The sequence below is a fragment of the Bufo bufo genome, chromosome 1 (assembly GCF_905171765.1).
Source record: "Bufo bufo chromosome 1, aBufBuf1.1, whole genome shotgun sequence".
Taxonomy (NCBI): Eukaryota; Metazoa; Chordata; class Amphibia; order Anura; family Bufonidae; genus Bufo; species Bufo bufo.
The window spans coordinates 55,765,769-55,909,947 of NC_053389.1; the positions used below are offsets into that span (position 1 = coordinate 55,765,769).

The following is a 144,179-nucleotide window of genomic DNA, read 5'->3' on the forward strand; positions in this document are numbered from 1 at the left end:
GCCAATCCTAGGCGAATTCCTAAGCGCGGTTGACACGATGCTGAGTTATGAACGGATGGTATATCAGAAGCGTGGATGCCCAGCGAAATTTGGAAAATTATGGGATTTATGGCTGTCGTTTCGACGTCTGAATGGAAATGTTTAAAATGTGCCTTTGTACTTTGCAGGTTAGGGAGGGAGGGAGGGGGGTGGGGTCGGTTGGGTACTTAATTAATACACATAGGCTGATACCCTTTATGTTTTTAGCCTTATGGACAGTATATTTCTATGTCATCCTTGTTTACAATGTGTTAAAATGTGTATTTACACTGTAAAATGTTTAATAAAAAAGATCTGATTCAAAAAAAAAAAAGTGGATGGGAGAGGAATGTGCTACCAAATTTGTTAGTCCCCCATTCAGTCCTAGGGATTATCAGCAGCACATCCCTGATTACACAGGACTAAGTACTGACGGTAATCATTCTGATGAAAGATGCAAATCAGAAACGTTTGCTCGTTTATCGGAGGCGCAATTACATGGGCCAATCATCAACTAGTGTATATCGTCCAGTCTAATAGAGGCTTAACTAATACAAATCTAAAACATAATAGCAGGTACTGTGATCCACCCACCATACGAAGGTCTCTCCTGTAATTGTTCTTGCGGATAATATTGCGCACACTACTGAGTGTGGCACGTGAGTTCTTGTTGATGGTGATTTTCTCGTATGATGTAGCAGGCTTACGTTGGCCTAAAAACAGAAAAGTTTACTTAGTGTGAAATTTTTAAAGCAGACTAACAAAATTGGAAAAAACAGATACACGGCTAAAGCACCTTCAAAACTGCCACTTTTCCATGGAGGACTGCTCAAGAGGGAGAGACCAGGAAACTGCAAATTCCTTACAACATCGGCAGTTCCGAGGAAAGCATTTTAGGAAAATCTATACATCTAAGGCTACTTTCACACTAGCGTTCGGGGCTCCGCTTGTGAGTTCCGTTTGAAGGCTCTCACAAGCGGCCCCGAACGGATCCGTCCAGCCCTAATGCATTCTGAGTGGATGCGGATCCGCTCAGAATGCATCAGTTTGGCACCGTTTGTCCTCCGCTCCGCTCAGCAGGCGGACCCCTGAACGCAGCTTGCAGCGTTCGGGTGTCCGCCTGGCAGTGCGGAGGCAAACGGATCCGTCCAGACTTACAATGGAATATTGACACAATATGGCTCAATTTTCAAACGGATCCGTCCCCCATTGACTTTCAATGTAAAGTCAAAACGGATCCGTTTGCATTATCATGAACAAAAAAAAAAAAATTTTTTTTGTTCATGGTAATGCAAACGGATCCGTTCTGAACGGATCTAAGCGTTTGCATTATAGGTGCGGATCCGTCTGTGCAGATACCAGACGGATCCGCACCAAACGCAGGTGTGAAAGTAGCCTAATGAAAGCATGAGACAGGACACTTCATGGCTTCTGGCAAGTGGGAGCTCAAAAAGACTGTTCTCCACCCCGTGGGGTTGGATCTGGCTACAATACTTTTTTCTCCCGGATTCATATAAAATCTGAGAAAACCCAGAGAAGAGTCATCTCCCATCACACCAGAAAAGCAGCTTTAACCACCTCAGCCCCTATAGCTTAAACACCCTAATGACCAGGCCACTTTTTACACTTCTGACCTACCCTACTTTCACCGTTTATTGCTCGGTCATGCAACTTACCACCCAAATGAATTTTACCTCCTTTTCTTCTCACTAATAGAGCTTTCATTTGGTGGTATTTCATTGCTGCTGACATTTTTACTTTTTTTGTTATTAATCGAAATTTAAAGATTTTTTTTGCAAAAAAATGACATTTCACTTTCAGTTGTAAAATTTTGCAAAAAAAACGAGATCCATATATAAATTTTGCTCTAAATTTATTGTTCTACATGTCTTTGATAAAAAAAAAATGTTTGGGTAAAAAAAAAAAAAAAATGGTTTGGGTAAAAGTTATAGCGTTTACAAACTATGGTACAAAAATGTGAATTTCCGCTTTTTGAAGCAGCTCTGACTTTCTGAGCACCTGTCATGTTTCCTGAGGTTCTACAATGCCCAGACAGTACAAACACCCCACAAATGACCCCATTTCGGAAAGTAGACACACTAAGGTATTCGCTGATGGGCATAGTGAGTTCATAGAACTTTTTATTTTTTGTCACAAGTTAGCGGAAAATGATGATTTTTTTTTTGGATTTTTTATTTCTTACAAAGTCTCATATTCCACTAACTTGTGACAAAAAATAAAAACTTCCATGAACTCACTATGCCCATCAGCGAATACCTTGGGGTCTCTTCTTTCCAAAATGGGGTCACTTGTGGGGTAGTTATACTGCCCTGGCATTCTAGGGACCCAAATGTGTGGTAAGGAGTTTGAAATCAAATTCTGTAAAAAATGGCTGGTGAAATCCGAAAGGTGCTCTTTGGAATGTGGGCCCCTTTGCCCACCTAGGCTGCAAAAAAGTGTCACACATCTGGTATCTCCGTATTCAGGAGAAGTTGGGGAATGTGTTTTGGGGTGTCATTTTACATATACCCATGCTGGGTGAGAGAAATATCTTGGCAAAAGACAACTTTTCCCATTTTTTTTATACAAAGTTGGCATTTGACCAAGATATTTATCTCACCCAGCATGGGTATATGTAAAATGACACCCCAAAACACATTCCCCAACTTCTCCTGAATACGGAGATACCACATGTGTGGCACTTTTTTGCAGCCTAGGTGGGCAAAGGGGCCCACATTCCAAAGAGCACCTTTCGGATTTCACCGGCCATTTTTTACAGAATTTGATTTCAAACTCCTTACCACACATTTGGTCCCTAGAATACCAGGGCAGTATAACTACCCCACAAATGACCCCATTTTGGAAAGAAGACATCCCAAGGTATTTGCTGATGGGCATAGTGAGTTCATGGAAGTTTTTATTTTTTGTCACAAGTTAGTGGAATATGAGACTTTGTAAGAAAAAATAAAATAAAATCATCATTTTCCACTAACTTGTGACAAAAAATAAGAAATTCTAGAAACTCGCCATGCCCCTCACGGAATATCTTGGGGTGTCTTCTTTCCAAAATGGGGTCACTTGTGGGGTAGTTATACTGCCCTGGCATTTTCCAGGGGCCCTAATGTGTGGTAAGTAGGTAAATGACCTGTGAAATCCTGAAGGTGCTCTTTGGAATGTGGGCCCCTTTGCCCACCTAGGCTGCAAAAAAGTGTCACACATCTGGTATCTCCGTATTCAGGAGAAGTAGGGCAATGTGTTTTGGGGTGTCATTTTACATATACCCATGCTGGGTGAGAGAAATATCTTGGCAAAAGACAACTTTTCCCATTTTTTTATACAAAGTTGGCATTTGACTAAGATATTTATCTCACCCAGCATGGGTATATGTAAAATGACACCCCAAAACACATTCCCCAACTTCTCCTGAGTACGGCGATACCAGATGTGTGACACTTTTTTGCAGCCTAGATGCGCAAAGGGGCCCAAATTCCTTTTAGGAGGGCATTTTTAGACATTTGGATACCAGACTTCTTCTCACGCTTTGGGGCCCCTAAAATGCCAGGGCAGTATAAATACCCCACATGTGACCCCATTTGGAAAGAAGACACCCCAAGGTATTCAATGAGGGGCATGGCGAGTTCATCGAATTTTTTTTTTTTTGGCACAAGTTAGCGGAAATTGATATTTTTTTCTCACAAAGTCTCCCTTTCCGCTAACTTGGGACAAAAATTTCAATCTTTCATGGATTCAATATGCCCCTCACGGAATACCTTGGGGTGTCTTCTTTCCGAAATGGGGTCACATGTGGGGTATTTATACTGCCCTGGCATTCTAGGGGCCCTAAAGCGTGAGAAGTAGTCTGGAATATAAAGGTCTAAAAAAATTTACGCATTTGGATTCCGTGAGGGGTATGGTGAGTTCATGTGAGATTTTATTTTTTGACACAAGTTAGTGAAATATGAGACTTTGTAAGAAAAAAAAAAAAAAATTTCCGCTAACAAATGTCTGAATGGAGCCTTACAGGGGGGTGATCAATGACAGGGGGGTGATCAGGGAGTCTATATGGGGTGATCACCCCCCTGTCATTGATCACCCCCCTATAAGGCTCCATTCAGATGTCCGTGATTTGCGGATCCGATCCATGTATCAGTGGATCCGTAAAAATCATACGGACATCTGAATGCAGCCTGACAGGGGGGTGATCAATGACAGGGGGGTGATCAGGGAGTCTATATGGGGTGATCACCCCCCTGTAAGGCTCCATTCAGATGTCCGTATGTGTTTTGCGGATCCGATCCATGTATCAGTGGATCCGTAAAAATCATACGGACTTCTGAATGCAGCCATACAGGGGGGTGATCAATGACATGGGGGTGATCAGGGAGTCTATATGGGGTGATCACCTCAGTCATTGATCACTCCTCTGTAAGGCTCCATTCAGACGTCCGTATGTGTTTTGCGGATCCGATCCATCTATCAGTGGATCCGTAAAATTCATACGGACCTCTGAATGGAGCCTTACAGGGGGTTATCAATGACAGGGGGGTGATCAGGGAGTCTATATGGGGTGAATAAGGGGTTAATAAGTGACGGGGGGGGGGGGGGGGGGGTGTAGTGTAGTGGTGGTTGGTGCTACTTACTGAGCTACCTGTGTCCTCTGGTGGTCGATCCAAACAAAGGGGACCAGAGGACCAGGTAGCAGCTATATTAGACGCTGTTATCATAACAGCGTCTAATATACCTGTTAGGGGTTAAAAAAAAATCACATCTCCAGCCTGCCAGCGAACGATCGCCGCTGGCAGGCTGGAGATCCACTCTCTTGCCTTCCGTTCCTGTGAGCGCGCACGCGCCTGTGTGCGCGCGGTCACAGGAAATCTCGCGTCTCGCGAGATGACGCACGGATGCGTCCAGGAGGAATGAATCAACCACCTTCCGGACGCATCCGTGCGTTAGGCGTTCGAGAGGTGGTTAAAGAGACCATGTATTGACGACTTCAATGTGACTTTGAATAAAAAATAAATAAAAAAAGGCACAAGTGCCTCTTTTTACGCTGCCCTCGCCACGTTTCCAAAATAGGGCATCACAAGGGTGGGAAAGAGACGTAGCCAACAGGCGAGACAAATCTATCTTTGTTTACACCAGTTTTCTGGCACGAATGAGGCCAGAAGTCTATTGCAGCTCTGAGCCGTTGCAGATTTGTTTAGGCTCACGGACTGCAGGAGGATGAACCTAATATATGATGAGGTCTGTTCCGCGTCATGTGGTGCATCGTCCAGCAGTGCAGGTTATATCAAGAATGGCACGGACCCCCCCCCCCTCCCCCGTGTCTTCATATAAGATTTGATGCACCGCACAGACCAGTACAAGGCCATTTCTGCATATATCACAGTTATGGCGAAACTGCTGCCACAGATGCACCCTACACAGGAATCCATGTCTAACATGGCAGCTACGTACCAGCACGCTTCTTCAGGACAACAACAATACCCTTTCCATCAGCAGCGGGCTCAATGCCGACTGTTTTCTTGTGGATGAGCCCATTGTAACGAAAGGAGTTCCTGGCCTTCAGATTGTTGGGCTCCTATAGAAAAAGGCCAAGAAAATAAGTCAAGAAATCCGTACACAAATTTTGACTCGTTATTTCTCTAATTAAAAAAACCAAAAAACACTAGAATAAAAGCATGTCCCGGTAGTTTTTTTCCCCACTAACATTTTCTTCATGCCACTGATCCCCTATAGAGTTGATCTGTAAAAGCCTGAAAAAACTTAGATGCAAAAAAAAAAAAAATCCCCACCCCCAAAAAACAACAACTTCATTAACAAACGCCAGTAGAAAAAAAAAAAAAAAACACTGCGTCCTGCGTTTCATATTTCCAATAGACCAACATCTGGAGTGGGATTTTTACAGCAAAACCACCACTAAAAATGCAGAAGTGCAGAGAAATGCCAGCAAAGAACTGAACCCACCGCTAAGGCTGAGGTCACAGTTTTTTTTTGGCATTTGAGGGGTTTCAAGCTAGTGTATTCAGTGTGGGAAATACGCTCCATGTGACAGAAGTGTTTTCCAGACTGAAGACTGCTCCTGTAACACGAACTAGAGTTATAATGCTGGGTGTTCCTGCACAGCCTTGGCTGTAATGAATTTCACTGACATAATGCAGTCAGTACAATTTATTACACGTTTGGTTCAGGAGCCGTTTTTCTCCCTTCCTTTTTTTTTGCAGATCCATTGAAATGAATGGTTTCGTATACGGAACGCAAAAAATGGAACAGAAAAAAAACGGATTACGCCTTACACGGATACTGCTCAGCTGGAAGTTTATTTCTAAAGCATCTCTTATTAGACTAGAACTGACCAAACGAGGACTCAACATGGATGCCATCTGTGTTTTTTGTTTTAAGGACCCACAGACTGTAATGGGCATGTTAGGTCGACATCGCAGAACAAAGTAGCGCATGTCTCTACTTCACTGACCCACAGTTAGCAAGAAAAAAACACTGATGTGCGAACAGACATTAAAAACAATGGGTCCGTGTGCTGTCTGTAGAAAATGCAGACTGCACATGTCAGTAAAAAAAAAAAAAAAAAAAAAGGAAGTGTGAATGAGACCAAATGCTAGGGATCGACCGATATTGATTTTTTAGGGCCGATACCGATACCGATAATTTGTCAACTTTCAGGCCGATAGCCGATAATTTATACCGATATTCTGGGTATTTTTATTTTTGAGGAAAAAAAAAAAATTCCTACACAAATCTGCTGAAAATTAATGTTTATTGTTAACGTGTATTATTATTTTATTTTTTTTGTAAATCTTTTTCATTTATACTTAATATTTTTGTGTTTTTGTTTTTTTTTTACTAACTTTTAGCCCCCTTAGGGACTAGAACCCTTGTCCCATTCACCCTGATAGATCTCTATCAGGGTGAATAGGAGCTCACACTGTCCCTGCTGCTCTGTGCATAGTGCACACAGCAGCATGGAGCTGACTATGGCAGCCAGGGCTTCAATAGCGTCCTGGCTGCCATGGTAACCGATCGGAGCCCCAGGCTTACACTGCTGGGGCTCCGATCGGAGGAGCAGGGAAGAGGGGATCCTGTGGCCACTGCCACCAATGATTAGAACTGGGGGGTGGGGGGGTGGGGGCGCACTGCGCCACCAATGTTTTTACTATTGGGAGGGGGGGGGGGGCGCACTGCGCCACCAATGACTAATACTAGGGGGCTTGAGGGGGGGGGCGCACTGCGCCACCAATGTTTTTACTATTGGGGTGGGGGGCGCACTGCTTGAGGGGGGGGGGGGGGGGGCGCACTGCGCCACCAATGAAGATACCTCTCTTTCACATACAGGAGGCGGGAGCTGGCTGCAGAATCACATAGCCGGCTCCCGACCTCTATGAGCGATAGCTGCGATCCGCGGCACCTAAGAGGTTAACTACCGCGGACCGTAGCTGCCGTTCATAGAGGTCGGGAGCCGGCTATGTGATTCTGCAGCCAGCTCCCGCCTCCTGTATTTGAATTAATGAAAGACTCATCTTCATTGGTGGCGCAGCGGCCACAGCCCCTCCCCTCCTCTTGTCTTCCATCCTGTCATTGGCGGCAGCGGCAGCAGCAGCACAGGGGGAGGAGACACTGCTTCCTTCTCCCCTGTGCTGCGGAGGGAACACAGAACGCGCTGAGAGCAGCGCGTTCTGTGTTCCCAATACGTTATCGGTATATCGGCAAAATAGATGCCGATAACGTTCAAAATCCTCAATATCGGCCAAACCGATAATCGGTCGATCCCTACCTAATGCTGTCAATTTGAGTCACAGGAGCAATGTTTAGTCCGGGAAATACAGCTGTCACATGGAGCGCATTTCCCTAACGCAGGCATGCTCAACCTGCGGCCCTCCAGCTGTTGTAAATCTACAACTCCCACAATGCCCTGCTGTAGGCTGTTCGGGAATGCTGGGAGTTGTAGTTTTGCAACAGCTGGAGGGCTGCAGGTTGAGCTTGCCTGCCCTAACTGAATACGCTTGCGTACCGCAGATCCAAGATGTTATTTACTACAAGATCGGCTGCAGAATCCTGCCGCTCCCGTTCAGATTTCTGTTGTGGATGTGCAGAAAATCCGCCATTTATGTGGCCAATCCTCAGCTCTTGCATGCATGATAAGCAGCACGCAAATTATTTTCATGGCTGACTATCCTGCAAAAAAGTTACCCTAAAGTTTCCTTCTGCACGTGGACAGGGTTGCAGAAACCGCAATAATATGCATTTGATGTGGACTGTCAGAGGCGGTGGAGATTTCAGAACAGAAACCGTGCCAAAATCCATGCGACCCTGACAAACGTAACTTAGGGTACTTTCACACTTGTGGCAGAGGATTCCGGATGGAGATTTTGGACGGAGATAAAACCGTAGCATGCTGCGGTATTTTCTCCGTCCTGAAAAGTCAAAAAGACTGAACTGAAGACGTCCTGATGCATCCTGAACGGATTGCTCTCCATTCAGAATGCATGGGGATAAAACTGATCAGTTCTTTTCCGGTATAAAGCCCCTAGGAGGGAACTCTATGCCGGAAAAGAATAACGCTAGTGTGAAAGTACCCTTACTGGTGCGTTCAAAGTGACTGGTTGCCATACTTACAGTGCTGTAGGTTTGCTTGTTTCTCTTAATCAAGAAACTAGAGCAGTTCCTGATAATCATCCACTGCAAGTGAGCCGACATTGTGGTGCACCTGGAAAACACAAGAAAACCAAACGTCAGTGCCCGCCCCAAAAAACCTTGTGTGTAAGTGTTGGTAACCACATTGCACCCATGAAGCGCTAAGATAGCGGGGCACGCAGAAGACATGGCTACGATGCTAAAGACGTACATTTGATAGATCACAATAAAGGCGGCGTTGAGTTGGCACTCACGCACACGTCCGTACGGGCACTGGTTGTGCGCACAGCGTTTGCAGATCCATTGATTTAAATGGGTCTGTGATCGGCAACATACGGCCAAAAATGGAACGTGTTCTATGTCTTTGCTGACCCAAAAGTCTACGGAAGCGCTTCATAGTAGTTCCGTGGGATTCCGATACACGCCGCCGCTCTGCAAAAGCGAAGTCCTATCTTCGGTCGTATGCTGCGGATCGCAGACATATAGCATTCGCAACAAGGAGCGCACACAACTGATGCCTGTATATCGTGGACCCGCCATTTACGGTCCGCTATACGGGGACCGAGCCAGTGCGGTCGTCTGAACAAGCCCTTATAAAAGGGGCCACAGCCGCTGTAACAGCATACAGACTACCGCTAAATGCTGCGGTTTTTATGTGCTTCACCCGTACTTGCAATTAACAGCAGGGACAGCTTGCCCACGCCAAAAAAAACACTGCAATTTCTACTTTTTTTCTTCAACATGTCTGACGAGGGGACGGGGCATAGCAGAAAAAAAGGGCAGAGCTTCACAATTCGGTCTTCTCACAACTGACCACTGCTCCATTCACTTCAATAGGACGGCTGAGACGTACGGTAATTAAACTGCTCATCGCTGCTATGAAGATGCCCGCTCTGGTACAGGCGCGGCGCCCTCTACATAAAGCAGAACCAATACTAGTAGAACGATGGCAGACCACCCCTTTAATGGAGTGCGCACTGCGCGGACATCGCTCTATTCGCTGCTATGGGACTAATAGAAATCGCTGGGCCAGAGTTCAACTCGTCTGAGAGCTCCCATAGCAGCTCTACTTCACTTCGGGGGGCGCCCACACTGAGGTGGGACCTGCGCCCACCCGACATTGACGACATGTCCTAGCGATATGCCACCAACATCTGAGATGAGAACATGCCCTTTAAGTGTCTCCTAGCAACCGACCAGAGCACTGCTTTCAGTTTACCAGAGTAAAAAGTGAAATGAAAGCAGTGACGGTTGCTATGGGCAACAACACGGCCACTTCTTGTGAATGAGCGCCGCCACCTGTCAGACACAGGTCACACCTACGGCCTGTGCGGCTTTATTACTACAGGAGACGTCCCATCCCCGAGCTCAGCCCGGTAGCTACCAACTACAGGGCAGGGAGAACCAGCACACGAGGCCGGCCTCTCAGCGCAGACGGACGGAAGCCGCCAAGGCCCAGCCAACATGCGGCCCTCACTATCTCCCCCTCAGACTGAGGTGAGGCGGCGCCATCCCCGCCCGGGACCGCTCAGCGCATCCTCCGGGGACCGCCGGCTCCGTTCCTCCCTCACAATTATGCGGCTATTCTCCGGTTTACGAGCAGCGGCCATAACACGTTACCTCTCACCGCCGAGCCAGGGGAAGGAAAGGAAGAGAGGGGGGCGGAGCCGTTCCTTATTTCCGGTTCGCACGGCTCTCCTCCATAGGCTGTGACGTCACACGCTGCAGAGAGAAACGGGCGCCATGTTAGAAACTGGCAAGCGGCGTCTGACCCGGCGGGACTGAGGGAAAAGTAGTGCCGTGTTCACACGTCGGAATGTGAACGTGTCCAATTTTGCTTGACAAATTGCTCTAAATGTTCAATGGTTTGGGGCTTTAGGGAATCTGAACCACTGACTTGACGTAAAAACACGGCCATGTCATAGACCAATAGATATCCATCACTTGTTTTATGTCCCCATCCAAAAAACACTGATTAACCCTCATTTTATCTTGTTTTTATTCCAAAAGCCATCTTTTATTTATTTTTTACTTTTCTGCCCTCATAAGGGTCCATTCACACGTCCGCAAAATGGGTCCGCATCCATTCCGCAATTTTGCGGAACAGGTGCGGACCCATTCATGCGCACTTCTGTTCCGCAAAAAAAAATAGAACATGTCCATTTCTTGTCCGCAATTGCAGACAAGAAACTGCATTTTCTATGAGAGTGCCGGCGATGTACGGTCCGCAAAATGCGGAACGCACATTGCCGGTGTCCGTGTTTTGCGGATTCGCAATTTGCGGATCCGCAAAACACATACAGACCTGTGAATGAACCCTAACTGTACCAGGGCTTGTTTTGTGCTGGAGGTGTGTTTTGTTTTTATTTATGGCGCCATTTAATTTACCATAGCTTGCGCTGGAAAGCGGGGAAAAAAATTCTTTGTGAGGTGAAACTGCAAAAAATGCCTGTCCTCACAAGATGTTGTGCGGTTTATTTTTACATTATTCACTGTTAGGCCTCATGCACACGACCGTTGTTTTATTCCGTGTCCGTTGCACCTTTTTTCATGATTTTCTGCGGCCCCATTGACTTTCAATGGGTCAGTTGAAAACTCGGCTAATGCACCATTTGCCATCCGCGTCCGTGATCCGTGGTTCCAGTCCGTCCAAAAAATATAACCTGTCCTATTATTTTCGCGGAAAACGGTTCGCGGACCCATTCAAGTCAATGGGACCGCAAAAAAACGCGGAGGCACACAAGATTGTCATCCTCGTCCGCCTCTGTTTTTTTTCCTATCATTTGCATGGCAAACCTGTCTTAGACTTTTTTTTACTTTCCTTTATGTCTGGTGGTCCTCCAAAAATAAAGGAAGACACACGGAAACGGATAACGGAACCCCATTTTGCGGAACGGAACACAACAACGGTCGTGTGCATGAGGCCTTATAGCGATACCAAATTTATATAGTTTTCATTATGTTTTACTTCCTTTAAAAAAAAAAATCTTTGAAAAAACTTATTTTTTCTTTGCATCGCCTTATTCTGACGCTTCTAACATTTTTATATTCTGTCTACGGAGCTGCGTCAGGGCTTGTTTTTTGTTGGGGTGATCTGTAGTCTTTTTTGTTACCTTTTTAGGGGGTGCATCTTAGATTATTTTTTATTCAACTTGTACATGGTTAGTCTTATTGCTTGCCCCACAGACTGCTATAGAATATGATTTTTACATTATGGTTATAAAATTGATTAAATACTTTTAACCCCTTATTGACCGCCCATGTGTTGTTGTTTTTTTGTTTTTACAGAGGCTGATCAGTAGCTTCTTGCTTATTTGGTGCTGTAGAATAAATCCATGGCATCCCGTGTCATCCTGAGGCAAGCACCCCCTGAGAGACCCCTGTGCAGTCAGTCAGGGGGACCTAGAAAGGACCCCAGGGCTGTCCGAACCATAAGCCTGCAGATGTCAAACCTAAGTAAAACCTTAGTGGGAATTTTAAAAGTGAATAAAAACGGTATCTGCTTGTCACTGTTTATAGTATAAGGGACAGGAGAGGGGAGAACTGATTATCTATCACCACTAGAACACCCTGCTTAGCACTGTTTAGAGTATAAGGACAGGAGAGAACATGAGAGGTGAGAACTGATTGTCTATCACCACTATAACACCCTGCGTATCACTGTTTATTGTATAAGGACAGGAGAGAACACAGGAGAGGTTAGAACTGATTATCTATCACCACTAGAACACCCTGCTTATCACTGTTTATACTATAAGGGACTGTAGAGAACACAGAAGAGGTGAGAACTGATTGTCTATCACCACTAAAACACCAAGCTTATCACTATTTATAGTATAAGGACAGGAGAGAACACAGGAGAGGTGAGAACTGATTGTCTATCACCACTAGAACACCCTGCGTATCACTGTTTATAGTATGAGGACAGGAGAGGGGAGGATTGATTATCTATCACCACTAGAACACCCTGCTTATCACTGTTTATACTATAAGGGACTGTAGAGAACACAGAAGAGGTGAGAACTGATTGTCTATCACCACTAAAACACCAAGCTTATCACTATTTATAGTATAAGGACAGGAGAGAACACAGGAGAGGTGAGAACTGATTGTCTATCACCACTAGAACACCCTGCGTATCACTGTTTATAGTATGAGGACAGGAGAGAATACAGGATAGGTTAGAACTGATTATCTATCACCACTAGAACACCCTGCTTATCACTGTTTATACTATAAGGGACCGTAGAGAACACAGAAGAGGTGAGAACTGATTGTCTATCACCACTAAAACACCAAGCTTATCCCTATTTATAGTATAAGGACAGGAGAGGGGAGGATTGATTATCTATCACCACTAGAACACCCTGCTTATCACTGTTTATAGTATGATGATAGGAGAAAACATGGGAGAAGTGAGAACTGATTATCATCACTAGAACACCCTGCTTATCACTGTTTATAGTATATGGAACAGGAGAGAACATGGGAGAGGGGGAACTGATTATCTATCACCGCTAGAACATCCTGCTTATCACTGTTTATAGCATAAGGACAGGAGAGAGGAGAACTGATTATCACCACTAAAACACCCTGCTTATCACTGTTTATAGTATAAGAGATGGATGAGATCTGCACACCCTTGATGGTGGGTGCTCATAGAGGACATACATCTATTCCAAGGAGAAATCCACGGCACACCAGAGGTCCTTAATAGAAAGTGCTTTTAATACATAACTTTTAGTTCACATCATTTTGTTCCATCCAGAGAAAGTATAAATGTAACAGGCCATAAACGAAACCCAACATTTCCGTCGTGTAGCGACCTTTATCAAGGGATCTGAAAAGAATATACATAATCTCATATAAGGTATCCTGGATAACAAAATGGAGGAAGTGGTGATAGCTTAGATATAGCATATATGTAGATGATGATAATAGGTGCCGTTTCTATATAATTAGGGAAGGATTAAGCATAAATGTAGACTGGATAAATAATCATATATCGCTATGTGTCCAAGCAATATGGTCCGAAGTTAAAAAGTAGTTAACGTATGGAATACTTAGGTACATAATGTGCATACATTTTATTTACATACCATATAAACACCTATGGTTAATGTATAGGTACATATAAAACAATACATTATGTACAAGAAGTGGAAGTGCGGAGAGAGGCATGATGGAGGATCATTCTCACCCATAGAATGTATATCTCTAAGGACTGAAGTCCGGACTATCGAATCTGAAATAAAAAGAATGATATGTCAGATATGTCAAACAGTGTTAAAAGTTTAATTGGACGGCACTCCTCTTTTTCTTCAGTACGGTGCTCAGTGGTAATTAGGGTCAATGTAGTAAAGATAAACCACGGCACTCGTTATATAGAGTTGAATCAATTATGCTTTTTAATCATATTTCCATCCAGGAATACCGTATTTTTCGCCCTATAAGACGCACCGGCCTATAAGACGCACCTAGGTTTTTGGGAAGGAAAATAAGAAAAAAAATATTTTTAACCAAAAGGTGTGCTTTTGGTGGGTTTGGAACTAATGGTGGTCTGTGGATGGCACTATTACTGGGGATCGGTGGATGGCACTATTATGGGGGATCTGTGAAGGACACTGTTATGTGGGATCTGTGGAGGACAGTGTTATGGGGGATCTGTGGATGACGCACTGTTATGGGGGGATCTGTGGATGACTCACTGTTATAGGGGGATCTGTGGATGACGCACTGTTATAGGGGGATCTGTGGATGACGCACTGTTATGGGGGGATCTGTGACGGACACTGTTATGGGGGGATCTGTGAAGGATACTGTTACGGGGGGATCTGTGGCTGACACTGTTATGAGGGGATCTGGGGATGGCACTGTTATGGGGGATCTGTGGATGACGCACTGTTATGGGGGGATCTGTGGATGACGCACTGTTATAGGGGGATCTGTGGATGACGCACTGTTATGGGGGGATCTGTGACGGACACTGTTATGGGGGATTTGTGAAGGATACTGTTACAGGGGGGGATCTGTGGCTGACACTGTTATGGGGGATCTGTGGATGGCACTGTTATGGGGGGATCTGTGAAGGATACTGTTATGGGGGATCTGTGGATGGCACTGTTATGGGAGATCTGTGGATGGCACTGTTATGGGGGATCTGTGGATGGCACTGTTATATATGTGCCATCCACAGACCCCCCACCCCATAACAGTGGCATCCACAGACCCCCCAGCCCATAACAGTGCCATCCACAGACCCCCACCCCTTAACAGTGCCATCCACAGATGTCCCCCATAAAACTGTCATCCACAGATTCCCCCCCCCCCACCGCTCCAGTGCTGCAGTATACAAATATAAAATGTCTCATTCAAATAAAAGTGATTAAACATGCCCTCTCACTTCTAATATTACCGTACACCCTAACAGCTTCTATACAACGCAGGCAGGCAGGCCGGGCAGCCGGCGCGTCACTGACTGACGTCACGTGCCTGCGCGCCTGCTTCATTCATAAAGTTGTGCGGCGCAGGCACGTGACATCAGAGAGTTACGCTGCCGCCGGCCGGCCTGCCTGCATTCTACAGAAGCTGTTAGGGTGTACGGTAATATTAAAAGTGGGGGGGCATGTTTAATCACTTTTAATTGAATGAGACATTTTATATTTGTATAGTGGCGGGGCCAGAGTACAGTGACTGCACCCGCCGCAATTGCCAGCCCCCAGCTCCTCCTCCCAGTCCCTCCCCGCTCGCTCATACATCGTAGCCTGCGATGTAAAAATGTCAGCATTCGCCCCATAAGACGCAGGGGCATTTCCCCCCCATTTTTTTGGGGGGGAAAGTGCGTCTTATGGGGTGAAAAATACGTAAGTAATATAAACTGGCCAACGTTTCGGTCCTATCTCCGGACCTTGCTCACGGCCTGGGGTAAAGTAGAAAATATAATACACATGGGTATTTGTGCATAATCAATTATAAATTCCTAGATATATTTTTCACTTAATTCAACCAATGACATGTATCGGGATGTCAAGACAATCATACAGAATATATACATGTGAATAATATTGTAGTATAATATAATATAATATACAATATACAGAGGAGCAGCTGCAGTTAGATGCCAGCCGTAGAAAAATCCAATTATATAGACAGTAGTGGATTGCAGAGTATCGCAAGCTATGAAGGATCCCAGGGTAGATTGGATGTCTCCTGTGGGGCACAAGAAGTACTAATTTCAGTGTGGAAACCCATATAGTTATGAGTAGGGGATGTCTGTATATATATGAGAGCATGGATGCCTGTGCCTGTAATGGCTGAAGTCTAAGGCATCTGTTTGGAACATAAACAGACATGGACCTAGGCACCTATACATACAAATAGATAAACAGGCTCATTGTATAGAGTAAATGTCACAGATGTCGTTTGTACCTTAGTATCAGATGCATGGTGTCTGCTGGATGGCGTTCTAACTAACTAACTACATCAATAGACAAGATCCAGATCTCACATTCACCTCTCATACTGATAAACAATCCATCAGTTTTCTAGATACGGTAGTCAGTAAAACACAGGGAGGCACCCTCACCACTGATTTACACACTATTACACTATTCTAGCTGCCATCCAAAAACCACGTAACAATCTCTACCCCGCTCACAATTTAAACGAGTAACTAGAGTTGTAGAAAACCCAATCCTTAGAGAACAACGTCTGACGGAGATGGCCCAAAAATGTCAAGATAGGGGTTACCCCACTACATTACTCAAAAGAGAACTCTCGTTGGCTAAATCCACCACACCTATCATACAAAAATCTAAATCTCCACCACGTGTTCCCCTGGTGATGACTTACCATCCCATCGCCCCTAAAATTCAATCGATAGTCAAAAAACATTGGCCCCTCCTTCAACAATCTTATCCAGAGGTCACTGAATTCCAACAGCCCATCCGTATGTGCTACAAAAGATCAACCAATTTAAAGGATAAACTTGTACATGGAGATATCGGCTCCCTCAAACCTAAAGTACTACAAACCACTTTAGCCCCCCAAAAAAACGGAACGTATCCCTGCTTACACTGTGCTCAATGCACTAACGTGATTAAAGGGAATAGAATTACACATCCCCGTTCTGGGAAAATATACTATTCCAAGGATTTTTATACATGCAATTCTTCTTTTGTGGTTTATCTTATTAAATGTCCATGCGGACTAGCATATGTGGGCGAGACCACTCAAAATGTACGCGGTCGGATCTCAAAACACAAATCAGACATTCAATGCCAGAAAACGGAACAACCAATTCCACATCACTTTATTTTAGCAAAACATCAGGTTAATCAACCCTGGGATCAGGAGACATCCAATCTACCCTGGGATCCTTCATAGCTTGCGATACTCTGCAATCCACTACTGTCTATATAATTGGATTTTTCTACAGCTGGCATCTAACTGCAGCTGCTCCTCTGTAGATTGTATATTGTATTTTATATTATATTATACTACAATATTATTCACATGTATATATTCTGTATGATTGTCTTGACATCCCGATACATGTCATTAATTGAATTAAGTGAAAAATATATCTAGGAATTTATAATTGATTATGCACAAATACCCATGTGTATTATATTTTCTACTTTACCCCAGGCCGTGAGCAAGGTCCGGAGATAGGACCGAAACGTTGGCCAGTTTATATTACTTATTCCTGGATGGATATATGATTAAAAAGCATAATTGATTCAACTCTATATAACGAGTGCCGTGGTTTATCTTTACTAGATATGTCAAACAAACATGAGAGAAAACAATAATCAGTGTTGCAAAAAATGTTACAAAAAGTGTCCAGGAGAAATCTCATAATTTATTAAGTCCATTAAACATTACAGAGGAAGTCACATTCCCTGTTTAGTCCTTTTGGTGATAATGTGTCCAAACGATGTATCCAGAAGGAATCCCATTGTTTTAATAATAATATCCGATTACCGCCCCTCCGTGGGATAGGGACTTGTTCCAAAACTTGAAATCGTAAAGAAGAAATCTGATGATTGCGTTCTTTGAAATGAGCAGGTATTGTTAACAGTAATTGGTTTGTCCTAATGGTGGATTTATGTTTGGAAATCCTGTCTGTTATATATGGGGAGTTTCAATATAAATAAGTCCGCAAGGGCATTTGACAAGATAGACAACATGGGTAGAGTCACATGGGAAATATCCCTTGATGGAGTATTTTATTCCTGAATGTGGATGTGTAATTGTGTTACCCTTGATTACACTGGAGCTTTGGGTACAGTGGAGACAGGGGAAGGTGCCAGATTTGGGAGAGTTTAGAAACCTTTGACGGGGGACCTTAGAGAGGGGACCAATGTCTGCTCGGACAAGCTGATCTCTAATGGTTTGTAGACCGTTTGTAGCAGGTTAAGGGTGGAGTCTGAAATTCCTGAATGTCGGGATATGCACAATAAAGTATGTGCCACTGTTGTCGTATGGTATTTAGTATCTTAGGTGCAAGAGGATGATAGGTCAAAATGCATGGTATCCTTTTAGCGGTGTTTGTTTGTGTCTTACTAATCCTTGTGGGTGTATTCTCCTGCTGGGCTAAATGTTCTGGATATCCTCTCTGTACAAATTTCAATGTCATATCGTTCATTCTTTCCTTCCTTATGGAGGGATTGGAGACAAGTCGTTCCACCCTTGTTAACTGTGAATGAGTTAATGATTGCTTGGTTGCTTTGGGATGATTACTCTGCTTATCACTGTTTATAGTAGAAGAACAGGAGAGAACACAGGAGAGGTGAGAACTGATTATCTATCACTCATAGAACTACAGGCTTATCACTATCGTACTTATAGTATAAGGGACAGGAGAGAACACAGGAAAGAGGAGAACTGATTTTCTATCACCACTAGAACAACCTGATTATAACTGTTTATAGTATAAGGACAGGAGAGTACACAGAAGAGGTGAGACCTGATTATCATCACTAGGACACTCTGTTTATCACTGTTTATAGTGTATGGGACAGGAGAGGTGAGAACTGATTTTCTATCACCACTAAAACACCCTGGTTATCACTGTTTATAGTATAAGGACTGGAGATGTGAGAACTGATTTTCTATCACCACTTGAACACTCTGCTTATCACTATTTATAGTATAAGGACAAGGGAGAACACAGGAGAGGTGAGAACTGATTTTCTATCATCACTAAAACACCCTGCTTATCACTGTTTATAGTATAAGGATAGGGGAGATCACAGGAGAGAGGAGAACTGATTTTCTATTACCACTTGAACACTCTGCTTATCACTCTTTATAGTATGACAGGAGAGAACACAGGAGAGGTGAGAAACAATTATCTATCACTCATAGAACACCAGGTGTATCACTATCGTACTTATAGTATAAGGGACAGGAGAGATCACAGGAGAGAGGAGAACTGATTTTCTATCACCACTTGAACACTCTGCTTATCACTGTTTATAGTATAAGGACAGGGGAGAACACAGGAGAGGTGAGAACTTATTTTCTATCACCACTAAAACACCCCTGTTATCACTGTTTATAGTATAACGACTGGAGATGTGAGGACTGATTTTCTTTTACCACTTGAACACTCTGCTTATCACTGTTTATAGTATAAGGACAGAGGAGATCACAGGAGAGAGGAGAACTGATTTTCTATCACCACTTGAACGCCCTACTGATGATTATTTATGATAAATAAGAGCCTTAGATTGATAGAACATAAAATATATGAAGGATTGGCATTTCTGAACTTTTCAAAATTTATATGAAAGTTAAATTAATTGCACAATATTAATAACATATAATATACTCCAATTCCACAGCCTAGTCCTCACCAATCTGTTATTGATAACCTATCCTGAGGATAGATCATTCCTATCACAGAATTAAAATACTCTAAGCAATCACAGTGTGCAGGGTGTTTGCATGAATTGGTCATGACAACTGGCACATCAATAACAGCAGCACATCAATAACAGTAGAGGTTAACGGGCAGCCGCGTTTTACCCTTAGGGCTGTGTAAAACTGGTCACTGGAGTTGTTTCAAGAGTTAACATCCTCTGTCCAATTATCGGTGTCCTTGTACATCACCGAATCAATGTCCCTATCAGTTCTCAGTTCTGTGAAACCACTATTTACGGCTTCGTAGAAAGGCTTTGTCCAGGGAGTACGCTGTGCCATAGAGTTGTGATCAATATTGGTCCTCTTACGAATTGAGGTGGAGAATTATAGCTTAAGCCGAGTGGGAACGGTGACAAGAAGTACTACACAGCCAGGAACAGATTTGAAGCATGCAGGGCTGGCTCGTATTTTGCGTGGTCCTTATGCTATGGAGATGCAGCATCTGTTTTCAGCTGCATGATATTCTCAGGGACCTGCAGACTGAGAACGCGTATTTACACAGCAAGGTGGAGAACATGACTGAGATGCTGATGGAGCTGAAAGTCTACATATGGAACAGTTCAAGAGGTAAAACTAAGGAGTGGAAAGCTTCAGGGTCATGGGCCAAGAATTTAGGATAGTACCTGAAATTAGCTTGAGGTGCTGTTTCTCCTTAGGAGAGCACCTAGAAGGCATAAGGAGTCTTATAGGCCAGGTACTGCTGCTTCTCGGGGGTATAAGATATGCAAATTTGCTGTATTTCCAAAAAGAAGAGATGAGTAAAGAAGAATGTATTATTAGCCAACAACAAAAATTGGTTGTGAAGGTGAACAAAGCCTACATTATAATCCAGGATGCTTCTGTATAGAACCAGTATAAACCAGAATGCTTCTTTATGAAACCAGTATAAACCAAAATGCTTTTCTATAGAACCAATATAAACCAGAATGCTTCCCTATGAAACCAGTATAAACCAGAAAGCTTCCCTAGAGAACCAGTATAAACCAGAATGCTTCTCGATAGAACCAATATAAACCAGAATGCTTCTCTATAGAACCAGTATAAACCAGAATGCTTCTCTATAGAACCAGTATAAACCAGAATGCTTTTCTATAGAACAGTATAAACCAGAATGCTTCCCTATAGAACCAGTATAAACCAGAATGCTTCCCTATAGAACCAGTATAAACCAGAATGCTTTTCTATAGAACAGTATAAACCAGAATGCTTCCCTATAGAACCAGTATAAACCAGAATGCTTCTCTATAGAACCAGTATAAACCAGAATGCTTTTCTATAGAACAGTATAAACCAGAATGCTTCCCTATAGAACCAGTATAAACCAGAATGCTTCCCTATAGAACCAGTATAAACCAGAATGCTTCTCTATAGAACCAGTATAAACCAGAATGCTTTTCTATAGAACAGTATAAACCAGAATGCTTCCCTATAGAACCAGTATAAACCAGAATGCAGATATCTAATATAAGGTTTTTCAGACATAAGAGATCTCGTCAATGAGATCTGTTATTTCTTTAGGTCAAAATGTTCATCCTCCCCAATAAGTTTTTGATTTATTATTATTTTTTATTATTAACTTTTATTATTTCTATTATAAATTCTTCTATTAATAAAAATTCTGACCTTCAATTAAGGCCTTAATTGAGTCGCGTGTGAGGACTGGATAGGATGCGGGTGCGTTGCAGGAAAATGCGCGCTTTTTCCATGCGAGTGCAAAGCGTTTTAATGCGTTTTGCACACGCGTGAGAAAAATCAGCATGTTTGGTACCCAGACCCGAACCCGGACTTCTTCACAGAAGTTCGGGTTTGGGATCGGTGTTGTGTAGATTTTATTATTTTCCCTTATAACATTGTTATAAGGGGAAATAATAGCATTCTTAATACAGAATTTAAATAAATTAGGGATGGAGGGGTTAAAAAAAATATATAATAATTAAACTCAGCTCATCCACTTGTTCGGTCCCCATCCCGATCGTCACCTAGCAACCATGCGTGAAAATCGCACCGCATCCGCACTTGCTTGCAGATGCATGCGATTTTCACGCGTTGCGTGAAAAACGCACAATATAGAGCATGCTGCGATTTTCGCGCAACGCACAAGTGATGAGTGAAAATCACCGCTCATGTGCACAGCCCCATAGAAATGAATGGGTCTGGATTCAGTGCGCGGAAAACTCGCCCGTGTGAAAGAGGCCTTATTCATGCAAACATAATTTACCGCATGGCCCCTTTTACACGAGCGAGTTTTCCGCGCGGGTGCAATGCGTGACGTGAACGCATAGCACCCCCACTGAATCCTGACCCATTCATTTCAATGGGTCTGTGTACATGAGCGTTTTTCACAAAGCCCTGGCCCCATAGAAGTGAAAGGGGCTGCGTGAAAAATGCAATGCGTTTTTCACTGACGGTTGCTAAGAGATGTTGTTTGTAAACCTTCCGTTTTTTATCACGCACGTGAAAAACGCATCAAAACACATCGCACCTGCGCGGAAAAAAACTGAACAACTGAACGCGATCGCAGACAAAACTGACTGAACTTGCTTGCAAAATGGTGCGAGTTTCACTGAACGCACCCTGAAGGCATCTGGAGCCAATCCGTCACGCTCGTGTGAAAGAGGCCTCTGTCCTTCTGCTGTCCGTGTGTACTGCAGGCTGCAGATATGTGGAGGTAAGTGGTGCTATTCACATTTCTGTTTTCCTCTCCAACTGAGGGCATGCACTACTCTGGTCCGTGTCTCACTGAATTGCCTTCGGCAGTAACCAGATCCGTGTCCTATGCAGACATACAGACCGAACCTGCTACCATATTAAAAATAGTCCATGTGTTGTGGCGGCAACACGATAAATTTTTAATATTTCCATCGGAATGAGGCCTAAGATTGATGCTAAATTCAGTACCTCTGGGATGCGCACCTATACCTAGAAAGGGGCCCCCAGAGTGAATGAGAGTGTACTACACATGCGCAGGTGCTTTCCATTCACTTCTGGACAATAGCCGAGTGAACGCTCTTGCCTACTTTTAGAAGTCCCATAGAAGTGAGCGGCGAGCGTATCGCGCAAATGCAGCCACCGCTCCATTCACTTCTATGGGATTGCTTTTCAGAACTCTCATAGAAATGAATGCTGCGCATGCGCAGTGTGCTCTTGTTCATTTTGGGAGCTCCGTTCTACAGATAGGTGTGGGTCCCACCTCTGGTACCCGCACCTATGTGACATTAGGGGTGTATCCTAACAATGTGACACCTGTGTCTGAAGTCAGACAACCCCTTCAATGTCCATAGGGTATTGAAAGTGCCGTTAACCATGGCTGTAATGTACAGTGGAAATGTCTTTTTTCAACAAGGACTTTTTACCTGTAAAACATCTGTCCAAAGTCTTCCTGCGCGGCCTGCTAATGAGGAAAGAGGAGTCCGACAGACCCATACCTGCATTAGATGAGTCCGACGTCTTGTAGCTCATGTTCATCTCCTACCCCCATCTATTGATTAGGAATTAGATTAAATAAACAGTTTACACGGTGATGCAGTATGTGGGTGACAGGTTCGCTTCAAGCAGAGCCTGCTGGGGCCCATATGGTTGCGCGGTACTTGACTGCGGCACACCCGCATTGCAAGCACAACACGACCACGCCATGGTGGTCGTACCCTAACTCTCTATTTGAATCTGCTCTGCTGCCAGTTATTGATTCTTCATTCTGGTTTGCTTGATTGTTGGTTTGACTTCTGATTCTCTAATCCAGCTTATCTCACTACTCCTCTGGATTAACCCCTGGATTGACCTGATTTTGACCCTGATGTCCCATTTGCCTCCCGTTCTTATCCTTGTAATCCTTCCTGGTGATATGATTAGGCTCAGATCCTGACTCTGTCTTTGAATTCCCTTGGACTCCGACGTTCCTCTCCGATTATCCGGCCTGGACCCCTTACTTGCCTGTTTCTTCTTTTACCTGTTTGCTCCACCAGTCAGCGGCCACTCTGCAGACACAACCTTGGGGATATTCAGCAGCTGAGTCCAACCCTCCTTGCGGTGGGCCAGGGTGAAAATCTACGGTCCATAACGGCCGTTTTAGGCTACTTTCATACTGATAATACAACCGTCTGCCTCCGTTATGAACGGATCCGGTTGTATTATCTTTAACATGGCCAAGACGGAGAAGGAGCAGGCAATTGTCGTGAAGGAAATATTTCCATCGGAATGAGGCCTAAGATTGATGCTAAATTCAGTAACTCTGGGATGCGCACCTATACCTAGAAAGGGGCCCCCAGAGTGAATGAGAGTGTACTACACATGCGCAGGTGCTTTCCATTCACTTCTGGACAATAGCCGAGTGAACGCTCTTGCCTACTTTTAGAAGTCCCATAGAAGTGAGCGGCGAGCGTATCGCGCAAATGCAGCCACCGCTCCATTCACTTCTATGGGATTGCTGGAAATGGCCGAGCCAGTGCTCGGCCATTTTCAGAACTCTCATAGAAATGAATGCTGCGCATGCGCAGTGTGCTCTCGTTCATTTTGGGAGCTCCGTTCTACAGATAGGTGTGGGTCCAACCTCTGGTACCCGCACCTATGTGACATTAGGGGTGTATCCTAACAATGTGACACCTGTGTCTGAAGTCAGACAACCCCTTCAATGTCCATAGGGTATTGAAAGTGCCGTTAACCATGGCTGTAATGTACAGTGGAAATGCCTTTTTTCAACAAGGACTTTTTACCTGTAAAACATCTGTCCAAAGTCTTCCTGCGCGGCCTGCTAATGAGGAAAGATGAGTCCGACAGACCCATACCTGCATTAGATGAGTCCGACGTCTTGTAGCTCGTGTTCATCTCCTACCCCCATCTATTGATTAGGAATTAGATTAAATAATCAGTTTACACGGTGATGCAGTATGTGGGTGACAGGTTCGCTTCAAGCAGAGCCTGCTGGGGCCCATATGGTTGCGCGGTACTCGACTGCGGCACATCCGCATTGCAAGCACAACACGACCACGCCATGGTGGTCGTACCCTAACTCTCTATTTGAATCTGCTCTGCTGCCAGTTATTGATTCTTCATTCTGGTTTGCTTGATTGTTGGTTTGACTTCTGATTCTCTAATCCATCTTATCTCACTACTCCTCTGGATTAACCCCTGGATTGACCTGATTTTGACCCTGATGTCCCATTTGCCTCCCGTTCTTATCCTTGTAATCCTTCCTGGTGATATGATTAGGCTCAGATCCTGACTCTGTCTTTGAATTCCCTTGGACTCCGACGTTCCTCTCCGATTATCCGGCCTGGACCCCTTACTTGCCTGTTTCTTCTTTTACCTGTTTGCTCCACCAGTCAGCGGCCACTCTGCAGACACAACCTTGGGGATATTCAGCAGCGAGTCCAACCCTCCTTGCGGTGGGCCAGGGTGAAAATCTACGGTCCATAACGGCCGTTTTAGGCTACTTTCATACTGATAATACAACCGTCTGCCTCCGTTATGAACGGATCCGGTTGTATTATCTTTAACATGGCCAAGACGGAGAAGGAGCATGCAATTGTCGTGAAGGAAACGTTCCTTACTGCACCATCATATAGCCCAACATCCATCATAGATACATCATACATCATATACCTACATCCCATATAGTACTATTAGAGAATAACTGGCCACTACTATGGATCGGCTTCAAATGGCCCTATTGATATGCCATAAATGTCCAGATGGGACAACCCCATTAAGTAAAATTACTGCAAAGCATCAATATCCCAGACTTGTTTAACCCTTTCAAGACCAAGGGTGTTTTGGGCCATCGAGACCAGACCAAAATTTCACTATTGGGAATGTTGCATTCAAAAGGTGATTTTTGTTTGATTTTTTTTATTTCGTCTCTTGGTCTACCCGAAAATGTTTAGTTTATCTCTTTGCAGGGCCCATGGGGCTTTCCTATCATATACAATTGCAATGGATATTAATTAATTTTGTAGGTCTTATTCAGGTACGTGTAGATGGTTAGAAACAGGAAAAAAATAAAGGGGCACATGCCCATTTATTAAGACCTGCGTTTTTTAGACGCCGATCTTAATAAAACCCTGCACTGGCGGTGGATCTGCCAAAGTGATGAAGAGGTGCCGTACATGGTATATGCACTCCAGAGATACTGACACTTTAGAACTGTTTGGTCTGCATTTTTTCTACTCCTTCCAGTTTAGGCCTATCATACGCCCTTTAATAGAGAAGGTATATCATAACATAGCCCTTTTGTCCCTTGATGATTCAAGGGGCCTCGTTTTTCTTAGGTGCAGACCTCTAGGTTTAATCACCTGAATTTATCACGTTTTTTTTTCCTTTTGTACATCATTTTTCTCACCATCTTAGGTGTCCATGCTTTGCCTCTAGGTACATACCTGTGCAGGGCGGCGTAGGGACTCAAGCCTAGGGTGAGGTTCTGGACGGGGCCACCCCTTGCGGGGCAAGGACCCCGTGTTAGGAGGTCACTAGAGTCAATCAGGTCAAGTAGGGCATTACAGGGATAGTCCAGTTCCTTGAGGCTTCCCTAACAACGACTACATCCGACCTGGGACCTGTTCCTCTCCTTCTATAAATGAATCTGGCCTAACATCTGTAGCCGGGTGAACAGAACTGACCCTGCATCAAACCGGCAAGACCTATTTTTGACAAGGTACTTCACTTGACAGGGTATGGATACATGAGACACCGACATCTGTTTCCCACTGTGCACTCTATGTCGTCAAACAGGCGCATACACGTGTTAGTCTGTGTCTCTGTTTCCATCTCATTGGTGTCCAGCTAGACCTAGCACCCACTCACGGGGGCTTCGCTTTGGGGCCTCTAGGGTGTGATTTAGCACATATATGTAGACTGTGCGATCTAGCTGCCAGTATATGTTTGTAAGGGGTCTTTTTCTTAGTGAGATTTTACACAATATTATTAAAGGTTATGTTTTAGCATGTTACTGCCCCTTTATATTTCTTTGCATAACTTCGGCGGATCCTACGCAGGGGTGCACCTAGCCTTTCTGCTGCCTGAGGCGAAAACTGAAACGGCGCCCCCCCCATGCTAATTGCTTAACCTAACCCGTTTGCCACAATGAAAGCGCTCATTGGCCATGGCCCTTCCGCTGCCCCCCTCTTGCCTTTACCTGGTGCTGCCCGAGGCGATCGCCTCACCTGGCCTCGGTGGTGGTGCACCCCTGATCCTGCGCCACTTCAACTTCCTAGCTGTCTTACATTCAGACCATTTTCTATGCCTAAATCAGGTGTAGAAAATGAAGAATGAGAAGGACCTATTTGCCCGTCCCCTTCCATGCCCACGCCACGTCCACTTTTTTAGACCTGGCGTCGGCGGGAAGAAGTCGAAGGACCTTTGCGGTGCAATCTGCGCCAGAAATGTGCCTGATTTAGGTGTATATATACTTAATAAATGACCCCCAAAGTTTTTCTTCATTTTTTCATCCTTTGACTATATATGTCTGTTCAATAAATAATTTTCACCCCAAAAATGAATCCATGAATTCTCCTGTGCTTAGCGATGTGAAAACCATGTATATACTGTGTAAGGTATGACACCGCAATAATCGTGAAAACAAAAACACCCTATTTTAGTGTTTCCTTTAGTTTTAGATGTAGCTGCTGTTCGTGGATCTTTGTTGTCCGGATACAGAAATGTTTTAGTAAAGGCGCAAACGTAGATATGGTGGAGCAGAACATGCAAAAATTAGTGTCCAAAGATAATTTTAATTAGTTTGGTGTAGCATATATTCTGCCTGACAGGAACGTACCGTATTATTGCCCAAGCACCTGACACCCATAAAAAAACCTGTACTTATCGGGCAGAATGTTTAAAATTGGAATGTGTGGATCCAGGGAGGTCTGCACTTTTTTATTTTTTTTTGGGGGGGTGTGTTACATTATTTTGTTACATTTATTTATTAGAATTTTTGACATTTTATTTTTATTCATTTTATTATTATTTTTTACATTTTACTGCATTAAATAATTCATTATTTATGTATTTTACTATGGGGTGGATTCCTCTAAGTCCCCTTGGTGCAAGGCGGCCCTGTGATGTCATCAGTGATATCACAGGGTTCCCTAGCAACTGCCAAAATATGGAAGCAGAAGCGCCGTGCCGCAAAAATCACCATGTAAATTAATGGGCTGCCAGTTCATCAGTCAGTTAATTTACATGGTGTGGTCGGGAAGAGGTTAATGAAATACCTTGTGCTACTTTTTTCACTAAATTAGATCACAGAGCAGCAAACAACCTGACTCGCATAACAGAAGATAATGAGTGGAACCTGTATGCAACACACCACATCGGCTTTATCAGTACTTAGTGATGCCATTTACAGTGAATAATGCCCAACCAGTTCTCCAAAATTATGTTAACAACACATAACATACATCAGAGGAGATTGTGGGATCCGTTCAGTTGATATGGCAAATTGGAGCCTTGTGAAGGTAGAAGCGATCTAATGATCACAAGAAGTAAAAAAAAAAAAATGTAAAGAAATTGAACTGTCGAAATATAAAAGTATCCCATACGGCGAAAATAAAATGGCAAAATCGACAGTTTTTGGTTACTTTGCCTCCCAAATAAAATTAGATAAAAAGTAATCACGAAGTGATACATACCCCCAAAATGTTATAAAAAAGAGCCCTTACTGTAGATGGAAATATAAAAAAGTTATGAGTGTCAAAGTACAGTAACTGCCGTAAAAACGAAGCCCGGCCTCTTTCATTCATTCATCACTATTTCTAAATTCATAGAAGTATATAGCTATCTCTGTTCTCAAAAATACAAAAAGGCAGCACTCTCAGCAAAAAAAAGTGTAACATTTATTCACCCATGTGGATGCGACATTTCGGCTGTAAACGTTGCGTCCACGTGGGTGAATACATTTTACACTTTTCTACTTTATTTTGGTCTAGTTCCCTTGGTCTTCCACCTCGTTTAGTTTTGCTCCGGACTTGTTTCTGTTTGGTGCTGCCGTCCTTGCTTTGCTATCTCTGTTCTCAGTGATGAAGCAAATTGTGTCTGCTGGGGGGGGAGCGGGGGGCATTGCCTACTATAAATTCAGGGCTGTGGGTGAGGGACTATTTTTTATGCAGGGGAGGAAGGGGATATACCAAGAGCTGATTGTAGTACAGTCCTAGGAGATGCAGGTGCTTGTTTGTCAGATGGGACAAGCTGCTGTCCACCCACAGAAAAGGAAAAGACAAGTCCTCCAGATATGTGAGTAAAATAAATAAAAAGACAACAGTTTCACTGGAGAGCAGTTTTTATTTTGCACTGATATAGTTAATAATACTGTGTATTAAGTCACATATTATTATATTTTTTTAAATTTGTGGGATGACCACGTTAAGTGCTTTAGACACTTTTTTTGCTTGTTCAGCAATCATCTGTAACATATCGGTAAACAGAGTTTGGCCTACCAGAAGGGTTTTAAGATGCCACACCATTCATCAAAAGATGTCCCAACATTTTAAGATTATACAGGAGCTATATTTGCGTCAGATTCCCATGAGTGGATGGAAGGAAAGACCCTTCACGCAGTACTATTTTTCACATCAGAGCAATGGATGAGTGCGGTCTGTCTGTGTCTATCAGTGTCTCTTATTCAGTGGATCTGACCCTACATAATAGTTTCCATTCATGACGGGAAACGTGAGATAGAACAAAGAGATGCTGCAGTGGAACCTGATGGACCCCATAATAAGTGAGTTGGGTCTGTCTGCCTCTGCCAGTGTCTGTCATGTGACGGATGCGATGGCGTTGCCTAATGGTTTTCATTTATGATTCAGACTGTGACACAGATGTGAAGAAATCCTGATGCATCAGAGCTAGTGAAGACAGCAGCATCCTAGACACACAGACCTCACATCCAGCATGTATTACTGGGAGGGACATGTCCACTTGAGAAAAGTAAAACTAGAAGCAGGTTGCAAACTGAATGTAAAGGGGTCTGAGCTTAAGATTTCAGCCTGAGACTTAGAGCTTTGGGGCTTGAAACTTAGAGCCTGAAACTTAGAGCTTTGGGGCTTGTGGAAAAGTCAGAAGCGCGTGAATATGAGGACTATCATAGTGCGTGAGTATTGAACAGCTCTAGTATACAGCTCAATCTGTTAACTAGTGATGAGTGGCATGGGCAATATTCAAATTCACGATATTTGGCAAATATTTAGCTGAATATTCGCCAAAAATTCGCAATTGCAAAAATCAGCAATGCAATATGCACATATTGCGCGTGCAATTTCATTACCTATAACAAACTGAGACAGGTACAGTCAGCATACCTTACAATGGCAGCCTTGTGTGCAATGAGACATTCAAGACCAGCTTTTTTTTTTTTTTCCTCAGATAGGAATATTTATGATCTCTCACTCATAAACATCCCATCCCATCACCATTGGAATTTATTGCATACTTTCTTATCAAGTTCTATCACTCCTAAACGTTCCATCCTGTCTGAGACATTCAAGACCGGCTCTCATCTGACTAAGAACCAATAAACCTCAGAGTTGCTTGTTTTGAGTTGGATGGCTTGGGGGGACCTGCAAATCTAGATCATTATCATTAGGGTGACAAAAATTGTAAAAAAAAAAATTTGGATGCCAGCTAATTCTTCTCTCACTGCTTAGGAGGGCTGCATAACAATTTTCAGTTTTCTAATTGTCCTAACATTTATATTCAATAACCTTTCTATACTGTTTTGTCATGTAAACTCATTTACATAAACATGGGCATATGGGAAAGACATGCAAATTAGCAGAATCTGCCTTGTTTTTCAGCTGAAACACTATTTGCACGTCTTTCCCATATGCCCATGTTTATGTAAATGAGTTTACATGACAAAACAGTATAGAAAGGTTATTGAATATAAATGTTAGGACAATTAGAAAACTGAAAATTTTTATGCAGCCCTCCTAAGCAGTGAGAGAAGAGTTAGCTGGCATCCAAATTATTTTTTTTTACAATTTTTGTCACCCTAATGATAATTATCTAGGTTCGCAGATCCCACCAAGCCATCCAACTCAAATCAAGAAACTTTGAGGCTTACTGGCTCTCAGTCAGATGAGAGCTGGTTTGGAATGCCTCAGGCAGGATGGAACGTTTAGGAGTTATAGAAATTTATAAGAAAGTATGCAATAAAGTCCAATGATGACGGGATAGAATGTTTATGAGTGATAGATTGTAAATATTCCCATCTGGAGAAAAAAAAAAAAGCTGGTTTTGAATGTCTCATTACACACAAGAAGAAGAGAAAAAAAGGGGATTAAACGCAGTGAAAAGGGAAGGAGGAAAAGTATTCTCTGGAGCGCCAAGAGGACTATTTAGAAGTGACGGAATGTTAGGGATGGGATGGAAGTGGTTTGGTGGGTGTTCACCGAGGCAGCACCCTAAAGCAGTGTACGTCAGTGCACTGCAAGATAATATGGAGATTAAATTTTAAAAAGTGCTGGGGGCTTGCCCAAGAAAAACAAAAAAGGGGGGGGAGGAGGCCCAGGTGGTCTTGGGGATAGTGGACAGTAGCACAGGGGCGCCTAGGTGAAGAAAAAACGGATAGGGGCGGTGTAGTAAGTCTATGGAGGGTTACTACTTTTCTAGTTGGATTTGTGCTTCTGCTTCACAGTATCAATATATTGCAAAAACATATACAGTTGCAAGAAAAAGTATGTGAACCCTTTGGAATGATATGGATTTCTGCACAAATTGGTCATAAAATGTGATCTGATCTTCATCTAAGTCACAACAATAGACAATCACAGTCTGATTAAACTAATAACACACAAAGAATTAAATGTTACCATGTTTTTATTGAACACAGCATGTAAACATTCACAGTGCAGGTGGAAAAAGTATGTGAACCCTTGGATTTAATAACTGGTTGAAACTCCTTTGGCAGCAATAACTTCAAACAAATGTTTCCTGTAGTTGCAGATCAGACGTGCACAACAGTTAGGAGTAATTCTTGACCATTCCTCTTTACAGAACTGTTTCAGTTCAGCAATATTCTTGGGATGTCTGGTGTGAATCGCTTTCTTGAGGTCATGCCACCGCATCTCAATCGGGTTGAGGTCAGGACTCTGACTGGGCCACTCCAGAAGGCGGATTTTCTTCAGTTTAAGCCATTCTGTTGTTGATTTACTTCTATGCTTTGGGTCGTTGTCCTGTTGCAACACCCATCTTCTGTTGAGCTTCAGCTGGTGGACAGGTGGCCTTAAGTTGTCCTGCAAAATGTCTTGATAAACTTGGGAATTTATTTTTCCTTCAATGTTAGCAATCCGTCCAGGCCCTGACGCAGCAAAGCAGCCCCAAACCATGATGCCCCCACCACCATACTTCACAGTTGGGATGAGGTTTTGACGTTGGTGTGCTGTGCCTCTTTTTCTCCACACATAGTGTTGTGTGTTTCTTCCAAACAACTCAACTTTGGTTTCATCTGTCCACAGAATATTTTGCCAGTACTGCTGTGGACCATCCATGTGCTCTCGTGCAAACTGTAAACGTGCAGCAATGTTTTTTTTTGGACAGCAGTGGCTTCCTCTGTGGTAACCTCCCATGAAATCCATTCTTGTTTAGTGTTTTACGTATCGTAGATTCTCTAACAGGGATGTTAGCATATGCCAGAGACTTTTGTAAGTCTTTAGCTGACACTCTAGGATTCTTCTTCACCTCATTGAGCAGTCTGCGCTGTGCTCTTGCAGTCATCTTTACAGGACGGCCACGCCTAGGGAGAGTAGCAGCAGTGCAGAACTTTCTCCATTTATAGAAAATTTGTCTTACCGTGGACTGATGAACAGCAAGGCTTTTGGAGATACTTTTATAACCCTTTCTAGCTTTATGCAAGTCAACAATTCTTAATAGTAGGTCTTCTGAGAGCTCTTTTGTGCGAGGCATCATTCACATCAGGCAATGCTTCTTGTGAAAAGCAAACCCAGAACTGGTGTGTGTTTTTTATAGGGCAGGGCAGCTGTAACCAACACCTCCAATCTCATCTTATTGATTGGACTCCAGTTGGCTGACACCTCACTCCAATTAGCTCTTGGGGATGTCATTAGTCTAGGGGTTCACATACTTTTTCCACCTGCACTGTGAATGTTTACATGGTGTGTTCAATAAAAACATGGTAACATTTAATTCTTTGTGTGTTATTAGTTTAAGCAGACTGTGATTGTCTATTGTTGTGACTTAGATGAAGATCAGATCACATTTTAAGACCAATTTGTGCAGAAATCCATATCATTCCAAAGGGTTCACATACTTTTTCTTGCAACTGTATATCACTGTGTCTATATAGTTAGTGGTTCTATTTCACAGTCTCAGTATATGGTAAGCCTATATATCACTGTGTCTATTTATATTTTGTTATATTGATTCTATTTCACAGTATCGATAAATGGCGACACATGTATCACTGTGCGGGTATTTAAAAAATAATATGAACAATAATAAGTGATGTTAAAAGAATTGTATGAGAAAAAAACGGAAGGCGACTTACTTCACCAGGGAGGGAGATATAGGATAAGCAAAATACACCTATACCTGCTCCTCCCCCGCCGAGATCGCTTGTCAGGTAGTATAAACTTTCCTCCACGTCTCAAATGATGGTAGTCAGGGTTCCAGATGGAGAGTTTTTTATTGCATAAATGAATAAAAGCTCAACGCGTTTCGGGGTATCTTCCCCTTTCTCAAGAGCAGTGTGGGTTAAAACACATAACACAGTGATATATATGTTTTTGCAATATATCGATACTGTGAAGCAGAAGCACAAATCCAACTAGCAAAGTAGTAACCCTCCATAGACTTACTACACCGCCCCTATCCGTTTTTTCTTCACCTAGGCGCCCCTGTGCTACTGTCCACTATCCCCAAGACCACCTGGGCCTCCTCTCTCCCCCCCCCCTCTTTTAAATTTTATCTCCTCATTACACACAAGGCTGCCATTGTATGGTATGCTGACTGTACTTGTCTTATGGATAGGTTGTTGGCTTGCACATACCCAGCTTTTGGTGTGCAGCCATTGTGTGATTGTTTGTTATATGTTGTCTATTGTATGTTATAGGTAATGATTTATTTTAAAAATAATATAGAATCTATAAAAAGAAATTAATAATAGGTAGAAAAATACTTATAATAAAAGTTTATTAATGATAGGTAAAATAATAACTATAAAAAAATGTTATGGATCATAGATAGCATAATAAGGATAAAAAGAAAAAAAAATCTAGAATATTCGCGATTACGAAGATATAGCACTATATTCTAGATCTTCGCAAATTCTCTAAGTGCCGATATTTGTGCTCAACACTACTGTTAACTACAACATTCAGAAAAACAACTGGGTCAATCCAAGTAAGGTTGCATGCAGTACTTTCGTCTCCGTCTAAAAAACAGATCTCAGACGGAAATGGCTCAAACGAATGACAACTGATGCAACAGGATCCGTTTTTTTTCACAGGATCCAGTTTTTTTCCCCCCTCTCTTCTTCTGAAGGATCAGAAGAATGGAAAGCTAAACGGTGATGTGAATGCACCCTAAGCGCTCCAGGGTTTAGCTCAGGGTCTCTGTCACCTGTTTATGTTTCCCTTTAGACAGGGCAGCATAAAATTGGTGACAAATTCCCTTTAAGTCAAAGAAGTAAAAAGTGCTACCAAAAATGAAGTAAAAAAATAAAAACTTGTTTAAAATAACAAGTGATACCTTCCCTTAAGGGTCCATTCACACGTCCGTAGAATGGGTCCGTGGTTCCCGAAAAAAATAGAACATGTTCTATGCTTGTCCGCAATTGCGGACAAGAATAGGCAGTTCTATGGGGGTGCCGGCCAGGTGTATTGCGGATACGCAATACACTACGGACGTGTGAATGGACCCTTATGAAAACATACAGAAAGGTCTTAATCCTGGATTATAATTACAGTATGGAGAGCATTTTTTATTTTAAACACAGGCCTTTTTCATGTTTTTTTTTTTCATTTTTGTCTTCTCTATAGGTCAAGCTGCAGCACCAGAGCATCTTCAAGAAAGTGCTTTCTGCAATCAAGATGTTATATGGTCTGGATCCTCTAAAGTTAACTATCCTGTTCCTTTCCTAATATTAACTACACACGCGTTTCTCAGCTTACTGAGTAATTAAAAATCATTGTATATGTATTTTATGTATACTCTATATATATGTTTTATATTTATTATGGGGACATTTATCAAATCAGATACGTCTGTTTTGTGTCTTAAAAAAGTTGCAAGTCATATATAGCTGTAAATATATATATAGCTGTAAACCATATTGCCCTGACGCCAAATATATTATTAAGATGCACCATTTAATAAATTTGGTTCAGGCACACATCGTAAAGAGAAACGTAAAACGGACTCAAAAGCAAATGATAAATGTTCCCCTATGTGTTTAAATTTGCCATTTTCACCTTAACTAGAAAATAAAAAATAGGCATCATCATTTAGTTATCCTCTGTCATATTTATATGTTCAAATGATGGTTTGTTATGCTAGAAATATATATTCTAAAGAATCAGATTTTCCATAACCCGAGACCTCATAGAATAAATGTTTTATTTAATGTTTTTATTGTGTTTTTTTTTTGGTTTTTTTAGGACAAATGTAAATTTTTCAGTTCTTTCATGCCTTTGAGCCTGGCAGGCAGACATATAGAAAAGATAGATATAAGACAGATTGATAGACATGAGATAGATAGATAGATAGATAGATAGATAGATAGATAGATAGATAGATAGATAGAAACAACCTACACATCCAAAACTGCAACATCCGGCTTCTGTATTTAACGGACCTGTACAAAGACATCCCAAAAGGAGGAACAAAGCCCAGAACAAAAAGAGATCATGAAAAAACTGAAGGATATTGAGGAAAAACTCCAAAACCTTCTGGATCCAACAATTACACTGCAGCAGACACATATGAGATCCTCCCACAAATAATAAAATATAGACTGCAAGGTATCCAGACCACAATAGCAAAACTCTTCAATGTTGTGATGAGTGTCGGCTACCTCCCCAAGAGCTAGAGCCAAGATCTCAAAACCCCCATACACTAGAGCAGAGACATGTACGACCCAGAAACTACTGAGGGTGTAGTGGCCCAGAGGGACATTAGCACTCCTACATTACTATTGCTAACCTGTTTGCCACCGTCGTATTGGTTTGCACCATCAACTGTACCACCAGCAGCAAAGTGTCATTTTGTTATATGAAAAAAAAAATTATGTTTATGTACTGTGCCTGGTTCACCAGCAGGTGGCAGTGTATCTGGCAGAGATTCCATTCTCCCCCCTTTTGGGCAGAAGAGGACTAGTCCTGGTTCCTACCAAGGGAGTGGTTGCCGGAAGCTGTTGTTTAAATTGAGTAGTGGAGTTCAGTGGTGGAGCGGTTGAATGAAGCAGCATGATGTGGTGAGGAGTATTTTCCCCTCACTGCTGCAGAAGCTTTGGGAAAGTAGCTCAGAGAGCAGCCCATTCCTGATATATAACAGGACTTAGTACCTCTGAGAGGGAAAACGGTGCCAAAGACACCCTACTCACCAAAAGGGTCACAGGATACCTCACTCTCATAAGAAACAATAACTGAAGCTGATAGGAAACAGACTGAATCCAGAGAATAGCACTGCAGCAGAGATTTAAAGCAAAGTAATCAAGTGTTCCTGCCAGTTTACCCTTAGCCTGCTGGAGCCAAGAGAAAGATCAAGTATTGTTTGGATGATACGAGTTTATTGCAAGTTTATTCAAGTAAAAACCGTTGCCCTTCACCAAGTCTGGACTCTACTTTCTCTACCAACTACGGCTTCTTTGTTGCTACGGCACCTAAGGGTACTTTCACACTTGCGTTGTTGGGTCGCGGGAACTGCCTGCCAGATCCGTAAATCCGTATGCAAATGGATAGCATTTGTAGACGGATCCGGATGCGGATCTGTATCACAAATGCATTGCAATACCGGATCCGTCTCTCTGGTGTCATCCGGAGAAATGGATCCGGTATTTATTTATTTTTCACATTTTTAAAGGTCTGCGGCATTAATGCATTTCAATGAAACATAATGCCGGATCTGGCATTCCGGCAAGTGTTCCGGAATTTTGGACGGAGAAAATATTGCAGCATGTGTCCCTATCCCCATCCCCCATCCCTACCCAATTATTTCCCGCCAGTCTTGGCAATGCTAATATGTATCTAGTCCTGCCAATAAAGCTTATTTGAATTTAATAGATAGATAGATATATAGACAGATAAACAAAGTTTTTTTTTATATCTACCTAGGCTTACGTATGGTCTTTATTGTCCTTCCCAAAGCGGCCAGGTGGTGGCAGTCTTTCCCCACACACGCACAGCACATCATCCAGCGAGCCATGCATCCATCATGCTGTTCTGCAGTGCACCACCAGCTGAGTGCTAACTGGATAAAAAATGGCCAGATCCTCTCCTGTTCCTACAGGGAGATCTTAGAGCCCTGCCATGGACATTGAAACAACAGGTGCAGCGAATGTCCTGCTGAATTCACAGCTCCATCAGCGACACCAGATTACCTGCTAGGTAAGTATGCTTTTTTTTTTGCGTAAGTGTAACGGGCAGGATAACAAAGGCACGTGATGTTTAGGGCTGGAATATTGCACTTCAGCATCGGTTGGTAAAGTTATACTGCCCCTAGGTGGATAAGAGGCGTAAAGGCCTAGGCAGCCAGCAAGGTTACCTGGGCAAAAAAAAGTGAGGGGGGGGGGGGGGGGATTCTCATCGCCTGTTGCTTTGCTGGATTATTTCCTTTGGTTCATGTACATTATACGTCAGGATTGGATTTGATCCTGAAAGTTTCTTATAGCAGCAGTCACTTCTCCTGACAATCCGGTAGACTGTGTACTGGTGAAATGTATAGGATGGCGTAACTGCAGAGGCAATAAACAGCTCCTACGTCTCTCCTATTATGCTGGGCGGTGACGAGTGCCGGGGGCAGGCTCGCTGATTGACATTGTCTACAAGGGTCCATAGAGATACTGCGAAGAGTCCTCTCATAGGGGAGAAGGGGTGGACGGAGCGGATTGCTGATGCTACACCTGTTATGTGAGAATCATGGTAAATAGTTACCTGCAAATGGAATCCTCGTAATAATAGCAAGATAGAAAAAATCTTTAAAAGCCTTCAAAACTAAATCAGTCCTGTCATAAATGTATCTGAGGTTTGACCTTACTGACCCCCAGGATTTATCCAGTCATGACAAATGATATGACTATTGAGAGCGCACGTGGAGTACACAGATCGTGTGAAAAGGGGTCCATTTCACCGAGACCACCAGCAGTAAAATAGGAAAATGAAAAGTTCTTGATTATTTTGATTGTACTGATAAACGAGGATAATGCACACAGTGATGTCACAGTACAGGGATAATATACACAGTGATGTCACAGTACAGGGATAATGTACACAGTGATGTCACAGTACAGGGATAATATACACAGTGATGTCACAGTACAGGGATAATATACACAGTGATGTCACAGTACAGGGATAATATACACAGTGATGTCACAGTACAGGGATAATATACACAGTGATGTCACAGTACAGGGATAATGTACACAGTGATGTCACAGTACAGGGATAATATACACAGTGATGTCACAGTACAGGGATAATATACACAGTGATGTCACAGTACAGGGATAATATACACAGTGATGTCACAGTACAGGGATAATATACACAGTGATGTCACAGTGCAGGGATAATATACACAGTGATGTCACAGTGCAGGGATAATACACACAGTGATGTCACAGCACAGGGATAATATACACAGTGATGTCACAGTACAGGGATAATATACACAGTGATGTCACAGTGCAGGGATAATATACACAGTGATGTCACAGTACAGGGATAATGTACACAGTGATGTCACAGTACAGGGATAATATACACAGTGATGTCACATTACAGGGATAATATACACAGTGATGTCACAGTACAGGGATAATATACACAGTGATGTCACAGTACAGGGATAATATACACAGTGATGTCACAGTACAGGGATAATGTACACAGTGATGTCACAGTACAGGGATAATATACACAGTGATGTCACAGTACAGGGATAATATACACAGTGATGTCACAGTGCAGGGATAATATACACAGTGATGTCACAGTGCAGGGATAATACACACAGTGATGTCACAGCACAGGGATAATATACACAGTGATGTCACAGCACAGGGATAATATACACAGTGATGTCACATTACAGGGATAATATACACAGTGATGTCACAGTACAGGGATAATATACACAGTGATGTCACAGTACAGGGATAATGTACACAGTGATGTCACAGCACAGGGATAATATACACAGTGATGTCACAGCACATGGATAATATACACAGTGATGTCACATTACAGGGATAATATACACAGTGATGTCACAGTACAGGGATAACATACACAGTGATGTCACATTACAGGGATAATATACACAGTGATGTCACAGTACAGGGATAATATACACAGTGATGTCACAGTACAGGGATAACATACACAGTGATGTCACATTACAGGGATAATATACACAGTGATGTCACAGTACAGGGATAATATACACAGTGATGTCACAGTACAGGGATAATGTACACAGTGATGTCACAGTACAGGGATAATATACACAGTGATGTCACAGTACAGGGATAATATACACAGTGATGTCACAGTGCAGGGATAATACACACAGTGATGTCACAGCACAGGGATAATATACACAGTGATGTCACAGCACAGGGATAATATACACAGTGATGTCACATTACAGGGATAACATACACAGTGATGTCACATTACAGGGATAATATACACAGTGATGTCACAGTACAGGGATAATATACACAGTGATGTCACAGTACAGGGATAATATACACAGTGATGTCACAATACAGGGATAATATACACAGTGATGTCACAGTACAGAGATAATGCACACAGTGATGTCACAGCACAGGGATAATATACACAGTGATGTCACAGCACAGGGATAATATACCCGGTGATGTCACAGTACAGGGATAATATACACAGTGATGTCACAGTACAGGGATAATATACACAGTGATGTCACAGTACAGGGATAATATACACAGTGATGTCACAGTATAGGGATAATATACACAGTGATGTCACAGTACAGGGATAATATACACAGTAATGTCACAGTACAGGGATAATGTACACAGTGATGTCACAGTACAGGGATAATATACACAGTGATGTCACAGTACAGGGATAATATACACAGTAATGTCACAGTACAGGGATAATGTACACAGTGATGTCACAGTACAGGGATAATATACACAGTGATGTCACAGTACAGGGATAATATACACAGTGATGTCACAGTACAGGGTTAATAAACACAGTGATGTCACAGTACAGGGATAATAAGCACAGTGATGTCACAGTACAGGGATAATATACACAGTGATGTCACAGTACAGGGATAATGTACACAGTGATGTCACAGCACAGGGATAATGTACACAGTGATGTCACAGTACAGGGATAATATACACAGTGATGTCACAGTACAGGGATAATATACACAGTGATGTCACAGTACAGGGATAATATACACAGTGATGTCACAGTACAGGGATAATATACACAGTGATGTCACAGTGCAGGGATAATATACACAGTGATGTCACAGTGCAGGGATAATACACACAGTGATGTCACAGCACAGGGATAATATACACAGTGATGTCACAGCACAGGAATAATATACACAGTGATGTCACATTACAGGGATAACATACACAGTGATGTCACAGTACAGGGATAACATACACAGTGATGTCACATTACAGGGATAATATACACAGTGATGTCACAGTACAGGGATAATATACACAGTGATGTCACAGTACAGGGATAATGTACACAGTAATGTCACAGTACAGGGATAATATACACAGTGATGTCACAGCACAGAGATAATGCACACAGTGATGTCACAGCACAGGGATAATATACACAGTGATGTCACAGCACAGGGATAATATACCCAGTGATGTCACAGTACAGGGATAATATACACAGTGATGTCACAGTACAGGGATAATATACACAGTGATGTCACAGTACAGGGATAATATACACAGTGATGTCACAGTATAGGGATAATATACACAGTGATGTCACAGTACAGGGATAATATACACAGTAATGTCACAGTACAGGGATAATGTACACAGTGATGTCACAGTACAGGGATAATATACACAGTGATGTCACAGTACAGGGATAATATACACAGTAATGTCACAGTACAGGGATAATGTACACAGTAATGTCACAGTACAGGGATAATATACACAGTGATGTCACAGTACAGGGATAATATACACAGTGATGTCACAGTACAGGGTTAATAAACACAGTGATGTCACAGTACAGGGATAATAAGCACAGTGATGTCACAGTACAGGGATAATATACACAGTGATGTCACAGTACAGTGATAATATACACAGTGATGTCACATTACAGGGATACTATACACAGTGATGTCACAGTACAGGGATAATATACACAGTGATGTCACAGTACAGGGATAATATACACTGTGATGTCACAGTACAGGGATAATATACACAGTAATGTCACAGTACAGGGATAATGTACACAGTGATGTCACAGTACAGGGATAATATACACAGTGATGTCACAGTACAGGGATAATATACATAGTGATGTCACAGTACAGGGATAATAAACACAGTGATGTCACAGTACAGGGATAATATACACAGTGATGTCACATTACAGGGATAATATACACAGTGATGTCACAGTACAGGGATAACATACACAGTGATGTCACAGCACAGGGATAATATACACAGTGATGTCAGAGTACAGGGATAATATACACAGTGATGTCATAGTACAGAGATAATATACACAGTGATGTCACAGCACAATGATAATATACACAGTGATGTCACAGTACAGAGATAATAAACACAGTGATGTCACAGTACAGAGATAATATACACAGTGATGTCACAGTACAGGGATAACATACACAGTGATGTCACAGCACAATGATAATATACACAGTGATGTCACAGTACAGAGATAATATACACAGTGATGTCACAGCACAGGGATAACATACACAGTGATGTCACAGTACAGAGATAATACACACAGTGATGTCACAGTACAGGGATAATATACACAGTGATGTCACAGTACAGGGATAATATACACAGTGATGTCACATTACAGGGATAATATACACAGTGATGTCACAGTACAGGGATACTATACACTGATGTCCCAGTACAGAGATAATATACACAGTGATGTCACAGTACAGAGATAATATACACAGTGATGTCACAGTGCAGGGATAATATACACAGTGATGTCACAGTACAGAGATAATACACACAGTGATGTCACAGTAAAGGGATAATATACACAGTGATGTCACAGTACAGGGATAATATACACAGTGATGTCACATTACAGTTATAATATACACAGTGATGTCACATTACAGGGATAATATACACAGTGATGTCACAGTACAGGGATAATATACACAGTGATGTCACAGTACAGAGATAATATACACTGTGATGTCACAGTGCAGGGATACTATACACAGTGATGTCACAGCACAGGGATAATATACACAGTGATGTCACAGTACAGTGATAATATACACAGTAATGTCACAGCACAGGGATAATATACACAGTGATGTCACAGTACAGAGATAATATACACAGTGATGTCACAGTGCAGGGATAATATACACAGTGATGTCACAGTACAGAGATAATATACACAGTAATGTCACAGCACAGGGATGATATACACAGTAATGTCACAGCACAGGGATAATACACACAGTGATGTCACAGTACAGGGATAATACACACAGTGATGTCACAGTACAGGGATAATATACACAGTGATGTCACAGTGCAGGGATAACATACACAGTGATGTCACAGTACAGGGATAATGTACACAGTGATGTCACAGTACAGGGATAATATACACAGTGATGTCACAGTACAGGGATAATACACACAGTGATGTCACAGTACAGGGATAATATACACAGTGATGTCACAGTACAGGGATAACATACACAGTGATGTCACAGTACAGGGATGATATACACAGTAATGTCACAGCACAGGGATAATACACACAGTGATGTCACAGTACAGGGATAATACACACAGTGATGTCACAGTACAGGGATAATATACACAGTGATGTCACAGTACAGGGATAATACACACAGTGATGTCACAGTACAGGGATAATATACACAGTGATGTCACAGTGCAGGGATAACATACACAGTGATGTCACAGTACAGGGATAATACACACAGTGATGTCACAGTACAGGGATAATATACACAGTGATGTCACAGTACAGGGATAACATACACAGTGATGTCACAGTACAGGGATAACATACAGTGCATTTGGAAAGTCTTCAGACTATTTTGCTTTTTTCACATTTTGGTATGCTGCGGCCTTGTGCTAAATAAAAAAAAATTACATTTTCCCCATCAATCTGCAGTCAATCTCCCATAATGAAAAAGTGAGAACAGAATGTTCAGAATCTTTTCTTATTTATTGAAAAGGGAAAAGGTTTGCTGACCTGGATTTGGGGATTTTCTGCCATTCTTCTCTGCAGATCCTCTCAAGGCTCTGTCAGGTTGGATGGGGACCATTGGTGGGCAGCCATTTTTAGTTCTCACAAGGTCTGTCCCTATGACACTCCTGTGTTGTCTTGGCTCTGTGTTTAGGGTCATTGTCTTGTTGGAAGATGAACCTTTGGCCCAGTCTGAGGACCAGAGCAAGATTTTCATTAAGAATATCTCTGTACTTTGCTTCATTCAGCTTTCCCTCAACCCTGACCAGTCTCCCTGTCTCAGCTGCTGAAAAAACACCTCCACAGCATGATGCTGCCACCACCATGCTATGGTATTGGGCAGATGATGAGCAGTGCTTTGTTTCCTCCAGACGTGATGTCAAAAAGTTACATTTTGGTTTCATCAGACCAGATAATCTTGTTTCTCACAGTCTGAGATTCCTTAAACCCCAGGTGTCTTCTAGTGAGAAGAGGCTTCTCTCTGGTCACTCTGCAATAAAGCTCAGATTGGTGGAGTGCTGCACTGATGGTTGACCTTCTGGAAGTTTCTCCATCTGCACACAGAATTTTGGAGCTCAGCCAGAGTGACCATAGGGTTCTTGGTCACCTCTCACCTGGGCCCTTCTCACCCCAATTACTTAGTTTGTGGCGTCAAGCTCTAGGAAGAGTCCTGGTTGTTCCAAACTTTTTCCAAGAATAATGGAGGCCATTGTGCTCTTGGGGCTGAGCTGCATCTAGGCCATGTATCCGATGACTATGACGTCACATGGCCTAGGCAAATCTAGAGTAGGCCGTGGCGCTACTGTGAGCGCTGCTGCTTTTTTAAACAGCTGATCGGCGGGGGTCCTGGGTTTCATATCCCCACCGATGAGATACTGATGATCTATCCAGAGGATAGGTCATCATTGTAAAACTACCAGACAACCCCTTTAAGGCTTTTGAAGTGCAACTGTTTTTGTAGAAAAATTTGTAAAACATAAAAGCTATATACCAGAATGAAGTTAAAGGCTATGGACACCTTCAGGAGCAATTTTTTTATAATTTCATTTCACTCATTTTGGGCTAAAAATCTTTTTTTCAATTGGTCTTTATTAAAAATTGTCAGTCTCCTTACAGCTAAACTCTTATGAAACTGAATATGGCTTCAATGGTGGTTTATCAGGTTAGGAGATCAGAGATAAGGCTTCACATGAGAAGTCAGCTGACGGGAATGAGAAGTGATACTTCTGATTTTTAACCAATGTAGCGGCTGACCATTTTTTTTTAATAGAGACCAGTTGAAAAAAAGATTTTTAACCCCAAAATGCAATAATAAAAAATTACCCTGATAGTGTTCATAGCCTTTACATGGCTTATCCAGGATTGCCTTTTTTTAAGGCCTCTTGCACACGAACGTTGTGCATCCGTTACGTGCATTGGGGACCGCAATTTGCGGTCCCCAATGCACGGGCAACATCCGAGACCCGTCCGTTCCGCATCCCCGTGATTGCGGACCCATTCAAGTAAATAGGTCTGCATCCGTGATGCGGAGTGCACAGGGGCCGGTGCCCGTGTATGGCGGGCCGCAATACGTCCACGGGCACATAATGTTCGTGTGCAAGAGGCCTAATACCACACACCCCCCTAGACCTGCCACTTAGTTCCAGCTCCGTTGGCCCTTGACTGTCTTCACTACGCTTTGGTCCCCACATGTAACCCTGGAGGAGGGTCACATGCGCTGCTACAGCCAGTGACCGTCCTTAGCAGTAACCTGCCACTTGGGGACGAGTTACTGCTGAAACCAGTCATTGGCTGCTGCAGCCCATGTGACCCCCTTCAGTCGGGGTTAGGAAAAAAAAGAAGAGGGTTAATCCTGTACTCCTATGGAGGGAAATATAGGATATAGATGCAGGGTGCCAAGGGTAAAGGCCAGAGACCAAATGTATTAAAAATAAGAGAACATGTCCTATAGTGGGGCATATAATAAAAGAATAGAAGCCGAAAAGGAGTAAGGCAGCCGAAGGTGATAAACTAAGAAATGGAGAAAAAAGATTCGCCTAATGGCGCCAAACTGCTAGCGGATAAAATAGCTCTATGGTAAAATCATATGTCAATAGGTGCCCCTTACCAATAAATAGTAAGATAATCAGTATTGGGTGACCATATGGTAGAACTATCTACCATCCGGTTCTGTTGTCCAATCTATAATAGCATACATAAAAGCAATATAAAGTGCTTTAAAAACATAAAAGACAGGTGGAATACACCACACTCACTTCACCAGGGAGGGGTGCTGTGGGATAAAGCTCTGTTAATATCTTTACTGAACCTTGCTCCTGAGGAAGGGGTCTGTCATCCCCCGAAACGCGTTGAGCTATACCTGACTGATCTTATTAAAGGATTATACCAGAGGTACAGAGCGTTGGACTGCCCTATATTCCAGTAACCCTACGAGCGAGCCAGGCGAGGGAGGAGGCTGTTGTGGGTGTCTGAGCTTTATCCCACAGCACCCCTCCCTGGTGAAGTGAGTGTGGTGTATTCCACCTGTCTTTTATGTTTTTAAAGCACTTTATATTGCTTTTATGTATGCTATTATAGATTGGACAACAGAACCGGATGGTAGATAGTTCTACCATATGGTCACCCAATACTGATTATCTTACTATTTATTGGTAAGGGGCACCTATTGACATATGATTTTACCATAGAGCTATTTTATCCGCTAGCAGTTTGGCGCCATTAGGTGAATCTTTTTTCTCCATTTCTTCTACCCCCTTCAGTGCCAGAAGTTTACACGTAGGGACCGAAGCGCAATGGAGGCAGCCGAGGACCGACAGAGCCAGAACCTACCAACGGAGCTGGGAAAATGAAAGGTGGAATCAGATTGCTTGCTATGGGCAACTAAGGCTACTTTCACACCAGCGTTTTGGTTGGATCCGGCAGGGTTCAGCAAAAACGCTTCCGTTACTGATAATACAAACATCTGCATCCGTTATGAACGGATCCGGTTGTATTATCTTTAACATTGACAAGACGGATCCGTCATCAATTACACTGAAAGTCAATGGGGGACGGATCCGTTTTCTATTGTGTCCGATTGTGTCAGAGAAAACGGATTCGTCCCCATTGACTTGCATTGGGGGTCATGACGAATCCATCTTGCTCTGCATCCCAGGACAGAAAGAAAACCGCATGCTGCGGTTTGCTCTCTGGTATGAGAACGGAACGGAATGCATTTTGAAGCATTCCGTTCTGTTCAGTTACATTTTGTCCCAATTGACAATGAATGGGACAAAACGGAGGCGTTTTTTTCTGGTATTGAGCCCCTATGACGGATCTCAATACCGGAAAATATTAACGCTAGTGTGAAAGTAGCCTAAGCCAGTTCTACTTTACACCAGTGTGATAAATCTCCCCCTAAGCAATGCATTATATGTACCATAAAATGGTGCCATCAAAATAAATAATAAGTCACATCCCCTTATAACCGTGAGGCTTCTACTTAAAATCCTCCACAGCATTTGGTTTTCTTATTAAAGGAGTTCTCTCACTTCAGCAAATGGCATTTATTATGTAGAGAAAGTTAATACCAGGCACTTACTAATGTATTGTGATTGTCCATATTGCCTCCTTTGCTGGCTGGATTCATTTTTCCATCAGATTATACACTGTTCGTTTCCATGGTTACGACCACCCTGCAATCCAGCAGCGGTGGCCGTGCTTGCACACTATAGGAAAAAGCACCAGCCTCTCTGGTGGCCAGGACCATTGGAGCGCACATAGAACGGCGCTTTTTTCCTATAGTGTGCGAGCACAGCCACCGCTGCTGGATTGCAGGGTGGTCGTAACCATGGAAACGAACTGTGTATAATCTGATGGAAAAATGAATCCAGCCAGCAAAGGAGGTAATATGGACAATCACAATACATCAGTAAGTGCCTGGTATTAACTTTCTCTACATGATAAAAGCCATTTGCTGAAGTGAGAGGACCCCTTTAAAGGGAAAGTACTGTGGTATTGATGTGGTTATATGACCTACATCTTCTCGTACTTACCTCCTTATTTTTCCAGATTAAATTTTTCTTTAACTGAGCAAGACAAAACTTTAGAAGCTGACATATACTTGGAACAATTTCATTTTCGACTCCCACTAATATTATGCTGCGGTGTGTCATACATAATGGTGAACATCTCTCTGTTTGAAAACAAATACCATATGTGAGTGGTGAAATATATCGTGAGTCACCCGTGTGAGATAACGATGACTCTGACACTGCAGTCTTACCGAGTATGAAAGGCTAATATTTATTAGTGGGGGAAAACGTTGTTTTGCTAGTCTTAAAGGGGTGGTCCAGGATTAGAAAACAGCGCCACACCTGTCCACAGGTTATATGTTGCATTGCAGCTTAGCTCCCTTTGATGTGCATAAGGGCTCAAGCACGCCGGGGAGCCAGAGGACAAGAAGAAAGGCAGTTCATGTGGGCGTGCCTGTATGCTGAGCACTTGATGCTCGGGAGCCCCAGCGCACCTCCTCCTTGGCCCGGGGCTCTGACGTCAGTACAGGCCGCCCCCCAGCGCTGGTTCCCCCGCCTAACGGACACTGCTGGCGCACGGAGGCAGTAGCGGCCAGGGAACCGTGACAATGGGTTGGTCAGTTGAAGCATGGACTACAGGGCCAGGACAAGAGGTAGATGGGAGAGGTGGTCACCTAGTAGATGTTGGGTGGCACTGGTTCAGAAGCCGCCTAACTTGGGTTGCCTGTCAGAACTGCCCAGCCTTTAATTTAATTATTTCATATGCTGGCATCGCTGAAGGACACCTGGCAACCAAAGTTAAAGGCCATGGACACATTTGGGGGCAATTAGTTTTTAATCATTGCGTTTTACTCATTTTGGGTTAAAAATTAATTTTTCAATCGGTCTTTATTAAAACATTTCATCAGTTTTTCCTCTACGGCTTTCTGTTTCTATGCATCTACAAGCTATTGACAGACTGAAGCCATCAGGGAGCTGCTCTGACGGCTGGATCTGTAGCCCTTATCTGTATTTTCCAAACAGCTCCTAAACACTCATTATGGCTAAATGCAGCGAGTCCCTGAGGAGCCGGTGTAGAGGATGGCCCTGATGATGTGTTATGTCACGGTGCACTCCCTTAGACCGTTTGCTCCCTGGGGATCGGTGCAGTAGAAATATAGCACTGAAGAATGAGGCCAGAGCTACACTAAACAAAGTATTTTCTTTTTTTACTAAGTGCAACGTAGAACTTTAAGTAGTGCTTCCGTGGGGTTCCGCTCCGCTCTTCCGTTCCGCAAAAAAATGGAACTTGTTCTATCTTTTTGCAGAACAGACGGATCACGGACCCATTCAAGTTGATTACGTCATCTTGCGCCGCGCGAGATTTTGCGCCTGATTTTCAAGCAAGATGGTGGCAGCTGGCCCATCACAAGCAAATGGATCAGGTAAGCATGATTTTTTTTATTTTAGATGCCGCGATCATGTATTAACGCGGCATCTAGTGGTTACAATGACAGGGAACAGTGCAATCGCCGCTCCCTGTCATTGCACCCGCTACTTACAAGAAAATGCGCTTCGTAGCAAAATAATTCATCACATAGCGAATTTTTTTTTGTGAGATTCGGAAAAGCAGCCGAATCAAATTTTCCAATAATTCGCTCATCTCTATTACCAGTCTCATAAGACTTCAGCTATAAAGAGTGTTTATGAGCTGTCAGGAGTTCAGAGATAATAGCTACAGATCCAGCTGTCTGAGCAGCTCCTTGATGGATTCAGTGTGAGGAAGAGAGCAATAGTCTGTAGATGCCCTGGAACTGAAAACTGTAGAAGAAAAACTGTTAATTTTTTTTTTATATAAAGACCAATTTAAAAAAAAAATTACTTTTTTTTAGCCCACAATGAGTAAAATGCAATGACAAAAAATTTACCCCAAAAGTGTCCATAGTCTTTAAAACAACAAATAGTTCCCACTATTATACTCATCAACATCTTTCAAAATACTGACAGCCTTCTGCAAGAGATGCTGCCAAACCACCAGGGAATGATAGGACATTCTATTAAAGGGGTGTCCCAATAATAACAAGTTATTCCCCCATCCACAGGTCCAGTCGCTGGGAGCCCAACTGATCTGTAGAATGGAGGTGGTCAAGCATGCTCACTACTGCTTCACTCACTGTCCATAGGACTGTACATCTCCATCAGTCCCATATACAGTGAATGGCAGTGCATGTGCTCGACCACCACGCTATTCAAAGATAGGACACGGGACCGCCGTTGACTTGTTATTAACTGTTGTTACTACCAGAATACCCTTAAAGGGGTTGTCTCACTTCAGTAAGTGGCATTTATCATGTAAAGAAAGTTAACACAAGGCACTTACAAATGTATTGTTCTTATCCATATTGCTTCCTTTGCTTTGCCTGTCTAGATTTATTTTTCCATCAAATCATACACTGCTGGTTTCCATGGTTACAGACCACCCTGCAATCCATCAGTGGTGGTCCTGCTTGCAAACTATAGGAAAAAAGCATCAGCCTCTCTTGGGAGCACACATAGGCTGGTGCTTTTCCCTATATTGTGCAAGCACGATCACCACTGATGGATTGCAGGGTGGTCTGTAACCATGGAAACGAGCTGTGTATAATGTGATGGAAAAATGAATCCAGCCAACAAAGGAAGCAATATGGAGAATCACAATACATTAGTAAGTGCCTTGTATTAACTTTCTCTACATGATAAATGCCACTTACTGAAGTGAGACAAGTCCTTTAACCCCTTCAAACTCGGGCCTGTTTTCACCTTCCTGCCCAGGCCATTTTTTGCAAATCTGACGTGTCACTTTATGTGGTGATAACTTTAAAACGCTTTTACTTATACAGGCCATTCTGAGATTATTTTCTTGTCACATATTGTACTTCATGACAGTGGTAAAAATAAGTAAAAAAATAATAATTTTTTATTCATGAAAAAAAAACAAATTTATCAAAAATTTAGAAAAATTTGCAAATTTCCAAATTTCAATTTCTCTACTTTTATAATAGATAGTAATACCTTCAAAAATAGTAATTACTTTACATTTCCCATATGTCCACTTCATGTTTGGATCATTTTAAAAATTACATTTTATTTTTTGGGGACGTTAGAAGACTTAGAAGTATGGAAGCAAATCTTGAAATTTTTCGAAAAATTTCCAAAACCCACTTTTTAAGGACCAGTTCAGGTCTGAAGTCACTTTGTGAGGCTTACATAATATAAACCACCGAAACATCACCCCATTTTAGAAACTACAGCCCACAAGGTATACAAAACTGATTTTAAAAACTTTCTTAACCCTTTAGGTGTTCCACAAGAATTGATGGAAAATGGAGATGAAATTTCAGAATTTCACTTTTTGGGCAGATTTTACATTTTAATCAATTTTTTCCATAGCAAAGCAAGGGTTAACAGCCAAATAAAACTCAATATTTATTACCCTGATTCTGCGGTTTACAGAAACATGCCACATGTGATCATAAACTGCTGTACAGGCACACGGCAGGGTGCAGAAGGAAAGGAACGCATATGGTTTTTGGAAGGCAAATTTAGCTGAACTGGTTTTCAGATGCCATGTCCCATTTGAAGCCCCCCTGATGCACCCCTACAGTAGAAACTCAAAAAAGTGACCACATTTTGGAAACTACAGGATAAGGTGCCAGTTTTATTGGTGCTATTTTGGGGTACAAATGATTTTTTATTGCTCTATATTACGTTTTTTGTGAGGCAAGGTAACAAAAAAATTTATGTTTTGGCACCTTTTTTTTTTTTTTTTATAGCGTTTAACCGAGGGATTAGGTCATGTGACTTTTTTATAAAGCAGATCGTTATGCACGTGGCAATACCTAATATGTATACTTTTTCTTATTTATTTAAGTTTTACACAATAATAGCATTTTTGAAACCGAAATAATGATATTTTAGTGTCTCAGTCTGAGAGCCATAGCTTTTTTATTTTTTGACCGATTCTCTCAGGTACGGTCTCATTTTTTGCGGGATGAGGTGACGGTCTGATTGGTACTATTCTGGGGGGCATACGCCTTTTTGATCACTTGCTGTTGCAATTTTTGTGATGTAATGTGACAAAAATTGCTTTTTTTTACACAGTTTTTTTTTTTTTTACGGTGTTCATCTGAGTGGTTAGGTCATGTGATATTTTTATAGAGCTGTTTGTTACGGACGTGGCAATACCTAATATGTATATATTTTTTTATGTATTTCACTTTAGCACAATAATAGCAGTTTTGACACAAAAAAAATTATGTTTTAGTGTCTCCATGTTCTGAGAGCTATAGTTTTTTTATTTTTTGGGCGATTGTCTTAGATAGGGGATAATTTTTTGCGGGATGAGGTGACGGTTTTATTGATACCATTTTGGGGGGCATACGCCTTTTTGATCGCTTGGTGTTGCACTTTTTGTGATGTAAGGTGACAAAAATGGCTTTTTTTTACACTGTTTTTATTTTTATTTTTTTATGGTGTTTATCGGACAGGGTGGATCATCTGATATATTTATAGAGCCGGTCATTATGGACGCGGCGATACCTAATATGTGTAGGTTTTTGTTTGTTTTTTCAGTTTTTTATTATAAAATAATACTTTATTAATTTTATTACTTTATTAATTTTATTAAAAACACTTTTTTTTCCTTTACTTTATTTATGACATTCACTTTTGGGGGTCTGATCCCCTCTGCAATGCATTACAATTCATCTGTATTGTAATGCATTGCCTGTTAGTGCATGACACTGAGTCATACACTAGCAGGTTGCCTAGGAGACCGGGCCTGAGGCTGGATCTCCTCGGCTCCCATAGAAGGCAGTTCCCGATGCAGTGCAAGGCATTGGACAGCCTCTGCATGGCATCGGGCTGCCTTGTGCCGCATCGGGTCCCCGACACAGCAGTGCGGGGACTCAATGCTTTCCCTCACCTGACACAAACCTCTTCTATGTCGCGGTCAGCGTGGACCGCGGCATAGAAGGGGTTAATCCGCCGGCATCGGCTTTTACAGCGATGCTGTCAGATACAGCAGGGGCCCGGCTACCACGGACTACCGGGCCCCTGCAGTGATCGCGCGGGCACCACTCCGGTGCCCGCACGATCACTATGACGTACTATTAAGTCAAATTGCGGGAACTCAGTGGTTCCCATGACGTAACAGTACATCAAAGGTCGGGAAGGGGTTAAAGGGGCTGGCCACCCTCTGGTTACTGTTGACCAATATGTCTGTAAGATAATGATATGACACTTACTAATATACCCTTTGGTGATTTTCTGTGACTTTGCTATATTTCATAAGTAATCCCCTTGTTAGGCAAATCTTCAGTGCTGTCCACACAGGAGACCTGTCCATAAGATGGCTGCTGATGGAGGGTCATGACCAGGCAAAAAAATAACACCAGACCTATCACTCAGCCTTCTCTGCCCAAATACACCACATCCGCCATCTGCACTTGAAATTTAGAGAGTGTAGTGCAGGTGTAGTGTATTTTAATGGAGGAGACTGAGTGATTTGCCTGGTCACATGACCCTCCATCAGCAGCCATTTATGGACGGGACCTCTGTGTGGACAGCACAAAGGACTTGGCCAACAAGTTAGAATACCTTATGAAATATAGAAAATGGCGCAGAATATCAACAAAGGCTGTATTAGTAAGTGTCATAGAGTCATCTTACAAACACATTGATCAACGGTAGCCAGAAAGTCGACAACCCCTTTAAGTCAAGTTAAATTGGGGCAATGCTACTAACTGCGCCAGTGGTTCCACACCAGCAAATCAACATCTGAATGGCTAAAGAAGAAAATCTAGGACCTCAACCCCATTGATATGCTGTTGGCAGATTTTACAGTGCAGCCATTGAATTGAATGGGGTTGCAGCCTGTCTCGTAGGTCATGACCGCAACCACTGAAATGCCCCCCCATCCTCATATGCCCAGGCCCCTCACACACAATGTACTTACCTTGCTCCCCGGCACCCACGTCGCTTCTGAAGCCCGTATGTTCGCCACTGCATTACCCTGTCGTGCGGATGAAAACATCCGGCGTCGGGGTGGGGATGGGGGGGGGGCTCAGCCAGTGGCAGGTGGTGACGGGGAAGAGCCTCTCTAGCGTCACCCACGCCACAGGGAGATGCAGGGGTGGCCATGCAGGCTTCAGAAGCGACGCCGGTGCTGGGAAGCGGGGTAAGTACATTGTGTGAGGAGCCCAGGCATATGAGGGACATTCCAGGGGTTGGATAACCCCTTTAATGGCTCCTCTGCTACTTGGCAATTATTGGTTTTGTGATGTATGCCATGGCCAAGGTCACCTTGTAGCGCCAGCCTTAAAGGCGTTGTCCCACAAAAAATATTCAGCAGTTTGTTTTTTTAACAAATCTCTTTTTATTGAGAGAATGAAAATATCAGATCATCACAGATGAGATATAAGCAAGGATAATACGTACATTAGAAGCAAGACATAAGTGATCCGACATTTTCCAGAGAACCGAAACATCAGAGTATGCATAGATACATGTTTCGATATGAACATGGAAATAAAGAAAAACAAAAAACTTCAACGGTTCGGTTGATTCTACAAGTAATATTGCAGTTATGAATCTTCATGTGTGCGCCCAGTTCCGGATGCCCCTCTCGTCCAGATATACGGAATATATGGGTAAAATACCCTCCCTCAACACCATAGTTTTAAAACTATTTCGCCCTAAACTCTCTCCAAGGACCCCACAACTCGAAGAATCTACTATGTGTCCTGTTAGCCCAACTTGCCAATTCCTCCATCAAAAATATTTGGTCTATTTTTGTGTACCAATCCTCCAAGGAAGGAGATGTAGGCCGAAGCCAATTTAGTGGAACTAATAGTCTAGCTGCCTGTACTAATATGGTCGGTAGGTCCGACAAAGCTGGTCGCCAGGTGACAGAAGGCAGCCATAGTAACACTGATGTAGGGGATAACTTAATTTAAGTTTTACAAATTACATTCACCTGGCATTTTACCAGCGCCCAAAATGGTTGGATATTCGGGCAGAACCATAAAATATGACCCAAGGTACCCCTCGCCCCTCCACACCGCCAACATAGATCATTCATTGAAAGTCCCATTCTGAAAAGCTTGAACGGGTCATTATATCAGCGAGTCATAGTTTTAAATGAATGTTCCTGTATTGTGATGCATTTAGAAAACCCATGGGATCTCTGGTATATCTGAGTTAGTTCATAGGGGGAGAAAGAGCGGTCTCAGTCAGATTCCCAAGCTCTAATAAAAGCTGGGGTGCTAACAGGCCTCTTAGTCAGTAACCATTTATACAAAAACGAGATGCTACGCCTAGGTAGTTTCTCATGGGACGCGAGTTGCTCAAACCAAGTAGGGACAGGGGGTCTGTCATATCTGGCTATTAATTCTTGGCAAGCATTCTTAAGCACATTAAGTGCCAAGAAATTTTCCACTCCCACTTAGGCCTCATGCACACGACAGTATTTTTTCACGGTCCGCAAAACGGGGTTCCGTTGTTCCGTGATCCGTTTCCGTTTTTTGTCTCCGTGTGTCTTCCTTGATTTTTGGAGGATCACCAGACATGAAGGAAAGTGAAAAAAAATCTAAGTCAAGTTTGCCTTGCAAATGATAGGAAAATAACGGACGCGGACGCGCATGACAATCTTGTGTGCCTCCGTGTTTTTTCACGGACCCATTGACTTGAATGGGTCCGCGAACCGTTGTCCGTGAAAAAAATAGGACAGGTCATATTTTTTTGACGGACTGGAAACACGGATCACGGACGTGGATGACAAACGGTGCATTATCCGAGTTTTCAATGGACCCAGTGGAAGAAAATCACGGAAAACGGAACAACGGACACGAAACACAACAACAGTCGTGTGCATGGGGCCTAAGTCTGAACAGAACGGGGTTCTGTCCTTCTCTGTTTAATCTGGTGAGGAGGGATGCCAATGGGGTGTTCTTGAGTATTCTCCAGAATTGTGGAATGGTTGGCGTATCAGCTTTTAACAGGAAGGGAATAGCCATAGCTGGTAGATTGTAGGGTGGAGTCGAAAAGAGTTCCATATGACCCGTGAGGTTTTTAACTGTCATAAAAAGGCTCATGGTTAACCCCACTGGTTTAGCATCAGTTAAATCAAGTCCCCATAGGCCCGCTAACTGCTTTTCTGTCAGCATCGCAAGCTTAATATCTGCTCCCAGGGGTCTGTAGGCTGGTACACAAAGAAGTAACCATCTCTTCAGTTGTATGGCTTTATGGTAAGAAGCTAAGTCTGGGAGTCTGAACCCTCCATGTGAACGGGGACTAATTAATCTATCATAAGCCACTCTGGGTTTCTTATTCCTCCAGAGGAATGCCGTAAACAATTGACGGACACGCCGGAAGAATGATTGTGGCACACTAATCGGTATCATTTGTAGCAAATAAAGCAATTTTGGAACTATATACGTTTGTAGGACATTCTTGCGACCAATCCATGAGACCCATGGGAGCGTTAACGAGTGCAGTTGGATTTGTATTTTCCTTAAGAGGGATAAATAGTTAATGTTATACAGTTTTGAGGGGTCGCTTGTGATTTCCACGCCCAAGTATGTAAGGGAAACGTCATTCCAATTAAATGGGTATGTCGTTTTGAGAGTCTTCAGCGTGGCAATTGGTAGCGATATTCCCATCGCCACTGATTTAGAGTAATTTATTTTGAAGTTAGATAATTTTCCAAAGGTGGAAAAAAGATCTAAAATCATAGGAAAAGCTTGTCTGGGGTTTTTGACTAGTAGCATTAAGTAGTCAGCAAATGCTGCACATTTATGTTTGGTAGGCCCAAACTGCAGACCTCTAATCAATGAGTAGTAACGTTTCCATAACCATTATAAACAAGGACGGGGATAATGGACAACCCTGACGGGTGCCGTTGGTGATAGGGAACTTGTTTGACAGTGTGCCATTGACTCGTACTCTGGCACTGGGTGCGCTATGGAGAGACTTTATCGCTTGTATGAACTCAGAGGGGACTCCAAACCTGTGAAGGGTACGCTGCATGTATAACCAGTCGACTCGATTGAAAGCCTTTTCAGCATCGGTACTCAACATCACAAGAGGCTGTGATTTAAGTTTAGACCACAGGATGGCGTTAATGAGATGACAAGATTGGAAGTGACCCTCTCTGCCCATCACAAAGCCAGCCTGTTCTTTATTAATAAACTTGGGTATCAAAGAGGACAACCTGGAGGCTAGAAGTTTGGCCCAAATCTTTATATCCAAATTTAACAACGAGATCGGCCTATAATTACCACACTCTTTTGCGTCTTTACCTTCTTTATAAATGATTGTGATCGTGGCCTCTAGAGCCTGGTTAGGGAGAGGTTCACCCCTCACCAACGCCTGACACCACTTCGTCAACTGGGGCAAGAGGGATGGGAGAAACTTCTTATAGTACCCTATCGGTAGACCATCAGGGCATGGTGCTTTGCCCAAAGGAATTCCCTCGATCACCCTTTTTACTTCCTCTTCTGAAAAAGGTTCCGTCAAACTGAGGCCATCATCCCTGCTTAGGACTGGAAGTTTCAAGGCTGTTAGAAAATTATCCATGCGGTGTACTCTTTCAGCCTCTGACAGCCCCTGTGAAGTTGTTCCCGAAGAGGTCCCAAGATTGTATAGCTTTTTGTAAAAAGAGCAAAATTCTGCCGCTATTTCAGAAGTGTTGGAGACATATCCACCTCCTAAGGATTTAATGGAGGAGATGAATTGCGCATCTCTTCTCTGTTTGATTTGGTGGGACATAAGTTTGCCTCCCTTGTTTCTGTGTAAGTATTGTTTAAATTTGGCATACTGATATGCTTTTGCGCACTTAACGTTAAGTAGCTCCTTCAACTGCCTCCTTAAGGATTTTAGCTCATCTTGAGCATGGGTAAGTCTGGACTGTTTCTGAATAGATTTGATGGTCGCTAATTGGCTTAACAGTGAAGTTCAGTTTCTTTTGTCTTTCTTTTTTAACCTTAGCACCTAAGGCAATGAGTTCTCCATGGATAAAGGCTTTGTGAACCTCCCATATAATTGTCTGGGACGTATCGTTCACCGTGTTATCGTGGAAATAATGGGACAGTTTGATAGACAAGTCAGAAATGTGTGTGTCTGCATCAAGCAGAGTTTCGTTTAGGCGCCACGACCATTCCCTCACAGGGAGGTTGGCGAATGAAAGCGTGGGGCGTGGTCCGAAACTGTGATAGAATCTATTTGCGACTGTCGTAACATGCCAATGTGTGAGTTGGAGAGAAAAATATAGTCAAGTCTTTGGAATGAATTATGTACCGAGGAGTAAAACGTGAAATCCTTATCTAAAAGGCATGCAAAGCTCTCCATGTACAAATAGTAGCAGGCACTCGCTGTTACAGCTGGATACATGTATACTTTATTAAGAAAAGAAAATACAGATAAAAATTATATGGATAAAATGATCAATAAAAATTAGTATAAACAGAGCTCTGTAATTTCTCAGCTATCTTTCTAGGTAAGCTGGATGTGTGTTATACACTTTGATGAAATGGCTCAGTATGGTTAATTTCTAACAGTCACTGTATATTTATAGATCTGTTGAGTTACTACAGTGTAACAGGTCCCGACGTTGCAAATGTTGAAATAAAGCAGTTCTAGGTGTAATATTATGATTCCATTATTGCATTGAAAGTCCCAATACTGATTATGCCAGGTATGGTAATCAAATTGCTGGTTTCACACACCGTAATGCAAATACTAGTGTCCAATTCAAACTTCATGTATTGCAGACAAATGTTTCCAGAACGATTTTACACCTTTCATCTAATAATGTAACTCACGTTTCTGGGGGTGATGTCGTCTCGAGGATGTGCCTGGACGCGGCGTCCCGCTTAGTCTATGGCACTGTTCTTACCTCTAATTATGACCTTCCCCTTTGTGGAGTGCTTTCTTCTTTTGGTGTTGTTCTGTTAGCCGGAGTGATGATGTGCTGCGCTGTGTGTGAGCGCGTCGGTCAGCGTTCCTCGAGGTTCCCGTTCCTGTCAGTTACGAGTATCTCAGTAAACCGTTAATTCCGCCTAACGTTTTCTTTGACGCGGTAGACTTGCCTAGGGATGTGTCTAAATTTGGGTACAGGGAAACGTTAATGTCGCCCCCAATAATCCTCATACCTTCAGTAAAGTCCTGGAACTTCAGTAGGGTCTTGCGTAACCATCTATGTTGTCTGGTATTGGGTGCATAAAGGCCTGCTATTGAGACCAGAAGGCCCCCTATTTTGCCCTTTATGAATAAGAATCTGCCCTCGGGGTCGTCTTGTATCAGAGTAAGTTCAAATGGGACATTTTTGCTAATGGCAATTCTTACTCCCCTAGAGGCTGACGAGTAGGTACAGTGAAACCATTTAGGGAATTGCGGATTTGAAATAAGGGGAATTTTCCCCTTTTTAAGGTGTGTTTCCTGTAAAAGACAAATGTCACTACCAAGTTTTTTCAGGAGCATATAAATCTGGGACCTCTTCTGTGGTGAATTAAACCCTCTGACATTGAAGGTAGTAACTTTTAGTTCCGCCATTTAATAACGGTAACCGGACCTAGAGCAGATAGCTGACATTACACCGCATAGACATAGTACATACCAAATATAGACCCGTCGAGCCAAGTCCCATGCAGGGCGTGCACACAGTGAGGGGACACCTGGGTATCAAATGGGGCGCGTCCAAGGAGGCTTGGATTACTAGACACATATAAGGAAACAAGTAAGCTGAGTACATAATAATTGGAGAATATGCTGAATACACAATAGCGGACAAATACGCTGAGTACATGAATAAAGAAGCTGAGTACACTAGTGCAAGTAGAAAAGCTGGGTACATATCTTTGAGGAACTAAGCTGAGTACATCTGTATGCATGGGGGAGCCACTCACACCTGAGCATGCGTCTATGCTGAATACATAAATTGGAGAGCGAACGCTGAATACATATAATGGGACAGGTAGATCAAATATGAGACACCAGGTAAGTATGCTGGCTGCAATCAGGAGAACAAGTAGTGGAAATACACAGTATGGGCTTTCTGTTAAGACAAGGACTGGCAAGCTGGGCATCTGGTGACTATTTCGAAGTCTGGGCACTAACCAAGAAATAGACATGGTAGGTAACTGACATTGAGGGGAAAAAAAGAGACAATGCAGCAGCACTCTGCAAATCAGACAAAGTACAACAATGCTTACAAAAATTATGGTGCTAATACTACGCTTATTTATAAAAGCGAGATGCTGGGAGGTGCTGACTAACCCCCTTTTTTTGCAGATTTACAATGCTTGAGATGTGGCACTCCAGCGAGTCGTGCACTCCTGATTAGCTTGTCTGCCCCATAGACCGATTTTAATTACTGTAGCCTGCTCTCACTACATTCATTGGAAGCTGTCTAGCACCAGTAAGGGTATAGAGTGGGCTCAGCATACATGTTGGTACCTGCATCCCTTGTAATGGAGGCCATTTTGGCACAAAAAATGGAAAAAGGCAGAGTGGATCCAACATGCATGTGGGTCCAACACTCCCAGAATTTTATGGCGGTCATTATGGCGCATAACAGGTAGTATTTAGTGTTAGGACCCGTCTAACAGAGATCGCCTTGACGTTCGGCAGACGGGCTTAGATGGTTTTGTACAAAATGCATTGTCCAAGCATCTCGCTTTCATAAATAAGCGTAGTATTAGCACCATAATTTTTGTAAGCATTGTACTTTGTCTGATTTGCAGAGTGCTGCCGCATTGTCTCTTTTTTTTCCTCTCGGTCTTTGCCATGGCAGCGTGCACCTGCGCACTGGGAGGTGCTGACTAACCCCCTTTTTTTAACGGACATTGAGCATAGTGGACACTCACCGAGGGGGCATCCGGGCTGAGCACATGACCACCAACCGAACCGTAATGAGCAAAAATAAAATTATAACAGGAACTACATAAAACCTTAAGCATATGAAAATAAAAGAATACGGCCGAGGTTATGCACCAAGGCTGCAAGGCGGGGGGGGGGGGGTAACTGTATGACCGGAGAAACATCCCAACCCACTTCAAAGGGTTAACTGAAACCTTGCCTGGTACACAAGTCCAGGATCAGTGTTAATAACTGGAATGCACAATTTGAGAGTTATAAAAAGACATAAACTCTGTAAAGGGAGATATCTAAATCTCCTGAAGACATGGTATAGAGATAAACAATCTCAGGAGGGACAACAGGGAAGCGCCACCGAGAGCAGCTAGCAGGTGGAGAGTTCAGAGTTAATTCTACTGGATAAGAAAATTGGACACAGGAACTCCAGGGGTTAACGTGGGCTCTTCAACCCGGCATCTTTCTGCTGGTAGAGGATCTCTGCCGGGACACTGCCACCCAAGGGTCTGAAGATGGTAATTGAGGCAGACGAGAGGTAGAGATATCAATCGGCAACCAGGAATATATTTCCAGCGGAGCGATTTCCAGGATTTTCCATGCGGCCCGCAAGTCCTGGGGTGATCTAACTGAACATCTTCTGCCGTTCTTTGCAAATGTGATCCCAAAAGGGAATAGCCACTTATACATCACTTTCTGATTTCTCAGATGATCCGTGAGCGGCTTCAAGACTCTGCGCTTGGCCAATGTAGAGGAGGCTAAGTCTTGATAAAGAGATATGGGTGAGTCCTCATAGGATAAGGATGGCTTTTTTTCTCGCGGCTTGAAGGATCGCAGCCGTGTCCCTGTAGCTTAAGAGGCCACATATGACATCCCTCGGGGGGTCTTCATTTTTAGGCACAGGGCGTAAGGAGCGATGGATCCTTTCTACAATAATGGCGGATGCCCTTTCATCTCCCAGCAGGTTTGCAAATAGGGCTAAGGCAGTCCCCTCTAAGTCTTCATGTGTCACAGACTTTGGTAGCCCCTTCATACGTATATTCTTTCTCCTGCTCCTATTTTCCTGCTCCTCAATCATGAGGAAAGCATTATTTAGGGCAGTAATTTGCTCCTTTGAGATGTCGGATAAAGCTGAGCTGTGAGCTATTACTTGCTCTTGGCGGGACTCCAGCAGCTCAACTAGGGATCCCAGGGCCCGAATGTCATGGTGCAAGTCTCTTACCTCCTGCAACAGAGGAGCCAGGGCCTGTGACAGCGACTCTGTGAGGAAAGACTTAGTGATGTGTTCGGCATCATTCTGTGGATTGTCTTCCACTGGGGACTCTGCATAGTCCAGCTCCTCCTCGGCCTCTCCATATTCTGCAGTTTTTAAACCAGCAGAGGGATCTGAATACTTTTGTCATTGCATGTATGGTAATCAAAAATTTTGTATAGCCACTGAGTTATTCAATAAAATCGGTCTGTGCAGCGCCACCTGCTGTTTGACTCTTTTTCTTATTTCTCTGTCCACCTCACTGAGGTGGACACACATGCTCAGTTCCTTCCTTCAACTGCCTCCTGGGCTGTGATAAGGAGTAAGCTACAGCAGAATGGACATGCCCCTGAGCTACAGCAGAATGGACACGCCCCTGAGCTACAGCAGAATGGACACGCCTCCTAAGCTGCCAGCTTGATATAAATCTAGCAGGGCAATTGGAACAATGAATGTGAAGATCTCTGGATCCATTTGAGGTCCAGTGCTGGTTCTAGCTTTGTTAGAAAGAGGTTGTCATGTACGATATGATATTTATTTTTGACATTAATCATGCGATAACCCTTTGAAGAAAACTACGCCAGTGTGGTAGGCCATTGTAGAGTCGGCTAGTTTTAGTCCAAAACAATGTAAGAAACTGATAAACTGTAACAGAAAAGGTTCACTTCAAGTTCTTTTTGGTTCTATGTGTAACTGGTGTGTAGGGTGTACTTATTTTTTAAACTTTTTTATTTTCCTGTTGGTGTACATTTTGGAAAAAAAATATTACAATGTAATGTCTTCTACGGCTAGCAATGCTGAATGTAATAATTCCTTTAACTTAGCGACCCGTTGCTTCATTCTGGAGAAAAACTACTTTTAATCTATATGCAAATGAGCAGGGACAATAAATCCTGAGCCGGTTTTCGGCATTGACCACACTTATACATGTAAATGAGAACAGCTCTAAGTGTCTGTTTTCCAAGCTAAACAAGGTGGATTTATCTGGCCTCTCATCACAAGAGAGACCTTCCATCCCATTTAATAATGTACGGTAGTCAACTGCCTGTGAACTCTCTCCAGCTCTTCTAGATCCTTTCTACATTATGAAACCTAAAGCTGAATTCCATAATCGTAGTTTGGCCTTACCAGGGATTTATAAAGGGATCATGTTACATTGGGATCACAGGTGTTTATCTTTCTTTTTATATAACCTTTGATCCTGCTTGCTTTTGCAGCTGCTGCCTGACATTGAGTACTGTTGTTTAGCTTACTTGTAACTAGAATACCCAAGTCCTTCTGTTGTTCTTAGTTTTATTCCATTTAATATGTACACCATAACATGATTACTGTGGCCTAGGAGCTTCACTTTACATTTGTCAGCAGTGAAATTAATCCGCCACGTTCTTGCCCATGCTGCCCAGACTTCTCTGTTAACATGTTATATTGTTACATCAGAAGTCTGGGTCAGTCACTGCTCCACTGCTTCTACTAGGAACATTTTTATTTGAACAACTACTTCTCCAATTTTGCCATCAATACCACTCCCTACTTCTCCATGCTCTGTGTGCTGCTGCATGGCTGCTACTAATTCCCGATTATCTTCTGCTTTAACACCGAGCTGCTGACCTCATTTCTTTGCCAGATCAATTAGGTTACTTTTGCTAAATTCCTTGCTCTGGGGTGCTGTTTCACATTGTCTGCCTGTGTACTGACCTGTGTCTGTTTTAATGTTGTAACCCTCCGCTGTCAGTCCTGACCTTGGACTTGTTTCTCGGATTTGTACGAACTCTGCCAGCCCTGACCTTGGCCTGTTTATGACTACGTGTTTTGCCTGTTACTTCAGTGCCTTGCATCTGTGTCTCAGACTCCTCTGGGTCAGCTGTCAACCGGGACTACTCTAGGTAGATAGACAGATAATGCAAATAGAAAAATGAGTGTAGCACCTCCAAACAATATTAAAAAAGTGGTTCAGTTGCACGTTACCATGGCTACAATGTAAAAGCAAACAAGTAGCAGCACACTGCCATGCACAATTACACATGCAAACACTAGAAACATGAATAAATGTAAATTCCAACACTGCTATACTTACTATATGAAAATTAGAAGCTCTTTGCACGCATTTTTTTAATCAAAATTGTGTTGGGCCCATCTACCAGCAACAAGATCACTTCTAACAGATGGGACCTACACTATCAGACGGGACCTACACTATCAGACGGGACCTACACTATCCGATGGGACCTACACTATCCGATGGGACCTACACTATCCGATGGGACCTACACTATCCGATGGGACCTACACTATCAGAAGGGACAACACTATCAGAAGGGACAACACTATCACTCTCCTGAGCTTTCGGCCTACAAAATTAGAGGGCAATGTAGAATCCAGCTATATCACTGATTGAAAGCCCTGGGCCCTTCTAATGTACAATACAACGTTGCGCCAGCACCTCCAAACAATATTAAAAAAGTTCAGGTTCACGCAACCAGGAGAGGCAAGTCTGATAATGTATGTCCCATCTGTTAGACGCCATCTTGTCACTGGTAGATAGGTCCAACACAAGCCTGAAAAAAAAATGTGCGCAAAGAGCTTCTAGCAGTGATGAAATGTACATTTATTCATGTTTCTAGTTTTTGCACATGGCAGTGTGCTGCTACTTGTAGTCCTTGTTTGCTTTTAGATAGATAGATATATAGATAATAGATATGATATGACAGATACATAGATAGGAAATCGATAGACAGTAGATTCATTAGATAGATATGAAATAGATAGATCGATAGATAGACAGTAGATAGATAATAGATATGATACAGATAGATAGATATGAGATAGATAAATAGATAGATATTAGATAGATACAATCTAAATATATAGATGAGTAGATATGAGATGGATGATAGAGGATAGATAAATAATCAGAGATGAAAGATGGATAGATAGAAAAAAAAGATAGATCTGTGATTATCATATAATAGTCTTTTTCTTCTCTACATTCCCACTTCTAGATAAGTACAGGCAGTTATCTGTAGATAGATAGATAGATAGATAGATAGATAGATAGATATAGACAGTACATAGATCGATAGAGAGTAGATAGATATAGATAGAAAGATATAATCTAGATATATACTGTAGATCAGTAGAAATGAGATAGATAGATAATAGATAGATAATAGATAATAGATAGATAATAGATAGATAGATAGATAGATAGATAGATAGATAATAGATAGATAGATAGATAATAGATAATAGATAGATAGATAGATAATAAAAATATTCCACGGCACTCCAGAGAAGTAAAATAAATGTGACTTTTAAGGCCTCACGCACATAGCCGCAGTTTTGGTGGCTCAGATGCGGACCCATTCACTTCAATGGGCCCGCAAAAGATGCAGACAGCACTCCGTGTGCTGTCCGCATCCGTGGCTCCGTTCCGTGGACCGCCAAAAAAATATAACATGTCCTATTCTTGTCCTCGCTTTGCGGACAAGAATAGGCAGTTATATTAAAGGCTGTCCGTGCCGTTCCACAAATTGCGGAACGCGCATGGACGCCATCCGTGCTTTGCGGATCCGCGATTTGTGGACCGCAAAACACTCCACGGTCGTGTGCATGTAGCCTAATTCACCAACGCAACGTTTCAGTCCGCACACTGGAACCTTCCTCACTGCCTGCGGACTGAAACGTTGCATTGGTGAATTAAAAGTCACATTTATTTTACTTCTCTGGAGTGCCGTGGAATATTTTTTTATTTTCTGCGTTTTTTGGAGATTGGATCGCTTCAACATCCGCTGGCCCCCTTTTGCTCTTTGGACGTGCGGTGCCGTTCATACTATATAACATTTTAGATAGATCGATGGATCGATCTGTGACTGTTATATAATAGTCTTTTTTATCTTCTCTACGTTCCCACTTCTAGATAAGTACAGGCGGTTATCTTCGCCAGATCTGTAATGAAGTCATCTGTTTGTGTCACATAAGACGCTATTCAGATGCTGCTAATGTTTTTAAAACCCTGTTAATCTCCAGTAGAAATGATGTTAGGTTATCCAGGCAGATAATCAAGGCGTTTAATCAGCTTTACTCATTCTCACATCATAATAAAAAGCCTGGCCGGCGTGGTGGAGCAGACATCACCCCCGGCTCATCTTACTCATATGATCTGTACCTCTCGCCTCTTCCTTTCATATCATCGCTTGCGTTCATCAGGCAGAAGGCTCCGACCCCTGCTTGTCTACAGAAGCCCCTGCATGTAAGTAACTTGTCACTGCTCTTAATCTGTACATTGTATGTTTTTGATCACATGTGGTTCCCTCTACAATGTCGCCTGTTAGAACGTGATGTCTCAGCAGTCCTGCGTTTTCTATGGCTTATGTTTACTAGTGAGATTTTGGATTTTTCTCGTACTGTCGTACACATCGGCTACAGCTCAGCAATTTCTTTTGCTCGTTTATCTATGTAAAGTCTAATCAATGAGTCAAAGATCTTTTAGATCTATTAGGTTTTTTTTATTATTGCATTTTACTAATTTTGGGCTAAAAATAATTTTCTCAATTGGTCTTTAAGGTTTTTCTTTTACAGCTTTGAGTTTCTGTGCATTCGCTGACTAGCAGGCTCCCTGCTTCACACCGAATCCGTCAGGGAGCACACGTATGGGAGTGATAGCTGTCGGACGGACTACTTTTTAGCTGACAGCTATCTAATGTGCATAGCCGACTATGGGTAGGTTCACATTTTCTTTTACTGGATCCAGAACAGCCTGCCGGAGTTCACCGGATCCGCCCTAGCCGAATACTGACGTTCACCAACAGATTCCATCAACTATAATGGGATCTGGCGGGGATCCAGACACTTTCTGGCATAAGCATGCCATGTTGTTTGTCCAGCCAAAAGCCGGCATTTCTCAAGTGGCCGGATCCCCGCCAGATCCCGTCATAGTCAATGGGGTCCGGTGGTGAATAGCGGTATCCGGCTAGGCTGATCTGTGACCCTACCCTTGAAGGGAGTCAGTCTGTCAGCATTTTTGACTATGTTAAGTTGCTAATAGCACTAGTTAGGAACTGAGGAGAGCAATCAGACTGTGGAGCTTTTCTTATCAGGAGTAGTGTGAATATTAAAGGGCTTATCCAATTTCTCCAACAGCCCCCTATGTGCCAGGCCCCCCACATGGAATATACTTACCCCGCTCCCGGCGCCGCTCCTTGTCCCCAGTGCACAGAGTGAAGCCTCCTTGGCTCTTGCATGAGCAGAATCCGGCAAAATAAAACTTCATATTCACACTACTCCACAAAAATCTTTGCTCTGCTCTCCCCAGCTCTTACGTAGTGCTGTCCGCAGTTTAGCATGGTCAAAATTTCCATTTAGGCCTAGAATGAGGTCCGACACCTGCGACCCCTGCTGATCAGCTGTTTGAGAAGGCAGCAGCATTCCAGTAGCGTTGCGGTCTTTTCCCCGTTTCCCGCAGCCCAGTGACGTCACGACTAGTATCACTGGCCTGGGTGTGGCTAAGCCCCGTTAACTTCAATGGAGCTTAGCAGTGCCAATGCCAGTGATACTAGTCGTGACGTCACTGGGCCTGCGGGAAACAGTGAGACGTCGCAACGCTACTGGAGCGCCGCTACCTTCTCAAACAGCTGATTGGTGGGGGTCCCGAGTGTTGGATCCCTGCCGATAAGATGCTGATCCAGAGGATAGATCATCAGAAAGAAAAAACTGCTGAACCACTTTTATTAACATTCCCCATATGTCCACTTTATGTTGCAACATTTTGTAAATTTCATTTTATTTTTTTTAGGCTGTTGGAAGGCTTAGAATTTTGGAAGCAATTTTTGACATTTTCAAGAAAATTTTCAAAACCGTGTTTTAAAGGACCAATTCAGTTCTGAAGTGACTTTAAGGTTCTTACATCATAGAAGCCACCCAAAAATTACAGCATTTTAGAAACTATACCTCTCAATTTATTTAAAACTGATTTTACAATCTTTGTTAAAGATGTTCTCCGGGCTTTTAATATTGATGATCTATCCTCAGGATAGGTCATCAATATCAGATCGGCGGGGGTCTGACACCTGGCACCCCCACTGATCAGCTGTATGAGGATATGGCGCGTGCAGTGTGCATGTGCCGTCTCCCTTCTGTGTTCCTGCTCACCACTGCCATCTATGGCAAAGAAGCAGCGAGCAGGAAGAGAGAAGGGCACTCCATCTCCTCAAACAGCTGATTGTCGGGGTGCCAAGTGTCAGACCCCTGCTGATCTGATATTGATGACCTACCCTCAGGATAGGTTGTCAATATTAAAAGCCCTTTAGGTGTTCCACAGAAGCAAAATGGAGGTGAAATTTAAAACTGTCATTTTTTTGTGCAGATTTTCCATTTGAATCAATTTTCCTGTAACACAGCAAAACAAACCTCTGTATCTATTACCCTGATTCTGCAGTTTACATGAACACCCCATATGTGGTCGTAAATCTCTTCATGGGCACACCACAGGGCTCAGAAGTAAAGGAGTGCAATATTGGTTTTGGATTTTTAGATTTAGCTAGAATGGTTTTCAGGTGTCATGTCACATTTGAAGAGACCCTGAGATATCCCTAGAAAGGAAACCCCAAGAAGTGACCCCATTTTGGAAACTACACCCTTCAAGGAATTGATCGAGAGGTGCAGTGAGTGCTTTGACCCAACAAGCGTTTCATAGAATTTAGAAACACTTGACTGTGAAAATGAAAAATTACGGTACATTTTATTTCCAATAAAATGTTACTTTAGCCCCAAATTTTTCATTTGCACAAGGCATAACAGGAGAAAATGCACCCCACAATTTGTTATGCATTTTTTTTCCTGAATACGGCAACACCCTATATGTCATCGTAAACTGCTGTTTGGGGACATAGCAGCGTTTAGAAGGGAAGGAGCAGCATCAGGATTTTCTAACTTGGAATTTGCTAAACTTGTTTTTAGGGGCCATAACTTTTGTTTTTTTGTTGTTGACTGAGCTGTGTGATGGCTTGATTGTTGCAGGACAAGCTGCAGTTATTTTTTTTGTACCATTTTTGGAGTACAAATAACTTTTTGATCGTTTTTATACCATTTTTTTGAGGAGGTGAGGTGGGCCAAAAAATTGCAATTCTGTCAATGTTTTTTATTTTGCGGTATATATGATAATTTTATCCTGTTGGTTGATACAGTTATGACGGTACTAAATTTATATTGTTTTTTTATGTTTTACTACTTTTTCAGCATAAAATCACTTTTGTATTAAAAATAAATTATATTTTGAATCACTATATACTAACATCCATAACATTTTTTATTTTTTACCAATGTAGCTGTGGGAGGGCTTGTTTTTTGCGGGACGGGCTTTAGTTTTTATTGGTATCATTTTGGGATACACCTTTACACCATTTGTTTTGGAAGGGAGGTTGACAAAAATTGCAATTCTGTTAGTTTTTTTTTATTTTTTATGGGGACCCTCATGTGCAATATATGATATGATAATTTTATTCTGTGGGTTGATACAGTTATGGTGATACCAAATATAGAGAAACAAATTGGCGATACCAATTTTATGTACTTTTTTTATTACTATATATTTTGCATCACCATATACTAACACCCATAACATTTTTAGTTTTTCACTAATGTAACTGTGTGAGGGCTTGTTTTTTGCAGGAAGGGCTGTAGTTTTTTTTGTCTCATTTTGCGGTACATATGAATTTTTGATCACTTTTTATTACATTTCTTTGGGAGGTGAGGTGACAAAAACAGCAATTCAGTCATTGTTTTGATTTTTTTTTTTAGGGAGGATTAGAACACAATCCTTTTATAGATACCAATTATGTGTAGTTTATTTTATTTTTCATTTGTATTCTATTATAAATGAGTGGGTATAGGAAAAGGAAATTTATTTAATTTTTATTTACATTTTTATTTATTTATTTTTTACTTTTTTCATTTTTACACTTTTTTTATGACCCACTTGGATCTTGAAGATAAAGTCGGGCAGATTGCTGTGCCCTGTACTGTCAGTTTTACATTGACAATAAGCCTGATCAAACCCTTAGGGTGTGTCACACTTAAGGTACATGGCAAGTCTGGATGCCTTTTTTTAGGGGTCCGGTTTCGATCGTAACCAGTGCAGCGGCCCGATGGGAGAGAGAAGGAGACCCCTCTCTTTGTTAAACCCATGGATGCCATGGGTAGTTACTGACCACTGCATCTAAGGAGCTAAATGGCCGTGATCGATATATTGGCCTTGAGCTGTATATTACAGCTGATACTCAATGCTGATGGCGGTTGCTCCATTCCTGAGCCGCTGCCATCACAGCTGCATCGAGGGGGGAGGTGGCGCACAGAGGGCAAAAGGGGCATCTGGGCCACATTTAGTAGCACAGGGCACATCAGGGGCACAGTGGGCATTGGGGTCACATGCCCACTGATTTCAGGCTGTAGACATAACTATAAAAATATTGCGAAAAAAAAAATGTTTTCAAAAGTTTTCAGTATTACAACACAAGAAAAACTATTTACTAACTGATATACGCCAGTTTTGTAATTTATATCTGTTCCAGATTGCGGTGCAAAGGTTATTTGTCCCGCAATCTGCAACTTTTTTCCACTCACACCAGGTCTAAAAAAGGGGGCATGGCGAGGAAGCGGGTGGGCCACCAGGCCTTTCTCATTTATCATTTTTTTATGCCTGTTTTATTAGGCGTAGAAAATGTTCTAAATCTACGTCAGCCAGGAATTTCACTGCTTCAACTTTATATATAATCTATCAATATAAAGGAGTGGTTTCTTTTGTGGCGTGATATCAGGGTAGATGGTAATGTTCAAACCAACATTGTTGTGATGTCATTTCCTACAGACAGTAGAGTATTGGGAACTTGGACTATCTTAAAAGCATTGTCCCACCAAGGCATTCATCATCTGTCCCATGAATGTCAATTGCTGGGGGCACTATTGCCGGGATTGCCACAAATTGCTAGAAGCAAGTCTCCTATTCCTCCTCTCTGCATGACCGGTGTAAGATGGAGTTTGAATGGAGGGATAGTCGAACATGGGCGCTACTACTTCATACAGTGTCTATGTGGCTGACAGACTATGAATGGAGCAGCAGTGGTGTGCACTGCTCCATTCAGATGTTTGGACCTCTCATTCTAGTGATCAGTGGAGGTTCCAGTGATCAGATCGTCAAATGGTATATGAAATGATATAATGATAAGTGCCCTTCATGGGATAACCCCTTTAAAGTGGTGTTCCCGACATAGACAATTTTGGCGTATCCACAGGAAAAGGATTCTGGTCATTTACTGACCAGAATCTGATCTGAAGTGACTAGGACTTTTAATATATGACAAACCATCTATGCCAGGTAGGAGACCTCCAAAGACTTCAAAGGTGTCCGTCCAGACAACCAGTATCCCATTCTGTACTGATGAGGAGCAAGAACCCAGAGACAGTTATCTACAGATGGCTGTTTCTGGAGGATAGCTAATTGACATCCTTTTTCCCCAGGGAGCCTTACCTGTAGGACTCTCTTTGCCAGCTGGATCTCCTCAAAGAGAAACAATACCTCCCAAGAAACCCTCTTCTTAAACCATGGCATGTAACGATCTTTAGGTTGACTGTCCATCAAATCATTGGGAAAATGCTCCCTTTTTGAGTTTCATATGTTTTTATCTGTTTCAGAAAGCACTGAGAACAAGCAATCAAAGATAAACTTCTCAAAAATGTTTCAGGAAAAAACAACCCCTCCCTCCGCACCTATACAGGTAACTTCTCTACCAAATGAAAGCTAAAGAGTTTCTATAGTCCTTGTTTCTGTAAAGCTTTATACAAGGACTGTATTCATTGGAGATTTATGAATAATGGCAAGATAAACTGAACGACAAGAGATAGATGAAAACAAAAATTCTCCTAGCAAATTGATCGGCCATGGCTTGCAAGAAAAGGACCTTCCGTGCAGTGATAAAGACTCGTGAAGAAACGGAAGTGAAGCCAATGGAAAATTAGATCTCATGGATGTATAGCTCCCCTGTCCGGTATGGAGTTAAGCAGGAAGAACAGGTCACTCCTCTCCGTGCTACTGAACCTACTGGCTTTGAGTTTCTCTGTGGCAGCTTTCTTTACAAGTTACTGGTGTGAGGGAACCCACAAAGTGGTGAAACCCCCCTGCCTGTCAGCGGTGAAAAGTAAGAACTGCCAAGTACTAAGTCTGAACAGCACCGCCACTAACAGCGACGTAACTGACATCAATGGGACATTGGACCAGAATCTTGTTCACTATAACTGGGAAACTGGGGATGATAAATATGCCTTCAAGTACTTTCACACCGGCTTTTGGTTATCCTGTGAAAAGCACCAAGGAGGTAAGTAAATCCAGAGCAGTGATGCTAGGTTCATAGGTAGCCTGTTCCGTTAGGTTGTTCCGGTATGAACGCTGGCGGACAGCCAGACAAAAACCACTGCATGCAGCAGTATTTGTCCAGCTGAAACCCGGCATTTATTTTGGAAAGTGGCTGGATCAGAGCCAGATCCGATCTGGAAATCTGGAACAGCTTGCCCAATTTCATAACATAGATGTGAACGTACCCTCAGCAGAATTATATGTGCTGTCCCCAGAAAGTAGGGCCACATTCACATCTCTAGCAAGATGATACGGCTGTCTACTCCGGCACAAATGCTAGCTGTCGGCCAGACCAAAAACCATTGCCTGCAACCCGAAATCCGGCATTTCGCAGATCATAGGCAGATCCCATTATAGTTCATAGAGATCCAGCGGTGATCTGTAGTATCCGGCAATGCCGGATCCAGTGAACTTTGGCAAGCTGCTGAAACAGCCTGCTGGAAACGTTCACTGGAGATGTGCATGTGGCCTTAGTGAGGTGTAGTACATGCTATATTTTAAAGGGGTTGTCCAGCCACCTTATAATACTGCTTACTGCTCGAGTGGTGATGTGTGGACACGGACATGTGACCACAGCAAACACGGGCTGCAACAATGACGTGTCAACATTACTGACCCCATTGCTGAGGCCAGTGATTTGCTGCAGTGGTCACATATCTAGGTCAACACATCATTGCTGGAGCAGGTAGAACAGATACTGACACTGGAGTGTAGTCATTTCCTTTTATTATTTTATACATTCTAATTTTTTTTTTTAAAGAAGTTTAGATGGCTGGACAACCTCTCAAACACAAGTGATTTCCTGCTCTCCAAGAAGTTAGCAAGCTTTAACACAAACCTGCCACGTTGATCATGCTGCCTAAGCTGCAGGCTATATGCTATAGAACAGGAGGAGCTGAGCAGATTGATGCATAGGTTTGTCGGAAAAGATTAAAAAAAACTTGTATTTTATAAATTTTAAGGCTATGTACACCTTTGCGGGGGGCAATTTTTTTTATTTTATTAGTGCATTGTACTCATTTTGAGCTAAAATTCATTTTTTCTATTGGTCTTTATTAAACATTTTGAACCCCTTTCTCTGTGCAGCCTAGAGTTTCCCTAGTAGCAGGCTCAGAATTTTCACTCTGTTCCGTCAGGCAGCTCAACTGATGGCTCCGTCTCTCTGACCTCTGACCTGATAAACACTTATTATAGGTCAATTCTTATCTTACTCATAAGAATGTGGCTTAAGTAAGTGTTTATCACTTTTTAGTAATTTAGAGATAAGGTTTATTAGGCAAAAATTGAAAGTAAAAAGTACGATTCACACAGCTAGAAAAACAGTTAATGGATCAATATTTTTAATAAAGACCAATTGAAAAAAGGATTTTTAGCCCAAAATGAGTAAAATGCAATCATAAAATAATTGCCCCCCCCCCCCCCCCCCGAAAGTGTACATAGCCTTTAAATTTCTGCTCTTTCTAGACTTAGGAGTCTAGTGGGTGGTCAGTTCTATCAGTGATTGACATTGATGCCTGCAGGAACAATCATACAGGAAATCCATCTCCTTACCTACCCCGATTCTCTCAGCAGAGAATGACACTCGGCTGCTACTACCTATGTACAGTACAGACCAAAAGTTTGGACACACCTTCTCATTCAAAGAGTTTTCTTTATTTTCATGACTATGAAAATTGTAGATTCACACTGAAGGCATCAAAACTATGAATTAACACATGTGGAATTATATACATAACAAACAAGTGTGAAACAACTGAAAATATGTCATATTCTAGGTTCTTCAAAGTAGCCACCTTTTGCTTTGATTACTGCTTTGCACACTCTTGGCATTCTCTTGATGAGCTTCAAGAGGTAGTCCCCTGAAATGGTTTTCACTTCACAGGTGTGCCCTGTCAGGTTTAATAAGTGGGATTGCTTGCCTTATAAATGGGGTTGGGACCATCAGTTGCGTTGAGGAGAAGTCAGGTGGATACACAGCTGATAGTCCTACTGAATAGACTGTTAGAATTTGTATTATGGCAAGAAAAAAGCAGCTAAGTAAAAAAAAACGAGTGGCCATCATTACTTTAAGAAATGAAGGTCAGTCAGTCAGCCGAAAAATTGGGAAAACTTTGAAAGTAAGGGCTATTTGACCATGAAGGAGAGTGATGGGGTGCTGCGCCAGATGACCTGGCCTCCACAGTCACCGGACCTGAACCCAATCGAGATGGTTTGGGGTGAGCTGGACCGCAGAGTGAAGGCAAAAGGGCCAACAAGTGCTAAGCATCTCTGGGAACTCCTTCAAGACTGTTGGAAGACCATTTCAGGTGACTACCTCTTGAAGCTCATCAAGAGAATGCCAAGAGTGTGCAAAGCAGTAATCAAAGCAAAAGGTGGCTACTTTGAAGAACCTAGAATATGACATATTTTCAGTTGTTTCACACTTGTTTGTTATGTATATAATTCCACATGTGTTAATTCATAGTTTTGATGCCTTCATAGTCATGAAAATAAAGAAAACTCTTTGAATGAGAAGGTGTGTCCAAACTTTTGGTCTGTACTGTATATGCATACATAGCTTGTCATAGCTTGTGAGGAGGGTGAGGGAAAGTGAGGAGAGGTGAGGCAAATGTGAGGAGGGTGAGGGAAAGTGAGGAGAGGTGAGGCAAATGATCCCCTCTACAATCACAAACTAAGCACCTTATCTAATCGCTCCTATTAACAAACGACACATTGTTGTTTGTGCCATATTGACCCATAGGAGAGAAGACCTGTCCCCATGATGTGCTGTTCCAGCCTCATCATAAATTAGGCGTATTCTCTGCCATTCCATGTGCCTACTTTGAAATCTATGCCAGCCAGTTCCAGTTGTCATTTGTGCCAATTTCCTGGTGTAAATTATGTTAAATTTGCCAGGGCTGATGTCCTTGCCGCTGCCACTCCCTCAGTGTCAAAGGCAGTGAGAATACGGCGTTTGTGAGAATTTTTTGTCACACAGGGGTTAAAAAAGTTGTAAAATGGGAACTTGCAATTTCTTTTTTTTACACCAAACACTGGAGTAAGCAGTCTTAATAAATTACCCCCAATATATTAAAATGAAATAGTAATCACCATAGGTCATACACCACTAATAAATCACAGACCTGCCTTTTATAATCAAAACTATTAAAATGGTTTTCCGGGATTTTGATACTGATGACCTATCCTCTGATTGGTGAGGGTCAAGTGAACGGAGCTTAGCCTAGCCCAGGCCAGTGATACTAGTCGTGAAGTCACTGGAAGACCGCGGCGCTCCTGGAGTGCTGCTGCCTTCTCAAACAGCTGATCGCCTGGGATCCTGGGTGTCGGACCCCCACCGATCAGATGCTGATCCAGAGGATCCAGAGGATAGATCATCAGTTAAAAAGAACTGCAGAACCTCTTTAAACACAAGATTCCCTCGAAGCAGGGTTTTCTACATACAGTACACTCCTTAAGATTGAAATTGCAACATCAAGAAGGAATTATGGAAACCACACGATTGACAGGATTTTAATAATTTGCAAATGATGAAAAGGAAAACAAAATATTCACAACATCTTGATTTATTCAGTATCAAGTATGAGCGTCACACGCAGAAATACACGCACTTACACTGACTGGCATTAGATTATTAATGTCAACCAAAAAAAGAGACCCCAAAAAATATAGCTGGTCATACCGTACCAAACAAAGCAATATCACCAAACAAAAGGTACTAGACCCAAGATACCATGATAAAACTACCATCTTTTTTTAAACTTCATATTACAAATATATAATAGAGCTATAGATAAAGAGAGTGAGACAGCTTTCAAAGCACACACAAAAATCACAAAATCTGATCACTCAATCAATAGTAGTAAAGGCAAGTGCCCTACATAGCAAAAGTAGCAGCACAGCTCACCTACCTCTCCCAAGGCATGTTTCACCAATGGGGGTATTAATGGTTGTCTGAGGAATGTTCTACTACACCGAAAGCACTCGAGCACGCAAATCATCAAGATCCGTTGCCGGCAGCTTTCATTGCAATTGTCTACCAATGACCTCCCAGATGTGCTCAATGGAAGACAAGTCCGGAGACGCTGCAGGCTATGGTAGCATGTTTAGGCCATGCAGGCTACTTACAGTAGCATGAGTAACATGCAGCCTGGCGTTGTCCTGTTGAAAAACGGCTCTTGGGACACTTTGGAGAAATGACCGCACCACTGGTTCCACGACCAAATCAGTGTAACGCCAACCTTTTAGTGTACCTGAAATGAAGACTAAAGGGGTCCAGGTACTGTAATCTTGGGAGTAGGACCAGTGTGATATTCCTTTGTAAAGGCCTCTTCATGGTGTTGCCCACATGGTCTCCAGACCAATCTCCAGCTATCACTGTGTCCGAGATAAAAGCATGACATCACTGAAGAGGACAGATCTCCATTCCAGCCTCCATTGCCTTTGAGAATGAAACATCTGTAGCTGGACGTCTGGCTCATGGCCCAATGTCAAGCAGACAACTTCTGATTGTTTGTGTAGATACTGTTTGCCACCTTACGTTTGGGATATGACGTCCAATTTCACCATAGAATTGATCACTACGGGCGATTCTTCTTATCAAACAATCAGTGCAGTGGTTCTCCTCTGTGAACTTCTTGGTGTCATTCCAGCTTATCATTGTTCTCCCAACCACTAGGACATGCAATATTGAACAGTGCTAACATCTTGCCTCGTGATCAAGGTCTCTCAGATCAAGGATTCTGTTCCTCTCAGTTTGCAACAAGTGGCAATAGCCATCACATCGACAAATAGGAGTCATTGCACAATCATCTTACATGGCTTGATCCGATTGCTGTCAGTCAGGCTTTTATGACACAGATTGGAGCTAGGTGCTTGAAAATTTGAGCATCTGCAGATCTTACCCTGCTACTTCCTTGATTTGCATAACCTTATGGCTTGTCCTTCTTGGTGTTGCAACTTCAATGTTGAGGAGTGTATGATAATTAGAATTAGCCAACCAGCACAAAACTGCTAAATATATTTATTGCCGGCAGTAATGTTGGCCTCTTATGGGTGTTACCATACTGAACTCTATCCAATGCTCTGTTAAAGCATATATGATAGGCTGTACATTATGTTCAAAGCACATGTACAATGTGAAAAGCCATGTGACTAAACTGCTCAATTTAGCTAGATCAATATATACTATCAATAATGAAACTTTTATCAAACCTTCCAGTTCTACGCTAACCACCATCCAGAACATAAACACATTGGGGCAGGTTTACTAATCCTATAACTGGTAGTCTAAAGAAGAGCAAAATTTCTCACAGCCACTCAAGCTGCATAATGAATTTAGACTTTTTACATAATTTTATACTATCTATAGGTTTTGTGCCAAATTTTTGGCTTAATGTTGGTGTAAAAATGTTGCATCTTAGGCCACACCACTTGGCCTGCAGTTTAAAGGGGTTCTCTGTGCTACACATAATGATGGCCTATCCTCAGGATATGTCATCAATATGAAATTTATGGGGGTCTGACATTCAGAACCCCCACCGATCAGCTTTTTCAGGCAGCCGCCGTAAAAAACAGTGTACGATTGCGGAAGCAGAAGCCTTCGTACATTGGGTAGTTTCTGGCGCCAGTGTAATGCAGCTTTTTTCATATTCAATAGAAGCTGTACTGTATAACCCAGCATGGCCACTCTACATAGTGTACGGAGATGTCAGATTCCAGCTCTGTACACTGTGTACCTACCAGCGCCTGTCTGAACATCTGATTGGTGGGGGTGCCGGGTGTCGGAGCCTCACTGATCTCATGTGGATGACCTACCGTATCTTGAAGGGTAGCCTTTAAAGCTGTGGATTTTATTAAAACTAGATACACAGAACTGAGCCAAAAATGCACATTTTAGAACAAGGTCTATGTGCAATCATAATCAAAGTGATTATCGCATTTTATTGTTATATGTTTGTTTCAGAAGAGGCGTGTCGCAGCTTTATCGAATTGTCTCCAGACTCGGAAAAAGGTACATGTATCTGTCTACTTGTACAACATTATTGATAGGATAGGTGTGACCACGGTTGTACATTATTGTGCAAATGTCATAGACCATAGTTTTGTCCATTTGGTAAGGGGGTTGTCCAGGCGGCAAAACATTTTAGGCGGTCAGAATGACTTAAATTTAAAAAAAAAGTCATTCTAAACTCACTGATCCTCTGCCACCTCCAATCCAATGATTCCGTTACTCTCTACTTCCTGATCCCTGACCAGCCAATAACAGGCCGCAGTGCTGACCTGCCTACCAGTAATTGGTTAAGCGGTCACATTTTCCCGTCAAGTTGGACCAGGAGATAGAAATCACCTAGGAAACGGATGATTTTGGGAGACTTGATTTCAGTTTTTTTCTAGAAATCTATATGAATTTATTTCCATGCTTCTTTTGTGCTTTTCATAATACAAGTAATCCCAATGAAAGTGAAGGGTACCGTAATGTTGGTAGCACATTTTGGTTGTAGGACACAGTTGCAATCATTTGGTTTTATTATTGCAAATATCATATGTAAGGGTTAACGTCATATTCATGGTGTGATAAAAAAAAATATTGTACTTCTGTATTGCTCTGAATAGCAATTTTCCCGCATAATATTACACCCTGCCTATGGCGCAATAGGTGGAGAAAGTGGAGAAATTGGATACTGATAAACTTCATGAAAAATTGTTTCCAACTAAACTTAACCTCTTTGCGACCAATCAACGCATATCATTGGTTTTGCTAGGTAATACATGGAGGGGCGCACATGCTAAGCCAAACCCATAAATGGCAAATTCAGGTAGGTGACACCTGCCCACAGTGGCTGAGAGCGGAGAGAATGCCAATCTTAGCCATGTAACTCCTGAAATGACACAGTCAATAGTGCCCGCATCTGAGAGGTTAGATGAAGGGAGCTCGCTCCCTCTGTCTAATGCCGATTGTTTGCTATGGCAGCTGGGGCACCTTCTGAAGGCCCCCAGTCCTGCCATGTTACATCTCCTATTACACCCTGCCTGTGACAGGGTGTAATATTATATGGGAAAATTGCTATTCAGAGCAATACAGAAGTACCATTTTTTTTTATCACACCATGACTATCGTAAAAACCCAAAAAACAAAGGCAAAATTGCATTTTATTCCGTTTCCACCTCATAATTATTGTTTACAGTTTCTCTATAGATTATACAGTCAGGTCCATAAATATTGGGACATCGACACAATTCTAACATTTTTGGCTCTATACACCACCACAATGGATTTGAAATGAAATGAACAAGGTGTGCTGTAACTGCAGACTGTCAGCTTTAATTTGAGGGTATTTACATCCAAATCAGGTGAACGGTGTAGGAATTGTAACTTTTTGCATATGTGCCTCCCACTTGTTAAGGGACAATTGGCTTCTCAGCTGTTCCGTGGCCAGGTGTGTGTTTTTCCCTCATTATCCCAATTACAATGAGCAGATAAAAGGTCCAGAGGTCATTTCAAGTGTGCTATTTGCATTTGGAATCTGTTGCTGTCAACTGTCAAGATGAGATCCAAAGAGCTGTCACTATCAGTGAAGCAAGCCATCATTAGGCTGAAAAAACAAAACAAACCCATCAGAGAGATACCAAAAACATTAGGCGTGGCCAAAACAACTGTTTGGAACATTCTTAAAAAGATAGAACGCATCGGTGAGCTCAGCAACACCAAAAAACCCAGAAGACCACGGAAAACAACTGTGGTGGATGACCGAAGAATTCTTTCCCTGGTGAAGAAAACACCCTTCACAACAGTTGGCCAGATCAAGAACACTCTCCAGGAGGTAGGTGTATGTGTGTCAAAGTCAACAATCAAGAGAAGACTTCACCAGAGTGAATACAGAGGGTTCACCACAAGATGTAAACCATTGGTGAGCCTCAAATACAGGAAGGCCAGATTAGAGTTTGCCAAAAAAAAGCCTTCACAGTTCTGGAACAACATCCTATAGACAGATGAGACCAAGATCAACTTGTACCAGAGTGATGGGAAGAGAAGAGTATGGAGAAGGAAAGGAACTGCTCATGATCCTAAGCATACCACCTCATCAGTGAAGCATGGTGGTGGTAGTGTCATGGCGTGGGCATGTATGGCTGCCAATGGAACTGGTTCTCTTGTATTTATTGATGATGTGACTGCTGACAAAAGCAGCAGGATGAATTCTGAAGTGTTTCGGGCAATGTTATCTGCCCATATTCAGCCAAATGCTTCAGAACTCATTGGACGGCGCTTCACAGTGCAGATGGACAATGACCCAAAGCATACTGCAAAAGCAACAAAAGAGTTTTTTAAGGGAAAGAAGTGGAATGTTATGTAATGGCCAAGTCAATCACCTGACCTGAATCCGATTGAGCATGCATTTCACTTGCTGAAGACAAAACTGAAGGGAAAATGCCCCAAGAACAAGCAGGAACTGAAGACAGTTGCAGTAGAGGCTGGCAGAGCATCACCAGGGATGAAACCCAGCGTCTGGTGATGTCTATGCGTTCCAGACTTCAGGCTGAAATTGACTGCAAAGGATTTGCAACCAAGTATTAAAAAGTGAAAGTTTGATTTATGCTTATTATTATGTCCCATTACTTTTGGTTCCTTAACAAGTGGGAGGCACATATGCAAACGGTTGTAATTCCTACACCGTTCACCTGATTTGGATGTAAATACCCTCAAATTAAAGCTGACAGTCTGCAGTTGAAGCACATTTTGTTCGTTTCATTTCAAATCCATTGTGTTGGTGTATAGAGTCAAAAATGTTAGAATTGTGTTGATGTCCCAATATTTATGGACCTGACTGTATAATGCTTTAAATGGTGCCATTAAATAGTATAACTTATCCCACACAAAAAACAGGCCCTCATATGGCTATGTCTACGAAAAAATAAGAGTTATGAAGGTGGGGAGGGAAAAACAAAAAACTTTTTTTGAGTGATTCGTAAAGGTGTTATCTCATAAGTAATGTAAAAAATGAAAATCCAACATCATATATTACATGAGTCTCTTTCTAACTGTCATGTTCCAATGGGTGTGAACCCACTGTTCCATGTGTCCTACCTCCCCTAAGGGCATTGTCTAAGTGAACCCCTCGATTCTTCACAGTACCCCTGATGGTGGGTATAGGCTTTCCAGAGGGGAACACCAGGTCACTACCTCTTGAAAAGGATTGGCACATGAGGCAGCTTTTCCAGTGCAGGACCAAAGGATTAGGCAGGGGCAAAGTCAGACAAGCAATTGGTCAGCACAGGCGGCACAGGTACAGGTCAGGCAGTCTGGGTTGGCAACAGGAGAGTCAAGGCAAGCAGGCAGGGATCAAACAGGTAGCGGAGTCCAGAAACACAAGCACGGGTCAGGTACACAGGAACACAAGCAGATAAATCAGCAACCTTTGCAGGGCACAAGGACCTTGACGCTCAGGCATCTGGAAAGGGGGCTGAGCCACTAATATACATGCAGGAGGGCTAGGATTGGTCAGCGAGGTCACATGATCTAACCCATAAAGCACAGGAAGTGACGCGTGCCGACCCTTAAGGAAGTGCTGCAGGGAAGAAGCAACAAGCATGCTGTGGCCAGGGCTGAAAGGAAACTGTGGAGCGGATCCCAGAACAAACAACACCCACAAAGACAGAGCCCAGGACTGCAGCGGTTAATGGGGAAGCACAGGCAGCAGATCACCACTGAACACGGCGCCCAGGACCGCGGCGGTAATCAGGAGAACAGTGGCGCACAGCAGCCGCTGTTACACTAACCAACTTAGAACCAGCCCTGCACCTCACATGGATTTAGAGATCTCTCCATTCACTGCTCTAATTGCTCTGCTAGATACGGAGCTGGTCAAAGGATTTAGAAAAAGAACAAACAGCAGGTGGCAGCACTGTACAGATACATTTCGTGGCTATACTAAATGTTTAATTACATGCAATTACAAAAGTATTTAGATCCAGGTGCTGGTTTAAATAACAGAGAATATTTTTTGTGGGGCATTCCCTTTAAGGGGTTAAAGCCTATGGACCTGTGTATTGATAATTCTTATTTCATTCCATCTATTATACACTGCTCAAAAAAATAAAGGGAACACAAAAATAACACATCCTAGATCTGAATTAATTAAATATTCTTCTGAAATACTTTGTTCTTTACATAGTTGAATGTGCTGACAACAAAATCACACAAAAATAAAAAAATGGAAATCAAATTTTTTAACCCATGGAGGTCTGGATTTGGAGTCACCCTCAAAATTAAAGTGGAAAAACACACTACAGGCTGATTCAACTTTGATGTAATGTCCTTAAAACAAGTCAAAATGAGGCTCAGTAGTGTGTGTGGCCCCCCACGTGCCTGTATGACCTCCCTACAACGCCTGTGCATGCTCCTGATGAGGTGGCGGATGGTCTCCTGAGGGATCTCTTCCCAGACCTGGACTAAAGCATCTGCCAACTCCTGGACAGTCTGTGGTGCAAAGTGACGTTGGTAGATAGAGCGAGACATGATGTCCCAGATGTGCTCAATTGGATTCAGGTCTGGGGAACGGACGGGCCAGTCCATAGCATCAATGCCTTCGTCTTGCAGGAAATGCTGACACACTCCAGCCACATGAGGTCTAGCATTGTCTTGCATTAGGAGGAACCCAGGGCCAACCGCACCAGCATATGGTCTCACAAGGGGTCTGAGGATCTCATCTCGGTACCTAATGGCAGTCAGGCTACCTCTGGCGAGCACATGGAGGGCTGTGCGGCCCTCCAAAGAAATGCCACCTGACACCATTACTGACCCAATGCCAAACCGGTCATGCTGGAGGATGTTGCAGGCAGCAGAACGTTCTCCACGGTGTCTCAAGACTCTGTCACGTCTGTCACATGTGCTCAGTGTGAACCTGCTTTCATCTGTGAAGAGCACAGGGCGCCAGTGGCGAATTTGCCAATATTGGTGTTCTCTGGAAAATGCCAAACGTCCTGCACGGTGTTGGGCTGTAAGCACAACCCCCACCTGTGGACGTCGGGCCCTCATATCACCCTCATGGAGTCTGTTTCTGACCGTTTGAGCAGACACATACACATCTGTGGCCTGCTGGAGGTCATTTTGCAGGGCTCTGGCAGTGCTCCTCCTGTTCCTCCTTGCACAAAGGCGGAGGTAGCGGTCCTGCTGCTGGGTTGTTGCCCTCCTACGGCCTCCTCCACGTCTCCTGATGTACTGGCCTGTCTCCTGGTAGCGCCTCCATGCTCTGGACACTACGCTGACAGACACAGCAAACCTTCTTGCCACAGCTCGCATTGATGTGCCATCCTGGATAAGCTGCACTACCTGAGCCACTTGTGTGGGTTGTAGACTCCGTCTCATGCTACCACTAGAGTGAAAGCACTGCCAGCATTCAAAAGTGACCAAAACATAAGCCAGGAAGCATAGGAACTGAGAAGTGATCTGTGGTCACCACCTGCAGAACCACTCCTTTATTGGGGGTATCTTGCTAATTGCCTATCATTTCCACCTGTTGTCTATCCCATTTGCACAACAGCATGTGAAATTGATTGTCACTCAGTGTTGCTTCCTAAGTGGACAGTTTGATTTCACAGAAGTGTGATTGACTTGGAGTTACATTGTGTTGTTTAAGTGTTCCCTTTATTTTTTTGAGCAGTGTATGATACAAGACACATAGAAACATAGAATGTGTCGGCAGATAAGAACCATTTGGCCCATCTAGTCTGCCCAATATACTGTTCCGCTACCTGTTTGATCCCTGCTTGCCTTGACTCTCCTGTTGCCAATCCAGACACCTAGTAGTTGATTGTTGTTACAAACATTGCACTGTTTAACATCTGCAGCATGCATGTATTACAAAAGTTTGTCCGACAGCTATCTAAGGCTACTTTCACACTAGCGTTCAGAACGGAGCCGTCTGCATTATTACTTAGAAAATTTTCTAAGTGTGAAAGTAGCCTGAGCGGATCCGTTCAGACTTTACATTGAAAGTCAATGGGGGACGGATCCGCTTGAAGATTGAGCCATATAGTGTCATCTTCAAGCGGATCCGTCCCCATTGACTTCCATTGTAAGTGTGGACGGATCCGCTCGCCTCCGCACGGCCAGGCGGACACCCGAACGCTGCAAGCAGCGTTCAGGTGTCCGCTCACTGAGCGGAGCGGAGGCTGAGCGCTGGCAGGCGGATGCATTCTCAGCGGATCCGCCTCCACTGAGAATGCATTAGGGCCAGACGGATGCGTTCGGGGCCGCTCGTGAGACCCTTCAAACGGAGCGCACGAGCGGACACCCGAACGCTAGTGTGAAAGTAGCCTAAGGGGTATGGCCATCATGTTTGATAGTTTTTCCCCTTCAATAATTGCATGCTACATTTTTGGCTCACCCAGGCTGCATTTGTCTTAAAGGAGTCGTCCCACAAAAAAACATTTTACAGCTTTCGAACCATCACCTGGATCTGAATACTTCTGTAATTGCATATAATTAAAAACGTAGTATAGCCACTGAGTTATTCAATAAAATGTATCTATATAGCGCCACCTGCTGTTTGTTTTTCTTATTTCTTTGTCTGGATCACTGAGAAGGTCGCACATGCTCAGTTTCATCTTTCATCTGTGTCCTGAGCTGTGATAGGTAGAGTGCTGCAGCAGAAAAGACACTCCCCTGAGCTGTAGGAGAAAAGGACACTCCCCTGATCTTCATCAGAAAACGACGCTCCCCTGAGCTTCAGCAGAAAAGACACTCCCCTGAGCTGTAGCAGAAAAGACACTCCCCTAAGCTGCAGCAGAAAAGGACACTACCCTGAGCTGCAGCAGAGAAGGGCACTCCCCTGAGCTACAGCAGAAAAGACACTCCCCTGAGCTGCAGCAGAAAAGGACACTCCCCTGAGCTGCAGCAGAAAAGGACACTCCCCTGAGATGCAGCAGAAAATACATTCCCCTGAGCTGCAGCAGAAAAGACATTCCCTTGAGATGCAGCAGAAAAGACACTTCCCTGAGTTGCAGCAGAAAAGGAGACTCCCCCTGAGCTGCCTGCTTGATATAAATCTAGCAGAGCAATTGCAGCAACAAAAGTGGAGATCTCTGGATCCATGTGAGGTACAGGGCTGGTTCTAGCTTTGTTAGAAAGAGATTATGATGTACAGTACTGTATGATGTCAGATTTTCATTTTTTACATTAACCCCTTTAAATCACGTTTTGACAGGATCTGAGACAGTTGTCGTAGTGCAAAAAAGATGCAAAAAAAAAAAAAAGAAATCCGAAAGAGGGCTACATTTTGTACATAGCTTCACGTCTTCTTAACATTCCTCCAATTGGTTACTGTCATACAATGGACAAGACTTTCTACCTATAGAAAAACACTTGGGACTATTTCAGGGTCATCCTAGAGCTGAATATAAGGTTCAATGTTGGAAGTTGTCAGAATTCTGGAGAGAATGATGTATGGAAAAAGCCCCGATCCAGAGCCAACAGTCTACTCTCGCCAATAATGAATATGTCCGATAGGGAGTAACAGATGAATAAAGTCAATGCTTCATATGGACATTTATTCTGTTTTTTTGCCAACCATTCCTGAAATCCCCCTCTCCGTATGTTACAGGCGTCCTCTGGTTGTCCGTTATCTCTGAGTTTTTATACATTATATTGCTCAGCCTCGGTTTTCTGCTCATGTGCTTGGAATTGTTCACTTCCAGTAACTTCATAGATGGGTTAAAAATCAATGCCTTTGCTGCTATCATTACCGTCTTGTCAGGTAAGTGATCTATTTCTTATTTAAATTTTAATTAAATTACTGTAAATTGTAATTTTTTATTTTAGGATAAGCAATCGTGTAACATAACATTCCAATTGAGAATTCTGCGGACTACAGCTAATATAGAAAAGATGAATTATGCCTCCATTTGATCGGGCCAATTGTCAGGAACTAACGTGCGCACAAATGATCATTCCTGATAACTGGCCAGTGTAAGGGCGCCTTCACAAGAAGCTGATTTTTTTTTGCCGGAATTTTCAGTGACTGAAAATCACTTCCATTCACCTGAATGGGGTTGTTTTGGCGGCAAGCACATGGATTTCTGTTCAAACGAATGGGGCTGATTTGCAGTTGCAGAAAATTTCTTCAACAAAATCAGTGGAGTGTGAAGGGGACGTTCTCACAATGGCTTTTTCAGCGGAATTTTATATACTGTAGTTATATTTGGAGATCACTGATAATAGTGTTTGATATCTGTGAACTTGTGAAATCATTGAAAACACAGATTATGTTATCCTACTGCCTAAAGTCAGGGGCGGATCGGGAACTTAAAATGGCCCTAGAAAAAAAAAAATAGAAGTGGCCCCATTTTGTAGGCGGGTCCAAATTGACAGAAGGCAGAGGCAATATAAGTAGGCAGGGCCAACAAAAGTAGTCGGGGCCCATGCAGCACAAAATCCCGCCCCAGCAGAACCAAATACACAGTGCAGCACAAAATACAGCTGCCCCTGGCACAGCATTCAACTTTATCACCATCCTGAGGATGGCAATACAATTAAATTCAGGAGGGACCTACGTTCACTGGCCAGATGTATAAGTACAGATGCTCCTAGCCTTAATTAAAGCTGAGTGCATCAGATCGTTATGTACCCAGCCAGTGGCAGTGAAGAGGGCTTGGGAGGCCCCTTGGGTATTGGCCCACCTGGACATTTCCCTGTAGGGTCTATGGCCAGTCCACCTCTGCCTAAAGCTGGCCACGACCCTCAGTATTGCCTGATAACTATTTATTCCAACTCCCCTACACACTTGCATGCTCAGTTTGGCCTAGGAAGCACGTGTTTTAAATTAGGAACAGAGCGTAGAGGCTCCTTTACACGGCCCAAGACAGCAGGCAATTATCGGGAACAAGATGTTCATTCCTGATAATTGCCTTCTCTTCAGAGGAGTTGAGAGCTACATTTACGGGCAGTTATCACCTCTTCTGTATGGGGATAAACGATCACTAGAGTGATCACTCATCCCCATACACATTTGTTGTTTCTGGATAGCAAATAGCTGTTTACGTAGCACAATCTGTTGCCCGGAAACAGTGATTTAGGTCACCGCACCAGTGATGCTTTCACCCAGCGTTTGCTCATACCTCAGGTGAACGGCAGCACCTTTACACAGAGCAATTATCGGTAAAAAACGTTTTCAATAAGTTCCCCGATCATTGTCCCATGTAAAAGGATCTTATCATTTCCATTGTGAATTACTTGCTGCTTTTTCCACCATATTAATTTCTGTATTACTGTCATGCATCCTGGTCTCCAGTTTCATACCCGTGCTCCAAGAACCACAAATTCCTATAAGTGAATGTTTGACCTTTTATAAAGGTCTCGAGACATAGCTTAAGATTATAGCCAAGCCAGTACCTCACTGCTCACAGGGCCCCTCTTTTAGAGATAGGTGCCACATCTAGAAGGAATGTAGGGAATATACTGATGAGAATATCCCTTTAAGGTTGTTGAAGAGTCCACAGTTCTATCTTCTACTAACCATGCTGATTCTCTATTTACTAGGACTTCTTGGCATGGTAGCCCATATGATGTACATGACCGTTTTTCAGGTGACTGTAAACCTTGGACCAAAGGATTGGAGACCACAGACATGGTATTATGGTTGGTCTTTTGGGTGAGTTGATACTTAAAGTATGGATATAAATGTACAACATTGCAATATACTACTCATTTAACAGACCTAAGAAATTAAGAGATCCGAGCATTTGACATTTCTTCAGACTGGAATCATGCAAGCAGTTTTTGATGCAGTTCTTTGAGTCAAAGTCAGAAGTGGATCAATAAGGAAGAAAACATATGAGTTGTTCATTGATATATACTTCAGGAACTCTTCAGAAATGTCAGAAAGTAGCCCTCCATGAATTGTATATAGCGTTGGGTGGCCGCATCACCAGACTCAGCCCCAACACAAGGAGGTGCAGTCTTTGAAAAGTGGCATGTCAAAGTCTTTGTCACGTAGGGTAAGGAACAGTGCAGCCCTGTACTCCACCCATACCACTGTCCCTACCTACTTGCCCGAAACGACCTAAATGGTGGCCCACAACTTGGCAACGGTCCCTAACTTAACTGAGTGCAGGGGCCTAAACTTAGTGGGGTAAAATAGTAGGCAGACAGAAAGAGGTCAAAACCAGACAAGCAAAACCAGGACCAGAACAGAATCCAAAAGCTAAGTCAAGTCCAAACCAGAAAGATACATCAGAACCAACACAAGATACAAACACAGAGTCAAATAACAAATGGTGTCAGTCCAGGAGATACATAGCAACATAGTTTGTAAGTAGGGATGAGTGAATCGACTTCGGATGAAACATCTGAAGTCCATTCGCATAAAACTTTTTTCTAATTCAATTCAAGTGGTCTTTCCAGCTACTGATTTTTTTCCAAAGAAAAAATAGGCTCAGATCAGGATAATATAATAAAAGAAGTTATAGTCACGTCATCGATCCCCCACCGCACCCGTTCTTACACATTCCAGTCCTCTGATAATCTCTACTTACTGGTCCCTCTTGACATGCAGTGGCCGGCATTTGGCTGAGTGGTCATTTCCTGCATGACTGAGAGGAAGTAGAGACCAGGAGGAGACAGGCAAGCGTTGGAACGGGAGTATCATTTGTTTTATTTTTTTACTAAAATTTGAGTCTGTTTAAAAAAAAAAGTGCAGCTGATCGACAAAGGTGCCAGGAGTTGGGTCCACATCGATCAGATATTGATCACCTATACTGAGCAAAGGCCATCTGTATCAAAATCATACTACTCCTCTGCTACTCCGACACCAATGCTTTCCTGGTCACCTGCTGGTCTCTGTCTTTCCTGCTCCAGTAATGACAGGTGGACACAACGATGTGATGTCTGCAGACAATCAATATCCGCATTAGTGACCTCAGTGGTGTTGGCACGTCACTGCTATAGCTGGTAATGGGTTGCAAGCGGTCACATTTTGTGTTGACATGTCTTTGCTGGGGCAAGGAAGACAGAGATCAGCAGAGGACTGTGGAAGAGTCAGCAGGAGTGTGGTATGGTAGCTCCATTTGTTATTTTACACAGTTATAAGCAGTTGTTGTTTTTTTTGTTTTTTTTTAAATGTCATGGGGTTAGACAACCCATTTAAGATCCTTTTGATCATACAAGTCACTTTTTTTTTTTTTAAATGCACAAGTATTAGTTTTTACTTCTGATTTCTTGCTTTTCTTTCCAGCCTGGCCTGGCTGTCCTTTACCTTATGCATGTCGGCCTCTGTTCTCACACTCAACACGTACACAAAAACGATTCTGGAATTTAAATACCGAAGAAGGATATTTGAAAAGAATGTGCGAGAATGCAACCCCTTCCTGGACGCTGAAATGGTGCGTTTCCTCTGGGAGAAGTACATCTTCTCTGTTAGTGGTTCTCTCGAAGACCCTTTGAACTGGCACAAAGGATTTGGCAGCCCAGTCTTTCTGGATGTTGGCAGCATCACTGATCTTCCAGGATCGGCAAAGAAAGAGGAAAGAAGAATAGAAGTAGAAGACGATGGAGAACAATGCTGAAGTAAATCTAGATAGAGTTGTACATCAAATCTGAGCATAGTCCATGTAACCTATGATGCTTCTCTGCCTCAGTGAATAACATACTGTAGTTGTATTGTGATAAATAGAAATAATATCGTTCAACACAAAATGCACTGAAAAGAGGCATGTACGAAACCAGAAATGTCTCCATACCAGTAATCTTTCAGGATGGATAGATTTTATTGCAGCTTGGGAGAAAAACTATAGAGATCTCGATACCAGGTATAAGCATAGGAAAGGACATGGTGTAAAATATCATTAAAAACTTACCTTTGCATTTTAACATGGTGTTCTGTGACTATGTTTTAACGTGAATTTTTAGACAATTTCAGAATAAATAGGCTTAAGCAGGCTAAGTGAATAAATATATTTACTAAATGTGATAAAAAATATAAAACAGACAAATCACACACAGAATAGTCAAAGTAAAAAACATTCACTGGCCTGCAACACAATGGGGGAACTCCTATCGCCATGTTGTAGCATATGACCGACACCCCATGGTGATACAAGAGAGACATAGTGACCTTACAACATCCTACCTGGATGATGTTCTCAGCAGAGTTACAGTTATCTGTCTATGTGCAAAAAGGTTTATACCTTTGAGCCCCTCCTCCAAACGATGTCTAGTGTGCAATACACATGCTAATCACATAGCACAGTGGGGGGGTTGTATATGTTATCTAGCTATTCATAACTCACTATAATACAAGGAATAGTATTACAAAGAATATAGAAGGTGATATAATAATTAAAGGGGACAGAACCAATCAGTACTTATGTAAAATACCCTTTCAACAAAGACACTATATGTATGAGAGGACATCTGCCCTTTTCCTAATTGTAGGGGCATGTCCTGATTTCCTGTCTTTATTGTGATATCCCTAGTGTTGAGATACAAAATCAAAATATGCAGTTTCAGTCTAAAAGCGGACCTTCTTTAGATAGGGAAGTATATCAAATATACTTTGGTAAGGCAACGATGTGAAGCAGTTCTCCGGCTAGGAGTAGGCTGCATATTCCTAGCGGGAGCACTGCTTCCTCACCAGCATATATCTGATTTACTCCTCTGCAATTCATATCTAAAGAAGATTCCCGTTTTGGACTGAAGCATCATATATATTTTGATTTTGTATGACTTTGTCAAGCATTAACAAATTCCTTGGAGCGCCAGGTGTCACCCCCATGCCAGAATCAACCAGCTCTCCAGTTTCAATGGAGAGATAGACAGTAGACAGTCCTAAGGACAGAGAGGTAAAAAACTGCTATAGAGAAAGGTAAGTCATTGTCAGTTTACTGCTGCTGTGATGGAAAGATGTTATCTGAAGGGTAATCCTCATGAAAATCGTAGATGTAGAATTGGGATAACAGTATAACTCAAGTGTTCTCTTGATAGGCCTAGATAAAGATGTCCACGGAAGGGCATTGCACTTATCAGTGTGATGTATGATGCACTAATTGAGTCACTCATCCCTCTTCCTTCTCTGAGTTAGAGTGAATCGTCTGACTTGGAAGATTGGGCGAAACAAAGGAGGCTGTTAAAGAACCAGGACAGAAAGTAGAATACGGGAAGTAACTTCAAAAATTACATCCAGAAAAATATCCATACAAATTTTGCTAATTTTTTTTTAAAGAAAAATAAAAACTATATAGAATATTCAAAAACATTTTTGATGTTCCTTTAAAGGGGTTATCTGACCCCTGAAATGCCCCCCCCCCCCATATGCCTGGGCCCCTCACACACAATGTACTTACCTCGCATCCCGGCCCCCATGTTGCTTCTGAAGCTTGCACGGCCGCCGCTTCATCTCCCTGTCGCGCAGATGAAAACATCAGGCGCGCAGCTAATGGAAGGCGGTCACGGTAACGAGTCTCCCTAGCTTCACCTGGGGGGGGCATTTCAGGGGTCGGATAACCCCTTTACCTTTCTATGAGAAGTCACTCTCTGTGAAATCAGTGTTTTACCTATAATGGTGAGTGATAGTTGCCAACAATAGAAAACATCCCCACCAACAGTGGCAGCAAGTGAGTGCTATTATAGGCAGTGCCAGACAGAGTGTGCCCCCTCAATATCAATGCTAGCCAGGGTACACCCACTATCAAGGCCAATGGTAGAGTACAGGCCAGGGAACGCCATCATACACTTTACCAGCCAGCATCTATACATATAAAGAAGGACGTATATATGTATGTGTGTACGTATGTTCCGCGATCACTCAAAAACGCAACCATCGATTTCAACGAAACTTGGTATACACATCCCCTGTACCTGGAAAGAAATCTTGTGGGGGTCTCAGCTCTCTAGGACGTACCGTTCCTGAGATATTCCCAAAAAATGATCTGCCTTAGCCAATACAAGCCTGCAAGTCTATCTCTTCATATCCCAACTGCCATACACACGGTCACATGTCCCTTATCAGCCAATAGAAGCTCGCAGGCCCTTAGTCTCCACATACACACAGTTTTACACCAGGTTTCCATAACAACCCAGCCATTTTTCGTCACTGCTGCAGGTCAGCTTTAGGTTAGGGCTACACAACGACATGTGTCGTGCGACAATAAGTCGCACGACACATAGGGCACAACTACACTGCTACATGTGTCACGCGACATTGATGTCGCACCAATGTCGCGCAACAATTTTTATAATGATAGTCTATAGCAGGGGTGCACAACCTGCGGCCCGAGGGCTGCATGCGGCCCCTGGAGCCAAGGTTTGCGGCCCCCGTCCTGCTGGACAGAAACACAGCTGATCATGCGATCAGCTGTGTTTCTTCCTGGAGCGCCACACAGGGAAGGATGACCGCTCCTGCCCCTGTACTATAGCAGGAGTCTGGAGCAGGACGGGTCCCTGGCTATTGGTGAGAGTTGGGGAGCCGAGGAGAAGGCAGGCGCAGTTTATCAGCGCTTCTGCCTTCTTCTCAAGGAGCGCTCTGCAGCAGTGGCATACTAAGGGAGAGGCGTGGGGGGCAGTCCGCCCCGGGTATCGCTCTCAGGTGGGTGCCAGAAGCAATGAGCGCTTCCATCAATACAGATGGAAGCGCTCATTGTTGGAGCACAGGGAGCTGCAGTTCTGTCACTCACTGCTCCGCGCTCCTCCCCTCCTTCAGGCCGGCGGTGCTCTGAATGGTAGAATAGGAAGACTTCTTCCCGCTCCACCATTCAGCCTGCAGACACGGATCGCGCTGCCAGCATGTGTGGGCGGAGCCTGCAGCCCGGGAATCTTCATAAGCTCCGCCCACACAGTGCTGCAGAGCGATCTGTGCCGGCAGAGAAGAGAGGTATGTGAGCCTCCGGAACGGGACAAGGTGAGTAGGTACTGTGTTTGCTTGTTTTTTTGTTTTTTTGTTTTTAAAGGGGGCACAATGGTCATTGCTAATGTGAAGGGGGCACAATGGGCATTTTTACTTTGGAGGGTGGACAATGGGCATTGCTAATGTGAAGGGGACACAATGGGCATTTCTACTATGGAGGGGGCACAGTGCACAGAGGGCATTACTACTATGAAGGGGGCACAATTGGCATTACTAACACAGAGGGCTTTACTACTATTAAGGGGGCACAATGGGGATTTCTACTATGGAGAGGACACAGAGGGCATTATTACTGTGAAGGGACACAATGGGCATTATTACTGTGAAGGGACACAATGGGCATTATTACTGTGAAAGGGGACAATGGGCATTACTATTATTAAGGGGCATTATTACTGTGAAGGAGGCACAAAGAGGGCATTACAACTGTGAAGGGGCACGAGAGGGTATTACTACTGTGAAAGGGGCACAGAGAGGGCATAACTACTGTGAGAGGGGCACAATGAGGGCATAACTACTATAAAGGGGGCACAATGTTGGCACACATCTGTACAAAAGAATGAGGGCAATACTACTCTGTGAGGGGTTATGATTTTCTTAAAGTATGGGGGGGGGGGGGTGCCAAAGAAAGGACCCACCCCGGGTGCCAAACAGCCTAGGCACTCCACTGCCGCTGATCAGCTGATAAACAAGCGATCACTCGTTTGTCGGCTGATTTGCATGTTTTATCAGGATGAAAGACGTACAATTATTGTCACCGTGCATATCTCACTGTGTAATCAGGAATTTGCTGCCAATAATCAACAGAACTGAATGAGGGAGCAGTGACTGTGGTAGTGATCATTCCTCCCCATTTACTTTGCATCAGCCTGTGTAATGGGCTGATGCAAACAAGTGCTAATTAACTTTTTTTTTTTTGCGGCCCCTTGAAATAGAGCAATGTGACAATGCGGCCCCGAGACCAAAAAAGGTTGTGCACCCCTGGTCTATAGTGTTGCACTGTGACATGCTGCGACTCCGACGCGACAGTCGCAGAAAAATCCATCCTGGATGGATTTTTTGCAACTGTCGTGTCGCAATCGCAGCATGTCACATGTCGCAGTTCGACACCATAGCCTATCATTATAAAAATTGTTGAGACAAAATGTCGCGCGACACATGTCGTCGTGTAGCCCTAGCATTAAAGGGGCGGGAGCTGTAGAGGTCACTGGTAAAGGGGCGGGCGCTGTGGAGGTCACTAATAAAGAGGCATTCACTGTGGATGTTACTGTTAAGGGGGCAGGCCGCTGTGGAGGTCACTGTTAAAGGGGCGGACACTGTGGAGGTCACTGTCAAGGGAGTGGGGTGCTGTGAAACTCACTGTTAAAAGGGCGGGCTGCTGTGAAGGTCAAAGTTAAGGGGATGGGCTGCCGTGGAGGTCCCATTTTAAAGTGGCGGGGCACTGTGTGGGGTCAGTATTAAGGGGTGGGGGACTGTGGAGTTCACTGTTAAAGGGGCGGGGTGCTGTAGAGGTCACTGTTATGGGGGATACTGTCGATAACTTTTAACGACACACAGAAACATTAAATGAAATAGATGAAATATATTCTGCTAGTCAATCAGTAAAAAAACACCTTAGCCACAGCATCGCTCTTCCAGGAACAGACATGAGAACAACCAATAAACTGCCATACCTGTCGTTTCCTCTATCTTACTGATCTGCAGAAATTCCACTCCATCTGTGAACATGGCCTAATACAGACTGTATCTCTGGAGCAGTGCAAGAAAAATAATGCAATGTTTTTACAAAGCTACAAGCGTTTTCTCATCTACAGTGCTGCTTGAAAGTATGTCAAGCCAATGGGAAACTGCAAACACAGACGCCATGTGGCCCTCACCTGAGATGTTTATTTTCCTTAAGTTCTTTTTATTGATGACCTATCCTCAGAATAGGTCACCAATATCAGATCGGTGGGGGTCTGACACCCGGCACCCCCGCAGATCAGCTAGCCGAGCCCGCGCTGCCTCCTCTTCATTGTTTACCTGCTCGCCATTGCAATAACAGCAGTGAGCAGGTGTAACTAGAAGTAAACTGTCCCATTCACTTCAATGGGACGGTTCATTCCTATACTACAGATCCGCCCCATGGAAGTGAATGGGACGGCTTCTTGTAATTACACCTGCTCACCGCTGCTGTTACGACGGCGAGCATTTAAACAATGAAGAGAAGGCAGCACTGGCATAATGGCACACGTCTTCTCTTCAACCGGCTGATCGGTGGGGGTGCCGGATGTCGGACCCCTGTCGATCTGATATTGATGACCTATCCTGGGGATAGGTCATCAATAAAAATAACTTGGACAACCCCTTTAAGGCCCAGTATTTAATCTCATGAACAGCTGTTCGCTTTGTGGTCAAAGGTACAGTATACTCTCCTACCAGAGGAGAAAAGGATCGGTCTTCAGTTATGCGCATTTCAAGGATATTTCTGTCTCTTCTTTAGACCATAACATAATAAGTTTAAAAAAGACAGGAAGTCAGAAACAAGCTCATTTTACGCAGAATATCCCTGGAACAAGCTACAAATTATCTGGAAGGGAATGCATCCAGCAAACACTATACCTAACAACCAACATGGAGTAAGTCCTGAATATATAAAGGCTAGACAATCAGTAACTCTACCCTAATAAACCAGACAAAGCTCGGTGATAGGTGAACTTGAAGCATCAAGGAGACCCCTGTTGCTAGTAACACAGGGAGCAGATTACTTCACTTCCCTGTTATGGTACAGGATCATGTCGCCAATGTGCCAGCCTGGTCCTGCAGATGATCTTGCATGTACGAATGTACAGTTCCATCAAACCCGGCATGTAGGTCTTTTGACACGGGGGCCAAGTCATTAGTCGGTTAATTTACATAGCAAGGGTTTGTAGGGATTAATAAGAAAAGGGGGAACCATCAACAAATACTTACAAATGTACACACGCTGCCATATACTATACAGTCAAGGCCAAAAGTTTTGAGAATGACACAAATATTAGTTTTCACAACGTTTGCTGCTAAACTGCTTTTAGATCTTTGTTTCAGTTGTTTCTGTGATGTAGTGAAATATAATTACACGCACTTCATACGTTTCAAAGGCTTTTATCGACAATTACATGACATTTATGCAAAGAGTCAGTATTTGCAGTGTTGGCCCTTATTTTTCAGGACCTCTGCAATTTCGACTGGGCATGCTCTCAATCAACTTCTGGGCCAATTCCTGACTGATAGCAACCCATTCTTTCATAATCACTTCTTGGAGTTTGTCAGAATTAGTGGGTTTTTGTTTGTCCACCCGCCTCTTGAGGATTGACCACAAGTTCTCAATGGGATTAAGATCTGGGGAGTTTCCAGGCCATGGAGCTTTGAGGTTCTCAGGAAGATCCCAATCTAAAATTGCCTGGATCTTCCTAGGATCCATACGGAAACCTGACGCAGATAAAAAATAACCCAGGAATTGTATCTCCTGAACGGCGAAGACACATTTTTCAATTTTAGCATATAATTCATTCGTCCGTAGGACCTGCAATACTTGTCTGACATGCACCTCATGTGTTCTCAGATCAGACGAATAAATTAAAATATCATCTAGGTATATTACCACAAACCTGCCGATTAGATGACTAAAAATGCCATTAACGAAATGTTGAAAGACGGCAGGAGCATTGGTCAGACCGAAAGGCATGACTAGATTTTCATAATGCCCCTCAGGGGTGTTAAAAGCTGTCTTCCACTCATCCCCCTCCTTGATACGAATCAGATTGTAGGCCCCCCTAAGATCAAGTTTGGAGAGCCACCTAGCACCCGCAATCTGGTTAAACAGGTCAGGAATGAGAGGAAGAGGGTATGGGTCTCGGATGGTTATCCGATTTAATTCGCGAAAATCTAGGCAAGGACGCAGGCCCCCATCTTTCTTTTTAACGAAGAAAAACCCTGCAGCCACGGGTGAAGAAGAGGGTCTGATGTGTCCTTTAGCCAAGCTCTCGGAGATATAATCCTTTATGGCTTGTCTCTCTGGACCCGAAAGATTATATAACCTGGTCTTGCGTAATTTTGCGCCGGGAATAAGGTTAACCGGGCAATCATAAGGACGGTGAGGTGGTAACTTCTGACAACCCTTTTCAGAAAAAACGTCCTCAAAGTCCGAAATAAATGTAGGTAGGGTAGTTATGGAGGCGACTAAGCAATTGCTATTTAAGCAATTTTCTCTGCAATGCTCACTCCACTCCGAAATCTCCCTGGCCTGCCAATCCACCACTGGATTGTGCGCTACCAACCAGGGAAGGCCCAGCACTACCGGAGTGGGGAGCCCCTCCAGAACATAACATGAAAGCATCTCGTTATGGTGGTCCCCTACCCGAAGGTGTAAATTATGAACAATGTGGGTGAGGTTTCTCTGAGACAGAGGAGCAGAATCAATAGCAAATATGGGAATAGGTCTCTGTAGCGTACAGAGAGACAAACCCATAGTGCGGGCAAAATGGGCATCTATCAAATTTACCCCTGCTCCACTGTCTAGAAAGAAAGAAATAGTCTCCGTCTTATCACCAAAAACAATAACCGCTGGCAACACAAATTGCGATGTACGTATGGAGGAAACGTATACCCCCCGGCTGACATCCTCCACACCGCCTGGGGTTAGTAGTTTTCCGACGGTCTTTTGTTTCTGAGGAAAAGAAGGACAGACATTAATGAAATGACCCCTCTCCCCACAAAAAAAACAAACCCCACGCCTACGGCGAGCCTCAGGAGGACGGACCTGACGAGTAGTTCCTCCTAGCTGCATAGGCTCGTCTAAGTCCGTACAGACTAACTGCTGCTTGGGAGGGGTTACCAATTGCTCCGGTTTTTTCAACCTGTCCCTAAGGCGTCTATCTATTCGGATAGAAAGGGACATAACCGCATCAAGGGAAAAGGGGGTCTCATATAATGCAAGCGCATCCTTAACCCTTTCGGATAACCCAGAGCAGAACTGACTCCTGAGAGCCGGGTCGTTCCATTGGGTATCCGTAGCCCACCTACGGAAGTCAGAGCAATACTCTTCTACCGGCCGCTCTCCTTGTAGGAGTCTCCGTAAACTTGATTCAGCCAGTGCGACTCGGTCAGGGTCGTCATATATGAGACCCAAGGCCCCGAAAAACTCATCCACTGACCGAAGAGCCTGGGAATCAGTGGGCAAAGAGAACGCCCAGGATTGCGGGTCCCCCTGCAGCAGGGAAATAACAACCCCCACCCGCTGTTCTTCATTACTAGCGGAGTAAGGGCGCAGTTTAAAATATAATTTACAGGCCTCACGGAATGTCAAAAACTTGTCCCTTCCCCCAGAAAATCTGTCAGGGAGAGGGACCTTGGGTTCCGCAACAACCTGGTTACCAGTAGCAACCGCTGGGCTTGCGGTCAGTTGTAATTGCTGCTGTTGCTGGAGGACCGACGCCTTCAATCCTGCCACCTCCAAAGACAGGCCATGAAATTGTTTGGACAGAGCAGCAATTGGATCCATACTGGATTCTAAGTAGGTAAAAAAAAAAATTTTTTTTTTTTTACCTACACAAAATAACGGCCAGATATAATGTAATGACCGGCGACACGCACAGGGAGGGAAAAGGGAAAGCCCTGCCCAAGGGAGAGGGAAAGGTGGTGACCCCTGACTCACCTTGCGGCTGGCACCTGACTGCCCTGACGTCCCTAGACAGGTTCCTCACCCGTGCGGCGATCACGTGCCTAAACCCTGGCTTTCCCTAGAATGAGCCCTAGATAGTGAACGGGCCGGTGGGATCGCTAGTCCGCACCACTGTCACTAAGAGGGAAACACCAGGGAGAGGACAGACAAAACATACAAACACATACACCCAGGTGGGCGACCACAGCAGACCACCAAGGTCCAACAGGGATCCGGAGGGTAACGTTCTGGACCAACTACCAGAGAACGCAGCAACACAGCTCCAGAGGGTCAGTATAGAAGTCCAGGCAGGAAGCTCTATATCTGGCAACCAGAGAAGTGTGAGAGGGGAATATAAGGAGGTTGGGAGTGCTGGACAAGGAACAGCTGAGGAGAAGGAGCTATGGATCCCTGAGTGAGCCAAAAAGGGTTGCAAAGCAAACCCAGAAAGCTACCATGAGGAAACAGCCCTATCTTACATAGAGCGCGCAGCCAACCGCTGTGACTTCCTGACCCCGGGTATAACGGAGTCAGGCGTGGGTCTTCACACCCTCGTGACAGTACCCCCCTCTCTACGAGAGGCCTCCAGACACTCAGGACTAGGTCTCTCAGGATGAGAGGCATGAAAAGCCTGAACTAGCCTGTCGGCGTTTACCTCAGACGCAGGAACCCACATTCTTTCCTCGGGACCGTAACCTCTCCAATGCACCAGATATTGAAGAGAGCGGCGGACTCGACGAGAATTAACAATTTTGGATATCTGAAACTCTAGATTACCATCCACAACAACAGGAGGGGGTGGCAGCGGTGACGGTTCTAGAGGTGGAACATATTTTTTGAGTAACGACTTATGAAAAACATTATGAATTTTAAAAGTCTGAGGTAGCTCCAGGCGAAAAGCCACGGGGTTGATAATGGCTACAATTTTGTAAGGTCCAATGAACCTAGGACCCAGTTTCCAAGAGGGAACCTTTAATTTAATATTCCTAGTAGACAACCACACATAGTCATTCACTCCTAGGTCCGGACCTGGCGACCGTCTCTTATCAGCCATGCATTTGTATTTACCTCCCATATTTTTCAAGTTAGCTTGCACCTTCTGCTATACCGATGAAAGAGATACCGAAAACCGTTCCTCTTCGGGAACCCCAGAAGACCCCCCCTCTTTGAAAGTACAGAATTGGGGATGAAAACCATATGCACCAAGAAATGGTGACTTGCCAGTGGATTCCTGACGACGATTATTTATGGCAAACTCAGCTAACGGTAAATATGATGACCACACCTCTTGGTTTTCAGACACAAAACATCTTAGATATGTCTCCAGGTTTTGGTTGGTACGCTCAGTCTGTCCATTCGACTGAGGATGGAAAGCTGAGGAAAAGGACAAGTGTACCCCCAAACGGGAACAAAAAGCTTTCCAAAATTTAGAAATAAACTGGGTACCCCGATCCGAAACAACATCGGAAGGGACCCCGTGAAGCTTCACGATTTCACTGACGAATACCTGAGCAAGAGTCTTAGCATTAGGTAGTGCGGGTAACGCAATGAAGTGTACCATTTTGCTAAACCTGTCCACTACTACCAAAATAACTGTTTTACCTGCAGACAAAGGTAAGTCAGTGATAAAATCCATTGACAGATGTGTCCATGGTCTATTGGGAATGACGAGTGGTAATAGAGACCCTGCAGGACGTGTATGTGAAACTTTTGCGCGCGCACAGGTAGAACAAGAAGACACAAAATCCAATACATCCTGACCAACCTTGGCCACCAAAAACGACGAGACAATAGCTCCAAGGTTGCTTTACTACCCGGGTGCCCAGCAAGTGCCGAATTATGATGTTCCTTTAATAGTTCGAAACGCAGGTTCAACGGTACAAACAATTTCTCTGAGGGGCAAGAGACCGGGGCGTCCCCCTGGGACTCTAACACCTTCCCCTCCAGAGCAGAGTGTACCGCAGAAACAACCACTCCTCTTTGAAGAATGGGCACCGGATCACTCACATTACCCCCTCCAGGGAAACAACGAGATAGTGCATCAGCCTTGGTATTCTTTGCCCCAGGACGATAGGTAATAACAAAGTTAAACCTGGTAAAAAAAATAGCGACCACCTAGCTTGTCTAGGGGTGAGACGCTTAGCTGATTCGAGGTACAGAAGATTTTTGTGGTCCGTAATCACAGTGACGGGGTGGACTGCCCCCTCTAAAAAGTGACGCCATTCTTCAAACGCTAGTTTAATAGCTAATAGTTCCCTATTGCCAATATCGTAGTTCTTTTCTGCTGTAGATAGTTTTTTAGAAAAGAAAGCACAAGGACGCCATTTGCCAGGAGACGGACCCTGAGACAGCACTGCCCCCACTCCCACCTCTGACGCATCGACTTCAACAATAAAAGGCTGGGAGACATCAGGTTGGATTAGTACAGGTGCTGAGGTAAACCTCTCTTTTAGAGAGGAAAAAGCCACTTTAGCGGCGTCAGACCATTTAGAAAAATCAGTCCCCTTCCTAGTCATGTCAGTAAGGGGTTTTACAATAACTGAATAATTTTTAATGAATTTCCTATAGAAATTCGCGAAGCCCAAGAACCGTTGCAGAGCTTTGAGGTTCTCAGGAAGATCCCAATCTAAAATTGCCTGGATCTTCCTAGGATCCATACGGAAACCTGACGCAGATAAAAAATAACCTAGGAATTGTATCTCCTGAACGGCGAAGACACATTTTTCAATTTTAGCATATAATTCATTCGTCCGTAGGACCTGCAATACTTGTCTGACATGCACCTCATGTGTTCTCAGATCAGACGAATAAATTAAAATATCATCTAGGTATATTACCACAAACCTGCCGATTAGATGACTAAAAATGCCATTAACGAAATGTTGAAAGACGGCAGGAGCATTGGTCAGACTGAAAGGCATGACTAGATTTTCATAATGCCCCTCAGGGGTGTTAAAAGCTGTCTTCCACTCATCCCCCTCCTTGATACGAATCAGATTGTAGGCCCCCCTAAGATCAAGTTTGGAGAGCCACCTAGCACCCGCAATCTGGTTAAACAGGTCAGGAATGAGAGGAAGAGGGTATGGGTCTCGGATGGTTATCCGATTTAATTCGCGAAAATCTAGGCAAGGACGCAGGCCCCCATCTTTCTTTTTAACGAAGAAAAACCCTGCAGCCACGGGTGAAGAAGAGGGTCTGATGTGTCCTTTAGCCAAGCTCTCAGAGATATAATCCTTTATGGCTTGTCTCTCTGGACCCGAAAGATTATATAACCTGGTCTTGCGTAATTTTGCGCCGGGAATAAGGTTAACCGGGCAATCATAAGGACGGTGAGGTGGTAACTTCTGACAACCCTTTTCAGAAAAAACGTCCTCAAAGTCCGAAATAAATGTAGGTAGGGTAGTTATGGAGGCGACTAAGCAATTGCTATTTAAGCAATTTTCTCTGCAATGCTCACTCCACTCTGATATCTCCCTGGCCTGCCAATCCACCACTAGATTGTGCGCTACCAACCAGGGAAGGCCCAGCACTACCGGAGTGGGGAGCCCCTCCAGAACATAACATGAAAGCATCTCGTTATGGTGGTCCCCTACCCGAAGGTGTAAATTATGAACAATGTGGGTGAGGTTTCTCTGAGACAGAGGAGCAGAATCAATAGCAAATATGGGAATAGGTCTCTGTAGCGTACAGAGAGACAAACCCATAGTGCGGGCAAAATGGGCATCTATCAAATTTACCCCTGCTCCACTGTCTAGAAAGAAAGAAATAGTCTCCGTCTTATCACCAAAAACAATAACCGCTGGCAACACAAATTGCGATGTACGTATGGAGGAAACATATACCCCCCGGCTGACATCCTCCACACCGCCTGGGGTTAGTAGTTTTCCGACGGTCTTTTGTTTCTGAGGAAAAGAAGGACAGACATTAATGAAATGACCCCTCTCCCCACAAAAAAAACAAACCCCACGCCTACGGCGAGCCTCAGGAGGACGGACCTGACGAGTAGCTCCTCCTAGCTGCATAGGCTCGTCTAAGTCCGTACAGACTAACTGCTGCTTGGGAGGGGTTACCAATTGCTCTGGTTTTTTCAACCTGTCCCTAAGGCGTCTATCTATTCGGATAGAAAGGGACATAACCGCATCAAGGGAAAAGGGGGTCTCATATAATGCAAGCGCATCCTTAACCCTTTCGGATAACCCAGAGCAGAACTGACTCCTGAGAGCCGGGTCGTTCCATTGGGTATCCGTAGCCCACCTACGGAAGTCAGAGCAATACTCTTCTACCGGCCGCTCTCCTTGTAGGAGTCTCCGTAAACTTGATTCAGCCAGTGCGACTCGGTCAGGGTCGTCATATATGAGACCCAAGGCCCCGAAAAACTCATCCACTGACCGAAGAGCCTGGGAATCAGTGGGCAAAGAGAACGCCCAGGATTGCGGGTCCCCCTGCAGCAGGGAAATAACAACCCCCACCCGCTGTTCTTCATTACTAGCGGAGTAAGGGCGCAGTTTAAAATATAATTTACAGGCCTCACGGAATGTCAAAAACTTGTCCCTTCCCCCAGAAAATCTGTCAGGGAGAGGGACCTTGGGTTCCGCAACAACCTGGTTACCAGTAGCAACCGCTGGGCTTGCGGTCAGTTGTAATTGCTGCTGTTGCTGGAGGACCGACGCCTTCAATCCTGCCACCTCCAAAGACAGGCCATGAAATTGTTTGGACAGAGCAGCAATTGGATCCATACTGGATTCTAAGTAGGTAAAAAAAAAATGTATTTTTTTTAATTTTTTTACCTACACAAATTAACGGCCAGATATAATGTAATGACCGGCGACACGCACAGGGAGGGAAAAGGGAAAGCCCTGCCCAAGGGAGAGGGAAAGGTGGTGACCCCTGACTCACCTTGCGGCTGGCACCTGACTGCCCTGACGTCCCTAGACGGGTTCCTCACCCGTGCGGCGATCACGTGCCTAAACCCTGGCTTTCCCTAGAATGAGCCCTAGATCGCTAGTCCGCACCACTGACGCTAAGAGGGAAACACCAGGGAGAGGACAGACAATACAGACAAACACATACACCCAGGTGGGCGACCACAGCAGACCACAAAGGTCCAACAGGGATCCGGAGGGTAACGTTCTGGACCAACAACCAGAGAACGCAGCAACACAGCTCCAGAGGGTCAGTATAGAAGTCCAGGCAGGAAGCTCTATATCTGGCAACCAGAGAAGTGTGAGAGGGGAATATAAGGAGGTTGGGAGTGCTGGACAAGGAACAGCTGAGGAGAAGGAGCTACGGATCCCTGAGTGAGCCAAAAAGGGTTGCAAAGCAAACCCAGAAAGCTACCATAAGGAAACAGCCCTATCTTACATAGAGCGCGCAGCCAACCTCTGTGACTTCCTGACCCCGGGTATAACGGAGTCAGGCGTGGGTCTTGACACCCTTGTGACAATACCGTAATCCATCGACAGAATAGAGATGAGGTGATGATATAATCACACTGCTTATAATCTGGAAAAAAGTAAAAAATTAGTATAATAAGGGTTCAGGGGCCACAGTGCAAATGTTTGGCTTGGCTTCTCTTTACACTCGGTAACAGGGCCGTCTTTAATATTGACTTGGGCCCCCTGGATCCCGCCTTCCCACACCCTAGCATGCAATCATGCCCTCCACCACAACACACACAAAAAAAAATCCACACACCTCGTAGAGTAGTAAACTTTAATAATGATGAGTGGCCACTAGAGGTGTTCCTTGGCAGTAATGTAAATACTGCCTTTTTTTCTGAAAAGGAGACATGCTATAGACGCCAGAACTACTACATTTAGCTGTTGTGGTTCTGGTGACTATAGTGTCCCTTAATATATATATAAAAAAAATTTAAAAAAGGATCAGCACAAAAGTATCAAATAAAATGGCTGTATCATTATTCTAAAAATTAGAAAAGCACAGCTTCTGACACAAATATATAGTATTTTGCAGATTACTTTTTTTTTTTTTACAGTGTGTAGATAGTACTGTACTACTAACCCCTCCATCCACCCCTACATACAGGGTAATACAGCGCCACTTACCTCTTACATCCAGTGACGTCTCTTTGATGTAGATGTTCTCTTTCCTCATCTTCTGCTTTCAGACCTTCAGACCAGACCACCATTTCTCAGCCATTTTCCATCTCTTAGTTTACAACTTTTCCATCATCCTCCCATCTTCTGGACAAATCATCCTACCACCCCCAATACTGTGCCACTGTGCTCCCCAATACTATACTGCAGAAACAGATAAACCCCCTGATAATACTAGTACCATGCAGATAGTGCCCTTTGATAATTATTGGCACACAGTGCCCTAAAATAACTGCGCCCAGCAAATAGTGCCCCTGACACTAATAGTGTAAACATAACGTCCCCAAAAATAATTGTGGTAAGCTGATACTGTGCCAAGGTGCCCCCACAGTAATAGTGCGCCCAAAAGTCCCACCAATAGGAATAATTCTCTGCTAGAGCACGCATGGTAGTAATAGTGCTCCTACAGTGCCCCCAACATGTCCCCACTGTGCCCCAGAAGTAATAAGCTCCCATAGTGCCCATACTAGTAATCATGTTCCTCATAGACCCCCAGTAGTAAGAAAGCCCATCATAATGCCCCCCCCCCCAGTAGTAATAATTCTCCTTATAATGTGCCAGTACAAAAAATACCCTCTTTTAATGCCCCCATTTGAGCTATATCCCCATAGTATCCCCATAATGTGCCAGCATAAAATACCCCTATATAGTGCCCCCAGTAAATGCCCCCATAGTGCTCCTCACCACCTTCTTCCTAGTGCCCCCCATAATGTACCAGTATACAATGCCCCATATATAGTGCCCCAGTAGATGCCCTCAGTGTCCCCCATAATTTGCAAGTATAAAATACCCCTTCTTAGTGCCCCCCCATAGATGAGCCCATAGTACTCCTCTCTCCCCTTCCCCATAGTACCCACCATAATGTGCCCCAGTATAAAATGCCCCTATACAGAGCCCCCCATATAAAATACCCCTTCTTAAGGCCTCAATAGATGCCCCCATAGTGCCCCCAATAATGTGCCAGTAAAAAGTGCCACCAATAATGTGCCAGTAAGAAGTGCCCCCATAGATGCCCCCATAGATGCTCCCCAATAATGTGCCAGTAAGATGTGCCCCTATAGATGCCCCCAATCATGTGCCAGTAACAAGTACCCCATAGATGCCCCCAATCATGTGCCAGTAACAAGTACCCCCATAGATGCCCCCAATCATGTGCCAGTAAGAAGTACACCCATAGATGTCCCCAATCATGTGCCAATAACAAATGCCCCCATAGATGCCCCCCATTCATGTGCCAGTAACAAGTGCCCCCATAGATGTCCCCCAATCATGTGCCAATAACAAGTGCCCCCATAGATGCCCCCAATAATGTGCCAGTAACAAGTGCCCCCATAGATGCCCCCAAATCATGTGCCAGTAACAAGTGCCCCCATAGATGCCCCCAAATCATGTGCCAGCAACAAGTGCCCCCATAGATGCCCCCAAATCATGTGCCAGTAACAAGTGCCCCATAGATGCCCCCAAATCATGTGCCAGTAACAAGCGCCCCATAGATGCCCCCAAATCATGTGCCAGTAACAAGTGCCCCCATAGATGCCCCCAAATCATGTGCCAGTAACAAGTGCCCCCATAGATTCCCCCAAATCATGTGCCAGTAACAAGTGCCCCCATAGATTCCCCCAAATCATGTGCCAGTAACAAGTGCCCCCATAGATGCACCCAAATCATGTGCCAGTAACAAGTGCCCCCATAGATGCCCCCAAATCATGTGCCAGTAACAAGTGCCCCCATAGATGCCCCCAAATCATGTGCCAGTAACAGGTGCCCCCATAGATGCCCCCCAATCATGTGCCTGTAGTAGTACCATATAAAAAAATAAACACTTATACTTACCTCCATCAGGCTGGCAGCGATGCGATGCAGGCCTCTTCCGGCCTGTGTCCCGCACTGTACGGCTCAGGCGGCGTACAGCAAATTCCAATGAAGTGACAACACAACAACACAGGCCGGGAGGATGTGCTCTGTTCATCAGGAGAGCGGGGCTAGGAGAGTAGTATTTCTTTAAACTACAGGGGCAGCTCTTTTGTAAGGGGGCAGCACAATAGTGAAGGGGCACTAAGGAGGACACACTTTTTTAAGGGGGCGCTCTTTTGTCACCCTACTCACAAACTCCCTCCTCAGAGGCACCTTAGATGTCTGGTCCCACTTGCAGAAATCACAGACCTTATTCCCACCTCCCTCGCCTTTGACTCCGGCTTCTTTGCTTCCTCGTCTGGTGGATGTGGACACTTTCAGAATTCTTGCAGATGTTTATTGGAAAAGCACACAGTCTTCAGGGACCTACAATGGTTTGAAAAACTAATACTTACCCATAAGTCCCCCAAGCACAGGATTTCCACAATTTATTCCCAGCTCCTGATTCAGGGTGTCTCCGCTTCACCTCACTTCCTTGGCCTTTGGGAGGAGGAGATCGGGATTACCCAAACAGTGAAGCAGAAGACATTTGCTCTTAGAAACTCACATGGCTTCTCCAGATGCATAAAACTTCAGGAAGGTCATTATAAGCTTCTGTCCAGATGGTATAGGACACCAGAACTATTGGCTTCTCTGACAGTCAATAATGCTGGAGATGTGAATTGGAACTGGGTTCCTTGTCTCATATCTGGTGCCACTGTACAACCATTGCCTCTTTTTGGAGAGACGTAGAGTCACACATTACAAATATTTGTTCACCTACCTTCACCATATCCATGGAGTTAATAAAAATAGGCCTCCCGACCACCGCATTTCGCCCATCAAAGCGCAATTTAACTACACACCTACTGGCGGGAGCCAAATGTTTAATCCCATTGTTGTGGCTACAGAATCAACCGCCTTCGATTGCTCTATGGATAGAAAAGATGGAACTGACTAGCTGGCAGACACAAACCCCTGAGTCTTTTATATGTTTATGGGAGCCCTTTGCAGCGATCTAACTTGAAAAAATGATGACTTATGACCTACACTCTTGCATGGACGTGCCCTATCCCATTGTCACGAGGGTATCGAGAACCACACCTGACTCCGTTATACCCGGGGTCAGGAAGTCGCAGCGGTTGGCTGCACGCTCTATTTAAGATAGGGCTGTTTTCCTTATGGTAGCTTTCTGGGTTTGCTTTGCAAACCCTTTTGGCTCACTCAGGGATCCGTAGCTCCTTCTCCTCAGCTGTTCCTTGTCCAGCACTCCCAGACCTCCTTATATTCCTCTCTCACACTTCTCTGGTTGCCAGAGATAGAGCTTCCTGCCTGGACATCTATTCTGACCTTCTGGAGCTGTGTTGCTGCGTTCGCTGGTAGTTGGTCCAGAACGCTACCCTCCGGATCCCTGTTGGACCTTTTTGGTCTATTGTGGTCACCCACCTGGGTGTATGTGTTTGTCTGTTTTGTCTGTCCTCTCCCTGGTGTTTCCCTCATAGTGATAGTGGTGCGGACTAGCGATCCCACCGGCCTGTTCACTATCTAGGGCTCATATTAGGGAAAGCCAGGGTTTAGGCACGCGATCGCCGCACGGGTGAGGAACCCGTCTAGGGACGTCAGGGCAGTCAGGTGCCAGCCGCAAGGTGAGTTAGGGGTCACCACCTTTCCCTCTCCCTTGGGCAGGGCTTTCCCTGTTTTCCTCCCTGTGCGTGTCGTCGGTCATTACATTATCTCTGGCCCTTATTTTGTGTAGGTAAAAAAAAAAATAAAAAAAAAAAAATATTTTTTTTTTTACCTACTTAGAATCCAGTATGGATCAAATTGCTGCTCTGTCCAAACAATTTCATGGCCTGTCTTTGGAGGTGGTAGGATTGAAGGCGTCGGTCCTCCAGCAACAGCAGCAATTGCAACTGACTGCAAGCCCAGCGGTTGCTACTGGTAACCAGGTTGTTGCGGAACCCAAGGTCCCTCTCCCTGACAGATTTTCTGGGGGAAGGGACAAGTTTTTGACATTCCGTGAGGCCTGTAAATTATACTTTAAACTGCGCCCTTACTCCTCTGGTAATGAAGATCAGCGGGTGGGGGTTGTTATTTCCCTGCTGCAGGGGGATCCGCAGTCCTGGGCGTTCTCTTTACCTATTGATTCCCAGGCTCTTCGGTCAGTGGATGAGTTTTTCGGGGCCTTGGGTCTCATATATGATGACCCTGACCGAGTCGCACTGGCTGAATCAAGATTACGGAGACTCTTACAAGGAGAGCGGCCGGTAGAGGAGTATTGCTCTGAATTCCGTAGGTGGGCTACGGATACCCAGTGGAACGACCCGGCTCTCAGGAGTCAGTTCTGCTCTGGGTTATCCGAAAGGGTTAAGGATGCGCTTGCATTATATGAGACCCCCTTTTCCCTTGATGCGGTTATGTCCCTTTCTATCCGAATAGATAGACGCCTTAGGGACAGGTTGAAAAAACCGGAGCAATTGGTAACCCCTCCCAAGCAGCAGTTAGTCTGTACGGACTTAGACGAGCCTATGCAGCTAGGAGGAACTACTCGTCAGGTCCGTCCTCCTGAGGCTCGCCGTAGGCGTGGGGTTTGTTTTTTTTGTGGGGAGAGGGGTCATTTCATTAATGTCTGTCCTTCTTTCCTCAGAAACAAAAGACCGTCGGAAAAACTACTAACCCCAGGCGGTGTGGAGGATGTCAGCCGGGGGGTATACGTTTCCTCCATACGTACATCGCAATTTGTGTTGCCAGCGGTTATTATTTTTGGTGATAAGACGGAGACTATTTCTTTCTTTCTAGACAGTGGAGCAGGGGTAAATTTGATAGATGCCCATTTTGCCCGCACTTTGGGTTTGTCTCTCTGTACGTTACAGAGACCCATTCCCATATTCGCTATTGATTCTGCTCCTCTGTCTCAGAGAAACCTCACCCACATTGTTCATAATTTACACCTTCGGGTAGGGGACCACCATAACGAGATGCTTTCAGGTTATGTTCTGGAGGGGCTTCCCACTCCGGTAGTGCTGGGTCTTCCCTGGTTGGTAGCGCACAATCCAGTGGTGGATTGGCAGGCCAGGGAGATATTGGAGTGGAGTGAGCAGTGCAGAGAAAATTGCTTAAATAGCAATTGCTTAGTCGCCTCCATAACTACCCTACCTACATTTATTTCGGATTTTGAGGATGTTTTTTCTGAAAAGGGTTGTCAGAAGTTACCACCTCATCGTCCTTATGATTGCCCGGTTAACCTTATTCCCGGCGCAAAATTACCCAAGGCCAGGTTATATAATCTTTCGGGTCCAGAGAGACAAGCCATGAAAGATTATATCTCCGAGAGTCTGGCTAAGGGACACATCAGACCCTCTTCTTCACCCGTGGCTGCAGGGTTTTTCTTCGTTAAAAAGAAAGATGGGGGCCTGCGTCCTTGCTTAGATTTTCGCGAATTAAATCAGATAACCATCCGAGACCCATACCCTCTTCCTCTCATTCCTGACCTGTTTAATCAGATTGCGGGTGCTAGGTGGTTCTCCAAACTTGATCTTAGGGGGGCCTACAATCTGATTCGTATTAAGGAGGGGGATGAGTGGAAGACAGCGTTTAACACCCCTGAGGGGCATTATGAAAATCTAGTTATGCCTTTCGGTCTGACCAATGCTCCTGCCGTCTTTCAACATTTCGTTAATGAAATTTTTAGTCATCTAACCGGCAGGTTTGTGGTAATATACCTAGATGATATTTTAATTTATTCGTCTGATCTGAAAACACATGAGGTGCATGTCAGACAAGTACTGCAGGTCCTACGGACGAATGAATTATATGCTAAAATTGAAAAATGTGTCTTTGCCGTTCAGGAGATACAATTCCTAGGTTATTTTTTATCTGCTTCAGGTTTCCGTATGGATCCTAGGAAGGTCCAGGCAATTTTAGATTGGGATCTTCCTGAGAACCTCAAAGCACTACAACGGTTCTTGGGCTTCGCGAATTTCTATAGGAAATTCATAAAAAATTATTCACTTATTGTAAAACCGCTTACTGACATGACTAGGAAGGGGACTGATTTTTCTAAATGGTCTGACGCCGCTAAAGTTGCTTTTTCCTCTCTAAAAGAGAGGTTTACCTCAGCACCTGTACTAGTCCAACCTGATGTCTCTCAGCCTTTTATTGTTGAAGTCGATGCGTCAGAGGTGGGAGTGGGGGCGGTGCTGTCTCAGGGTCCGTCTCCTGGCAAATGGTGTCCTTGTGCTTTCTTTTCTAAAAAACTATCTGCAGCAGAAAAGAACTACGATATTGGCAATAGGGAACTATTAGCTATTAAACTTGCGTTTGAGGAGTGGCGTCACTTTTTAGAGGGGGCAGTCCACCCCGTCACTGTGATTACGGACCACAAAAATCTTCTGTATCTCGAATCAGCTAAGCGTCTCACCCCTAGACAGGCTAGGTGGTCGCTATTTTTTACCAGGTTTAACTTTGTGATTACCTATCGTCCTGGGGCAAAGAACACCAAGGCAGATGCACTATCTCGTTGTTTCCCTGGAGGGGGTAATGTGAGTGATCCGGTGCCCATTCTTCAAAGAGGAGTGGTTGTTTCTGCGGTACACTCTGTTCTGGAGGGGAAGGTGTTAGAGGCCCAGGGGAACGCCCCGGTCTCTTGCCCCTCAGAGAAATTGTTTGTACCGTTGAACTTACGTTTCGAATTATTAAAGTAACATCATAATTCGGCACTTGCTGGGCACCCGGGTAGTAAAGCAACCTTGGAGCTATTGTCTCGTCGTTTTTGGTGGCCAAGGTTGCGTCAGGATGTATTGGATTTTGTGTCTTCTTGTTCTACCTGTGCGCGCGCGAAAGTCTCTCATACACGTCCTGCAGGGTCTCTATTACCACTCGTCATTCCCAATAGACCATGGACACATCTGTCAATGGATTTTATCACTGACTTACCTTTGTCTGCGGGTAAAACAGTTATTTTGGTAGTAGTGGACAGGTTTAGCAAAATGGTACACTTCATTGCGTTACCCGCACTACCTAATGCTAAGACTCTTGCTCAGGTATTCGTCAGTGAAATCGTGAAGCTTCACAGGGTCCCCTCCGATGTTGTTTCGGATCGGGGTACCCAGTTTATTTCTAAATTTTGGAAAGCTTTTTGTTCCCGTTTGGGGGTACACTTGTCCTTTTCCTCAGCTTTCCATCCTCAGTCGAATGGACAGACTGAGCGTACCAACCAAAACCTTGAGACATATCTAAGATGTTTTGTGTCTGAAAACCAAGAGTTGTGGTCATCATATTTACCGTTAGCTGAGTTTGCCATAAATAATCGTCGTCAGGAATCCACTGGCAAGTCACCATTTCTTGGTGCATATGGTTTTCATCCCCAATTCTGTACTTTCAAAGAGGGTGGGTCTTCTGGGGTTCCCGAAGAGGAACGGTTTTCGTCATCTCTTTCATCGGTATGGCAGAAGGTGCAAGCTAACTTGAAAAATATGGGAGGTAAATACAAATGCATGGCTGATAAGAGACGGTCGCCAGGTCCGGACCTAGGAGTGAATGACTATGTGTGGTTGTCTACTAGGAATATTAAATTGAAGGTTCCCTCTTGGAAACTGGGTCCTAGGTTTATTGGCCCTTACAAAATTGTAGCCATCATCAACCCCGTGGCTTTTCGCCTGGAGTTACCTCAGACTTTTAAAATTCATAATGTTTTTCATAAGTCGTTACTCAAAAAATATGTTCCACCTCTAGAACCATCACCGCTGCCACCCCCTCCTGTTGTCGTGGATGGTAATCTAGAATTTCAGATATCCAAAATTGTTAATTCTCGTCGGGTCCGCCGCTCTCTTCAATATCTGGTGCATTGGAGAGGTTACGGTCCCGAGGAAAGAATGTGGGTTCCTGCGTCTGAGGTAAACGCTGACAGGTTAGTTCGGGTTTTTCATGCCTCTCATCCTGAGAGACCTGGTCCTGAGTGTCCGGAGGCCCCTCGTAGAGAGGGGGGTACTGTCACGAGGGTATCGAGAACCACACCTGACTCCGTTATACCCGGGGTCAGGAAGTCGCAGCGGTTGGCTGCACGCTCTATTTAAGATAGGGCTGTTTTCCTTATGGTAGCTTTCTGGGTTTGCTTTGCAAACCCTTTTGGCTCACTCAGGGATCCGTAGCTCCTTCTCCTCAGCTGTTCCTTGTCCAGCACTCCCAGACCTCCTTATATTCCTCTCTCACACTTCTCTGGTTGCCAGAGATAGAGCTTCCTGCCTGGACATCTATTCTGACCTTCTGGAGCTGTGTTGCTGCGTTCGCTGGTAGTTGGTCCAGAACGCTACCCTCCGGATCCCTGTTGGACCTTTTTGGTCTATTGTGGTCACCCACCTGGGTGTATGTGTTTGTCTGTTTTGTCTATCCTCTCCCTGGTGTTTCCCTCTTAGTGATAGTGGTGCGGACTAGCGATCCCACCGGCCTGTTCACTATCTAGGGCTCATATTAGGGAAAGCCAGGGTTTAGGCACGCGATCGCCGCACGGGTGAGGAACCCGTCTAGGGACGTCAGGGCAGTCAGGTGCCAGCCGCAAGGTGAGTTAGGGGTCACCACCTTTCCCTCTCCCTTGGGCAGGGCTTTCCCTGTTTTCCTCCCTGTGCGTGTCGTCGGTCATTACACCCATGTGACCGTTGGCCGGACTGCTACACGAGCGATATAGTTGCGTAAAATTGCATATGAATACTTTGCTTGTACACGTCCCCTCCCCTCTCCATTGTCCAACCATCTCATCCCTTCTCACCTTCCCCACCCCAATTGTTCTTGGTTGTTTCATTGCTTTTTGGATTATGTTGTCGGACAAATCTAACTTTATATAGGAAAATTCCAATGTATACGGTACAGTGTACATTTCTCAAATACTTAAGTTGCTTGTTATGCCCTGGAGATGATTTTCCTTACACCAATATGTTTAACTCATTGTATCTACAATTGCTTTTGCGCAATGTATGTTACGTATGTACTTTCTTATATTCAATAAAAATAGAAGTTGACAACTGTCAAGGTGAGAACAGAGGTTTACTTTTCTGACGTCAACATTACCCCTTTGCTTCTTCTTGCAGGAGGCGTTCATTTGTGACCTCACTTTCACACTTACGATGCCCAAGAGTATGCAGGTGGGTTCTTAAATGGGAATTACAATGCAAATAATTCAGACTATAAAAAGAACACATGAGAAAGAACATAGAAGAAAGAAAAAAACAAGTTCCAAAAATACTATTATCTAAATTTTGCTTTAAAGATGGAAAGAAATAGGGTCACCCTTTTAACATGTCGCTTTGACTTGTTCTTTAGAAAAGCTGAATTTTTCTCCTGATTTTTTCGAATGCGCTCTCCTCTCATCTTCAACAGGAAGCCGACGGTTTCTTTGCTTTGAACGTTTGTCAGACATGAGAAGGCTTACTCACAAAGTGAAGACACGGAGACCTGTCCTGGAATGTCCACAGCTTTTTCAGAGATTGCATTGTATTTTCTCTGGATGGAAAACATCAGTTAGTACTTCACTGAATTCTCTCTTTGATCACAGTCACTTGTCTGTTCCTCATTGATCCTGGTGCTCAGGCAAGGATACCGAATGACTTATTGCTAATGCAACAGCTTCATCAGGCTGAGCAGCAATTTTAAAAAGGGGAAATGTCTTTGTGCAAAGCAAAGACAGTTCTCCAAATGTTTAGTTTGTTCTTGCATTCCCCATGTAATAACAACTCTGGAGCATCTATTCTTATGGCTCTGTGTTGTGCCGTTCCTCTATTACTCCTATTAGATGTTTATCAATGAATTGCCAGCAGCCTGCACTAAAGGTCCATCTGGGTGTTACCAGTTGGGGGGGTGTCCTTGTACAGTCTGACACTCTCCAATTAGGACTGCCGGGGACCCCCACTCCCAACTGGTAACACTCAGATGAACCTTTATTGTAGACTGTTGGCAATTCATTGATAAACGTCTAGTAGGAGTAATAGAGGAATGGCACAACATAGAGTTATATGAAAAGAAGAATCGCTCCTTTAAGTCCCCTGGGGGGACAAAACAGACAAGTAAAATTATGAACCATAAGAAATCTAGATATTTATACCACAAGATGTGTTGTGTAAAAAAAAATGGCAGATTTGCTGTTTGTTTCAACTCTCTCATCAATTTTTTAAAAAATAAAAATTAGTCCATGAATTATATACTAAATAAACTACAACTCATCCGGCAAAAAAATGCCCTCATATGGCTATAAAAAGAACTTTTTTTCCCATAAAACTTGTTTTAATTGTGTAAAACACAAAAATGTAAAAAAAATATTATGCATATTTGGTTTCATGGTATTTGTACCAACTCCTAAATTATAGTACGGGTCCATTCACACGTCTGCAAGTGTTTTGCAGACCCGTAAAAAACACAGACACCAGCCATGGCTGCGGACAAGAATAGGACATGCTCTATCTTTTTTGCCGGGCTGCGGAACGGAACTACGGATGCAGACAGCACACGGTGGGCTGTCCGCATCTTTTGTGGCCCCATTGAAATGAATGGGTCTGCATCCGTTCCGCAAAATTGCGGAACGGATGCGGACCCATTCATGTGGATGTGTGAATGGACCCTTAACATTAACCTTACAGTAAACAGCGAAAAAGGGGCCACAAATAAGGGTCCATTCACACGTCCGCATGAACAGGTCCGCATCAGTTCCGCAATTTTGCAGAACAGTTGCAGACCCATTCATTTCAATGAGGCCACAAAAGATGCGGACTGCATCCGTAGTTCCGTTCCATGGCCCCGAGAAAAAAGATAGCGCATGTCCTATTCTTGTCCGCAGCCACGGATAATAATAGGCATTTCTATCATAATGCAGGCCATGTGCGGTCCGCAAAATGCGGAATGCACATGGCCGGTGTCCGTATTTTGCGAATCTGCAATTTGTGGACGTGTGAATGGACCCTTATGGCAGAATAGCTTTTTCTTTTTTGCATCTCCCACCGACCTCCCCCCCCCCATCCAAAAAAAGGGATGGGGTTGTCCTAGGGACAGTGATCGGCTGCAGCTGCCATGGGTGGTTGACGTCACTGCTGCAGCTGGGAAAGCAAAGCAAAGCCCTGTCAGGAGAACCAGAGCGGCGGTGCGGGAGCTGTCAGGAATCATCTACTCATTATTACAGGTCGATCCCCTGAGTTGTCCCGTTTCCTCTTGAAAGTGGACAACCCCCTTAAAAATAGCTAATCAATAAATTATATATAATCCATCTCGTGATGAAAGAACAAAAAAAAATGTCATGCTTCTCTGAGGCTGATTTGACAGTGGACATTGGGGAGCTAGAAGCCTTGCTCTAGAGCATCTGAAGGTGGGGTTGAGAGGAGGCAACATAAATCACATGTGAGTTTGGTGCCTCTAGCGAGTGTATACGGTCAGTGCATGGGAGACTTGCTGTAAGATTGGGCAGAAGTCTGGGCTTAAGCAGCCACCAAGGAGCATGCCAGTGTGGTCTGCAGAAGAAAGACCAGAGAATAACTCGAACCGGAGGAGAAATGGAGTTCATCACACATGTGGTACTCAGCAAGAGGCCAAGCCTGTGAAGGACTGTGTAAGCTTTGGACTTGAGCTGTCCTAAGGAACTGCACTTTGGGAAAAGTTGGAAACACACAGGCTGCTTAGGTTAGTTAAAGTCATTCTGGAAACAGATAGTGATGTAGCGGTCACGGACCGGGACAATGTATACAAGTGGCTCATTCAACCCTGTAAATATTGGTAGGGGGTAGCCTCCCGTAAACCCATAGCAGCCCAGAAGGTTGGGCCATTAGCTGTTAGTCATCTTGGGTGAGACCTAAGTCTGTACTGTACAAGTGTTCTCAACTGTTCAAGAGACTCTACTCACCTAGTGTGAAAAAAAAACCACAACATTTTGTACTCCATCTATAGACCATAACCAATACTGTCGTGTACCACTTCTGTGCCTCTTGGTGACCAAAATAAGTAATATTATTTGCACCCAGAAAGTGTCTGTGACATTCCGGTAGGTCGTAGAACCGCACCCCTTACAAACACTAAATGTTGGGAGGGCACAGGACCTTGGGTTCGCATGATGGCTCATAAGCCCTGGATTGCTGTAAGCAACTTATGAAGGTTAAAAATGTATATAAAATGAATATACAAGCATATTATAAATGAGGGTCTTACATTTTGAAGCTCAGGGAAATGATTACCTATCCTCCAGTAACATAATTTACAAGGGGATTTCTTTTCACTTTCTCTAATTCTTCATCACATTTCCTCCCATTTAGTTTTAATTACTTATCTGAAGAAGATTACTGCTGAAGCCTTACTTAAATAAATTAATCAACCTAAAACCTCAAACTGTAGATAAGATTTGCTCTCATCTAGTGTTAGGCGTGTAAATGAGCTTTCCACCAAAAGAGGATAGACTAACGAAATTTTAGTTACCAGGCCGTGTGCATGGATCAAACACATACTGAAGGAGAACGTGTCTATATCCAGTTCTGGCATATTGGGATTGCGTATATGGTGTGTTGTTGCCAGCGATCTCAACTAAACGTCTCACCAGAACAGTGCGGTCTACAGCCCTGATTCTACTGCTGGGTACGTTACTTTTTTCTGGAAGTAAAAATAATAGACAAAGTTAATCACCACCTCCTGTAAAATGAAGTGAGTGAGCAGTCTAGCTGACAATACAAAACCAAACACAATGCAACAGCACTCTAAAAAAATATAGAATATATGGACTAATACCATATTCACTATATAAATGAATATGAGGTACTTAGCAAATATATTAAATAATCATTTGTGCCAATCCACCACGGCAAGGTGACCTCTTGTGGATGGGAACCTACTCTATGAGATACCTCTTCTTTTGCCAACTGGCCTCAAATAAATTTAGGGAAATCAGGTTCCACATATATACTGAGCTTACTCTGTATGATACTTCTCCTTGTGCCAATGATTTTGGCAGATTTTAGTTAGTGCAGTATATATCTGTAGTCTGCTCTCCCTGAATTCATTTAAGGCCAGTTGGCACAAAGAGAGTTATCATATAGAGTAGGTTCCCATCAGGGGCTAAGCTAAAGGCTTATGGGCCCTAGTGCAAGAGTTAATCTTGGGGCCCCTTCCCTCAGTGCTTTGTGGCCAGGAGCAGGGGAGCACATAGCCTTCCAGCTGCCTGAGGCAAAAATTGAAACGGCACCCCCACCCATGCCAAATTCTTGACCTTACCCCTTCCCTCCAGCCAGAGGTGTAACTTGACCAGCATGTACTTTCTATAATACTGGTGTCTTCTTATACGGTACAAGGGTCTTTGTGCCCCCTTAGGCTTTTGGACCCAGTAGCGACTGCTACCTCTGCACCCCCTATAGCTAATCCCCCGGTTTCCATCCAAAAGAGGTCACCTTGCCATGGTGGATGGGCACAAATGATTTTGATCAAAATATATTTGCTAAGTACCTCGTACTCATTTATATAGTGAATATAGCATTAGTTTGTAGCTGCTCTGTCGTGTTTATTCTTTAAAGTTTTCATACAATTACTGTTGAGCAACTGCAGTGCGAGCAGAGTGCTGGGGTCCGCTTAATGACATGAGCACTCTTTGGAGTCATGGATATTTATGAGCCCCTGCAACTACTCCACCAACTAAGGCTAGTTTCACACTTGTTAGTAGTTCCGGCAGACTGTTCTGGCAGTGGACAGCCCACTGAAACTCTCTGGATCCTGAGTTGTTTTTGTCCGGCCAAATCCCGACATATTTTCCAGGTTGAGGTCAGATCTCCTCTAGACCCCAATGTAGTCAATGGGGCTGTCACGCTTTGGTGTGGGAGGGAAACACCACACCGAGCATAGGAGGGAAGGGGGGAACAGGGAATCAGGCCTGAGAACTAGGGAAGGAAAATGGACACCTCATAGGGAAAACCCTAACCAAAATCCTGACTGACTACCAGTATGAACAGACCCCAAAGGTAGGTGAGTTCATACGCAGGAATAACTCGAGTCCTGTCAAGCCCTATAGGACCCTGGTACTAATGGCAGGGACGAGACGTTCCTCCAAAAGGAGTCTTCTACAGGCCTAATACAAACAATAGGGAAATGCAACACACAGAACCCAAACAAAATACAAAAGGGAAAGGAAAGACTTAACTCCAAAGGAGCAATGGAAGCACCAGGAACTCAGCTGAGATCCAACCACAATCTATCCAAAGGTCCAAACAGAAGCTATAAACCGCACAGCATTGTGGGAGAAGCAACTATAAATAGAGAAGGTTAAATGACCCTAATAGCCACACCTGGGGAAAGAAGGTGTGGCAGGCACCAGAAACAACACAGACGTCATTAGATCCAAACAGAAAACATCTCAGATCAAACCACAAGTTGCCAGTCTCACCGATCTCCTGCCACCTGTCGCTGGAACGTCCGTGACAGGGGCATTCCAGTAACATTTGACAATGCCGGATCCAGGTTCTTCTCTGCCGGAACTACTAACAGGAAGTGTGAAAGTAACCTTATGCTCCGATGCTCATCTCAGAGGGGCTGCCTGGGTGGAAAAAGGGATATGCCCGGGTTCAGAGCCCCTGTGGTGTTAATGTAGCCTTAGCCAATTTTATTATACCACACTAAAAACTTCACAGATGCCAATCTCAGTTCATTGCTATATTTAAAGGTCCCTTTACACGGAATGACAGTGGGACAGTTTATCGGGAAGGAAGTGTTCTGTTACATGCAGCAATCCCCTCCACAGTATTGGAAGGAGCGATCGGTAATCCCATCGCTGTTCCCCATAATGACTGATTGTTCGCTGGCAGCAGATAGTGCTTACACAGCACGATCTGCTGCCGGCAAACAACGTTTATTTGTGTTTGCACAAACGATCCAATTACCCAATGAACGAGCGGTCACACGTTTATCGGATAATCGGCGGTGCATTTACGTTCCCTTCTCTGATAGCTTTATATACACAATGAGACGAGTTCACCTGCACCGAAGAGGAAAACTATTGGTAAGGCTAATTTCACACTTGCGGCAGAGTGATCTGGAAAGCAGTTCCGTCGCCGGAAGAAAGTGGATGAGGTGAGTAATTTTTTTATTATTTTTTAACCCTCAATGGACATTTTACTTAGCATTCTGCATTAAGAATGCTATTACTTTCCATAATAACCATGGTATAAGGGAAAATAATAAAATCTACAGAACACTGAACCCAAACCAGAACTTCAGTGAAGAAGTCCGTGTTCGGGTCTGGGTACCACATTCAGTTTTTTATCACGCGCGTGCAAAACATATTAAAACGCTTTGCACTCGCATGGAAAAAAACTGAACAACGCAACGCAATCGCAGACAAAACTGACTGAAATTGCGTGCCTACTCGCGCAGGTTGCCCGCAACGCATCCGCCCCCAATCCGCGACGCCCGTGTGAAAGAGGCCTAACCCATACTTGCCAACTCTCCTGGAACATTCAGCAGGCCCCCAGAAAAAGGCGAGAACTCATGGACTCCCCGAAAAGTTGGCAAATCTGCCAGGTACTGCTGAAGCCTTGTGTGCGTCACTGGGAGGCTGCGGCATCAGCCTTGGCATTCAAACACATTGAGCAGCTGGTGCATATAAAGTGGGTGTGACCTACCAGTAAAGGGGCGTGGTTTACAAAAATGGATGAAAAACAGTGATGTACCTTCAATGTAAGCAGACCGCATGACTGCGGCGGGGTAAGGGAGAAACCGACATTGAGCTCCTTCCACTTCTCCGGGCAAGAAAACAATGTTTTTTTTCTTTCCATGTAACAGCCACTAGATGGAGCTCAGTGCAAAGGGGCCAATGGTAATTCTATAAATTCCTATGCGCTGAGCTCCCCCTAGTGGTGGCTGCAGGCAGACAGTTTTTGCAATAGAAGAGAAGCAGATTTATCAGTGTATTTATGCCAGTTTGTCTGTTGTGAAATACGTTGAGAATTAAGGTCAGAATGAGCGCCATAGTCGTGAAGCGCCTGCTCCACTTTTTCAGTCCTAGAAGTCGGATTAAGTGGGTGAGGTGGAGGGCAATGCAGCTTTCATTCTGAGGATAGGTCATCAGCATAAAAGTCTCAGAAAACCCCTTTAATAAGGCAGACAGATGGAGAAGGTTACTGTCCCTCAGAACAGACATTTTCTCTCACCGTCGCCATAAATTATATCATTTACAAAACAAACCAGTATGACAAACCGGGCTTCTGCCTAGGGCCACACATTTCAGGGGCAGCAGTGAAACCCTAAGTCTGTTTGTCTTCAGCCAAAAATTGGACATGTCCTATCCACCATGGTTCTGACATGTGAATGTTCTGGTAGACACCTGGTTACATTGCTGTACCTCAGTACTGGAGGCACAGCTACTCTCAGTATTTATAGCTAAGGTGATGGAGAGAAGATGATGGGAGTCCCCGAAATTTCAAAGAGACTCCTGCTATTGCAAGCAGCCAGCCACGATCGGCGCTCCGCTATGACGCCTGGGAGACGCAATCTATCGGTGCTCGATTAGGTTTGACAGGTCCTTTCGGCCGGTGACGTAATTCCGCTCCGCTTCCGGCTTTTCAGCGAGCCAGTTGCCAGAAACCAAGATGGAGGAAACGAGCGAAAATCACGGGGATTCACCGGCTAATGGAGGCGGCGATACAGCGAGCGAGTCTGTCCTGGCACCGGCACTGTCACCGGCGACCGAGGAGCCGCCGTGCGAAACGAAACGTAAAAGTAAGGAGGTCCTCGCGCAGGGGGCGGTGTCTTGGTAGTCCTGCAGGGGGCGCTCACTGTGTATATGGGGTGCACCATATGTATATATAGGGACCGGTCTCAGGGTTATCCATGAAGTCATCAGAAGAAGAAGGGATTACTATAATGAGAGCGGGGCTGTGGCTGCTCCTGTATTTCCCATAACCATCTTTTCTTAAAATGTTTTCTTGTGCAGTTCCTCTGTTACTCCTCCTGTAAATATATAGCTACATAGTTGATACGCTTGAAAAAAGACATAAGTCCATCAAGTTCAACCGAGGGATCGGTGGGGACTAGTGTTGAGCGAACTTGTGTTTTTAAGTTCTGCGTCCAAAGTTCGGGTTATGGAAGAATCGCGTTATGGATTCCGCTACCCCGGATCATGACTAGTGTTGAGCGAACTTCTGTTTTAAGTTCGGCTTCCGGTTAGCGGTCATTTGCCAAGTTGATGCCCAATCACTCAGAGTGTTCAAGTCAGCTTGTAGTTTGTGGACATCTTCCATAGACCGTACAGTTCTACACAGCTTAGTGTCATCTGCAAAAATAGAAATGGTGCTATTAATCCCATCCTCAATATAATTAATAAATAAATTAAATAATAGAGGACCCAGCACTGAACCTTGGGGTACACCACTTATAACCTGGGACCCTTCTGAATAGGAATCATTGACCACAACTCTATGGACACGGTCCTTCAGCCAGTTTTCAATCCAATTACAAACTATACTTTCCAAGCCTATAGACCTTACTTTACCTATTAAGCGTCTATGACGGACAGTGTCAAAAGCCTTTGCAAAATCCAGAAACGCTATGAATGAGAACTGGGTGTTACCGGTTGGGCTCGTGTCTGTAAATACTGTGTCACCGACAGTGCAGAAGAACCATTTGGCCCATCTAGTCGGCCCAACCTCTTTGCCAAGGGAAATGATAACACCCAGTTGTAAGTTTGTTCAACAATTTGTAGGAGGAATAACAGAGGAATGTTACAGTGACTGGCGGCTATCTCTGTATACACACTTGCACAGAGAATGCTATCACTGATAACACCTCCCCTGTGTACAATGAAGTCAGACATGGCAGTGGCATTGCTCTATACCCCGCAGATTGCACTGCACTTCATGGTGACAGATCCTCTCTAAAGGAATCCGTCGGCAGGAAATTCACTGATAAACTGATCACATATCCTGTAGGGGTAGCACTGCTGAATGTTGGGATACCCTTCACTTAACATCTGTTCCTTCATTCTTGAGAAAAATTATTTTTAGTCCATATGCACTGAGGGCGGTCCCAGGCCATTCTGTGCACCCTAGCCCCTGCCCGTCCTTGATTGACAGGGTCAGAAGAGATGTCTATGCCGGAACCTGGTCCTGTCAATCAAGGAGCAGGAATATCTTTCAGAGAAAGCAGGAGGAGCATGGGTGCAAAGAGTGACTTGGGCCCGCCCTCGGTGCACTTAACTACTCATTTGCATATGGTTTAAAAGTACTTTTTTTGTATCCAGGATGAAGCAACAGATCTCTAAGAGAAAGGGATCATTACATTTGGCTGTGCTAGCCCTGCAAGGCATTTGGGGGAATTGATAAAAACTGGTGTAAGGGAGCTCTTAAAAATGAAAGGTGGAATCTGATTGGTTGCTATGGACAACTAAGCCAGTTTTCCATTACAGCAGTTTTGATAAATCTCCCCCATTGCTCCTGGTTTATCAGGGGATTCATGGTGACAGGCTCCTTTTAACCCCTTCCCGACATATGACATAATAGTACATCCTGGCGGCAAGTGGCCGCGTTTTGACGTACTATTACGTCATGGTGATCGGACGGGCACCGGAGTGGTGCGCGCCCGATCACTGCAGGGGCCCGGCAGTCCGTGGTGGCCGGGCCCCTGCTGTATCCGCCGGCATCGCTGTAAAAGCCTATGCCAGCGGATTAACCCCTTCTATGCTGCGGTCAGCGCTGAGGGAGCCCATTGGGTTACTGCGGTGCTGTGACGGGGACTCGATGGGTGACAAGGCAGACCGATGCCGTGCAGAGGCTGCCCAATGCCTGGCACGGCATCGGCACCTGCCTTCTACGGGGGCCGAGGAGATCCAGCCTCAGCCCCGGTCTCCTAGGCAACCTGTTTGTGTATTACACCGAGTCATACACTAACAGGCAATGGATTACAATACAGATGTATTGTAACGCATTGCAGAGGGGATCAAACCCCAAAAGTTGAAGTCTCAGAGTGAGACAGAAATAAAGTTTTAAAAAAAAGCTAAATAAAGTTTATTTATTTTTTTATAAAAAAACACCCCTTTCCCCTGATTTTATTATAAAACAAATAGAAAAAAAAGGAAAAAACACACATATTGGGTATCATTGCATCTGTAACGACCGGCTCTATAAATATATCACATGATCCACCCCGTCCGATAAACACCATAAAAAAAAATAAAAAAAAAACTGTGTCAAAAAAAGCAATTTTTGTCACCTTTCATCACAAAAAGTGCAATACCAAGTGATCAAAAGGCATATGTCCCTCAAAATAGTACCAATTAAACCGTCAACTTGCTCAAAAAATTAAACTATAGCTCTCAGAACACGGAGGCACTAAAACATTTTTTTTAATTTCAAATATGCTATTATTGTGTTAAAGTGAAATAAAAAATAAAAAGTATACATATTAGGTATCGCCGCGTCTGTAACAACCAGGTCTGTAAAAATGTCACATGACCTAACCCCTCAGGTGAACACCGTAAAAAAAAAAAAACAGTGCCAAGAAAGCAATTTTTTTTGTCACCTGACATCACATAAAGTGCAACACCAAGCGATCAAAAAGGCGTCTGCCCCCCAAAATAGTAGCAATCAAACCGTCACCTCATCCCGCAAAAAAAGGAGACGCTACCTAAGACAATCGGTCAAAAAGGGTATGGCTCTCAGACTATGGAGACACTAAAACATTTTTTTTTTTTCTTTGTTTCAAAAATGCTATTATTGGGTAAAACTTAAATAAATAAGAAAAAGTATACATATTAGGTATTGCCACTTCCATAATGATCTGCTCTATAAAAATGAAACAATATCATCGGACCCAAGAGAGAGTCACAAGAACCACCCCATATATGCTCATCCGACAAGAAGTCAATATAAAAATATATATAAAGTTTATTAGACACACCAACAGATACACATTAAAAATTGTATACAATTAGAACAAAGTGCGGTATGCAATATAATATATGTAACCGACACATGCAGGTCCACTGGGTTGCCACAGAATGGGCATATACATTATAAACCAGCATATAAAAATCCAATACAAAACATATAGCAAATATGAAATGAGGTGAGACCACTAGAAATGCAGACAGACCGTGATGAGGTCTAAATTGGAGAGTCAAACCTACATAAACCTGCTGGTGCAGTGGACCTGGAAGAGTGAGAGAACGCCCAACGCGTATCGCCGGAACAATCCGGCTTCCTCAGGGGTAAGGGTAAGCCTTTACAAAATGATGCCAACATAAAGTAGACATATGGGGAATGTTAAGTAATAAATATTTTATGAGGTATTACTTTCTGTTTTAAAAGAAATAAAAATTTAGAAAATTGCAAATTTTTCTAAATTTTTCATAAATTTGGGATTTTTTTTTTTATAAATAAAGGTGAAATATATTGACTCAAATTTATGACTGTCATGAAGTACAAAGTGTCATGAGAAAACAACCTCAGAACGGCCTGGATAAGTAAAAGTGTTCCAAACTTATTACCACATAAAGTGACACACGACAGATTTGCAAAAAATGGCCTGGGCAGCAGGGCGAAAACTGGCCCGGAGTAGAAGGGGTTAAGCATGTGAGATCCCGGTGCGTTTTCTTCATGTGTCTGTGTATATAATCAGAGGCACGCAGCAGTACAGTGTGGGCACATAGCGGGCTGTGGGCACCGTATTACTGACCCAGAAGGAACGTGTTCAACACCGGCAGAGTGGACAGCGTCGTGCAGACACGAGAGCAGTGTCATTTTAAAGGGGCTTTTTAAACCCCAAATTGCCACCAAAAAAAAAAAGTTCAGTTTAGGATACAGCAGGTGGTTACCCCTAATCCTTATTTTATTTTTTCTCCCCAGTTGATGTCCTGCTGAAGGCCGTTGGGGATACCCCAATAATGAAGAGTAAGAAGTGGACTATAGAGAGGACTCGGACGGTGCAAGGTCTTATGGACTTCATCAAGAAGTACCTGAAGTTGGACGCATCGGAACAGATGGTAGACGTCTTCGTGTTTATAGATTCACTGAATGACGCGGCCCCTTGAATGAAGATATACGTATATACACGAGCAGCCACACAGCATTGATGGTTGGCATTTTAACCCCTAAATTTACGCCAGCGGTCAGGTATTTAAAAATGGCACCCACATGTCAGTGTAGCAGGCGCCATAACCGCCGCGTGCCTGCTCTTTTAAACAGCAGGCACCTGGGGCTAATGTATGTGATCAACATTGACATCAAGCACACAATCTAATGATTGCTTGTTCGGGAAAAATTAAATAGTGTGAAAAAAAGTTTCAAAAACTATAAAAACTCAAATCAGTCTCTTACCCCAATATAAAAATACATAAACAATTAAAAAACTAAACATCAAGGCCATCGCCACTTGTGAAAAATATTTATCAAATGGTGAAATGGATAAAAAGTCTAAATGGCCGATTTGCAGAGGAAACGCATAAAACTGGCGGATTTGTTTTTTTATTTTTTTAAATTTCCTGCTTCCCACTACATTGTATCCATTAGTGAGTGGTGCCATTAGAAAGTAAGACTTGTCCCGCAAAAAACAAGCCATCATACGGCTATGTAAATGAAGAGTTATGGTTTTGGGCAGGCTTCAGAGCTCCTGCAGAACAGCTGATCGGAGGGTGTGCGGGGTCCTGGCCATCAATAATAAAACGTCCTGGACAACCCTTTTAATACTAGTTTGACATAGTGGGCACTGTGCTGGGGTTTTCTGAGCATTGTCTTCAATTTTGAAAACCACTTTAAGGCCATGTCCACATACGACTGAGATGCTGTGGATTTTCTGTCTGGGATTTTTGTGCAAATCTACAGCGTTAGGGCTCGTTCATATGAACGTTTTTTGCGTTCCGTATACGGAACCTTTCATTTCAATGGGTCCGCAAAAGATGCGGACAGCACTCTGGTTGCTGTCCGCATCCGTTGCTCCATTCCGTGGCCCCGCAAAAATTATGAGTCATGTCCTATTCTTGTCCGTTTTGCGGACAAGAATAGGTATTTCTATAATGGGCCTCCTGTTCCATTCCGCAAATTGCAATTTTTTTTTTTTCGGATCCACAATTAACGGCACGGTCGAGTGCATGAGCCAGAAGATGTTAAGAGATCTCATCCACACGCAGAGTAAATTGACCTGCGGTGCAGATTTGAAATCTTCAGCATCTTCAGATCTTCCCTGAAGATTTCACTCTTTGCAGTGAAGAGGGTGACGTCCAAGGCAAAAACTGCGCATACCGTGTTTGTCACAGAACCGCAGCCGTCTTTTCCACTGCGTTTTCAGTCATGTGTGGACACGGCCTAAAGGTTTTGCCCCCACAGCTCCTGGCCTGGTGCTTCCCAGGCCCTCCCTGGTCTTTACCCCCTGATCCCACTGCACAGACACATAGAAATGAGCCAGTGATATGTTGGGCAGTCATTTACAATATGTAAAGGAGGACCGGGCAGTAAAGAGCGGCGGAGACCCCAGAAGCGCCAGGGACCAGTGAGGCATTGATATTCTTTATCGCAAACCTTCTATCAGTTGTCCGTGTGTCCGTTCTGATTGTCTTTTATGTACATTTCCAGTTTATCTATATCAATCAGTCGTTTGCTCCATCACCGGACCAAGAAGTAGGAATTCTATATGAGGTAAACGAGCCGCTTACTCTCTTTCCACCCTTGTTTCTCGTCTTCCTGTTGCTTTGAGTTGTGACAGTCAGACAACATTTCTCCTCCGTCTCGTTCATTTTTCCCCCTTTTTTCTGACTGCTTTTCACTTTCATATTGTCGTGCAAAATGGGAGTCAAAAATGATCCGCACCCCGGCTGTAGAATTCATTTTAATCCGCTTTCAGAAAAGACAAATGACGTCATTTTTCGGCAATCTCCCCAGTCACTGCCGTGCGGGTCGGAACGTGTTACGTCAGAAGCAATGGCTGCCCCACTTGTGATTTGCAGGAAAGAGAGCAGTGTTTAGTTTTTTTGTGGTCTGAGGGTTACGATCTTTATCAAAGGCTTCGCGCACAGTATGGAGAAAGCGTTCAAGGAAGGCCGCGCAAGTGTCGGCCATGAAGGAGTCAGACGCCCGTCCACAGCTGATGACAACATTGAGCGCGCGCGCGAACCGTTTCTATTGAGTGACAGTGGATTATGTGGCCCTACGAGGATGAAGATTCATGTCCGACGAAGAGGTGAAGGCAGCGGTGCATTCATGGCTCTCAGCTCGGTCTAAAACATATTTGAATAAGGGAATATGGAGGCTTGTTGACAGATGGACAAAGTGTATTGAAAAGCATCGAGATTGTGTCAAAAAATGATGTCTTTGTCTTTTCTGATATTGGGTAAAATAAATTCTACAGCCAGAGTGCGGATCATTTTTGACTCCCCCTCGTATTATTTGTAATTCTTGGTTGCCTGCTTTTTATTAGTATTTTTTTTATATATTTTTTTTCTCCTATGACATTGATAATATTTTGCTCCTTTTTCCTGTGTGACCTCATAGTAAACTTTTTTAAAAAAAATTTTTTTTTCCTTTCAGTGCTTTGGCAGCGACGGAAAGCTCGTTTTACATTACTGTAAATCACAAGCTTGGGGTTGAAGAACGGCCAGCGCTTTCTCTTCTTTTTTTATTGCTTCTGATTCTAGAAGACATTTATGGATGTGTTGCCTTAATGTAGTCATCCGGGGTCCAGACCTCATTGAGAAGGCTCTGTTTCCATTCCATGCCAAAGACGTTCCTGGAGATAATGTTTTGACTGTGACTTTCCAGAAAAGCAAGATGGATGGAGGCCAACGTCGGGCAGCACTTTGACCCATTCTTCACATCATTAGGGTAATTTCACACTAGCGTTTTCCTTTTCCGGCACTGAGTTCCGTCCTAGGGGCTCAATACCGGAAAAGAACTGATCAGTTTCATCCCCATGCATTCTGAATGGAGAGCAATCCGTTCAGGATGTCTTCAGTTCAGTCACAGGATGGAGGAAATACCGCAGCATGCTTTTTTTTTTTACTTCTACTTCTGTAAGATTATAGGTTCCTGAATTACATAAACTAAGCCGTGCCACTTCTATGTATATACAGTTATGTCTTGTGTATCTAGTATCTCTAAGGCTTCTGCGATGCTGAAGAGCTCAAGAAAAGCTGCCACTCTTCTTCCATCACCATGTGGATAGATTGCGCCGGGTAATTCCATGTTTTCCCATCGTATCTCGCTTGCTTTGTACATTTATTACATGTTTCTCTGCCTCTTCTAAAGGCCCTTTTATCGTGGACAGATGAATGTTCCAGATCTTTGCCGCATGTAAACACGTCCACCGGTCAGCCATCATACGCTCACTTGTCGGCCGATCATTGGATGGCAGCAGCACATCGCCCTGGGTAAATAGGGATGTGCTGCCAACAGTAATGAAACTGTATGTGCCCGAGCGATCGTACGAACCTTCGGTCACATACAGTGACAAAGTTTGCTCCATGAGCGCCAATCAATTTGCTGTATTGTCGATTGTTACGGGCAGCGGAAAAGGACCCTAACCCAGCAATAAAGTAGAAGCGCCATCTGCCTCCCCTTTCTTGTCTGTGTATTGTATTGTATTATTTTAGATCTCAGTCTAAGGGCCACATCCCAGGCTTTACTATTTCCAAAGCCACAATAAAACGTAAAGTATTACTGTGAGTAAATGTGATAATAAAATGTGATTTCATGCACCCCTCGAGAAACGTGGACCTTGACTGAGGGATTTGGAGAACACAATGGGAGAACCCCTCTATCATGCTCTGCCCCGTCATACCCTGCACCACCAAAAGGATGAAAAAACAAAAAACTAAAGACAGCACGTCCAAAGTAATGGAATTTAATCCGGATGCAACGTTTCGGCTTAAATAACCTTTGTCAAGCATGTCATACCCTGCACCAGTCATAACGCAGTGTCACCTCTCTTGCGTGTTAGTTTAGGCAATAGGGCATTCCTGTATTCCCAAAGAAATAACTGCTCTTGAACCTCTGTGTTGTCGTTCCTCTGTTATTCCTCCTGAATATGTATAAATACACTGACAACTGGGTGTTACAGTAATCTTTGTCACTTATATAGCCTAAGGCCTCATTGACATTTCTGTTTTTCACTGACCTGTGCTGTCCGCATTTTCCGATAGATTTTAATGTGTTTATTCACATATTGGTATTTTGTTACTGACTATGGGTCAGTGAGAAAATCACAGAGACATGCACTACTATCATTTTTGATGCAGACCAAACGCGCCCCTTGAGGTGTATGGGTCCATGGAAAGTCACGTCTGTGTTTAGTCTGTTTTTCACTGACCACGGATAGGAGATGCTCCTCCAAAAGTAGGGGGAAAATGTCAGTGCACATTATAGGGCAAATACTAATGAGTGCTTCCATTTTGGAGCTCATTAGTACTGTACGGGGAGTGGTGAATACATCGCTGGATGTACTCACCGCTCTCTGGTCTTCTGCTGGCGCCACACGCTGTGCTGTCACCCAGCATGAGGACGTAGGCGGCTCTGTGACTTCATGTCATATGATGTCAGGTTACAGGACATCACAGCAGGAAGAGTGCTGGATCTCTGGAATGGCGGTGGCGTCCTGAAGCGGAGAGGGGGTGTTTGATATTTTATTTTATTTTTCTGTTTGATTAACAAGGGGGGTCTGAGCTGTGGTCTGATAAAAATTATATATAATATATATATTTTTTTCCTCTCCTAAAACCTAGGTGCGTCTTATAGGGTGAAAAATATGGCAGTGGAATATGGATAACACACATGGACAAAACACAGACTGACTTTTTTTTCACAGATGTCAAACATGCACAGAAATGGGAATGAGCCCTGAGACTGTCAGCACTGAGCGACCGCAGACCTCCCATTATTAGACAGGTGATAGTTGCTTCAGGCAGGAATATCCCCTAAAGGGGTTTTGGGATTTTAATAGTGATGGCTGGTGTTGAGTGAACTTGTTTTTTAAGTTCTGCGTCCAAAGTTCGGGTTATCAAAGAATCCCGTTATGGATTCCGCTACCACGGACCATAACGGAATTTGGAATCCATAACGGGATTCTTCGATAACCCGAACTTTGGACGCAGAACTTAAAAAACAAGTTCGCTCAACACTTGTGATGGCCTATCCTCAGGATAGACCCTCTGTATCTGATCTGGTACCCTGTACCTCACCGATCCGCTCTTCTCCAGTAGCTCCAGAACTAAATAACTCCCTCCGTTGTGTAGCGGACAGGGCTGCTTACTGCAGTGCTGCTCCCATTTACTTCACTAAGAGCAGCACTATAGGAACCAGATCTGCCCACTACACAATGGACAAAGCTGTGAAGTTCTGGAGCTACTGCACTGTGGTAGGGTATTGCACTTCCCTGTTGATCAGATATTGATGATGTATTCTTAGGGTAGACCAGCAGGATTAATCCCTTCCAGACCTCATGTACAGTGGAAGTCAGGTCTTTAAACATGAGAGAAGCAGGCACCATAGCTGCAGGGTTTCTGCTGCTTCACACAGTTAATGTCTACGATGGTCAATAATGCCAATCGCAGACTTAACCCGTAGGCAATTGTGGCATCTGAGTTGGCTTTCTACAGGAGCGCTGCACCCCCAGGCCCCAAATGGCTTCTCTTCGTAGAGGTTGTGAATGCTGTAATCAAAAAATAAAATGGCGGATTCACAGTTTTTTTTTTTTTCTCTATAAAAAGTGATCAAAAAGTCATAATACCCAGAGTGATATCAGTAATAACTACAAATCACGGCACAAAAAATTATCCGTCACACAGCTCCTCAGACGTACCTATAAAAAAAAGTTATGGGGTCAGAATATAGAGATGCAAAGAAAAACTTATTTTTTTCCAGTTTTAATTCTTTTCACCATAAAAAAAAAATGAAAAACTATATAAATGTGGTATTGCTGTAATCGTACTGACCCAGAAAATAAGTCTCATAGGGAACGCCGTAGAAATGAAACCAATAAAACTGGTGTTTTCCAATTCCAACCCATTTGGAATTGCATTTCCCACTATGTCGTATGCATTATGTCATTAGAATGTACATCTTGTTCTGTAAAACACATGCCCTTATGTGTCCGGAAAAGGCAGAGAGCAATAAATGAAAACGCTTTTTTTTTTATTTTTTTATTTGTGGAGGAATTTTTCAATAATAAAAGCGTGAATACCGTATTTCTCGCCCAATTCCTTGGGGGACACAGGAAACCTTGGGTATAGCTCATCTCCATAGGAGGCGTGACACTAAGTGAAAGACTGTTAAGCCCCTCCTCCAGCAGTTATACCCTCAGCCTGGAGCGAGCGACTACCAGTTTTTTGCTTAGTGTCAAGGAGGCAAGACACTCTCTGCACTGCAGAGCTGTCTTTGCTAAAGATTTTATTTTTTATTTTTTTATTTTTCAATTTTTTTGCTTTTTTTCAACAGGGACAACAGAGTCGCAATAGACCTCTCTGTTTTCCCGGGGTTGAGCTGCGCCAGTGCCGGCTATCCGCACTGCTGCCTCCCCCACAGAAGAAAAGGAGGACCAGGGCAGCCCTGCTCCCCTGCATCCCGCCAGCACAAGGGTCGCCCACCTGCAAGCCCCTCTCCAGCTCCCTGCCACTTCGGTGCCAGTGGCTGAAGGGGCGTCCCTGCTGGATGGACAGAGGGTGAAAACGTCGAATGGTGAGGTGGCTGTGCAGCCATTCCCCCCCCCCCCCTCCCCCCTCCCCCCTCCGTTAGGGCCTGATCCTGCTGTCCCCTCTGCCTGACCTTCATGTCGATTACAATTTACAGCTCTCTTAGCTGTGAGTCTGCGGCTCCTTTGTGTGTGGGGCAAAGCGAAGCGATGCTCGAGGGGGAGGGTTACAGCGCAGTTTACCTCAGGTGCGGCGGCCGTGGGCCGCCTTTCGTTATCAGCTGCTGGATAGCAGGCGCACTTGTACTGCGGCTGTGTTCAACTGCCGGCTGACATTCTGACAAGCGCACGCTCTTGTCCGGCCACCGGTGTGCGTTCGCCTCCGCTTATATGGAGGTGAACGGGGGACATTATTCTGTGGTTTTTTCGGCGGCATGTAATATTTTGAATCGCGCGCGCGCGCGAAAAGTTTCATCGGTGGGCGGAGCTTCGTTCCGTTTCCACTGTACATGTTAGGCTTCAGTCAAGGGGCGGACGTCTTTCTTCCCGCTCCTCACTAGCCCCGCCTCCTCTTCGTGCCTGCCTGCTCTCAGGACGGATTACCTCAGGGCTCTGAGGACCGCTGCTGTTGCCGCTGCTGTGCTGTCTGCTCCCACTGTGACCTGGTAGGACTGTTGACCCCTTCTAGCACTGCAGCCCTCTGGCCTGGACGTTTTTTGTATATTACTTCCAGCCAACATGTCTGACCCCTCAGTGCCTGCTGGTCCTTTGTATCATACCTGCACCGCATGTAAGGCACCCCTTCCTCAAGGGCAGCCTGACCCGCATTGCTCGGCTTGCAAAGCCCCATTACAGGGTCCGCTATCTGCTGTGTCACCCCCTGGCCTCTTGGATCCCCCTGACTGGGCTAGATCCCTTTCCCAGGCTGTGGTCAGTCTCACTAATGTTGTGGGCCGCCTTGCAGATGCATTGCCCTTACCGCAGCCGGATAATTCCCCTGCTGGGCCCTCCGGGTCCGCTACCTTAGCTGACCCGTCTGAGTCTCTCTCTCCAGGCGACACCTCCAGAGCCCGTCAACCCCAGAAGCGGTCCAGGGCGGAGCACCTATCATCCTCTGATGCTTCGGTATCACCCCCAAGGGTGCGCCCTCAGTCAGGTCCTTCCTCATTACAGGATATGCCCTCTGAAGGGGAACTAGCCGATTCTGATTGGGATATGGACTCGGCCTTGCCTTCAAAGCTGGCTTCTGCCGTGGGCCATCTTATTAACAATATCCGTGATACCTTTAAGATTCACGATGACCCTCCTAATTCTGAAAAGACCAGTGTTTCCTTTTTTCGCCAAAAACAGGCGTCTGCGGTTTTTCCCCTCCACGCTGACTTCTCGTCAGTGGTTTCTAAGGCCTGGGCCTGTCCTGATGCCCGTTTTACCCTGCCTAAGAAGTTGGATATCTGTTATCCATTCCCGGCGGATTGCATTACAAACTGGGCGTCACCACCTAAAGTCGACCCCCCTGTGGCCCGTTTGTCCAAAAGCACGGCTATTCCCGTTGCAGATGGTTCTTCCTTACAATCCACTGAAGATCGCCGGATAGAGGCCATTACAAAGGGTATCTTTGCAGCCTCCGGTTCCGCCCTCAGGCCTGTCTTTGCCTCCGCTTGGGCTGGAAAAGCGGTTTCAGAATGGGCGTCTCAGCTGGATCAGGAGCTTGAATCCGACGTCCCTATTCAGGACCTCCGGGCTCTGGCCCAACTTATCGTTCAAGCCGGAAAATTTGTCTGTGAGGCATCCCTGGATGCGGGGTCTCTCATAGCCCGTTCATCTGCCCTGGCCGTTTCGGCTAGAAGGGAGCTTTGGTTAAAGGTTTGGACGGCGGACGCCACGTCAAAGCGGTCTCTTACTGGCCTTCCCTTCACTGGTTCTCGATTGTTCGGGACCCGCTTGGATGAAATCATCTCTGAAGCCACGGGAGGGAAGAGTACACATCTTCCCCAATCCAGGACTAGGAGCACCACTCGAGGCCGTCCCACCTTTTCTCGCTTCAGGTCTTCCCGCAGGGCTCCCACACCTCGCACCACTTCAGGTCCATCCTCTAACCCTGTCCAAGACAGACGTAAGAAACCTTTTTTTCGGACCCAGCCCTCCTGGCGCAAGTCACAGCCTGCTCGCCCTCCCGCGACCAAGCAGAACCCTACCTGAAGGTGCGCCCCCACCCAGCCGGGTGGGGGGACGTCTCCTCCTGTTCAGGGACTTCTGGCAGGCGCACGTCTCCGACGCCTGGGCTCTCGAGGTGGTGTCTTCCGGGTACAAACTCGAGTTTGCGTCCCTCCCCCCAGTTCGGTTCTTTCGCTCCCGGGTTCCTCGGGATCCCCAAGGGGCGGCCGATTTCTTTACTGCCACTCGTACCCTTCTGGACAAAGGGGTCATCGCTCCGGTTCCTATGGAGGAAAGATTCAAAGGGTTCTATTCGAACCTTTTTGTGGTCCCCAAAAAAGAAGGCTCGGTTCGTCCCATTCTGGATCTAAAACGGTTAAACCGTTTCCTTCGTCTTCAGCGGTTCCGGATGGAGTCTCTCAGGTCGGTGGTGGCCTCTCTGGAAAAAGGGGAGTTCCTGGCCTCTATCGACATCCAGGACGCCTACCTTCATATTCCAATCGCTCGGTGTCATCAGTGCTTTCTGCGCTTTGCAGTGGGGTCCGACCACTACCAGTTCGTTGCCCTCCCCTTCGGGCTGGCGACGGCCCCTCGCGTTTTCACAAAGGTCCTAGCCCCTGTCCTCGCCTTACTTCGTTCCAGGGGAGTTTTTCTTCTTCCATATTTGGACGATCTCCTTATCAAGGCACCCTCTCTGTCACTGACATCTGCCAGTGTGGACCTCTCGCTACAAACCTTACGCCGGTTCGGTTGGATTATCAATCTTCCCAAATCCGCTCTTGTTCCATCCAGGCAACTGATCTTTCTGGGGATGCTGCTGGATACAGATGCAGCGGAGGTTCGGCTTCCGTCAGAGAAGCGCCAGCTCCTTCATCGGTCGGTTCGGAGCCTTCTGAACCACCGCCGTCCTTCCTTCCGGTTCAGCATGCGGGTCTTGGGACAGATGGTGTCCTGTTTCGAAGCAATCCCCTACGCGCAGTATCACTCCCGCACCTTTCAGACTGCCATTCTGTCCGCATGGGACAAGTCCCAGGAAAGTCTGGATCAGCACTTTCCCCTTCCCCCCCCAGGTTCGCTCCTCTCTACTCTGGTGGTTACGGACCCCTCTCCAAGGGAAGTCCTTCCTACCGATAACTTGGTTGGTGATTACCACCGATGCCAGTCTGCGGGGTTGGGGGGGGGTGTTTCCTCCTCGGTCCGTACAAGGCACTTGGTCTCCATCGGAGTCCAAACTGCCGATCAACGTTCTGGAGCTGAGGGCGGTTCTCCTCTCACTCCGGCATTGGACTTCGCTGCTTCAGGGTCACCCTGTTCGTGTCCAATCGGACAATGCCACGACTGTGGCATACATAAATCATCAAGGGGGCACTCGCAGCGCGGCGGCAATGAGGGAGGTGTCTCTAATCCTTCGCTGGGCGGAAGTTCATGTTCCAGCCATTTCGGCCATTTACATCCCGGGGGTGGACAATTGGGCGGCGGATTTCCTCAGCCGGACGACGATCAACCCGACGTCTTCGAGTCTCTTTGCCTCCGTTGGGGTCGTCCGGACGTGGATCTCATGGCCTCCAGATTCAACCACAAGCTCCCCACCTTCATGGCCAGAACCAAGGATCCGGACGCTTACGGCGCGGACGCGCTTGTCCTTCCCTGGACGGAGTTCTCTCTCCTCTACGTTTTTCCGCCCCTGCCTCTTCTTCCACGAGTCCTTCGGAAGATCGCGGCGGAGGGCACGCCTGCGATCCTAATAGCCCCGGATTGGCCTCGTCGTCCTTGGTACGCCGACCTTATGTTGCTCCGGGCAGACGCCCCCTTGCCTCTGCCTCTAAGCGAAGACCTCCTCTCTCAAGGGCCGATCTTCCACCAGCATTTAGGGTCGCTACGTTTAGCGGCGTGGCTATTGAAACCGCGGTCCTAACGCGGCGGGGGTTTTCTGCTGACGTGGTCCGTACCATGATTCGTGCGCGTAAACCGGCATCGTCCAGGATTTATTACCGAACCTGGCGGGCCTATTTGAATTTCTGCGAGACCTTAGATGTTCATCCCCTTCGGTTTTCTCTCCCCACGATTTTATCCTTCTTGCAGTCTGGTCTGGACTTGGGTTTGGGTCTCAGTACCCTAAAGGGTCAGATCTCAGCGCTTTCGATCCTTTTTCAGCGACCTCTGGCTCCGCTCGGTCCAGTTAAGACTTTTCTTCAGGGGGTTGCTCACTATGCTCCCCCGTATCGCGCTCCCGTTCCATCTTGGGATCTTAATGTTGTGCTGACGGCTCTCCAATCTTCTCCTTTCGAGCCTCTGCGCAGGGTTTCCCTTCGCTTGTTGTCTTGCAAAGTTTTTTCCTCGTTGCCATCACGTCTCTTCGGCGTGTGTCTGAATTGGCGGCACTTTCTTGCGTAGAACCCCTCTTGGTTTTTCACCAGGACAAGGTGGTTCTCCGCCCGGTTCCGGATTTCCTTCCGAAGGTGGTGTCCGCTTTTCACCTGAATGAAGATATTGTCCTTCCTTCTCTGTGCCCGTCCCCGTCTCATCCTCGGGAACGGGATCTTCACCGTCTGGATGTTGTTAGGGCTCTGAGGATCTACTTGGATGTAACTAGACCCTTTCGGCGCTCGGATTCTCTATTTGTGGTTCCGGAGGGTCCGCGCAGGGGGCTGGCGGCATCTAAAGTGGTTATTGCCCGCTTCATCAAGATGGCTATTGCTGAGGCTTACCGTGCTAAGGGCAGGGAACCGCCCTTTGGTGTTACCGCTCATTCTACCAGAGCGGTCGGGGCTTCCTGGGCTCAGCGAAATCGAGCTTCGGCTGAACAATTGTGTAAGGCGGCCACCTGGTCTTCTTTGCACACTTTCACCAAGTTCTACAAGGTGAACACTTATGCATCGGCGGATGCTGCTTTGGGCCGCCTGGTCTTGCAGGCGGTGGTGCCTTAATGCCTATGGTGCTTTAATTCTTCTTGGGTTGTGGCCCCTTCCTATTTGTGGACTGCTTTTGAACGTCCCAAGGTTTCCTGTGTCCCCCAAGGAATTGGGCGAGAAAACGAGATTTTTGTATAACTTACCAGTAAAATCTCTTTCTCGCTCTTCCTTGGGGGACACAGCACCCACCCATTGTTTTGGTTGCCCTGACGGGAGTTTTGACTTGTTGGTGTTAATTTGGTTGATCCTTGCCTTTGTTTTAACTACTTGGGCACATAACTGGTAGTCGCTCGCTCCAGGCTGAGGGTATAGCTGCTGGAGGAGGGGCTTAACAGTCTTTCACTTAGTGTCACGCCTCCTATGGAGATGAGCTATACCCAAGGTTTCCTGTGTCCCCCAAGGAAGAGCGAGAAAGAGATTTTACTGGTAAGTTATACAAAAATCTCGTTTTTTCAATGTATTTTACACCAGACAACTGGCAATAAGACACTGTTAATATCTTCCCCATAAAGCCCTAAAATCTCTGCTTTTCTTCACATAACATAGTGCAAAACCGGCTGCTTGCAGCCACCACCAGGGGGAGATCTGGGTATAGAAATGTATACAGTTACACTCCCATTCAATGGAAGCTGTAAAATCCTCTATGCACTGAGCGCCCCCTAGTGTCGGCTGAAGTGAAATGCTGTTACTATGTCAGGAACAGAAGCAGAAGGGAGTTCAGCACAGCAGTTAGCAGTTGCGTTGTCTGCCTCCAGGCAGAATGCCAACGTGTTTCTCAGTTATTACAGACTACATACTCCGTGTAGTCTGATGCAGCAGTCATGCTCTCATCTGTCTTTAACATCTTACTAACCTATAGAATGTACATTAGCAAGAAGTCGGGGTAGATTGAAGAGAGTTTGATTGCGGTATCAGACTACACAGAGTGTAGTCTGTTAGGCCCCTTTCACACGAGCGAGTTTTCCGCGCGGGTGCAATGCGTGACATGAACGCAAAGCACCTGCACTGAATCCTGACCCATTCATTTCAATGAGTCTGTGTACATGAGCGGTTTTTTTCACGCATCAGTTCTGCGTTGCATGAAAAACGCAGCATGTTCTATATTCTCCGTTTTTCATGCAGCTCTGGCCCCATGGAAGTGAATGGGGCTTCAGTGAAAAATGCATTGCATCCGCAAGCAGGTGCGGATGCAATGCGTTTTTCACTGATGGTTGCTAAGAGACGTTGTTTGTAAACCTTCAGTTATTTATCACACGCGTGAAAAACGCATTAAAATGCATTGCACTCGCGTGGAAAAAACTGAACAACTGAACGCAATGGCAGACAAAACTGACTGAACTTGCTTGCAAAATGGTGCGAGTTTCACTGAACGCATCTGGACCTAATCCGTTACGCACGTGTGAAAGAGGCCTTACCATGGCGATACACAGGTTTGTAGAGTATGAAATAAAGAATGTTTGCAAAGCTTTTTCTTTTCATGGAATTTCTTGTTTTAGATAAAATAAGTTAATAAAAGAGTGCGGTGAGAATGTACGCAGACTTTTCATAGTATTGTTGAAAGGAAAAACTAACATTTCTTTTGGCTGCAGTCATGGAGCTCTGCAAGTGCCCAGAGTGGTGCATAGATGCTGTTTTTCCTAGGCCACAAGCAAAACGTGACCCGCTATAACAGAACAGTATTGTCCTGTAGGAAACATACACAGCATCACATAACTATACCATTATTTCTAATTGTACACAGGAATGGTGGGTGTATTACTGGTATTACTCACCGCTCCCTGGTCTTCTTCCAGGCGCCATGCTGTGTCCTGGCTGCGTGCAGCGTTGTGCGATATTAGGTCGCAGTGCTGCAAGAAGCTCACGCTGGAGCTGCAGATTGGCAGCACTATCCAGAGCAGGAGATGTAAATTGTATTAATTCCCCCAGCGCCTCCCCAATGGCACTGATCGGAGGGTGTCCCTGCCCCCTGGGCAGGAAACAACACAGAAGCTCAAGATTTAAAAGGCTTCCTCATCTTATCTAAATCAGTTGTTGTTTCCTCCTGTTGCTCCTATACAGGAACGAAGATTCGCGCAGCCTTTATTCCTTTCCTCCTCAGTTTCTAGGAGGGCCGTTGCAGAGGACAGGACCTTTGGGGACGTGGTGCATCCCTTTCCCGTTCTTAGGCATAAGCCCTTCGGCTGAAGGCAGCCCCAGGCTTTTCACCATACTCCTAGTTGAAGGAGTGCGAGGGATCCGACGCAGGCGGAGACTTTCTTTGGGAATAGAAAGTCTCGCTCCGTGTCGGGGGTAAAACGTCCGTTAGAAAGCGTCATTGACATCAGGGACATCACACCAGTGCCGGATATCTGGAGGAAGCCTCAAGCATGGAGCGGCGGTGTTTCACTCTCCTTGTGATGTCGGCTCCTCTGGACTCGGACTCTGCCTGCGAGCCTGTAGATCCTGCCTCCATTGCCCTCAGCCCGGTAAGCCTCCTCTCCTGCCTTGGGTAGATATTTCATTTTGGGTTAAAGGCTCTTTCCTGCTCCACCTCAGGTGCCTGGTGCTGGTGGTTATTTTAATTATTTTAGGCCCTATTTAATCTTAATTCTGATTGTTTATAGGGTAGAGAAAACTCCAAGACACCTGGGGGAGAGTCTGGCCGCAAGAAGTGTGCTGTATGCAGGAAGACCATTGTTTCTACATCTAAAAAGTCAGTCTGCTCTAAATGCACAGAAAAGGTTGTTACTGAAGAGTCTCCATTCTTAGACTTCATGAGGAATATGATAAGAGAAGAGGTCAGTTCTGCAGTGGAGTCAAGATTGCCTCCCTCGTTACCACAAGCCTCCACCTCCCACAAATCCCACAGTTCTCAAGTGTATGGATTTGATGGATATGGATGAAGGACAAGTTATTCCTGATAATCATTCTGACTCTTCAGAAGACGGTTATGGGAGACCGTTTTTCTCCCCGAGGAGACTCAGGGTCTTCTCAAAACGGTAGAATTTAGAAGATTCTAAGGAGTGTCATACTATTTAGGATCAAATATTTCAAGGATTAGAGGAGAGAAGAAGTCGTGTCTTCCCTATTCATAATAACTTTAAGGCGTTAATATCTAAAGACTGGAAAGATCCTGAAAAAATGGCTCCTAATACAAGCTCTTTCAAAAGAAAATATCCATTTTCAGACTGTTATTCAAACTTTTGGGACAAGACCCCCAACATCGATGCCCCTATGGCCTGAATCTCCAAGAAAACCTCCCTCCCATTTGAAGACATGGGATTATTGCGTGACCCAATGGATAAGAAATGTGAAAGGCCTGGGAGACAAATACTGCTGTTTAGACCCAGTATTTCTTCTATGTACCGCTAGATTCTTGTCAGTGTGGTTGAAAAATCTGTGCAAATGCTAAAACAGGCGTCAAATTTTTTAGCTGATGCCTCTGCTAATTTGCTGAAGCTTTCTCAATTAACAACCTTTGTCGCACTCTGCTTCTTTCTGCTGTGTATAGGGTTCCCACCCCTTCTTTAATGTGGATAAAGCAGCAATAGCACTTTATTCTTAGTAGTGTGCGTTTCTTTTATTTGGAGAAATATAATAACAGCGACAATCAACGTGTGAACGTTTTCGTCTCGCAGGCCTTCATCAGACACTGGTAGTGGAGAAATAGAGAATATATCAGCCATATGGTTAAATAAAATGAAAAAAATATGTACATAGACTGAATGACTGGTAGGCAGTTGCCACCAGAAATAACATAGGAAATGGAGATAAATAAATGTAAAAATAATATCCAATGGAAGTAACCTCTGGCTTCACAAAAAAAATATAACGATCCCATGTGTATAATAAAAAGTAAAAGGTAAAACAAAATAGCAAACATAAAGAGAAACAAAGCGCACCGGCTCATAATAGGTCAGAAATAATGGATCAGGCAAAATATGGCAGAACCCTAACTTGAGGGAGTGCCCCTAAATCTATATATGCAGGGAATTTAAGGAAAACATAAGACCAAATCGACAGGGAGAAAATGTGCCACAATATAGAAAAATTCTAGCAATAAGATTAACAATAAGGCCCATTGAGGTAGTATAGCTCACATATGCCGCAGTTGGGTATGATGGAGGTATATCAGAGGGTATATGACACCAAAATCCCAGGAGGAGGTAGCGCTTTGCGTTCCATATTCCGGAAGGGGCCGGAACGCACAATGACCGGAAGTTGCGTTCCACCCACCGGAAGTGATCGGAAGGTGGAACGCAAGCCCATGATAGCAGCAAGTGAAGAGAATAAGAATTAAACTACAGCAGAGACACTGCAAAAAAGTAAAAGAGAAAGAGGGAATATGTAACACGCCACCCAGGGTAGCAGAACAAATGTGCAAATTAGTAAAAGAAATGAGAAAGAGTAGATGGAGGAGGACAACTGGGAGGAAGGAAGCAAGTGTAACATACCAGAGTTGTGTTACTACACGCCTCTACCCCGCTACTATCTGTTAAGAGTCTGTATATTGTCATCAGATGTAATTTATATTATGTCTTCACAAATGTGCATGTAAAACCATGTTAAACACAATTGTTCCTGTAATTTTCCAGGTTTACCAGCAGGTGGCAGCAATGCATTGGCCAGGTACAACTCCTAGTTTAGTGTATCTAGGCTGGAATGGATTATTCCAGCTTAGCTCCCCCTCTGTGGAGGTGTGGACTGTTCCCACATCCTGCAGCATGGGTGGGGAAGGAAGTTAGAGTCAGTGTAGCCCACCCCCTGCTAGGGGTAGGGTGTGTGTGTAGGAGATCCCCTAAATAGGGAAGACAGCAAGGATCTTGTCTCAACTGAGACTTAGTCACATTCCCAGTCTGAGTTCCTTCAGTCTCAGCTGGATGAAGAAGCAGAAAACTACAGACAACCTCCAGAGTTTCAGGAAGGAAGCATCCCCTGAGAACCTATCTGTGAGTTAAGTCCAGAGACCTAGGAGAAGCCATTCCTCCTCAGCTAGTCTGTCCCCACAAAGCAAAAGTTACAGAAAAGTGCAGAAGATTAGTTCCTGCCACAATTACAGAGCTACTAAGCATACGACTTATCCTGCAAGCTCACATTTAAAGCAGAAGCATTCATTTCCTGCCAATCAATGCTAAAACCTGCTGGTACCAAGAGACCAAAGTTGTATACTGCTTGGATACAAGTTATCTTCAGTAAAGAAACATTTGAACTTCAACTAAATGTCTGGACATCATTTCTGCTCCAAAATTCCTCTATTACTCCTACTATCACTACACTCAAATTTATTGCAAGTGAGCCAGGAGTCAAGCCGTACCCAGGCAGGAGACACCGTTGACACAATTATCACCACCCTATAGAGACATTATAGGCCATTCCACCACTCTGGCATTCCTAATCTGGGACGTGCGTTATAACACCTTAGAAGGGCCCTGGGGTAGTACCCTGCGCACGCTGCAATTGGCGTCACGACAAATACAGAACATTAACAACCCAGTCCTGGCCATTGCATAAGTGGCGTCAGCGAACAGGATTTACCTTTGTGCCTATAATATAGGCTATAGTAATCGCCAAACCCCCAGCAAAAGAGACTTTTATTGCATGTACTTACTGCTGAAGTCAAAGAGACTTTTATTGCATGTACTTACTGCTAAAGTGTGTGGGTTTGCATCAGCTGCAGGACAGTGGCAGAGCAGGGGTTAATCGGCCATCTTAGGTATCGCCACCCAGCAGAGGGGAGTGGACCAAACAGCCTGACTCCACAGAGAGAGAATTCCTACAGCAGCAGGAACTAAAGTGCTGAATACAAAAGGAGGACAGAGAAGTTCCCAGGAGGACAGAGAAATCGCTGCCCATACAGGAAGTGAAGCGGCAGCCATCTTGAAAAAGGGAAAATACAGTCTTTTCTGCCTTGGATGTTGGAGAAGCACCATCCGTGGATCTGAGTGAGTACTACTGTGAAAATAACCTTGCTAAAGACTGTTAAGGGTCTGTCTGCCAGAGCACCATACTCCCCAAAATTGAGCAGCTGCAGCGACTTTTAAAGGAGCCACGGACCAATTCTGCTGCAGTCGCCCATAGCAACCTGCATCTAAATTGCATTATAGCCAATACTGATCCCTCTAATCTGGTACTGGGTATCAAGGGCCATGTCTGACAACAAAGATAGCACCCACTTAGACCGCAGTGATGCAGCAGCGGCAGCCACCTGCATCATGCCTCTTACTATGCTATACTATTTTGGGGCACCCTGGCTCCCAAGTTACTCAGGAGAACCCCATTCACTCAGGGAATTCTGCGATAAAATGCTAGCCACGTTTAAGCTATATCTAGTATCACAGGAGCAGAAAGTGGAAATCCTTATTGGCCAGTTACAGGGAGCTGCGCTCCGGGAGGTCAAGTCCTGGCCTCGGCCAGAGCGGGGAACAGATCCTATACCAACTCAGTACCACCTTTGAGACTAGGACCGCCTCTGAGCTTAAAATGCGCTTCTTTGGAAAGCGGCAGCAGTCAAAGGAGACCTTGAGAGACTTTGCCCTGTCTTTGCAAGAAGCCCTGCAGGCTGTTATCCACATTGATCCCTGTGAAGCTGAGGGACAAGATCAAACCCTCAGGGAACAGTTTATTGAAGGTGTCCTTGACGAATCCCTCAAATGTCAGCTGAAAATGCTGTCAGCTCAGCACCCAGATACCCCTTTCTTGGATTTTAAGGAACTTGCTATTGGCATCCTAGGGGAAAGTCACCAAGCTGAACCCCCTGAAAACAAGAGGGCAGGGCCCACACTACGGCCTGCTACTCACAGCCAAAAAGCTGAGCATGTGGCTCAGGCACCCGTTCCAGATGCCTTAGCAGCTCTGACCGCTCAAGTCTCCCTCTTAGCTGAGAATATGGAGAGGATGAGGAAACAGCTAGAGCGACTGGAACAGCAACCCAAGGTGGAGAAAGGGACTTATGCAAACAGAGACCACCCTACACCCTGTCCACAAGAATATCGGCACCAGCCAATCGGTAGGTTATCAGACCCCGGTTATCAAAACATTAGGAAACCGCAATGCCTGCATTGTCAGAGGTATGGACACATTGAAAAGGACTGCTGTCAGTTAAACGGGT

General features: G+C 44.2%; 3 protein-coding genes and 1 long non-coding RNA gene across 5 annotated transcripts in view; 3 read left to right on the top strand and 1 right to left on the bottom strand.

Moving 5' to 3' along the window:
* The window catches only part of LOC120995316, a 1,913-nt gene extending 1,308 nt beyond the window's left edge, over positions 1–605 (top strand). The window contains exon 3 of the long non-coding RNA XR_005777571.1: positions 364–605. This is a non-coding gene — a long non-coding RNA (uncharacterized LOC120995316). The remainder of the gene's footprint in view (positions 1–363) is intronic.
* The window catches only part of RPL28 (ribosomal protein L28), an 11,293-nt gene extending 942 nt beyond the window's left edge, over positions 1–10,351 (bottom strand). Inside the window, exons 1-4 of the mRNA XM_040424432.1 lie at positions 10,288–10,351; positions 8,650–8,740; positions 5,476–5,599; positions 613–731 (exon numbers count right to left, since the gene is read on the bottom strand). Coding sequence (XP_040280366.1) covers positions 613–731; positions 5,476–5,599; positions 8,650–8,730 — 324 coding nt within the window. The 5' untranslated portion in view covers positions 8,731–8,740; positions 10,288–10,351. The remainder of the gene's footprint in view (positions 1–612; positions 732–5,475; positions 5,600–8,649; positions 8,741–10,287) is intronic.
* A 26,626-nt stretch (positions 10,352–36,977) lies between these two features.
* Positions 36,978–89,652, top strand: LOC120995324 (germ cell-specific gene 1-like protein). Of its 2 annotated transcripts, none has more exons than XM_040424450.1 (6): positions 36,978–37,145; positions 71,124–71,803; positions 77,804–77,851; positions 85,440–85,592; positions 87,374–87,485; positions 89,067–89,652. In XM_040424450.1, exons 2-6 carry the CDS (start codon positions 71,479–71,481, stop codon positions 89,395–89,397), a joined length of 969 nt encoding a protein of 322 aa, XP_040280384.1. In that variant the 5' UTR covers positions 36,978–37,145; positions 71,124–71,478; the 3' UTR covers positions 89,398–89,652. The 2 variants fall into 2 exon arrangements, with proteins under 2 accessions (XP_040280384.1, XP_040280393.1); XM_040424459.1 differs by lacking the exon at positions 36,978–37,145 and adding an exon at positions 66,114–66,158.
* A 31,300-nt stretch (positions 89,653–120,952) lies between these two features.
* Positions 120,953–128,072, top strand: ATG12 (autophagy related 12). The gene is made up of 4 exons (XM_040424493.1): positions 120,953–121,139; positions 125,261–125,397; positions 126,983–127,045; positions 127,934–128,072. The coding sequence occupies exons 1-4, from the start codon at positions 121,010–121,012 to the stop codon at positions 127,991–127,993; spliced, it is 390 nt and encodes a 129-aa protein (XP_040280427.1). The 5' UTR covers positions 120,953–121,009; the 3' UTR covers positions 127,994–128,072.
* The last annotated feature ends 16,107 nt before the right edge of the window (positions 128,073–144,179 follow it).

What these genes read in the sequence shown, in the direction of transcription:
- LOC120995324 (XM_040424450.1), top strand. Translation starts at nt 71,479, where the DNA reads ATGGAGTTAAGCAGGAAGAACAGGTCACTCCTCTCCGTGCTACTGAAC. An exon ending in GTCTCCAGACTCGGAAAAAG is followed by an intron (nt 77,852 to 85,439) that starts GTACATGTATCT and finishes CGTATGTTACAG; the next exon opens with GCGTCCTCTGGTTGTCCGTT. An exon ending in TATTATGGTTGGTCTTTTGG is followed by an intron (nt 87,486 to 89,066) that starts GTGAGTTGATAC and finishes TTTTCTTTCCAG; the next exon opens with CCTGGCCTGGCTGTCCTTTA.
- ATG12 (XM_040424493.1), top strand. Translation starts at nt 121,010, where the DNA reads ATGGAGGAAACGAGCGAAAATCACGGGGATTCACCGGCTAATGGAGGC. An exon ending in GTGCGAAACGAAACGTAAAA is followed by an intron (nt 121,140 to 125,260) that starts GTAAGGAGGTCC and finishes TTTTCTCCCCAG; the next exon opens with TTGATGTCCTGCTGAAGGCC. An exon ending in AAGTAGGAATTCTATATGAG is followed by an intron (nt 127,046 to 127,933) that starts GTAAACGAGCCG and finishes TTTTCCTTTCAG; the next exon opens with TGCTTTGGCAGCGACGGAAA.